The sequence below is a fragment of the Acinonyx jubatus genome, chromosome A1 (assembly GCF_027475565.1).
Source record: "Acinonyx jubatus isolate Ajub_Pintada_27869175 chromosome A1, VMU_Ajub_asm_v1.0, whole genome shotgun sequence".
In the NCBI taxonomy this organism is placed as follows: Eukaryota; Metazoa; Chordata; class Mammalia; order Carnivora; family Felidae; genus Acinonyx; species Acinonyx jubatus.
In genome coordinates this window covers 132,492,312-132,636,490 of record NC_069380.1, presented here as the reverse complement: position 1 = coordinate 132,636,490, position 144,179 = coordinate 132,492,312, and the positions used below count along the sequence as shown (strand labels likewise).

The 144,179-nt window shown below is 42.5% G+C and overlaps 1 long non-coding RNA gene across 1 annotated transcript; it reads right to left on the bottom strand.

The window, feature by feature from the left end:
• Nucleotides 1-22,813: 22,813 nt before the first annotated feature.
• Nucleotides 22,814-137,810, bottom strand: LOC106976927 (uncharacterized). Its single transcript, XR_008298948.1, has 5 exons — nt 137,627-137,810; nt 128,434-129,100; nt 97,876-98,183; nt 96,833-96,951; nt 22,814-23,013 (listed from the first exon to the last, which is right to left on the bottom strand). It is a non-coding gene; the product is annotated as an uncharacterized LOC106976927 (long non-coding RNA).
• Nucleotides 137,811-144,179: the final 6,369 nt, after the last annotated feature.

The following is a 144,179-nucleotide window of genomic DNA, read 5'->3' as shown; positions in this document are numbered from 1 at the left end:
ACACATCTAATGTTAAGTATTTCAGGGCACCCAAAAATACACCGTGGGTGTCATTTATCTTGGCGGAGAGCAAAAGCTGTATCTCTAACAATCCACATGATTGAGTTTATCAGTGTGCAAATGCACCTCCTCACAGTGTCCCTCCCTGGGACCCCATTTAAAACTTTAATCCTGGGCCTTCCATTCTAGCTGTGCTCTCCTCTCTTATTCTCTCTCACACTCACACACACCCTACACATATGTATGTACATATTTATATACGTGTGTATGTATTTGCTGTCTGTGCAAGTGTGTCTCTACTGGAACATGAGTTCCAGAGTACAGTAATTTTTGTCTGTGGCATTCACTGCTATATTCCCAAAACTTACAACTGTGCCTGCCATACAGAGGCACTAGTAAATATGTGTGAAATGAATGTGAAGATAATGCTCATTTTTATTTAGTACCATCAGAATAGTTTGCTTCTTTTAGGTAACTAGACTGTATAGTGAGGTGAATGGTAATAATCAAACGCTATACGAGCTCCAGGGAGCTATGGTCATCTTTCTTCTTACCAATGAATGCTTCTTCATTTGAAGATACGTGTTGTTCATGCTAAGTAACTAACTGTCAAACACATCATTACTTCAGGACTCAAAATGTACAATGAACCCGTGGATATTTGGGGAAGGTTCTGGACGAAGTGGTTATACAAACAAGTTCGGGAGGCATTTAGTTCTAAATTATCTATGGAAGAATGAAAAGCATCATTGACATCTTTCAAATATATCCAGTGTATCCGGTGCCTCTCAGTTGGCACTTTATAAACTACTAGCTCTGAGCAGTACCTGAGTGGCTTAGGTGGTTAAGCGTCTGACTTTGGCTCAGGTCATGATCACACAGCTCGTGAGTTCGAGCCCCACGTCGGGCTCTGGACTGACAGCTCAGGGCCTGGACCCTGCTTCTGATTCTGTGTCTCCCTCTGTCTGACCCTCTGCTGCATACACTCTGTCTCCTGCAATGTCTCAAAAACAAATAAACATTAAAAAAAATTTTTTTAACTGCTAGCTCTAATACAGCCAGTGATAGACTCTGCTCAATGAGAAGCAAAGTGTCACCCTCCTTTACATGTAGACTTCCTTCTAGCTAGTGGTGAAGATGATGATGATAAGGGCAGCAAAAGTCACAACCATCAGCAGCAACCACTGCATAGGTGGGGTGCTTTATATGCGCTGTTTCAGTTACCCTCCTCCCCCAAACCTCTGTGAAGTTGCTCCTATTGGTAATAATTAAATGAAGTAATCCACAGCAAGTGCTTAGAGCCCTATCTCATGCCCAGTAATTGTTCTCAAAATGTTAGTTGTTCGATTATCATTTGGATGATGAAGAAATTCAGTTAAGCGACTCACCCAACGTCACGGAGATGGTTAAGCTAAAGGACTAGGATCTGAATCTGGAACTGAATTCTGTCTCCAGGGCTGAGTCCATAGCCTCTGGACAGTTCTGTTTCTCCTAGGGTCTGTACCTCCATCCTCAATCTCATCCCTCCCATGTTCCCAAACTCTGTACCTATATACAATCTAAGAGGTAAGTCTGCATAATAGAATTACTAAATACGGTTAATCAAAATCCTTAACTCAAAGAAAATTCAAGTAGCTTTGAATTTACTGATTTTTTGTAAGGTTAGCATTAATTCTCAAATGCTCACAAAGTGACACTTTCCTGTTCGTACAGTCACTGGTCACAGACCTGACTGGGTCACTGAATGAAGTTGTCACTGATTCACTTCAGCTAACTGGAAATGTGGAAAATCCATTTCTTCTTTGTTGGACAACCAGCTACATTGGAATTGCATATGGTAATGTGAGTAGCCCGAACCTAACACCATGAACACAATTCTGAAAAACAGCTTTAAATCCAATTTCCATTATGGTGGTACTTTCATCTCACCAGACTGCATACAAATTACACGTTGCCTCCCACTGGAAAAACAAGGGTCTCCCAAATGAAAACTCATGTGCAAACAAAACGCACATTGTAAAATCACACAAGAATGATGATATTTATAAAAAGCTACCCAGGGATGCCTGGGTGGCTCAGTCAGTTGGGCGTCTGACTTCAGCTCAGGTCATGATCTCGCAGTCTGTGAGTTCGAGCCCAGCATAGGGCTCTGTGCTGACAGCTCACAGAGCCTGGAGCCTGCTTTCGATTCTGTGTCTCCCTCTCTCTCTGCCCCTCCCCTGCTCATGCTCTGTCTCTCTCTGTCTCATAAATTTATTTATTTATTTTTTATTTATTTTTTTTTAAAAGCTACCCATGTGAATGACAATGGATAAAATACTACTAACAAGTCTATACTCCAAATAAGTCACCAACTTAGCATGCCCCAAGCCATGCTTGCCATGTGAAATCTGAAGATGCAGACATTCTGGCCCATTGTCTGCCTCATCTACTTTGAGAACATTAGGTATTTGACTTGAACAGTATTTCTGTCCTTTTCCACGTCCCTTATGGAATTTTCGAATAATAGTACAAAGATATAATAAGCAATTCATTTATTTATACATTTCCTACCAAGTATTTTTCTCCTTAATCCACTTTAATGAACAGCTCTTCTAGAGCAAAGAAAGCTGACCATCTGGCAGACACGACTCAAATACTTATTTTAGTCAGAGTAATTGAATATGAGGATGTGATGAGGAGAATGAGATTTCGCTCAACAGAGCTGATCCTGGTCAGCAATTCCTAGCTAATCAGTGGCTAATCCCACTTGGGCTGCATGAAACCTGAAGCTGGTAAACTCTCAGCTTCTCTCAAGCACCCAAGAGTCACCTTCTAGAAACAACTACTGCATCTAGAGAGTCAACCTTTACTTTACTCTCTGCATGACCCAACCCTTTTGGCTCTGTAAGTTTAGTCCAAATTCAGCCTCTGAATGCAAAAGCTCTTTGCATGTGTCTTGTATTTACCTCACACTTGCCTTCAAGCTGCCCTATCTTCCGCTTTCCTACAAACAGCACTACTTTCCACCAGGCACAGATGACTTTTAAGTCTTATTTCTACAACAGGAGCATAAATTCTTTGAGGAAACAGGCTGCAATGAATTCTTCTAAAGCAAATGCTTTCAGAGGGAATGCATGCTAGAGTGATTTCACTGTCATTGTTTATATGGGATACCTACTCTGTGTGAGCACTGTACTGAAGGAACCAACCTCCCTATAAGCTACTGCTCTGGTCTGAAAAAGGATTTTAATCTGGACTTGAGAAATTTCTGGAAAGTTCCCTCCTTTTGTAGGAGGAACTGATATAGAACTAAAAATCAACACTACTTCCTTCTTGTTTTTCATGTGAAGACCAAGTCCGGTTATCTATTTCCAGTTCTAAGTCCTTGCTCTTCTAACTGTGATCCATGGAAGGGTACACGGCATTGGTGTCACCTGCATCTTATTAGAACGCATCAATTAGAACGCAGGCTCCACCCAAGACCAAGTGAATCAGAATGTAGTTGAACAAAATCCACAGGTGAACTATATGCACAATTTTAAGCACTGATTTAGTTCATTACTTTTTTCCTTATAAATCATATTTTGCCTTTTCTTTTTGGGGGGATTTTTTTTAAAAAGTACTATGCTATACCAATTCAAACAATATACAATTTTAAGTATAAAAGGTTAACAATCACTCCCACCCTGGCCACCTGTGAAAATCAATGTTACAAGTTAACTGCGTAACCTACATCGCTGTCTAGGTTCATATATCCTTACACAAAATATAATATGCACATAAATGATAAGTTCTGGGTGATGGAACAACCTTATTTTCAATCAGCTCTAGAATGTGGGCATGGAAACACAGAGGCTGTTAACCCAAATCAGCATCAGCTGCTTACATCCGCCCAAGTCATTTCTCAGATTCCCTAGGTGCTAATGGGCATTTTCACAGTAATCTGTGCACAACCTCCAACTAATGAAACAAAGATGAATAAAGTGGACACAGAATAAATCCTCAGGTTACAAAGGTTTAAGCCTTCGTGTATGATATATTTCACATGATGGTATGTGTGTGATATGGCTAGAACCCAATGTTTATGTAATCAAATCAGTGCATTGTGTTATTTTCTTTCTTCATTTACAACTGGGTAGGATTGACAGTGATGAAAATTATATGGCTTGATTCAGAGGACAAAGGACACTGTAAGCATGATTTGCCCCTAAGGTCAAATGTAATGCTACAAAGCGAGGAAATGGTTCTGTTATATATTCGCAAGTTTTTTCTATGTGAACATCTTGTACTGCTTAGGCATCTATAGGGGAGATTATAATTATGTAAGTAAAAAGGAATAACTGCTTTGTAGGAAATAAAAGTTACAGCCTATCCTACGACAACAGGTAGCTGGAATAATCAAAAGAAGATAAAGCTGAAGGAAAGTTAAGAATAATGTTAACAGGAATGAGAGATAAAGGTGTGCGTTAAATGATGAACTCATCAACTCTGCTGATACCTGGATTCCTTAGTATGAGACAAGTCTAATTCTGGAGCCACTAATATGCACAGTTATTACATTAGGTATTCAAATTAGCTCATGTGGTATTTATACATGGCCTGAAAACTGGCTGTACCTTTTTTTCCTACAGACAGGAATTTGATGGGTCCATCTAGGGCCCTTCCAAGGTGTGAGGTGAAAGGCTGAAAACCCTTCCTGATGGAGTGCTTTTCTTTGATGGCACAACCCCCAAGGCAAGGCACTGGGTTATCAGAAGTGGGGTCAAGCCTTATAAGTTAACCTTGAGATCTCATCCTACATCCTACCTCGCCAAATATCCCAAACCTAACACTAACAGGGTTTAACTTTGGCCCAAGCCTTTTGGACACATCTGGCCAGATCTGCAGAAAAACTGGAACAAAAAGAATCCTTAAATAACTGAGCAATGATTAGGAGAGTTTAGCTGGTGATAAGATACAAGGCCATTAGTCAAGTTCCAGGGCCTTATTGTTAGTGAATATCGATCAGGAAGCCACCAGCCCACAATCAACTTTATTTCTCTTTTCATATGAAACCTCGCTTGTATATAGTGCAACTTCACCACAAGAGGAGATATGTTAAAACAATATGAGGAGGTTTGAAACATACTTCAAAAAGGGTGATATTTTAAAAATTTATTCCCCATAATGACGCTCTGCTAACAATGTACAATGTCCTGGCTCAAAACAGGAAGGGCCATCACAACAAAAAGAGCTAGGAACCAGTGCCAGGGAAGGAGAGCTAACTATGAACAGGCAACAACATGTTAATGGTTTCACCCATACTATCTCAGGACTACACATTAGTAATCACTAAAACAGCTCAGTGTGTTAAAAATTATCACCATATTAAAGATAAAGAAATAGAGACAGACAGAGATTAAGAGGCTTCCAAGGGTCATACAACCACAGTAGCCACAGAGATGCCTATTGATCATGGGTTTTTCTGCTATCAGAGCCATGGTCTTTTCGCCTTTTCCCACAGAGTCTCTACAGTAAACACACAAACGCAAGGGAGAAATAAAGCACTGGATTTAAAGTCACAATATGTGAATCTGAATGCTAGTTCTACCGTCTGCCACAAGCAAGTTATTTAACATCTCTGAATGGCAGAGTCCTCATTTGAACATGGGATGTTTTATTTTTTAAAAAAAATTTTTTTTAACGTTTATTTATTTTTGAGACAGAGAGAGACAGAGCATGAACGGGGGAGGGTCAGAGAGAGGGAGACACAGAATCTGAAACAGGCTCCAGGCTCCGAGCTGTCAGCACAGAGCCTGACGCCGGGCTCAAACTCACGGACCGCGAGATTGTGACCTGAGCCAAAGTCGGCCGCTCAACCAACTGAGCCACCCAGGCGCCCCAAACATGGGATGTTTTAACAAGCAAAAAGGTTGGGGCGGCTGGGTGGCTCAGTCAGTTGGGGATCTGACTCTTGATTTCAGGTCATGATCTCACGGTTTGTGAGTTCAAGCCCCACATTAGGCTCTGTACTGACAGTGCAGACCCTGCTTGGGATTCTCTCTCTCTCTCTCTGTCTCTCTCTCTCTCTCTCTCTCTCTCTCCCCCCGCCTTTCTCTCTGCCTGCCCCCCCTTGTACATGCTCACTCTCTCTCTCTACCTCAAAATAAATCAATAATTTTTTTAAAAGAAGCAAAAAGTTTTACGTAGAAAATAAAGTGCCTGACATGTAGTAAAACATCACAAATATTACATCCCCCGAGGTAGATTCATTGTTAGCCATTTGGTACAATTATAGAGACTTGTTTTTGATACCTATTTTAAGCACCTACTGCACATAAGACAATGGACAAACAGGTGGCATCAAGTACTTAAATATTCTGTGGGAATAAAGATGGCACCATCAATAGATACAGTGAAAAATGAGGTTGGAAAAAAAACGTGGTGTTTTACCGTTCCCATTAAGACAAAGCTTGAAACAAACTGACAAAGGTTTTTATTCCCCTAATATCAGTCCAATTAATTCAAACGGAATTTGAAATTAACATATAGATTTCAATTCCAGGGCATCATTACTTTGTAACTAGTGGTGCATATCTAGGCTACTGTTTATGACCCAAATCTTATTTAGCAGAAAGTCTGCTTGTAAGCTGGGCGACGTGCAGGGCTCTCTGAATCTCATCAGCACAAAAGGCAAAAAAGGTTAATCCTGATTTAGCCGCCTAGACATTAAAAGCTGATCAGCTCTGTTCTGTCCTTTTGTTCTGTCCCACCTGCTCAAATCCCCCAGGCTCCATCTAACTCTGCTCCAACATGCTGGGTGTCACAAGGGCCCCAGGCTGGTGACATGAAGGGACCTCACTGAGAAGGTTCCATCCCAGTTGCTACCCTGCACATACATGCTACTGCCAGAGGGTTCACACATGGTGTCCAGAAACTCAGATGCAAAAATCATCCATCTGTCCTTGTTTTGTGTTGTGCAGGATCTTACAAGAATTTGTATATCCTCCTTATTCTTGTTTAAAAACAAAGAATGAGAGAAAGTAATCAGATTATTACAGTATCAGGGTTATAGGAATGGCCGGTATATCTGCAACTAAGAATGTCCAGAGCTATGGCGCCCTAGGTGCCAACCCTAGAAAAGCTGAGAGGAGACAAGGCAAGAGAGACTAAGAGTCACAGAGAATTCACAGCTCTGTGGGTGTTTTGCTATCACTATACAAACCAACAAGCAAGAAAGAAAACAAATGAAGAAGCAAGCAACAAATCATTTGGTGTAACACATGCATTTTCTTGATTTAAAAACAAAAACAAAAACAAACCAAAAATGTAGGTCCAGAACTGTGACTGGTAAGTTGAGGAGGACCCCAAAAAGAGGTCTTCCTTTGACCTAATCTCCTTCTCTAATTATCATCTCCTTTCTCTCTTCCACCTCCTGCCTTGGTTCAGATCCTGCCTCCATAGGATTTACTACTAACTGTAGGTTCAGAGGCAAGTTAGTTAAAGGATCTTCTCTTATTTCCTCCTCTGTAAAAAGAGGATACTAAGAGTCCATACCTCATGTAACTGTTGTAGGGATTAAATGTGTACCTGAAAAGAGTGCTGAACTCATGAGGAACACTACAAGGCCACGGTAAGCCTAGATCTCCACGTGTCTGCCAAACAGGACTGGCCACTACCTCTGAAGATGTCCCTCAGTGATGCGGGATTCACTATGACACAGAGTAGGCACTTCAAGTAAAGAGACTGAGGGTAGCATGTAGTCCACTGAGCAGGATTTATGGGCTTTAATTCAACGTTTTGAACATAAAAATCTGAGCAGGTGATAGTAGAAAAAACAGAGCAACAAGGGGGCCTTCAGGAGATGTCCACTCTGTAAGGACAAATGAGAAATGCTCTTTGGGGGTTGGGGGCCAGAGAGGAAGACACAGGCCAGATGGTAGCCCACACCCAGGATCAGTGACAGAAGACTCAGTGAGAGGGTCAAGAGCACTTCTGTGTTAATTCAGGGCCCCTGAGAAGTAGAAACCAAGAGAGGCTTAGATACACAAGAGATCTTTTGGAGGAAGCACCTGTAAAGGAAACAAGGAAGGGAGCCAGAGAAGGTAGAGAAGAACCTTAAACTGTAATGCAGGTCTGAGTCCTATGAAGGAGAGGGGGGAAGAAGTTTGGGCAGGCAGAGCCTCAGAAAATACAAGAAAGTCTTGGATGGGCCAATGGGAAGTACTCAAGCCAAAGTTGCCCATCAGAGGATTCCCGTATCTTATAGGGAAAGGGCTTGCATTAGTCCCACTGCACTGGTCACTGGCTGAAAACAGCCTGTGGAAGCAAGGGTCCAGGAGGAATATGGTGGTGGGTCAGCAGCTGGAGGCTTCAGTCATGTATGCGCCTACAGCAGGAAGTCTGAGAGTTCATTTTCATGGCCACCACACTCCACCTGTGCTGTAGAAGTTTATTCTGTACACGGGCCTGGGACATGCTCCTCCATGGCTCTTGGACAGCATCTCTTACTCAGAGTTGGTGGTCTCAGGGCCATAGCTGGTTCTTACCCTCTCTCTCCTCCACTATCCATTCAAAACTCCCTCACCCTCCACTATCATTGTGGCAGATCTTGGTGACTTTTCTGGCAGTGCGACCCAAACTTTCATTCCTTCTGGGAAATCACACCCTTCTGGGCAGTGAATGGCTGCCCCTATCTGTTCACAGCTCTAGTGGGGTAAGGGTATGCTGGCAGATGTCAAAGTGGATCAGAAGGTTGAGTGCACGTTTCTCCCTGGCCCCAGGGTGCAAACAGCTCTACTGACCCTGCTGCCAGGGTGGTGACCTCTTCTTGCCTGCTGGCTCCTGGACACAAATCGTCTAAAGTGCTTGGCAGCAGAGGTATCTTGGACTTCAAGAGGACATGATGGTGGCCTCTGACAAAAGCTTATGATCTGTAAGCATTCAGGCCCAGAGTTACAAGGACAGAAAGCACAAAATCTCCACAGGGTCATTGGGAGTGATTTCCCACTGACCTACTCACATTTCCCAGACTCACATGTTTTTCCTATTGGAGACACAATATCATAGAGAGGGCTGTGATTTAATGTCTGAACTGCAACTTAAAGGATAGCCCTCCAGCCTTTCAGAGAGCTGCCTCCAGTACATCGGCCATGCCTTTGAATGATTGCAGGACTTTCTGAGGTCAGCTCCTTCTGAATGATGGATGGTGTAGAATGCAGGAAGATTGGCAGAAACTGTGGCCCTAATCCCACTCCCACTCCTCCTTTGCTATAAAGTTGGATCCAAAATAGTATCCTTATCTGTCATTCAAGCTTTTTTGTGAGTCTCTGGTTAATGGTGCTGGCTGATATTGTGCAGGCAGGAAAAGCAAATATATACCTAGAGTCGATATCTACCCTGTGAGGATGAGCCACTGGCCTTTCAAGGACAGGCCCACATAGCCACTTTGCCACCAAGTGGGCAGATAGACTCCTCAAAAGATGCCTTGTTATAGGGGCTCAGATCTGGTTGTCTTGCAGACAGGGAGGGCATGTAGAGGCAGCAAGGGCTACATATAATGGCGCACAGCTCATGGTCACTACTTGGTCTACACTGCCAAACGCATTGCACTACCTTGGACAAATCACATGGCCTCTCTGCATCTCAGCCTCCTTTTGTGAGTAATAAGGGAGACTGGGCTAAACGTTCCCTGAAATTCCTTCCATGCCCAACACTATAAACTACTAGGACATGCTCATCTGACATATTGCTAAACAGGGATGGGGTGGTTGTTTAACCATGAATCCATACACAGCAAGCCCTCCCCTGAATTACCTGAATTACTACTTACTGGGGAGAAGTGTATGGGCAGAAATTCACAACAATCTGAGAAGTAAAATATTTGAGGCTTTGTTACTCTCAAGTAAACAAAGCTAACGACTGGTAAAGAACCTACTTTAATCAAGAGAGAAATATGTGTTTATTTTTCATGTCACTGATTTGCACTCCAGCAACTAAAACACAAAGCAACAACTCTCTCAACCTCTGCCTCAAACACACTACTCAGTCAGGTTTGTAATCACCACCAGCGGGGCTCTTAGTCTAACTAAGACAGGGTATCGCCAGGGTGACACATGTAACCAGCAGGATAAAATCCAGATGTTTACGGGTCAAGGCTGAGGTTTGAGGGCCTCGGCTAGTTGCTTGTTTTCCTGCCTGCTCAGCCCCTGCTTCTTCTCTTCCTGAGAACTTCCTGGTTTCTCTTGTCGAGCTTGACCTTCAACAAATTACTTAACTTCTCTGTAACCTTGGTCCATGTCTTCACCTATGAAATGGACAGAATTATGTCTACCTCACAACGTGGGTGTGAAGATATAAATGAGATAAAGCACATCAAGTGGTTAGCCCAGATCCGGAGTGTGTGAGGTGTTAGCTCATAATCCTTTTCATGAGTTAGATTTGCTGAGAATTGAAATGGCGCATTCTGCTTGTCCCATGCCACTAGACATCCGTGGCTCTATTTGCCTAGGCTGTGGGTACCCTTCACCCTTTCTCAGCATTCAGGAGGAAGTAAATCTTAACTTCCACTCGTCTTCTGTTCTAAACATTGGCCATGTCACTTGTGTCTCAACCTTTGTGGTTTCCCAGCGCCTAGGACCTCGTGGCACCTTCATATTCTCCAAAGTGAGGGTACTTACTTAAAAGGAGTTTAATTTCAAGTATCCTAAAGAGTCTCCCCTTCCTTCACTCAGAAGCACAGTTACTTTTCCATGCATAACCGGCACAATCTACGAAGGAAGGCTTCGTGTGCCCAACAAAGAAAAGCCATAGCTCAGACGTGGTCCAAAATACCACAGTCTAATTTGGGGGTGATGTCCAATATGCGCTCAAAGCAAATAATGTGATGAAGAGGGCTGTCCCTAAAATAAGATCACTACAAAATAAAAGCCTGTGTCAAATTTAAAAGCAGCCCCATCAAAACCCTTATTTTTCAATGGAAAGAGGCTACATGTTTTTGATGATACCACCAACTAATGTCTATTTGCAGGTGCTGTTTTTCAGACCTTCCCCCCATTTACTTTTATTTGTGAGACTGCCAGGTCTAAACACCCCAAAGTCACAGAGAAGAAAGCAGACTCCAAGCAGACATGCAGTTTGCCTGGGATCACAGAGATGACGGAACCGCTCTATATCCTTCCTTACTTAGACTAGATTGGAGTCAGCAAAATTCTTCTGGAAGGAGAAAGACAGTAAATATTTTAGGCTTTGCAACCACACATGCCCTCTGTTGCATAGTCTTCTTTATCGTATTTTTACAACACTTTATGAATGTAAAAACCATAGCTCACATGCCATAGTAAAACAGGTGGTGGGCTGGATGTGGTCCGCAGCCCACAGTGTGTCAACCTCTGGACTAGAACAACTTTGCTGATGAATTACTTGCATCTTAGTTTTTACCCTGTCCCATGAACCAGACAAAATTAAAAGTGCCTTCAGATTTTACAACTAGTTTTTGTTTTTGTTTAGGGGAGGTGGTATTTTTTGTTTGTCCAATAGCAATTACAGGATTTGGGGTTCTTTTTTCATAGTTAACTCTTTTCCCAAAGGTTCTAAGACTAAATTTAGAATTTATAGGTCTCTAAACTAATATACTTCTGCATAAATTGCTAAATAATTTGTCTAGATTTCTATGAAGAGTAAAAATTGTGAGTCTGACCCCTTTGATTTAAAAATATCTTAAATAGGCTAAACTTCCAAAGATTTTACAGTGTGATTTCCAAAAATTTCTGGATATAAAAGGGGGAGATAATGGGGCTTTTGAGCTTCTTAAGATAAACTTGACTACTTGTCAGCCCTCTGTACTTAACCAGTGAGTCTCTCTCTGAAAAATTCATCAACCAGTATGAATAGCACACAGAGAAGTCGAAATGAATATAGAGAATCAGAGTCTTTTCATCCACATTCATTTGTCTGACTAGTCCTCGTAACTTTTTTAGGGGTTAAAGATCATTTTCCATGTTGACTCAGAAAAAGCAAACAGGAAATCAATACCATGTTAATAAATACAAGGGTCACCCTGGGTCAAAATAAGTCATTCTTCAAATGTTATTGGCCTTAATCTGTTAGGGGAATTGTTCTTCTTATGTCCTAGAGTTATAGGAAATGTGGGGTTTCAGTAAACCAGATGCTAAGATGACTTTCTTCATAATCTATCCCATATGCTAATTGTTTCGCAAACCCACTCGTTTCTCAGCCAGGTGGGTCAAAATTTTTTTGGCGTAGTGTTGATGAAAAGCATACCCCATATGTTATACATTACACAACTGGCATCTATACAAGAGTCAGGGTCCATCCCGCTCCTCCTTCCCTCCACCTTCCTTTAGAAAATTAAGGATTGGCAACAGCCAGAAGCTGGAAACTGTGTGTGCTCCATCAGTTCCTGCAAGAGCACTTCTAACCCAGGCCCCAGGTTACAGTCAGTCTTTGCCTGCTGTTCTACACAGCCACCTGTTTCTTCTTCATGGCCTTCAGGGTCACCCTCCAATCTCTTTTGCATCTTTATACACTTCCTTAGTGTTTTCCTCATTGCCCTTAAAAGAATTATAGTACAAAGTTCCATCTATAAAATATGTCATGGGGATGTAACGTACAGCATGGTGACTATAGTTAATAATATTGTACTGCATATTTGAAAGGTGCTAAGAGTTTACCTTAAAAAAATCATCACAGGAAAAAAGTTGTAACCAAGTATGGGATGTACACCAGATTTACTGCGGTGATCGACTTGCAATATATACAATTATCGAATCACTATGTTGTACACCTGAAGCTAAAATAATGTTATATGTCAATTATAACCTTAGAATTTTTTTTAAATTATACTTTGGGATATTTTCTATGATGTTTTAAATTTGAATCTTTCATACACTCCAATCCAATGAAAACAGCCAGATTCCCTATTTAAAAGAAATAAAGTCTACCTATAAGTCATATTGAAAAGAAAATGTATAATACAGAAATTATCATCTAAGTATGTTACTCCTACTGCTGAATTCTTTTTTGGTCGCTATTGGGGGTTTTAGTTATAAGAGGCTCTTCTTGGGGCACCTGTGTGGCTCGGTAGGTTATGTGTCTGACTTCAGCTCAGGTTGTGATCTCGCAGTTCAAGGGTTTGTGCACCGCATCGGGCTCTGTGCTGACAGCTCAGGGCCTGGAGCCTGCTTCAGATTCTATGTCTCCCTCTCCTTCTGCCCCTCTGCATCCCCTCTCTCTCAAAAATAAACAAGAATTTAAAACTTTTTTTTAATTTTAAAAAAGAGGCTCTTCGCTAGTACTTTCACTGTGCAGGCAAATAAAAAACACATCATAGAAAACAGTGGTTCTCAAAGTTTTATGTGCACTAGAATCAGAAGAACTGGTCAAAGATACAGATTAGCTAGCCCCAGATTTGATTCAAAATGTCTCAAGTCAAGTCCGGAAATGTGAATTTTAGCAAGTTCCCCGAGTAACTCATGCAGACAATCCACTGGACAGGTCCATAGTCTAACAGGTTAGGATCCTTTGGGAAACACTCTAAAAATCATTGGATAAATGTTGGGGTGAGTTTGCTTAATGATGCCACAAGATGAGAGTAACATAATAATCATCAGTTTGTAAAATTATAGGTCTTATTTGGGGTTCTCCGGGGGTGGGGGGACCAACAGGATGTATATATAGAGAGAGAGATTTATCCCAAGGAACTGGCTCATGGAATTGTGGAGGTGTGGCAAGTCCACAATCAAATGGAGAGTCTGGCAGCTGGAGACTCAAGGAGCTGCATTCTGAGTCCAGAGATAGCCCACTGTAGAACCAGAAAAGCCAATGTAGCATATAAAGTCTGAAGGTAGTCTGAAGAAGAATTCTCTCTTGGTCAGGTAAGGTTACCTTTTGTTTTCTTCAAGTGTTCAACTGTTTGGATGAGGCTCACCCACATCAGAGACTACAATAAGGTTTACTCAAAGTCCACCAATTTAAACGTAAATCTCACCTAAAAAAATCCTCACAGAAACATCCAGAACAATGTTTTACCAAATATCTGGGCACTGAGGTCTAGTCAAGTTGATACATAAAATTAACCATCACAGTCAGAGTATCCAAAACAAGGGGCTAAGATTTGGGAGTCCTGGGTCATAATCCTGTACCTCTCTGATTATATGATTTGTCAGTTTTCCAGCCTTAGTACAATCTTTAGGATATAACTTCTAAAGTAAAATTCCCACCTTTAATAGGCAAATACACTGATTGACTATTTTTAAGTGTTACTGCACTGATCATACTCTCCCCCACCCCCACTCCAAATTTTCGGGAGAACAGTAGTCAACGCTTCTAAATAACTCAGTGGGGCTAAGGATATCCTCAGTTAACTTCTTCGTTTAGGAATCAAAGCCTTCAAATTCCTTAGTATCAGGCTCTAATTAATTGGATACGCTAATATTATAAAGAAAAAGAGCACCACAGGCTTTAGGAATGGGTATAAGGTTTTCTCATTACTTTAAATGTATAGGTTGTAAGCTGAGGGTTCAGGAGGTACTTTCACTTTCTCTGCCATTCAATCACTTAATCATCACTTAACTTCTGTGAAGCTACTACCGTACTCTAGGTTTAATGTGCTAGGCTTATTAACATGGGTAAGACAGTCTTTGACCTCACGTGGGTCAGATATAATGAGAAAAAAACATACATATGGAAAAAATCACCCTAACCATTTACTGAGTGTCTACTGTATGATAGTGACCACGCTGTATATTATTTTCTTCTAGGCCTCACAAACTTCCTGAAGGCTAGTAAATCCCACTTTACTTTCAGAACACTGAGCCTTAGTGGTTCCATTTCTTGCTTAAGACTTCAGAGCCAGTTTCCAAGAGTGAGCTGTAAATCTACTATAGCATATTTCTGTCTCCAAAATCTACATTCTCATGCTACTATGGAACTATATTGGTCAACAGAAGTCCAATAATCATACCATAGTCAACACGGCATGAAGAAAAAACACAAGGATGATTGATTTGGAGAACATGACATTTAAACCGGCCCAAATGGGCAAAATTTTGCCATAATGAATTAAGAAGGAGTATTCTAAATATACCTAACAGCATAAAAACTGGTATGGTAAAATGAAAGTGTCTGTTTTTCTGTTACCAGGGGAAGACTGCTATACAGAATGTAGGGACATAAAGAAGAATTCGGAGATGGTGCTCAGAAGTATCAGGCCTTGAATACAGATTTTTCTCTGCAGGTATGGGGTCTTTTAAATTAAGACTTTGCCATCAGAGGGGCACCTGGGTGGCTCAGTCATTTGAGCATCTGGCTCTTGATTTCGGCTCAGATCATGACCCTAGGGTTGTGAGATGGAGCCCTGGACAGGGCTCCACGCTGAGCATGAAGAATGCTTGGGATTCTCTCTCTCTCTTTCTCTCTCCCTTCCTCCCTTCCTCTACCCTCCTCCCTGCTCACACACGTGTAGGCACATACATACTCTCTCTCACGTAAAAAACAAAATTTTTTTACGAGTTTGCCATCGCAATGTGGATGGCATCCTGTCATATTGATATCATAGTCTGAACAGCCAGGATTCAACTATAGTTATTATTCAACTGAATTACTAACACTTTTCCATTCAATCAGCATTTACAAGGGAATAGAAAGCTCCTAATTTTAAAAATATAACAATATTAAAATCAGCCTGTCCATGAGTAACGTGATCATTCCAATTTTAAAAGGATCAGGTTATCATAAAATGTTTAAAATGGTATTTGTTTTAAAGGAGGAAAAATCTGTTAAAGGCAAGAGACATTCACATTTGCATAATAAAATGTTTTTATGGTTCAATAAACAAAGCATCTTCTGTGTATATTTTGTTATTGCAAGCTACAAATAACTTGGTTGAACAAAGGTAAATACTTTCTTATCAGCCTTTCCTTCCACACACTCAGAGGACTCCATATCATCTCTGTCACCTCTGCCCTCGACAATATAGCTGGCAATTCCATCACAAACACCAATGTGAAACAGAGAAACCCAGATCAGCTATTCAACAAAGTACTTCAACTTTTTCTGGAGAGCTGTGATTTATTTGGGGATGCTGGTTACAAGTTTCACACATATTCCAGACGATGGGTCCACATCATTCAATTTCTGTCTTTTAATTAATTGACATTATAAATGATTTGCAAGGTAACAACTTGCATTATGGAAGCTCACACTTTAAGAGAAATGCCTATACAGCACTCTGTAAGATACTTTTAAAGTGAGGCTTAAAATAATTATCTGTGTATAATTCAAAAGCTTACTTACTTCTCTTTAATCTTTAAGTCTTTCAGATGAGAAACCATTAGTTCTTTCCCACCATTTACTTAATTGAGATTCAAAACGTTCCCTTTTGGAGGGTAGAGTTCAACAGAACTCATTTAGAGGTATAAACTTTGTTCTCCACTTCCTTCATAACTTTGATTATAAAGAACTACCACACAATTGCTAGATGTTTCCTCAACTGATCATCAGAAGAAGCATGGGTCCTTGATATTCCCTTTTTAAAGATATTTTCATTACTTAAAACTTCAATTCCTTTTTTTAAGCTTATTTATTTATTTTGAGAGAGACGGAAAGTACAAGCAGGGGAGGGCCAGAAAAAGGGAGAGAGAGAGAGAGAGAGAGAGAGGGAGAGAGAGAGAATCCCAAGCAGGCTCCACACTGACAGGGTGGAGCCCAATGCAGGACTCAAACTCACGAACCATGAGATGATGACCTGAGCCGAGACCAAGAGTTGGATGCTCAACTAACTGAACCATCTAGGTGTCCCTAAAACTTTAATTTCTTAAGTCAATGTCCATCAAACTGGGTTCTGGGGATCTCCATGGGAATACTGAGGAATTTTCTTTTGCTTTTAAAAGAAGCCTTAATGATTTCCAACCTTAATGATTTCCAAACTAGCAAATTTAACACACCGAACATCTTTGTTATTTTGGGGGCAATAAAGTGGGAAATGCAAGTTTTGTGCAGATATTCCAAATTATCTTGAGATTTACATGTACATTTTAATGATGAAATTTCCACAGGTAGAGTCTGGAGGAGGATATCCAAATACCAACACAAACAAATATTAGCAGAGCCTACATCATTTCAGCAAGCACTGCCTAGTGAAGAAGTTACTCCACACTAGAGTATTCAGTGTGAAAATGTATAGGAGAAAATTCTATAACAGGTCAAAAACTATGACGACAGTCTCTAAGATAAAAGTCCAAGTTCTTCACTCCCACCCCCCGCCCTGGCCCCGCAAATTTTGCTGTATCAAACACTGTTACACATAATTCAGTCACCACCTGGGGTTCAGAGACACACTTTAGAGAAGTACTAGTTTTGTTCAGCAAGGCATTCAACTTCATTGGGTATTAATGCGCCCACAGACATACACACGGAACAGCAGCTTTAGAAACCAGGGGTAACATAAAGCAAGTATCTAGAGCTCTCTTTGGATATACAAATCAAATAATGAATGTTATTTGCTCACTCAGAGTTTTTTTTTTCCCATAAAATGTTATGGAAGCTTTCCATTCTAAGGGCTCCTCTCCTCAGAGATCTTAGATCTGTCCAAACCTTCATTCTATGTGTTTCCCATTCTCTCCAGCACAGAGTAAACTTCTTATTACATAATCATCAGAAACTTTCATGGGTCTCTCAAATTTGTGTGTGTTTCTATTCATGTGTATATTTTTTTTTCGCTTCCAAAATGCTAAGAGATTCCATTTGGTCTCCTGAAAAACTGAATAAATTCTTGGATTGAAACAGATCAAACTGCCAGTTCCAAATGTTGCCTAGAGCTCCAGAACATATCTTTGCTTGGAGAAAGCGTCCTGCGTTATTGGTCAGACTCGCTTTGGGTGTTCAGCTGGTTCCTTGCCTAGCACCTTGGGAAAGGTCGATACTTGTTAGGAGGGGAAAAAGTCCTTTTCAGAACCACCTATTCCTTAAAAAGTGAAGAGTATCATTTATATTCTGAAAAGGGGTGACTGGTTCAACTATTGTAAACCAATTGTACAAAAGGTTTGTACAAAGTGTTATGGTTTGTAGCATGAAGCCGAAACATTTGTCCATCTAAATCTTCTTTGAGCGTCTCTGCTCTGTGATGAGGATAAACAGATGAAATGGATGTATTTTCTCCCCTCTAAGTGCTAAAATGTACTGGAAGAGACAGCTATATAAATAGATAATTACAGTACTATGTCATACGTGCTACAAGGATATGTGAATATAGTGAAGTGGAACCCAAAGAAGCGGAGGATGTGTGTGTGTGTGTGTGTGTGTGTGTGTGTGTGTGTGTGTGTGTGTTTAATTTTTCCCTATTGCTGGCATCTCTTTCAAGAAGCCTCATGAGACAGAAGCAAAACAAACAAGTTCTGAATATGCGTCTGGAGGTAGCACACAGGGGCAAGGGCTTCATTGTTCTGGGATTGAAGACGATGCTGATTACATAAGCACCATTACCTGCCGGTACTGAGCTTTGACTATTTCTAGCACATTGCTAAGAACTGAGGCTTCTCAGTGGCAGTGCCAAGGAAACTGTTGGAGGTTGCCAGTCATTTTAGAGAAACGCCACAGAACACTGCATGCCAGATGGCTACTGATGAAAGTGATGAAGGTTCCCGCTTGGAAATGAAGTCCAATTCCATATTTGGTCCTTCTTTCCTTCTTTCTCTTTTCAATGCATAAGAGAGTACAAACCCAGCCTTATTCTACTCTTGTTGCACAAAATCCCCATTGTCCTTTCTTCTTTTAAGAATGTGCTGGAGAGATGGAACCAAGTTAAATCCACTTTATCCCAAAGCCTAAGAGGTCCTAGAGCCCTGCCTCTCACTGAGTCAGGCCTTTTCTCTTTTACCTCTTCTTATTCATGACTCCCAGAAACGACTGTCAGTGGAACCCACTCAGGGTTGGCCTGCCAGGGACTCAAGTTTCTGTGAGGTAAGTTTTTCCCATCTCAACATCTCACAGAAGGGAAAAAAAGAAATGCCCAGCTTGAAATGTTTTATAATGGTTCCTCTTGGTAGAAGAAGTTCACCCAGTCTCTGTTGAGGACATTGCGAGCTTTTCTTTCTCTGACCAGTGCATAAGAGGACAATTGCTTCTTCATCACTTCTAACATCCTAAGTGGAGGGGGCTCCACTGAGACAGCAATCCTGGTCTATCTCCCCTTGTTTTCTTACTCTACCTCAGGGAAGTGAAGTGGTATTCAGAAAAATAAACTTAGCCTGTTTCTCCCAGCACCTTGCTTCTTTCACACTAGGAGCTAAGTCACCACTGCTTCTCCATGCCAGCACCTGGGTGGGTGAGTCTGCTTAGTCTGCTAAGCATCAGTTAGCCATCTTGCCGAGACACCTACAACCACTGTCCAAACTGTTTTAACAGAGTAGAGGTGACATTTTGGCACTCTATCTGCTAGAAGTTTCTTTCAAAGACCCCTGGCAGATAAGAAGTAGTGACGTGAACTCCAAAAAATAGTCTTCACTTTTTCAGAGGTGATTTTCATTTGACAGAAAGCAGTGTGTTACTTTCTGTTCTTTGCCCTTGAAGTATAGAAGGCCTTACTAGGAGAAAGGGAAATGGCAGCAGATTTCTCAATCCACCATGAGGATTGATAAGAAAGCCCTAAGATAGAGCAGATCAAGTTGGGAAACTCTACTTTTTGATGGCCTTCACTTGACTCTTGTCCTTAAAGATAGGTAAAAAGCATTCTGACATTCAGACATTCTGAGTTCACAACTGTCTTGGGCCTTCTCCTTCCTTCTACCTGCCATGTTCCCATAACTGTATCTCCAAAAATCCTTCCTAAGCTTCCCAAGAAGTGTGCTCTGGTCTCTGACAGCCAGAATGATGTTACTCTTTAGTTTTCCACTGTGCCTTGTATAAAGGCATTTGAATGAATGAATGAATGAATGAATGAATGAATAATGATAAAAGAAATGGACTCTCCCTTGCTTACCCATCTGTAAAAGATGGAAACTTCTCTGCTCTTCCTCAGGATTACTTTTCTGCCCTAATGAAATGCCTCTGGGGCAGCTGGAGCCCAGAAACTACTCATTTGATAACCTAATAAAAAGTGTAAAGAACATGAAACTTGATTTTCATCACACTGGACTTTGTTCTGCAATGCCTTGGACATTGGGATTAGCATAAGGTCTGTCATATTTAGGTTTCAAGTATTTTCAATGGAGCCAGAGAGCTGGACCGCCCAGCCTGAGACCAGGTCTCTACCGGCACAGGATGGTGAGGGAGAGGGCAGTGTTCCAGGCAATTTGGAGGAAGAGAGACTGAGCTTGGCTAGAAAAGACCTGAGAAAAGCAATTTTGATGCCTGGATAATCGCCCCCGTTGCTTGCAAAGCATGCCAGTGGAAACCTGTCCCAGGGGTTTCCAAGCATAGAAAGTAAAATGATTGAAGCTCGATCCAGAATGAGGGTAGTGAGGCAATTAAGCAAGGGGAACAAGTGGGGCCTTTGCCTGGAGCAACTTCTGTCCCATCAATTGAGAGAATTTACTTGCCCTCAAAGGAAGGTTATTTCAGCACCTGGCACCAGAATTCTCAATATATGAGCTCTACAGTCTCCTTTGATCTGCACTTACTAGTTCCTGGATTATCAGGCAGTAACTAAGGGAAAGAACATGTTGTCTAGCTGCACTTGGCCCATGGGCTGTGATCAGCAATGAGGGCTGCAGATACCACGTAGTTAGCCTGCTTCATGTACAGGCTTACTCATCAGGGCCCCCTTCCAAAGAGTCAACTGAAGAGATTTTAGTCACCTGAAGTTCAGACTACATCTATACCTATGCTGTGCATTACTTTTAGCTTCCTGCATCTTTCATCTCCTAGCCCCCATGACAAGATGCCACCCAAAGCATCAAGGTACTATTTTTTTTTTGGTTTGGTTTTGTTAGAAGGGGAGAGACTGAGGGTTCTGGCAGTCCTGAATTCAAATCTGTTGTGTGATTCAGAAAAAAGTCATTTCATTTCTCAACTTCCTCACCTAAAAAAATGGAAATAGGAAGGCGTAATGTCATAGGTTTGTTATAAGGGCCAAATGAAACATTATCTATCAAGGACCACATCAGCATACTATATGACTGGCATATTGTAAGTGCAGAATAAGTGATCACTCTCTTCCCCGACCTCTCCCCCAGGCAGGACCTAGAGAGCCATTATAGACCAATGGTCCCCGTTCTGGTGGCATGATCAAGAGAGCCAATTGTTTAATTCCAGGAATTTTGTGAGCCAGATGATGCATGTTGGGAGCTTAACAATAGCCACAGTGGGAGTATTCACAGTGCAGAAATAGGTAGACGCTATAAATCAGGCTTTCCATCCACCTAGCCAGATATCTGGTTTATCAACATACTACCAGTGGTTGTCAAGGTATGATCCTAAAACATCAGCAATCACATTACCTGGAATCTTTTGGACATGCAAATTATCCAGTCACACCTCAATCCTAATAAAACCCAAACTCTGGGTGTGGGGCAAAGAAATGTGCTTTAATAACCCCTTCTAGGGACAGTTGTATGTGGCATGTTAAATAACTCGCAGGCAGGTCAGTGTGGCTGGAGCCAAGTAAGCCACACAAAGAGTGGTAAGAGGACGGTGGTAGTGAGGGCTACAGAACACTTTAAAGATTTTTACTTGAGTACCAGTGATAAGGAAACAACCAGAAAGTTCCAAGCAGAAGAACACGTCTTTTAAATCTCACTTTAAAGGACTGTTCTGATTGCTATGTTGAGAACAGATAGTAGGTACCAGGGTAGTAAGAGAAGACAGTAGCTGGTAAGAGAACAGGATGATAGAAATATACATGTTAAGAGGTGGTGGGCTTCCAGCTATATTTTGGAGCCAGAGCCAAGAGGTTTGTTGTTGAAAGTTTAGATGTAGAAAGTAAGAAAAAGAGAGGAGTCAAGAATGACTCAAAAATTCTTTAGCCTGAGTCACTGGAAAGACAGATTTTCACTGAGATAGAAAAAGAACAAATGAGCTGATGAAAAGCAGCAGGTTGGAGATGAGGAAATCAGTCCATTTTGGACATGATAAGTTTGGGATTCTATTAGACATCAAGAGGAAATGTCAAAGAGGCCATTAGAACTCATCTGTAGCTTGGGGGAGGAGTTGGGCTGAAGACAGCTTTGGAAGTCATCAGCTTCCAGACAGTACTTGCTGAGTTGGTGTAAAATAGTGAATGCAGATGGAAGAAGTGGGTCCTGACCTTAGGAAGTGTAGAGTCTGGATGATGTGAGGGAAGCAGCAAAGGACACAGAGAAAAAAGAGTCAGTGAATATTATTAGTTCAATACAAATTATGGATGCCTTCAGAGAGTTGAAGTAATACACTGCAAGGGTGCCTGGGTGGCTGAGTCAGTTGGGCGTCCAACTTAGGCTCAGGTCATGATCTTGTGGTTCGTGGGTTTGAGCCCCACATCGGGCTCTGGGCTGACAGCTCGCAGCCCTGCAGCCTGCTTCAGATTCTGTGTCTGTCTCTCTCTACCCCTACCCTACTCATGCTCTGTCTGTCTCTCTCTCTAAAAAATAAACAGAAAGAAAGAAAGAAAGAAAGAAAGAAAGAAAGAAAGAAAGAAAGAAAGAAAGAAGAAAGAGAAAGAAAGAAAGAGAAAGAAAGAAAAAAAAGAAAGAACGAGAAAGAAAAAAAAGAGAAAGAAAGAAAGAAAGAAAGAGAAAGAAAGAAAGAAAGAGAGAAAGAAAGAAAGAAAGAAAGAAAGAAAGAAAGAAAGAAAGAAAAAAGAAAGAGAAAGAAAGAAAGAAAGAAAGAACGAACGAAAGAAAGAAAGACAGACAGACAAGACAAGACTGCAAGTAGCTATACAACTTCAGTTGATGTTTCCCAGGGCCTCCTAAGTCCTTTCTTAGCCATCAGCGAGTAACAAAGTCTTTACTTACAGCCTTGTAAGGTCAGGCAGTGTTGAGTTGCAGGTGAAGGGTGGCCCACTAAGCTCACCTTCTCTTCCTTCACCCACTAAGATCCTTCAGGACTTACTTCTCCCTAGGGAGTAGAAGAGTTGTTACCACAAGCTAACCACAGCTGGCAGCCAGCTCAACACACCAGTCTGAAACCACACCTGCGTTTGTGAATGTTTTTGCTTTATCAAAAGGAACATGTAATCATCTTAAAAATGTAATTCTTCATCTTTAAAATAAGCTGGAACAGTCAAACCTTCTTGATCTCACAGCGCTTTTACAAGGACAGTTTAATCAATTACCTTTAAGCTTTTAAAAGTCTCTGACTCATTTGAGCAAGTGGGGAAAAAAAGACAAAACATCAGTATCTCGCTGGAAAAATACTGTGGTTAATGGTACTGAAACAAAAATAACACTCAGATAAAGGCACCGTGTTCCCCAAACCAAGCGTATGCCTCATCTTTTTCTAAAGCAATCTTTCTGCACTGGGGACTTCATGCGTCGTAAATGTTTGCAACCTGCACGATATGCCCTTGGACTGGCTCCTCTCTCTGATCATTTGTTTCTTCCCGGCTAAAGTGAGGATAATGATACCTATGCAATAATGTGTGTGTGGGAGGCACCTAACACAATGCTGGATACTCAAGGCTCCCTTTCCATTGTCCTGGAAACAAACATGGCCCCAAGTAGCTGTAATGACCACTTCATACTTTCAAGAACCACGGTTGACAGTGCTTGCAAGAGAAGATGTACTTGGGAGGGTTTTCACCCAAGCGGAATATTCTGACTCAGTTGTTTATTTGCAGAGAATATTAGGGACACAGCCTCATCAAAACTCCTATGGACAAAATGTAGAAATGACTTTTTAAAAAATTACAAAGTAACATGCAAAGTAGATATCATTGACCTTCTATCCCATCCATGACTTTCACCATGACTCTGAAGCTCTTCCTCAAGAGATGGATTAAGGATAGCTATTTCCCACATTATTTGAGGTTTTCTAAACTGAAAATTTAGTGCTTAGCTTTGTAACCTAGTCCAAACGTACAGGTCAAAAAGTATTATACATTTGTGCAAACCTATATGAACGCACAACACCAAGAGTGAACCCTCATGTAAACCATGGACTTTGGATGAAAATTGGTGCCAGTGTTCATCAATTATAACAAATATATCAGGCTGTAGGGGACGCTGATAGTGGGGGAGGCTGTTGGCTGTGTGAGGCAGGGTACATATGAGAAACCTCCGTACCTTCCTCTTAATTTTGCTGTGAACCTAAAACTGAGCTAACAAATAAAATCCACCTAAAGATTTTAAAAGCAAAACAAATTATATTCAAAAACATTATTTAAAAAAAAAGTCACCTTGAAGAAACATGTACCCATCTTTGTGGTCAGTAGGAGGCTCAATGATAGAAGGAAAGCGTTCTCAAATATGGAGCCAAACTTAAGGAAGCTGTCTTGCTCAAGGTAGAAAGCCAATGAAATAATATCCCCAGGCATGAAGGTCTGAGAGGAGCTGACTGAGCCTCCCATACACAGATAAAATTTGGTATGTGAATCACGTTAAATGCAGTTTCTCCAAGTAGCCAACTCCCCCATGTGTTAGACTTCCCCAAGGAAAACCTTCCATCTTACTTTACACTACCTCCTTCTAGAAACTTCATTAAAAATAAATAACCTAGAAAACAACAAGCAATAGGGCAATTATGGTCACTGTCTTCTGTGAGAACATATCCAAGGCAACCCTCATTTTACCAGCTCTGAAGGAAATTCACAGTTGTTTCTTGAACACCCTCTTGTTCCTGAAGCTCTCCTACCTTAGCTTCTGTGACAATGTTCTTCTGGAGCTCCCCCTGCTTTTCTGAAAGGTCCTTTTCTGTTTCCCCAGTGAGTTCCTCTGCCTCCAGCTGCCTCTAAAAGGTGAGGGCTATTCTGCTTTTCTCATGCTACACATGCTCACTCTTGGATTCCCTTTCTAGGCACAAAGAGGCACCTGGGTACCACATCTGTCTGTGCTGGGGTTTCAGGAGATGGTGCTGGACCCTGGGACCAGAAAGACCTGGCTTGAAACTTTGAAGCAAAGGGGTAGCAGAGTTGAATGGGGGACCTGTGCCTGCACTACCAGCTATAAAGAAAATTAAGAGCCAATTTTTCTGTTGTTCTGACTTCATTTACCACTTCTTTGGTGAGGAATCCTCAGACCTCTATCTCCAGCACAATATTTCTCACAAGCCTTACAACCTTGTATCTCTACCTGAATATCCTTCAGGGAACTCCAACCAAAAACATCTAAAATCACATTATTCACCTTCTAATTTCAAATCAACTTCTCATTGTTTTGGGGGTTTTTTTTGCACTTTTTTGGGGACCACCATTTACCTAGTTATCCAAGGTAGAAACCTATTCCCAATCTCCCCCACTCTCATTCCCTAAATCCAATCAGAAATCTTATAAATGCTGCATCCAAAATGTTTTGTGGGTCCATCACATCTTTCCAACACCAAGTAAAAGCAGCATGAAGTTCTATAAGCTGTGCTGATCTGGCCCCAGGCCAGCTCTAGTGATTAAATCCAGGATACAGAGGACGTGACGGTGTCCTTTAAGGAGAGCTCAACGGACACATCACCCTTCTGGCCGCACACATTTTTTTCTTTCAGTCATTAGTTTCTTCCCCTGTAGTAAATTGCCAGGCAGTTTTAATTTTCCCTGACATCTTGTATTCTTCTTACCCTCCCAATTTCCCTTTTGGCATGTAATCGTCTCTTGAGAATTCTAGGATTCGGGTCTTTGCTAGGCCAATGCCATCATCATCTATGAGCTATGGTGAAGGGGTCTCCTGAGAAGCAAAATGATACTGCGGCTCCAGGACTGTGACAAGTTGTACTTGCAGAGGTTTCCAACACCAAGGGCAGATATGGCTTGGGCCCTCTGTCTCTTGGGAGGACAGGACCACAGAAGAGATGTGCATATAAACTAGGGCAAACACTGGAACAGGTTATTAGGCATTTCCTAATTTGATTAAGGAAGGACCTAGGAGTCCAGTTTCCATTTGAGTTCTCCAAAGAAATAAAAAGATGTCGAATATAAGGATAGTCAGGGGTTGGGAAAAAGGAAGGCTACAGCATAAGTACATCTCCATCCCAATCAACAGAAATAAAATCTAGAAAGAATTGTCAACTCTCATGAAGCTGAGGCATAATCTCATGAATTATTCTATGTATTTTTAATGAGAATCTACTCTGGCTAGGCAATAGGATAGATGGATAGAGCTGCAAATAAGATAACCATGATTGCTGTCATCAACAGGTTTACAGCATAAAGGTAGCTAAAAATAAGGAAACAAACACAAAGCATTGTCATTAGAAATGTAATAAGTGAGATGTAGGGGAAGTGAGAAGGAGATTATATGTGGACATATAAAATGGGTACAGAAATGGATTTAGAAGAGAATGAAGAAAATCTTGCTAAAGGAAATGATCTCTAAGTTGAAACCAGAAGGTGCTTAACAGTTAATCATGGTGCAGCAAGAGCAATATGGATGGGGGTGAAAGGCTCTGGAAGAAGGGAACAGTATGAGCAAAGGCCCAGAGATGAGAAACAGCTTGGTTCAGCCTCCAAAAGAAGTTCAAACTGGCTGCTGTAAAATTCAGACACAACAAAATGAGACAGGAGACCAGACAAACACGGTTTGGGCTTTGATGTCTCTTATTAGCCACATGAAGAAATTTCGACTTTGTCATGTTTTGTGTCAGAGAAATATCCCTCTTCAGTGGGGAGAATGGATTACAGTGGAGAAGGGTTATTTATTAGGAGGTTTACTACAGAAATTTGGAGGAGAAATCATGATGACTTCCATTAGGGGAATAACAACAAGGATGTAAGTGAGTCGCTATGTTTAAAAGATATTTAGGAGCTGAAATCTAAGAATTGATGAGTACACGTGAAAGCTGAAAAGAGAAATGAAGGGTGACTCCAAACATCTGTGCTTAGCAATTTGTCGGGAGGGAATCATATCTGCTATGATAGGAAACTAGAGAGAAAAGAAAATTTAGGGAATGAGAAGAAGAAGAAGAAGAAGAAGAAGAAGAAGAAGAAGAAGAAGAAGAAGAAGAAGAAGAAGAAGAAGAAGGCGGAGGAGGAGGCGGAGGAGGAGGAGGAGGAGAAGCAGCAGCAGCTGAGTTTTTGATGTGCTAACTTGCACATTGGGCAGGACATTCTTGTGGAAGTGTGCAGTAGACACGTAAGTATGGATGTCAGGAAAGACAAGTAGACAAAAGGTAAACATGGGTCAATCAATAGCACATTACAGTGCATGGGAGAGGACACCTACCATGGAGAAGGGGAGGGCTGAGACTCTGACCCCTTAAACGGGGCTAGGAGTGGGCCTTGCCAAGGGGACTGAGGAGATGCCTTCAGAGGAAGAAGGGGAGTGCTGTGGTCTAGAGAGCAAAACCTCTCAGAAGGAGGGAATTTTCAACAAGACACTTGAATTTTCAAAATCCAGAATCTATATGTGCTGAGAGGTGAGGATGTTCAACATAAATCACATGACAAGAGCAGGTTGAAGAACCGTGTGTGAGGCATAATTTCCTTGGGTGTGGGGGTTTTTTTTCCATATTGAATTGAATATTTCTGCAAGGACAAACAAGAAACTATCAAAAAGAGGTCCTTAAGAAAGTGATCCTGGGGGTACCTGGGTGGCTCAGTCGGGTGGGTGTCTGACTTCAGCTCAGGTCATGATCTCACAGTCCATGGGTTTGAGCCCCACATCGGGCTCTGTGCTGACAGCTCAGAGCCTGGAGCCTGCTTCGGATTCTGTGTCTCCCTCTCTCTCTGCCCCTCCCCTACTCATGCTCTGTCTCTCTCTGACTCAAAAGTAAATAAAAACATTTAAAAAAAAAAGAAAGAAAGAAAGTGATCCTGGAGAGTCACAGACAGCAGGAGGTGACTGAATCACCACTCAGTGATGGAACAGTGCACCTCGAGTATGTCTTGTTTTTGTAAGTAAGTTCAAGTCAGTTGAAAAGGGTGAGCGTGGCTGATGGTATCAATGGGGCAGAGAAAGTAAAATCAAAATGTAAGCCATTCATTAGCTTTGCAACAAGGAGATCGTTAGTGAGTTGTCAGAAGGGATGGGACTTGGAGAAAAGGCACAGGAGGTAAGCCTGGACAGTAGGAGAGGCATCTCTCTCACTGCAAAGAACGTGAAAAGCAAAGCGTGAAGACAACACAGTTAAGTCTGTCAGGTTGCCAACATTCATATGCACCAGTGGCCTATGCTCCAGAAATTTCTCTGGGCCCAAGAAAAATATAATAAAATTCTACACTGCAGGCCTATAGCAGAGGAATTTGGAGTTTCAATATTAATATCTACAATAAAAACATCCTCTCCTGTGTTTGTGGAAGATCTTATATACAATTAGTGCTTTGGAAGGGGTTGTCATTTGTATGTGGGTAAGTTGTACGAATTGTAAACTTTATTTACACCCAAGAAATCATGCAATATGCCAATATTAAATTATTTTATGAGTAATAATATGAGTCTATGTCTTGTTTGTCTTTTTGTACTTGTATTCAGCACAGGACCCAGCAAAGTGTCACTGCTCAATTAAGGTTTAATAAACAAATAAACAATTAAGGTTTAGTTAACAAACACTTTTTCAGAAGTGTAATTCTGAAAAAAAGTTGGTGCTTTATTCTGACCTGTACCACCACCAAAATTTTTTGAATGTATCTGTATACATATATAAACTGCCATGCAGACTTTATTACTGAAAGCCTATAAAGAAGCAAATGTGAGACACCTGGGTGGCTTACTCAGTTAAGCGTCCGACTTCTGCTCAGGTCACGCGTGATCTCACAGTTCGTGAGTTTGAGCCCTGCGTCGGGCTCTGTGCTGACAACTCAGAGCCCAGAGCCTGCTTCACATTCGTGTCTCCTCTTTCTCTGCCCCTGCCCTGCTCAAGCTGTCTCTCTCTGTCTCTCAAAAATAAATAAACATTAAAAAATGTTTTTTAATAAAAATAAACATAAAGAAGCAATTGCAAGGGTGCTTTGGGAAATGGAAAAAAGAAGTGACTGCAAAATCTTTTAGTGCACACTGGACTGCGTATATTTAACTCTATCTTGCTCACTTTGGTGTTGGTCATGACTTCAAAATAATGGCACAACTTAATGCTTTTTCACACCTCAAAAGAAGGTTACACCCCTCATGCCAGCCTGCAGTGCACAATTATAGGAGAGAAACCACAGGGAGTAACCAGTTGCTAACAAGCAAGCCCCAGAACATCCGAGGATTTGTACCAATATATTCACTCCCCAGAGCTGCCCAGTGCAAATTCAATCAGACCTTTCATTTATGCATCCTGATGGCAGACTGTTCCGAAGGACCAGACTGCTCCAAGGATTGCAGCGATGAAGTTTTGTACGTCGAAATAACTGGCTCCATTATTTTTTTTTTCTCCTCCTTGGCTACAATTAGAAGTCATTAGCATCTGAGGGCTATTTACCAGTCTGTACAAAAGGAGTTAAACTGTTGAACTAACATATTGGAAATATGTCCACGTAACACAATTTGCTCTCCCCACTGGCGCACATAATGGCAGCCTAGAAAAAGGGCCAGGAAGGTAAAACACATCACAGCCACTTAGCGGCATCCCAGGTGGGCCAGCTCTGACGGGGTTATGGCAGACTGACCAGAAAGCCATTACTGATCTGAGCTCTCTGATTTTACTCAACAGGAAGAAGACCTTTTGGAAGTAGTAGATTTACTTTTTCAAGTAAATTGAAAGGCTGGCCCTCTACACAGAGCAGTCCCCATCTCAATTATAGAGATGGCCACACACTAAGACTGGCGCCGTTTGGTGGAGACATCCCTTCTGAAATCCCAGGTGCTTCATTTTGCTCTCCTTCTCACTGCACACGCCAGCACTTTGACAAGCTAACCTCTAGCAAGGTTCTCTCTTCTCCCAGGCTTAAGAGATTTGACAAGAAAAAAAAAAAAAAGAAAAGAAAGAAAAGGACAAAAGGAAAAGAGTGAGCAATGAGGCAAAGTTAGAGGGTGAGCAGGACAGGATAGAGGTCTCCATGTGGGTGGGTGTGACATCTCCATTCTGGAGAGTGAAGGAGATGTACAAACTCACTTATGCTCCCCAATATATTCATGAGATAGGCATTTGTTTTTGCTTTGCAAAAGCAAGGAAGCAATCACCTGACATTTTGTCCCACCTTTTAAGCCTCAACTTCTGCATCTGCAAAATGGGAATACCATATAGATTATGGGAAAGTGCTAAGGATTAAATGAGATCACCAAGCAATGTGTTTGGCATGGTTCCTGGAAAGCACTCAATTCACTGTGATCAAAATTGTGATTAAGTACAGTAGGAATCTTGCCTTTACATTGTAAGATACACTGGCACATTATCTGGACCCATGAGATACAAGGTTGCTCATCACGTCAACCTCCATGTGAAGTCTTGGGCATTGGGCGCCTGGGTGGCTCAGGGGGTTAAGCGACCAACTCTTGGTTTTGGCTCAGGTCATGATCTCACAGCTCCTGGGTTCAAGCCCCCCATTGGGCTCCGCACTAACAGTGCGGAACCTGCTTGGGATGCTCTCTTTCTCCCTCTCTCTGTCCCTCCCCTGCTCACTTGCTCACTTGCTTTCTCTCTCTCTCTCTCTCTCTCCCTCTCTCTCAAAATGAATAAAATAACTTAAAAAAATTTTTAAAAAGGTCTTGGGCATTGATTTATGGCAGTTACCAATGGGATCTGGTTGTTATGAAAAGATGCAAATGATTGAATCATCCTCAAATGCATAAAGCTGCAGCATAGCTGTAAAATGCAAGTGCGTGGGCATTTTTCCACAGGCACCAACCCCAGACCATAGCTGGAAAGTCAATGCCCTGTATTAGGCCACCCAGTAGAGCTGAGGCCACCCTGTGGGCACCTCACCTATGTCCCCTTGGCACTAACCAACCCAGTACTTCCAGCTGCATGAACCACGGCTGTTGGGCTGATGACTTTCTCTGGCCCACTCAGTAGAAGGTGGGGCAGGAAGAAGTGCCAGGGAGTTAACATCTCCTGGAGCATACCTCTACCAATAACTGGTAGAAGTTGGTGGATTGCTATCTCCTTGAATGGAACAACCTGAGACATTTCCATGTGGTCTCCCAGAACTCCTCAGGAGGATTGGCTACGCATCACAGTAACCTGCTCAATAACACCCTCATTGGCTTCCTTCTCTTCTCTCAATTCCCCACTTTCTACCGGTGTTTTTCAGGATCACCTCCCAAACAGGCTACTTGTCCTCAGAGTCTTCTCCAGTCTAAACCTCCAAAACAGTTCCTTCTTTCAGGGTCCACCGGGAGCTCCTGCAGCTCCTCAGTGCCACCCCATTCCATCATGGGCATTATTGCAACTGCCATTTCTACTTGTGGATTTGTGATTTAGGAACATCATACAGAGCTTTCAAAACAACTTCTGTGGGAAATGACCCTGGTCAGTGTTTCTTGAGAGCTCACCTTGTACCACGCATCATAAAAATCAGTTCTCACGTACTATGTCAAACCATCACAATAAAGTAGGCAGTATTATCGTTCCCCCTCAAGACGTGTGGAAATCCAAGTTCAAGGAAGTTACGTCACTTGTCAAAATCTAACAGCAAGTGCTAGGGAGAGGGGTTGGCAGCCATGTTGGTTTGGCATCAATGTCCATGATGCTTAATTCCTCACGCTCCCCACAGAACCTGGTGAGTGGTAGTTCTGGGGTCAGTATATGTATACATATGCATTAGGCAACTGATAAATTGGGACTTACTGAAAGTTTCTTCCCTTCCTTATTCTTCCCCATTTGCAACTTGCAGTCTGGTCTGCTTTGCCCCAGTGTTCAATCATTTTCAAAACAGAGTTTAACAGCATAAGTGGTGTGGCAGGAATGGCTATTTATCTCCTCACATCGCTCACTACTCCTTTCCTTTAATAACAGAGCCCTTTAGTTTTAAGTGAACCCTTGGCTGCTTAGCTAGACACGAGCTCTCCCAACCTGACCTGCAGCTAGATGTGGCCACAAGGATGTGAGTGGAAGTGCTGAAGACAAATCTCAGGACCTACCTGCTTGTGCTTTATCTCTACATCATCCTTGCCCCTTCCTTTGGGAGAGAAATCAGACATAGGGGGGGCATGGAATGTCAACACTGGCCAAGAACACAGACACAGCAAGACAAACTAGAAGAAGCTTGAGTCCCCAGCCTGTCACATGGGGCCGACCTGACCAGTCCTCCTCATCACCCACCGGCACATACTGTCATTTGAGAGAGAAACATTTATCTACTTTGAGCCACGTGTCTTTGTTCTACTCTGAGACAGCCAAACCCAAGTCCTAACTCCTAAAAAGAGAGAAAAGAGAATGAGGAGCTAAGAAGAAAGTCAGCAAGAAAAAGGGGGGAAACACCAGAGGACGGGAAGGATCACAAGGAGATGACCTGTAGTATTTTATTTGTTTGGTTGTTTTAAAGTTTTCAGAAACACAAAGAGGAGGAAATCAAAGCCAGAGAAGAAAGGAAAAGCAATGACATTCTCTTTTATCCTGCCTCTTGGGAGGCTGTGGGTGGCAGGAAAACAGAAGGGGAAAGGAATCCCCAGCTGTTATCAGAACCCATAAAAAGTTCAAACTCAACTTCTACTGCAGAGCAGAAGATCTCACTGACTCCGAAGCAGAGGGGGTCCTGGGGATCAAGTAGGTGCCCACAGAGGCCTTTGCATGTCCAAGTAGCTCATGCAACCCTGGGCCCCCTCACCCTGGAACAGAGCAAACCTCTTCACGTGAAGGGGAGGGTACGGGTCAGTCGCCACAGTTGACCATATTTGCACTTTCCTCTCACGTATGATAATCACGCGATGCAAATGTGTGCACATTTCCAGTTATTTTCTAAGAGGACACATGCTTTAAAACATTCATTTGCAGAGTCCACTCAACAGGACATTGTCAGTTATTTACATGAAAGCCAATACAGCTACTCTGAATTAAAGAACACTTTAAAAACTCGCATGCTAATTACCCTTCTAGGCAATGCCTTGCCACGGCCGGCACTTGTGCTAGGGAACATCACCGACTGCCTTGCGAGACTTGGCAAAGCCCCAGTCCCACACGAGTCCCACACACAGTGGTGGTGAAGCTGGCTGCCAGACCTCAACAGCTGAGCTGAGCGCTGCTGGTGCAGTGCTTTTTCCTGTGGCACTTTAGGAGCAACACGCAGATCAGGTGGAGAAGCCAGTTAGCCTTGGTCAGTGAAGAGCGGTAATTGAGGGGGAAAATGCAACAGCAGACAATGGGAATCAGGATACACTGAACGTGAAAACCCAGCAGCTCTGGAAGAATATGAATGAGTGTGCACTCCAGCTTTCCTATCTCTTGAGTTGTCATGACTCATTCCTGCCTTCATCACCCTGAGATCCCTTTTTGCAGAACTTCAAGAAGCCCACTCTTTGGATAATTTTCCTCCCTCAACTATTTCTGAATCTTTCTGGAGATACATCCACATGAGTCTGTCGTGACTGTCACCTGCCACCTCTATGAGCCAAGCTGCTCTCAGTGACTTAGCCCTTCTGTGGGTCATTACTTGCTGCCTCACAGCTAGTTTTTCTGGTCTCTTTTTCCCTGAACATGAACACCTCCTCAAGAGTGGCTGAGACCAGAATATGTCTAACGATAAAGAGGCTAGGGGATACTCAAGGAAAAAAGAATGCAGAGAGAAAACTTCCAATTGGCTACTAGACATCACCCATCCAAGGGTGCACAGGCCAGGCCACTCCTTAGGTGGTGTGACCTGCTTGCCTCCTGGTCCTCTCAGGCTTGCCAAAATGTTGTGGGAGAAGAAAAGGCTATCATACTCTACTCTGACCGAACTTCAAATACTACAAGCCCCCTGGGCATCTCCACCAGAACATGGCTTCCTTTTTGCCCTTGGTCATTGGTTGGCCAATCCCTCAGAAATGCAACTCTGGTCTCAAGAAAGGTGACTTCCATATCGTCAGGCAGAGCTTCTTGACTTTTCATTGTCCTATACTTATTTTGGGCTTTATCTTGCATAAACCAGTTTCAAACTTGAAGAGTTTACTAAAACCTCTGACTAAACAGAAACTACCAACAGCTTACCAAGAGCAGCTATGTCTCCAGGCCCATATTGAGGGTTCAGAAATATAGGGATTTGAAGAGGCCTGGATTGAACTGTTGGAGAGCACTGATGACATTATAGTACCCCCCAACCCATACAAAATTCAAAATGAACACAATCCAAAACCATTGCTTAAGTACAAAGAAATCCGACTGAATTCTCCTTTTTCCCCCCTCTGATGATTTGGGAGCTTTTTTCAAATAATTTTTTAGGGCAAAGAGGCTCTCATTTTCTTTTGAATCCTTCCTTGTTGGTACCCCCAGCTCACTCAGCTTTTTGGGAATCCCACCCCTAGGTCCAGCATCAGAGCACCCCACCCCCACCACCGCTGCACATGGGGAGCTAATCCCAGAGCCCTGCTGACATCAGAGCTACTTGTGCTTAAAAATCTATACATCTTCCTATAGTACAACACAGCGCTACTTCTCCAATGTCTTTCTACTAGAGTATTCCTGAGAACAATGGGCTTTTGCACTCAGCAGACAGAATGAACTGCCCCGAGATTATTTAGAACCGTAGGCAGCTGCTCTCTTTCTTTCTGTCCTCTATTTGTTCTGGGGCTTAAACCTGAAGGTCAAAGGAAATCTCATAGGACTCACTTATTCAATAATGTTTGTTGAGAGTCTGTAGTAGGTTGAACAGCGCTTCCCCCAGAATCCACATTCACCCATTGGTGCCCCTGGGTGGCTCAGTTGGTTAAGTGTTTGACTCTTGATTTCACCTGAGGTGATGATCTCACAGGTTCATGAGCTCGAGCTCCACATCAGGCTCCATGCTGATGGTGCAATGGTGCAATGCCTGCTGGGGATTTTTTTTTCTCTCTCTCTCTGCCCCCTCCCCTGTCCTCGCTCACTCTTTCTCTAAGTAAATAAACATAAAAAAAAAAAAAAAAGAATCCACATCCACCCAGAACGACAGAATACAAATTTATTTGAAAATAGGGTCTTTGCAAATGTAATTAGTTAAGATGAGGTCATGCTGGAATAGGGTAGACTCTAAGTCCAATGACTGATGTCCTTATAAAAAGAGAAGAGGACACATAGAGATACACATGGGGAAAAAGGCCATGTGACACTGGAGGGAGAGACTGGAGTGACACAGCCACAACCACGGAGCTAACTCCAGGTAATGCCAGCGACCACCAGAGGTGAGAGGCATGGACGGGAGTGTGCCAGAGAGTCTCCACAAGGATCCGATGCTGCCCACACCTTGACTTCTGACTTCTGGCCTCCTGAACTGGGAGAGAATAAATTCCTGCTGTGTGAAGCCACCCATTTGTGGTAACTCGTTACGGTGGCCAACTTGTTATAGCTGCTGGTATTTTGCAGTCACAGTACCAAGCACAAAACGTATACAAATGCACAAGACAAGTTAGGTCCCTGTTCTCATACAGCTAAAGTTCTGGTGGAGAAGACAAACACTAAGCGAGTAACGAAATAAATAGGGTTACTCCAGAAGGTGATGAATTTTATGATAAAACAAAAATTAATTAAGTGACAAGGCATGACCAGGCTGGAGTTGGGGCGATGCTGCCTCTAGCCATGGGATGTTTCTGGGACGTTTGCACAGATGGTGTTGACACTGCCCACGATGTCCCTCTCCAATCCAGCCAGCACTTTCCAGGGAGGGTGTCCCCCTTCACCCCAGCATGTTCCTCTCATGCCAACCAGACATCCGGCCTTTCCTCCCCACTCTTCAGCTCAGCCCCTGGGAGTCACAAAGGCAGGTCTGCTTCCCACACAGCACTCTGATTTCACCCACAGAACTCCTTCTTCCTTCACATGCTCCCCAGCTTGAACATGTATCAAAACTGACAAGAATTGGTTTTCTCCCCGCACCCCGCCGGTACATAATGGATGTCAGTATATGCCCTCACCATACTAAGAGAGCAGATCCAATTTGACTTAATTGCCGCCAGAGCTCTGTAAACAGCCGCTAGTTACTGCCGAGCCCTGTGGTTTATGAAGAGAACACCACAAATGACAGGAAGCTGCAGGGGGAAAAATAGTCTGAGCGGCCTTTGGCATGTTCATTTCTGACTACAGATACTTCCACTCATCAATGGGGACATTCATGAAATCTGGGCTGTCAAGATGATATTCCAGAAAGAAGCAACAGAGAGCCAAAGCGTGATAATCACGCGGCCATCTCAGAGCAGAAACCCGAGGACAAGAATGCGAGATACCACACCAGAGCCACAGTGAGCCAGACCCTGCACGCCAACCGGAGCGAGAGTCCGGGGCTGCCCCCCCACTCCCCGCCCCCCGTCACCGCACCTGGCACTCGCGAATCAGTGCAGACCCAAAAGCACATTCATTTAAGCAGAACGCGGCTTCGCAAGAGAAAAATTTCCACCCAACAAGTGTGTGGTTTCACAGGATGAATCATGCTACCCCACCATCTGACAGAATGAAACTTGCAGCATGAGGACAGAGAGGAAAGGCAAGTAAGAGGGCAGCAGGCACGTCTGTTCTCCTCAACAGGGACACTGGGGCCCTGAGTTCTGGGCCTTTACACACACGGCGAGGGCATGACAGATGTGGTTCTTGGAGAGTGACATACTCAGAAGTGAAAGGGAGGATCTCATTAAAATGCAGATTCTGGTTCCATAGGTCTGGGACAGGGCCCTAGAACTCTGCATCTGGAACAAGCTCCCGGAGACACCCACAGGCTGTCTAGGACCTGGAGAACCAGCTGCTGTGTGTGAAGGGACTGAGGGAGGGAGGGGTCCACTTCGGAGGCCTCTACAAGTGCCTGGGTATCCAGGTAAAAAGCAGTTCCACTCTGGGGTGGTTCAGTCAGTTGAGCAGCCAGCTCTCGATTTCAGCTCAGATTATGATCTCACGGGTTCATGAGTTCGAGCCCCATACGGGGCTCTATGCTCACAGTGTGGAGCCTGCTTCAGATCCTCTGTCTCCCTCTCTCTGCCCCTCCCCTGCTCACTCATTTTCTCCCTCCCTCTCTCTCTCTCACTCAAAAATAAACAAATATTAAAAAAAATTAAAAACCTTTAAAAAAAAAGCAGTTTTACTCCACTTCTCATAGAATAGCCATCTTGTTAGATACAGTCTCTCTTCAACAAAAATAATTCATGAATAATTCACAAGCATGTAACAATTCTATGTGTTGAATTAAGACAGGATCAAAGATAACTATGAAGTCATTTTTAAAAAATGATAAACTACACTCCTCATTAGGGAAATACAAATCAAAACCACACTGCAATACCACCTCACACCGGTCAGAGTGGCTAAAATTAACAACTCGGGAAACGACAGATGCTGGCAAGGATGTGGAGAAACGGGAACCCTCTCGTAATGCTGGTGGGAATGCAAACCTGTGCAGCCGCTCCAGACAACAATGTGGAGGTTCCTCAAAAAAAAACAACAATGGGACTACTCTACAACCCAGCAATAGCACTACTAGGAATTTATCCAAAGGACACAGGAGTGCTGATGCATAGGGGCACATGTACCCCAATGTTTATAGCAGCACTTTCAACAATAGCCAAATTATAGAAAGAACCCAAATGTCCATCAACTGATGAAGGGATAAAGAAGATGTGGTTTATATATACAATGGAAAACTACTTGGCAACAAGAAAGAATGAAATCCTGCCATTTGCAACAATGTGGATGGAACTGGAGGGTATTATGCTGAGTGAAGTCAGTCAGAGAAAGACAGATATCATACGTTTTCACTCATATGTGGATCTTGAGAAACAGAAGACCATGGGGGAAGGGAACGGGGAGAAAATAATTTCAAGAAGAGAGGGACAGAGGTAAACTGTAAGAGACTCTTAAATACAGAAAACAAACTGAGGGTGGATGGGGGGTAGGGGAGACGGGGAAATGGGGTGATGGGTACTGAGGAGGGCACTTGTTGGGATGAGCACTGGATGTTGTATGCAAGCGATGAATCATGCGAATCTACCCCCAAAACCAAGAGCACACTGTATACACTGTTAGCCAACTTGACAATAAATTATATTTTTGAAAAAATAAAAAATACAAGATGATAAATGAGTGAATCTCAAGTTGATTTGCATGTGAGAAACATCTGGAGAATGGTGACAAAGACCTCCATCCAGGTTCTGGACCATGATTACTGAATCCAGATCTCTTGGCCGTGTGTGTATAAAGGGAGTCGGGGGGAGGGGAGCGAAGAGGTGGACAGCCCTGAAGTGAAAGAAGAGAAAAATCCAGAACAAGAGGGACTGGAGAGAAAGATGAAATCCACTCATTTCTCACTTCAATTCCCAGTCCTTTCAAATTCCACTTGTTTCTCCCATTGTGAGACTCTTCTTCCCAATATTCTGCTAATCAAAACGTGTTCCATGGATCGATCAGCAGCACCAGCAACACCTGGAGCTTATTAGAAACAGAATCCCAAGCCCCTCCCCAGACCTACTGAACCAGAATCTGCATTTTAACAAGATCCCCAGGTAATCACTGGGCAGGGTAAGCTCTGAAAGCAGGGCTCTCCGTGGATCTGAGCCCAAGCTCTTGTGCACAGACATATGCTAGGTACAAAGGCAATCATTAAGCTGCAGAAGCAATTCACAGTGGGGTCAGCTGTTGCTTATATCCCCACCAGGCGACCATAGGAGAGGGTGCCTGTGAACCGGTAATTGATTTACACCATCATCTGGCTGTAACCCAGTGAAAGCCAAGTTGTCTCTTTCCCTATATTGATATAATTATGAACATGAGGGGAAGCAGGTTCTTTCTTCAGATCAAGTAACCTTGTTATTCATCAGCCTGTGCTAGCTCCACTTCTGATTAGCAATTTATTCTGGGGGGTTAGTGACTGACCCCACTTGGCTCTCATTATTCATCTTTTTCCCAGTAGGAACAATTATTTAGCCCTAAGGATGACAGAAATGTAGGTGCAGTTATACCTACTTGCATTTTTTGTACATTTTTCTATTTTTCTTGCCTGCCTCCATAGATAGAACATTACTTAAGGACCATGATTGCTTTTTTAACTCCTCACAATACCTAGCAAAGGAGCACTTAGTGAAAAATGTAACTGACACTTCTGGGTGAGGCCAGGAAGCATTTGTAACACTGTTCATCTCAATGTTTCATCTCCTGAGATAGAAACAAAATTGTTTTAAAACCTCACTGGAGGAGCCCCTGGGTGGCTCAGTCGGTTAAGGGTCCAACTTCAGCTCAGGTCATGATCGTGCAGTTTGTGATTTCAGGCCCCATGTCCATCTCTCTGCTGACAGCTCAGTCTGGATTCTGCTTTGGATTCTGTCTCTCTCTCTCTCTCTCTCTCTCTCTCTCTCTCTCTCTCTCTCTCTCTCTCTCTCATTAACCCTCCCCTGCTTGTGCTCTCTCTTGTTTTTCTTTAAAAAAAACAAGCAAAATTGGGGCAGCCTGGGTGGCTCAGTCGATTGAGCATCCTGCCTCGGCTCAGGGCATGATCTCACAGATGGTGGGTTCGAGCCCCCGTCAGGGGCTGTGCTGACAGCTTAGAGCCAAGAGCCTGTTTCTGATTCTGTGTCTTCCTCTCTCTCTGCCCCTCCCCTGCCTGCACTCTATCTCTCAAAAATAAATAAATGTAAAAAAAACCAAAAAAACAAGCCACATTGGAATACCCTCAGTCCCACAAAACCCACCACTTGCCTCCATGTGCCGATTCTATATTGTAATTCAATCATGAAAAGCAGATGCTGCCACTAGCTTAGAAGCTATTTCCAAGAATTCTTTTCAAAGTCATTTATTGGAACTTCAAGTGTATTATCCCAAAACAATCCCTTCACAGCCAAGGTGGACCCTGGGTGTGGGAAGCCATACTCTTACAATACTATTAATTAATGGCAACAACGTTAAATTAAATCCAAAAGTGCTTTCATTCACTTGATGTTGGCGCCTAAGGAAGATTTTGAATCTGAAGACTACCGGAACTGCATAGATGACGTTACAGATTCTGGTAAGAGCTTTAAGGATGACTAAGATTAATTTTTCAGGGCAATTTTTTTTTATTAAAACTTTTGATTTTCCTTTTTCTTGCACAACATGTAGATGTGCCTTAATTTCTGCACTTATTTTCCAGGAGCATCACCATTCTGTGACTCACAGATGGCTCTTAGATGAGCTGAGAAGAAGGGGGAAAAAAAGAAAAAGTCAAAGAGGGAAAGAAAAGTGAATGGGATCACGGTGTAGAGAGTCAAACATAACAAACAGAATGAAAAGGTTAGGTATATTAATGAGAGAAGGACTGCTTGAATAGATATAAAATAACCAAATTTTAGAGGTGGAAGGGACCACATTCACAATTACCACATTTTCCCTTAGGGCACTATTTTTCAAATGGGGGAAGAAGGGACTTTGACCCCCCGGGTGACAGCGGGCAGTGGGCAGTGTCTGGAAACAGTTTTGTTTTTCACAACTGGTGGGGGAGTACTACTGACATCTGGAGACATCTGGGGCCAGGAGCGGGGCTAAGCACCCTACAGTGCACAGGGGAGCCCCCGAACAAAGGCTTGTGCAGCCCAAAATGTCTGTGGTGCTGAGACCACGAAACTGCCTGGGAGGTACTGCGCAGCAGGTGAAACGATCACGCTCTGGCTGAATAGGGACAGGCATTCCTCAGACTCTTCTACAGCAGGATTAAGGGGGAGAGGATTGGAGTGTCTGATCTGACAACCCAAGGGTCAGCACAGTTGAGGAGATAATATTTTATTTTAGGTCACATACTAAAAAGGAGACAAAAGCAGAAAAGATCCAATTGTTGGGAGAGAGGTGGGTAGGGAGAAACAAAATGCAAAGAGTGGGCCAAGGAGTAGTTCCAGACTGAGCGGCTGTGATGCTGTGGAAGGAGACAGGAGAGTTTACGAGAGCTGGATGAGGCTGGTCACCAGCTTCCTCCATGTGGGGCCTGACATCTTGGTTGGGCTTCAAGCTTGGCAGAAGTGGGGACTGGGCCAACTTCTACGCAGGAACTCATTTATATGAACATGGGATGTCTGTAGGGAAGGTCCTTGCAACCTGGTGGGCAACACTCTATGAAATGACCTCCAGGAACTAATAATCTCATTCAGAAAAAATTCACAGATACATGCTGATGACTCCCAAATTTTCATCTTTAGCCACATCTCCTCCCCTGAACTTCTACAGCACGTATCAAATGCCAACTTCCCTTCTCTACTTAAATATCTAATAGGCATCTCAAATTAGCATTTCTAAAAATAAATTTTTTCCAATTTTTTAATGTCTATTTATTTTTGAGAGAGAGAAAGAGACACAATGTAAGTGGGGGAGGGGCAGAGAGAGAGGGAGACACAGAATCCGAAGCACACTCCAGGCTCTGAGCTGCCGGCACAGAGCCCGACGTGGAGCTTGAACCCACGAACCGTAAGATCATGACCTGAGCCACCCAGGTGCACCTAAAAGTAAACTCCCGATAATTCCCCAACCCTGTACTTTCTACAGTTTTCCCCATCTCAGTTGCCCAACTGAAAGGAGATTGAGCAGTGACGGCTAAGGGATACTTTAAGGTGATGAAAATGTTCTAAAATTGGTCATGGTAATAATTGCACAAATCTGTGAATATACTAAAAACCAGTGAGTTGTACACTTTAACTGGGTGTCGTGGATAGTATATCTAAATAAACCTGTTATTTCTTAAAAAAAACATACATATACAGTATCTCTACACCCCGAACTCTTCTCAGTATCTGTTCAATGTCCAACCCTGGCCCAAACCATCACCCCGCCCCTACAGTATCACAGCAGCCTCTAGACCAGACAGGCCACTGGTTTCTCTTGCTGCTCAACCTGGAACCTTCTCCACACGCAGCCACAGTGACACTTTGAAAATTAAGTCAGATTACATTACTGCTCTTCTCCAGCCCTTACAATGGCACCCATCACACTGGCATGAAAGCCAAAGTGGGTCCCACACAAACTGGCCCCCACTTGGCACCCCAGTGTTATCTTCTGTAACCCCCATCATTCACTGCTGTCAGCACCTGCTTCCTCCCTGCTTGGCAAACACACCAGGCCTGCTCCCTAGATGACTCTGAACTTGCTATTTCCTATGCCTTTTCTCCCAGATCCAAGTGTCCTGCTCCCCCCCACCTCCATCAGTCTTTGCTGTAAGGCCTTCCCAAATGATCCTATTTAAACTGCAACCCCCCACCCGCACATCCTAGCCCTCTTTCCTGTTTTATTTTTCTCTTTAACACTTAACACCATCCAAAAAAGTGTTTATATTACTTCTTTTTACTGTCTTGGGTCCTTAAAATAGAAGCTTCACAAAAGCAATAATTTTTACCTATGTGTTCACTACTATATTCCTAGCACCTAGAACACAGCCTAACAGTAGATGTTTAATACAGATTTGTTGAATGAATGAAAGCAACAAGTCAATGCAAGATGGAATATAACTAAATGTTAAATTACATAAAATTGAAAACATACGCTGTATAAGTTTCATAGCAAAATCACTTCATAGCTTTTTTAATAAAATTTATTGTCAAGTTAGGTAACATAGATGGTATACAGTGTGCTCACGCTTCTTAGATTCCCGTGATTCATCGCTTACATACAACACCAGTGTTCAGCCCAACAAGTGCCCTCCTCAATGCCCATCACCCATTTTCCCCACCTCCCTCATCAACCCTCAGTTTGTTCCCTGAAATCACTTCATAACTCTATATTTAAACCTTGGTACCTTTTATTATAGCCACTGGCCCTATTTTCAAAACAAATAATTAGCAAACACAGAAGAGGAATATATTGTCTTTCGAGAAGCAAAACTGTGAAAAAATAGTAAGATTAATATACCTTTAATAATTTACTGAATAAAAGCATTAGGAGAGGCAAGAAAGGCGGAAGAGTTCCTTCTAATCTGGACATCATTCTCTGGTTTATTACCTTCTATGGATTTTGGCTTAACCCCCAAAACAAAAAGGCAATTCTCTCATAAGTACTTAAAAAAAAAAAAAAAAAAAAAAAAACCCACTAAGAGACTATAAGAAAGAGAAGAACTGAGGCCCCAGGCAAGGCTGGAAAAAAAAGTCACCATTAAGAGCCAATAAAACTCTTTGATTCAGATCTGACCACAGGGTTTTGCCACCTCCCAGGGTTACCTGAAATCCTACAGTTCCTCATCTTTCCCCAAAATAACTTTTGAATCAGACACATGACTGTAGAGGAATTACAAGAAACATGCTAATAATCCTGGGAGAAAATCATGATTTGATTAAGGAATCAATAATGATTAGTGAATAACCATCAGTTTGTACCCGGTTTTAAGCATTTCTCTCAGCCTTGCTCCAAAATATTTCTGATTTAAATAGATTTTAAAGTAGAATAGTTATACTTAACCACACTGAGTATAAAGCCATGCTAAATTCTCAGCTCACTGTGCTTTGGGATAGCCTAGAGTCTGGGGCCACTGTATTCCAAGTGTGCACAGGAAAAGAAGAGTGACCTGGAGGGAGCCACATCTACAAATGAGTAATAGTATCACTTTTCTGAAAAAGAGATTTGAATAACTAAGGAAAACTTCGTGGGAAAAGGAGAATTTCAGGTAATGGAGGGTTGGATAGGTAGAGTGGTGAAAACAGATTTAAGTGAATAAAAGGGAATTCTAGGTAGACAAGAGCAAAGACAAGGCCTCTATTTTGACAGCAGAGAAGTCCCTCTACTCAGACCTCTAAAGAATTTAAAAGACACTCTGTGTCCCAAGAAGAGTCAGCATACGCATGGCCATAGCTGTCATCTGGACGGCATGGCATTCCAGAGTGCTGGAGGTGAGAAGCAGATATGGCCAAAAGCCCCAACATTTTCTCCACCTAGTTTTGTGCATAAACATATTTTTGGCTATCTCAAATATTTTCAGAGCCCAGGGCAAGAGTATAAATAGAGGTCCCCATGTCATATATCTCAATTATAAAGCCCAGCAAACTCTCCAACTATGTTCTATTCTCCTTTCTTAACAGCTACACCTTTCCAACAACCTGAATAGCCAGACTCGAAATGAGAATTCTCAGAATTGGACCAGAACATGACATCAGTGAGTGGCCTCGACGGGAGAAGCAATCCCAGCCTCTGAGCTGTGGACTGTCCCCTTGCCTTCCCAAACCTAGCTTGCTCCTGCACATCTATCCACACATATGTAGACACCCAGACTGCATATCCAGATTCTGTCCACAGTAGCCATTAATTACCCCTAGGCCTAGAAATTTGCCTATCAGTGGCCCAGTCTTTCTTCTGGAGACAGACCTGAAGAAGAGGACCACAGAGGTCCTGGAAGTGGGCTCGGGGCCATCTGGGCAGAGAATTCCAGGGTCCTGGATACCAGAAGGTATGATCTTGAAGGAGTGGTACAGGCTCTAGGTGGGTGCATGGGGAAAACATGCTTGAACGAAGGCCAGAGAGGATCTAAAAAATATGCCCCTTTTGTCTCAGTGGTGCAGAAATGACTACCTCAGAAATGTCCTCCTGTCTCTTAATGATCCCAAAGAACCCCAAAGAAAAATCCAAGTTTCTACTTATACCAAGCAAAGAACAATGGACCTCTTACTGACTCAGAGGATTTCCATTACATCCACACCTCAAAAAATCACTTAGGAGAGAGGGGACGAATCTTTCTTGCAGAGGAATTCAAAACACTGTAAGGAGATATTCCCCTCTCTGGGAAGTAGAGCTTAAATCACACCCTGAGCATGAGCTGGACTCAGTGATTTGCATAAAAAAAACAGTATAGATAAGGAAAAATAATAACCTTACAGTGGAGAAGCTCGCAAAACCTACCATAACAGAACGATCAAGCTTAACCTCATCAGTGAAAATCATGTAGATACCATGTGCCCCCAATAACATGTCAAGTGGATGAGGAGGGCCCTTCTCTGTGGTTTTCTTCCCCAAACCCATAATCACAGTCTAAGCATGAGAAACACATCAAACACATGCAAAATAAAGAGCATCAACAAAGTGCCTGGCCATGAACCCAAGACCAGCAAGGTCCTAAACACCACAGAGAGACTGAGAAACTGTCACAGAGCACAGACTAAGAAGACGTGAAAACCAATTCCAGCATGGTGCCCCGGATTGGATCCTGGCACAGAAAAAGAACATGAATGTGGAAACTTGTGAAATACAAATAAAATCTGGAGTTTACCTAATAGTACTGTAACAATGGTGATTTGTTAGTTGTGACAAATGTACTGTGGTGACGTAAAATGTTAACAATGGGGGAAAAATGAGTGAGGAATGTTTGGAAACTCTGTGTGTTCTCTTGGCAGTTGTAGGTTTCTACAAATCTAACATTCTTCCAAAATACAAAGTTATTTTTAAAAACTGTTCCTCCGTAGCATCAAAGAATCACGGCATATCCATCATCCTGTCTCTGTGTGGCCTCCATTCACTCAGTGGAACAATGGGATGGCATTTCCCAGGTCCAGACGGCTGATGTAGAGCCATTTTCCATGAGATCTCAAAGATGCCCATTCTCCTGGTCAAAATCACTCTGATCCCAGAGGGGCACATAACCGACAGCTCCTCAGAACATAAGATGTGTCTGTGAGCATTCCAAAGAAAATAAATAAGGTTGAAAAGAAGAAGAGAAAAGGAAATTACTTGTGGCATGTTTAAAATTTGGAACAGCATAAAATGGGAAACAAATGACATATATAAAACTGTTAATAAACTTGAGAAGGAATCCTAAAACAGACCAAGGAGACCTTAACACACCGGAATAGAACATTCAGCTGTAAAACCTCCCTCTGGCATGCACACAGTAGGCACTGCCCAACTGACTCAAAATAAAATCAACCATAAACATATATTTTAACCTGCCTCTACTGCTAAGGAGGGGATATATGAGTTTGCCAAAACGCGACAGGTCAACTATTTCTAAGAAAAGCGTCTAGTTATCATGGGAAAGCAGCACAAAGACCTAGATCTTGCCATGTACTCAGGTCCATTTTCTCAAAGGTCCAGAAGAAAACCTGTTGAGTCTCCTCACCATAAACGTAAAGAATTTGATACTGAATAAAACATATGATTTCAAGTATTTTCCACAGTTTTAAACTTGCTCCAGGCAAAATAATGATATCTTTTGGAATTAATTTAGGTACCCTCCAATTAGCCCCCTATGTTTTAGGGGAGCAAACTCATGTCACTGTATCACAGCTGCTCTACTTGAAAAGACACTATCAGGAAATTCATCAGTATCTCTTTCGAAAGCCAAATTTTTCTCTTTCACTGGGATTCTTACTACTCAGAAGTTGTTTGAGAAAGTGTTTTCATTAATTGTAGAAAAACTCTAGGCCTTCCAAAATGTGGCAGCAATTTAGAAACACCATTTACATAAGATTAGCTACTTTTGAATAAATGTTTCAACATCCATCTAGGACTTGCTAAACCGTACTTTCTCAGTCACCAAAGCAAGAGAAAGAGAACATACGTGTGTGCTGAGCACAGGCTAGGGGCTACGAATTGCGTGTGCTTGTTTTATTCAACTCCCCACTTTTTCTGTGAGACAGGGATTATCTTTCTTTTACACACAGGTAACCAAGACTGTGAGTGCTTCAGTGTCATAGATAAAAGGTCACATCCCAGGACTGCTAACATAGGGACCTGAACTCAGCACTGTTTTCCATGAAAGTGAAAGACACTGTCATTAACCCATACTGCCCCTGAAAACACTTTGGAAGACAGAAGAGTGAGAGACTGAAAGTGAAAGGGACAGAGAACATGAAAGGAGGGAGATAAGGAGGAAGAAGAGAGAGGGGTGGGAGAGTGGACCAGTTGGAATGAAGATCAACTGTAGACAGAATGTGAAATGAGCAAAGTTTCTCTGTGTCTGGCCATGCGCTGAGCACGTGCTTTGCCCTCCTCCTTTCCTCTGCTCCTCCACACTTCCCTACCTTGGAAATCACGTCAACAGGTTTACAGTCATTTCAGGTGCAGTTAACAGCAACCCCAGCCCAAAATGGCTGAGAGAGGACATTTCTTAAATCAATTACTAGAAGATCCAGAAATGGGGCAGATTTCAAACCAGTGTCTATCCTGGGCTCACACAGAGGGGGCTCTCTCTGGTCTCTCATTTCTTTTCTTTCTTTCTTTTTTTTTTTTTTTTCACATTCTCACTGCTGTCTCCATCCTGAGACTGCCCTTTCTGAGTGCAGTTCCCCAGAAGAAATGCTTCCTAATTTGCATCCAAGGGGAGCTATGTGAGAGAGCAAGATGAGACAGTGACATGGCAATATAGCCAGAATAATACAGAAAGGTTCCAATTCCGCCTTGGCCCAGTAAGCACTGCTCCTCATTCTCATCCCCCACCCCACCTTATCCCTTACCTCCAGCTCTGTTCTTTCCTATGGCAGATGTGTACATAGGACAATGGAAAACCGGAAATAAAACTCCACCTTACTACTTGCCAGGTGCACATTACCCACAGAGTCCCCTGGTAGACATGACAAGACTCGTAACAGAGTCTGAAGACTGCAGGATGGCCTTTCCTTGCCAGCCACCAGGTTAAATGTCATGAAAACTTTCTAATACTTAAACGTTTCTGTGAGAAGAGGGAAAAGATCCCACTTACCTGGCAACATGGTGACAGAAGAGCAAGAGAAACAAATCTAGAATAAGCTCTTGTTCTAAACATCATTCACATGGAGGAAGCAGCAGACAGCTATGCCCACGTGTGATGCTTTTCCCACTAGAAAACGTGGCTCCTTCAATGTCCTGAAATCTGACTGAGTCACTTCAGCATTACTTCCTCTTAGAAAGGGAGATACATGATTATCAGGCATCGCCTCCAAGACTCAGAAGCTACTTCTTCCACAGCTTTCAGCTTCTTAGGTGGGAGGGACGAGTGACATTTGTTTTATGACTGAACTAGGACAGGAAAAGTCACCCAAGGACTAGCTGGGGACACTGCTAGAGAAATGTCACCTTAAGCAGCAGGTCAGCTCTCCTTGATTTTCCCACAGTGAAGCAACTGACAAGATCCATATGGATTTGTAGTGTAGGAATTTGTTGAAAAATGTCTACAAGGTAAGTCCAGTCTTCACAAGAGGCTATCGCCTAGTGGGTAACGCTACACAAAACACCTTCCTTCTCTCTGCTTTAGTTTTCTCATGTACACAGCAGGAGGAGGTGGGATTGACTTTATCTCTGAGGTTTTTTCCAGAGGTCTCAAACATTGAAAAGGAATGCTATTTATATACAGATGTGGATTCAAGTGTTACCTGTTAAAAAGTAGCACTTATTTGTGCATTACCTTGCTTAACAACAGATGCAAATCTACTATTATTTTTTAACCTCAACAGAGAAGATGCTGTGTCTCTAAATTATATAAAGCGCCTTGTATTCAGAAGATCCAAGGTAAATATTTAGTAATGGTTCTCATGGGGACGGAGTCACACTCAAGAGTCTACTAAAGAAAGATCTTGGTCACCAACTCAGGTATGTAAACTATTCCTATACTTGTGTGAATTAATAGACTCAAACAACAAAACTAGTTCACAAAAATTAATGTATTTGGATCTACAGAAACATTCTAATAATAGTCTATGTCCAGTTTAGCTTTTGGTTCACCACACAGGTGAAAAATGCTCCTTCTGGTTTGTTTTCTTTTTCATCAAAGACCGCATTATTCTTCCACCCCTCAGTATAAGCTATGTATTCAATATAGCCTTGATTCTGGTGCTCCCTCCTCCATCATCAGTAAGTTTAAAAATCAGCCACGTGGTGTGGTGAAACAAGCATGGGACCAAAAGAACTAGGGTCAGGGCCCAATTCCTCTAGGTGTGGGATCTAGGCAACTGACTTCTCTCAGATAAAGAGAATGACTACATTTACCATGGTGGGTAACTGTGAGCGTTATTTTTATTTCCTTACATCTCATGCTCTTTCAGAAAGGAGTTAAGACAACCACTGTGAGTGTAAAAGATGGCATAAGAAATGGGACTGAGAAAAGACAGAAAAAAACAAGACGTGATATCAAATAGATTTGGGAATAAAGTTAAAACAGTTCATCACATAAAGACCTCAATATTTGCTACAATAAGGGAAGCCACACACTGGACGGCTGGGAACAGTGAGGGCTATCACAGACAGAAAAACGCCTGGGAAGGTATCATGCGCGGCAGGACTGTTCCTTGCTTCTCTACAAAAAGCCCAGGCTTTGAAATCATGCCAATCTCAGTGTGACCACTGGCTCTGGTTTTACTTTTACAACCTCTGAGAACCTTGACTTTTCTCATCGCTACAACGAGAAGAATAAATCCCACTTTGGGGAGCTCTGAACTGCCTTATATGTGTCAGGGACCCAGTGAATGTTAGCTTCCTGCCCCTTCTTATCCCCTCCCTCTCCCTCCTCACTTCCAGTTCTCCTCTCTACTTACTTCAGGTAGTAAATGCTCCTGTGAGAAATTTTTTCTGGTTTACTAAATTACCCTCTGTGTGCCATCATTTTACTTCTAATTATCAACAGCAATACAATACCCACAGAAAGTTCAGAGAGTTGCATACATCTGTATTTGCTAGAAAACTGTTTGCTCTCAAGGTGTCAACAGTAACAACAAAACAGAAAAGTACTTTTAAAAAATTGCCCTGAAACACACAGAGCCATTAATGTCACATACAATATAGGAGAGTTGATTTCTTGACAGAAGGTTAATTAGTTCTCTCCCATAGGATGGCATTGCCATAATTAAACCAATAGCAACAAGGAAAAAAATACACCCCTGGGCAATTGAAGACATTCCGACAATAATGAGAAACGGCAGTGGGCACTGGGTATTAGCGCTGTTTTCTAGCTGCTGCTGTTTAATCATCGTTGGCACGAGAAAGCAAGCCCTCCCGTGCCAGATAACGTCTGCTCCTGCGAGAACCCTGTTTTAAACAGAAAGCAGGTATTTTAGCTTTCGTACTAGGCTTTCCTTTACAATCTCTTTGTAAATGAAAGCAAGAAGCTCCAAGTGCGGATAAGACCTTGTACGGTAGTTATATGGTACCATACATCATTTCCCCTGGTAATGATATGATTAATAACATCTGCTTTGTGACCTAATTATAGCCAAATTCATGCATATTCATGACAGGGCAGGGTGGGGGGTGGGGAGCCTACTTGCAGGGGCGGGTTCCCCAAATGGGGAGTGCTGATTAAGACCCCTGCAAAGGCTGCTGTGGTAAGTGCTCACGCTGCTGCCACTGCTGGAGGGTACATTTTTCTTTTCTTCAAGGGGGCATGGTTGAAGTGCACAGTTTCCTCTGGGACGCTTTTCTCAAAACCCTAGAGAGGAACTCACTGGGCTATCCTTCAAAAGGGTTTGGAGAGCTCAAAGTTGAAAGAAGAAGAAAAGTAGTACCATGTGGTCACACATACCCCTATACCACCACCCCCCTAGAGGTTGGATCTGTTGGTGATAATACAGCCGCCTTCTTCCTGCCCATCCAAGACTCCAGTTGGCTGAGAGGTCACCTGGGTGTCCAATTCTACCTTGTCCAGTACCACCTTTAATGCTTAGCTGAGTATCTGGGGACTCATGGCTCAAAACAACCACGAGAAACAAAACCAAACAAACAGAGATGACTGCCCAGAACATGTAAGAACTACTTTAAAAGTCTTCGGTCTGAATTCCACAACACTCTCTCTCTACAAAGTCTTATCTCTTACCATGACTTTGGAAGGTCACAGGCGCTAACAGTACCCAGGACCTTTACCAGAAGCCTACCATAGAAAAGCTGGTGCTGAACATGCAAGATCAAAAGAGTAGCAGTACTTCTCAACCTAAAACTTGGCTCCAGGCCATCTGGATATTCTGTTTTTCTTTCCAGAAGCATTTCTGAACCCTCTCTGTCAGATACCCGGGCTCAGCCTAGTTTTCAGGGTAGCACAAGAACCAGTGTTTGCCAAGCAAATAAAGAAGTCTGCTCAGAGGAAGCAGACATGCAGAGGGTTATGCTTTCCTCAAAGATCTAAGACATTAGCAGACATTATCAATGTGCTCTGGAATGAGGCAACCTGGGAATGTACCTCTGGTAGCACTGAGAACTGCTAAGTCAATGTCTTTCCCAGATGATTCCTCACATGTGATACTCAAAAACGTTCACCTGCTCGGAAATAATTTATAAGAATCTTCAATGAGATGTGATTCAAGGCAAGGTGTCAGAATACTTTTAAAAGGCTACAGAGTTCTGTGGTGATTTAAACACGTCCTTAGCCAATTCTGGAGAATTTACTAGAAATGTCAGTTCTTATACAACCAAAACTCTCAAATTATTAAATTTAGAACTGTGTGAGGGCTACAGCAGAAATTGGGCTATAATCATGGACCTTTTAGAGCTTAAAACCTAGGAGAAAAAAATGAGTGATGTAAAATGAACAGCCTTAAAATGAAACAGGATGTGATAAACAACCATAGGATACTAAGAAAATAAGTGCTGATCATATGTAGGCATGGAAAAATAAGAAAGCAAACAAAACCCAGAGATATATCATTCCATCTCCAAATAATATGAAACTCCTTCTACGCACACAAAAACATAAATTTTCTCATTCTTCATTGATTGCGTCTTAATCAATACACATTTCATATCAATTATTCATTGTGTGGCCTAATGCTATCATTTTCTCAAGTAGCCACAGCTATAAATTCACCAAGATGACTAGGCCACTTAAACAGATGAGAAGATCTGGTGGCCTCATAAACCCAGAAAGCGAACCTAGTCTTCAAGATGGAAAGCGTCTGACATGTAAGAATTTAATTTTGCTATCTTATATTTAACTGATTGTGCTCATGAGAGAAATGTCAGATTCTCTAAATGAAAAGTTCATCGATTGAATCTAACCTCAAAGTTTAAAAATATAACACCAAGATGAAACCCCTGGTTTGGGTCTAAAACCGAAGGCCATTTAAAACTGAATTTAGTGCAGGGCGCCTGGGTGGCTCAGTCAGTTAAGTATCCGACTTCCTCTCAGGTCATGATCTCGCGGTCCGTGAGTTCAAGCCCTGCTTCAGGCTCTGTGCTGACAGCTCAGAGCCTGCAGCCTGTTTCGGATTCTGTGTCTCCCTCTTTCTCTCTCCTCCCCCACTCCTCCCCCACTCATGCTCTGTCTCTCTCTTCTCAAAAATAAATAAACGTTAAAAAAAAGTAAAAAAAAAAAGATAGTTAAAAAAACCTGAATTTAGTGCTTAGTAAATATTTATTGGTGACTGAGAAAAGGTCATTGTCATTCACATATGATATTTTGTCATTCAAGTTTTCCACAGTCAGTTATTACTTATCCCCAAAAATAGCATGGTACATGTGAACTAAGACATTACAGATGGGAAGGGTATGGATCCCAGGGCTCCTGACTCAGATATATTGCATGTGCTGCTGCTAAAAGCTGAACACTTGTAAAGCCTATGTCTCAATACATGTGCTGAGCCCTCACAACTTATAACTCATTTGTGCTATCACATTTGTACCGATGTAAACATAATCACTACCAAGGAACACTGACTTTTTTTTTTTTTTTTTTTTAGACAGAATGAGCATCTGAGCAGGGGAGATGGCAGAGGGAAGGAGAGGGAGAATTTCAAGCAGGTTGCATGCTCAGCAGGGAGTATGACACGGGGCTCGATCCCAGGACCCTGAGATCAAGAACTGAGCCAAAGTCAAGAGTCAGACACTAAACCAACTGGGCCACCCAGGCGTCCCTGCTACCATGGAACATTTAAATAGTAAGTCCCCTTTCCTTTATTCTTCCACCTTCTATATTCCCTCTTTTTACCTTGACAAGGGAATTCCTCTTCAAGACGAATGTGATCAAGCTTTGGGGATGATTGCTAATCTTGGATAGGTCCCTTTCCACTGTGTGGGGAGATAAAAACCAGATCACTTATCTTTAAGTATTCTAATTGAATGACTTCAAGTTTCCTTATGAGGAATGAGTGACTGTCTCCTCTACCTGGGATAAGCCCAAAATGCTAAGAATGCTTACCCAGCAGGGAATCAGTCCTGATAATCACCCCATGGAAAGAAATTCCCCAAATCAATCTTTGCATCCTCCATGGAATGGCCAACTTGTCTGCTGCTGCCATTGCCGGAACCATTACTTGGTGTTATTGAAATAGCTCAGCACAATCTCTGCCAACTGCTATAACAATGCCAGAACTAAGCATGACAATGGGCATCCCGACAGCTTGATGCAAGATAAAGGTCTTGAGGAGCTGCAGTAATCCAAACATGTGCCCACCAGCGCTAGCCTGTCTGTGCCGCTCAAGTCTGAGGTCTTAGACACATGTCTTGTCCATTGGTTTCTAGCCACAGAGCCTCAGCCATGTCCCCATAAGTGCAACATCTGCCCCTACTGGTGCTATTGTCACCACCATGACCAACGGGCCTCCATGCCAAAACCAGCAAGGAGAGACTCCTGCACTGGATGGCTGTACCCCCAGAAGCACTGGCTGCTCCAGCTGTTTCCCATCATGACCAGTTACACAAGAAGTGCAGGGGGTGAGCAGTTCTGAGATGCCTATTCATAAGGTTGCTTTGAAGACATCACATGTGTTGGAGAAGTCACCTGTGCTTGGAGCTTAGTGCTTGGAGCTGCTCTCTGCTCTGTAACACAGCCCCTTGTATCTTTCTCTCCCTCCCTCCCTGCCTCACAACTTCTTAGGTCCTCACTCTTGCTTCCCTGAAATGGTGCCCTGCCCATAAAGCACAAAACTTTTCCCTCAAGCTAATTTCTAATAAATCTGGGCTAAGATTCCACCTCCGCTGATTAAAGTGAAACATCTTGGTTTCTCAGTAAATGGAGGAAATCTCTCTCCCTACATGCTACACCAGCTCTGTTTACTCTACATCATTGTAACCAGGGCTCCCAACACTACTGTAGTGTGTTACACTATACTTTCAGTACACGCACGCACACACACACACACACACACAATGCACCCGTGCATGCACACCTGCACACACTCATACCATTTCCAAGAAAATAGGACACCTTCACCCCAATGCCAGAGTAGCTGGGACAGAAGGAACTTCAATCCTTAACCATATTATGTTGAGAAGTGCACTCCCCTCCAACCCCAAAATGTTGATGTCACCTCTGAGCCTAGAAGAGACAAAATCTCTCCCTCCCTCTTCTAGTCTCAAGAGCCATCCCATTTCCTGCTTTAAAATGAATGCCTTCTTTTTTTTCTTCTTCAAGAAACTCTCAGCTTATCACATGAGGTTATGAGAAAATCATGCTCATTGAGAAATCTGAGTTAGACAATGGCATGGCTCTCCCTTCCCTGTGAGTCATAACAGGACATCACAAGGCAGATCATGACAAAGAGATGCCATGACAGGACATCATGACAAGTCTACTAGACTTGTCTAGACTTGTCTAGGCTCTACTAGTACGAGGCCCACTAGAAGACATTTACTCAGTTGACTTCACTGTATAATTTGAACGGCAAATAAAGGACTTTCTCACCAAAACCAGCCAGGCCCTTTTTCCACTCTTGACATATTGTTTTTAATTCCTTTCTTAAGAGCCTTGTAGATGTATCTGAATCCAACATGGATAAAAGTATTAAGTAGGGAAGGTAGGGAGGAATGTGGCTGTATATTAGTTGGCCAATATACTTGGCACAGCTTCAATGGCAGAAAGCCTGCTCCTAATGTGACTGGATTTCATTCGACTTTTAGCCAACGTATGCTGAGCACTTACTATCTTCCACGTGCTAGGCAAAGAGAGAAGTAAAAATCCCTCTCTCTATCCTGGAGAGACATACTGGAAAGCAGTGGTGTCTTGTTTTGTTTGCTGTGTTATTACCAATGTCATCATAAAGCTTCCTGTTCTATAATAAATATGGAAACAAATTCACATCATTGTTCATCACTCTGAGTGCATTCTGGAGAGTCATATAGACATGATAAATATCTGTTTACACAGTTATAATCATTGCTTATATTGTTCAATAAAGATTATGTCACGTATATCATATGTTTGCATGAACCTAAGTATTAACATTTCAATAGTTGTTTATAACAGTAATTTTTAATCTTTCTGTTACAGTATGCCTTATTAAGGTGACAGCCACCTACCAGGGTCAATGGCTTGTTAGAGTAGTGGCCAAGCAGGCCCTCAATCTGGCTCCCTATTCTGAGCCTCACCAGAATTTAACATTTCACAGTGATGGGGAACCAGAGTTATATTACTCTACCGTAGTGTGTGTGTGTGTGTATGTGTCTCCTTAGCCCACTACGGATGAGAAGTTATTTCTGCTAACTTAAGCTGTCTGCATTTTCATTTCCTCAATTATTTTCAAAGTTCTGCATTTATTCATGTGATGTTTGACTTACTAAATTTTCTTCTAGGTAAACTGTGTGTTCAAATTCTTTCACACTTAGAAAAAGTGAGTTTTTATCTGAAAGAGGAGTGAGAAGAGACTTAGGACATGGTAGGGCTCGTGGGCTCTGAGTGGCAATGGTAGAGTCCAAACCATGGGGGTCAGGTCCCAAGAGGAAGCAGAAAAGAAGAGGGGAATTCTGTAGCAGGCCAGCCCTGCCTTCTACATGGAAGACCACTCCAGCCAAGAAAGGGAAATTCCCCAACATCTGTGTCAGTCCCCAAACCATACACTAGACAGCCATTCTACACGAGCTGGCATTTGCAAAGGACTTTTCAAACGAGCCTCAAAGCTCCCACATTAATCTGACCACCCTCAACTTGCAAAGAAAAGAGCTGAGTCACAGGCGGTTTAGCTGACCTACTCAAAAGGGCCAAGGCCCTTTAGTGGGAGAGCTGACAGCAGGAGGCAAAGCTCCTGAATGCTTGTCCTGGGCTTGGGGTAAAGAGGCCACCCTGCCTCCTTAGCGTGTCTGTCAAGAAACAGACAGCCAATTGTGACCTCCCCAACTTCCACAAAAGAGCAATTTGCTGCTTTGCCAACAGTGGGAGCCGAATAAACTGGCCCTTGTGTGGAGAGTAGGCTGAGCCTGATTCTGTGAATCGAGCCAAGCGCTGCCCAACACGCTCGCAGGTCGAATCACATGCAGGCTGGATCCCCTGGGTGGTAGGAAGCCCTCTCGTGTAACCAGGAATGGCTTGGTATAAAAAGGGGAGCCAGTTGCTTGGCCATTCCCTTCATGTTCTGAAAGAAGAAAAGGAAGAATGCATAATGCATAAAAGCCCATTTTTTTAAGAGTATATTTGTTCTAATTTCTGAATTAGACATTTGGATTCAGTGATTCTCCAGAAGCTTAAGGATAGTATCAAAACACCTGGTTAATTTCACAGACCCCTCAATTTGCCTAACCAACTTTGTGCCTAACATCCATGTAGGCTGTACAATGACATTACTGGTACCCAGCAGACCAGGTGTTTGGCAATAAAGGAATATTTTCTTAAAAATCTGGGAACTCTGAAAACCAGTTCTTCAATGTTCTGACTTTTATATTTCATATCACCTGGAAGTGAGAAAAGAAGGCAGACCGGTCTGCTCCCAAACTGACTCTTTCAACTCATTGCAAGGCAGTTTGGATGCTAGTCTATTCTCCCATTTAAAACTAAATGAGATTCTATTGTCAGGGTTTTATTTCACTTTCTGGCTATTACTGAATAGATATATTTTTTTAAAGGGATAATGGATAATGGAAAGAAGACCAAGATTTTATGAAACCAATGTTCACATACTCCCTTGGAAATTTACTGCCAAGTGTATACTGTGGGCATCTTGTGAATGGAGGCATCTCTTTAAAAGCCCTTCCTTTTAAGTGTTGTAATCATTCCTTTTTTTTAAAAAAAAAGATTATTTTATTTTATTTTATTTTATTTTATTTTATGTATTTAGAGAGCATGAGCAAGGAAGGGGCAGAGAGAGGAGACAGAGAATCCCAAGCAGGTTCTGGTTCTGCACTATCATTGCAGAGTCCAAGATGGGGCTCAAACCCATGAACCATGTGGTCATGATGTGAGCCCAGATCAAGAATCAGACACATAACCAACTGAGCCATCCAGGCACCCCAAGTGTTGTAATCATTCTATGCAATTAAATAAAGCATCATTTACTCTGAGCCATGTCTACATCCAGAGGCAGAGAGGCACAAAGACTGCCCATGCTCCTGGGGTCCTATGTCAGCTCATCCTGTCTCCTGTTTGCTGCCCTACTGCTCACAGGCAGACTGTGAATTTACTGCTGGAAAATCCCCCAAACTTTACCTTGACTTTACCTTGAATGTATTCCTGAATTCATTCTGAGTTTCATCCTCCAGATGTAGGAACCAATAGGGGAAATGCCTCTAATTTGATTAGGCTCCCAACAAACCAGCTCCTGAAAGCATACTGTGCACAGAAGGGCAGGTGCATGGGCAGCTGATTGCTTACTATGGCATTGGGTACGGCTCACAGATGCCCAGGCTGCTGTTCCCTTTACCTTCCATGGACCCTCATATAGGAGGCAATAATTCAACCAGTATTTATTGAGAACCATGTGTCAGGCTTGGTTTTAAGCATGGGAGCTAAAAGAATGAACGACAAAGACAAGGTCCTTTCTCCAGGGCGGTTTATTTTCTGGAAGGGGAAACAGACAATAAACAGTAAACTAATAAAGAAATGTGACCATTGCAAGCACGATTAGGGCCCTAGTGAAGGTGAAAGTAGATGACATGAGAGTGAGTAAACTGTGTTACACTGGACTTCAAGGAAGTCCTGTCTGGGGACATGACAATGGAGCTTCTTGAAACCCAGTGATGAAGGCAGAAGGAATAAAATGCACAAAGACTATGGAGACAGAATGGGTAGATGGCAGAAGTGCTTGTGGCCTTAGAGAAAGATCCATGAACTCTACCATCATCATCTCAGGATGTTAGCCTTACCAGAATAGGTACCTAGGACACCAGCTCTCCTTTGAGATGCAGAGCAGAGGGCCAGCTGTGGCCCTGGAGGCCATCTCACCCAATCCCTTGTTTTAAAATTAGAGAGCAAACGCCCCAAAATACAAAGGCAAATTGCCCTAAGTGGCATGGCCTCAGCCAGGTGTGGAAAGCTTGGGAGCAGGGTGGGGGCTATAGTGAGGTAGTGATATTCTAAACTAGAATTGCCTTTCTAGAAACTCTAAAAACACAGAATACAGGGAAAGAAGACCCTGGATTCTCATAAAAGGTAACTGCCTTCCTTGGTCAGGATAGGCCAGGTTATGATGCCCTAACACGTAAACTCCAAAATCTGAGCCACTTACAAGCAATGCAGGTCTCTGTCACAGGTGAGCAGAAAGGGTCCCTTTATCAGAGTCAAGTTACCATCTTGGGTGCTTCCCAGAAGGGAGAGCTCTGGAATGTCTCACATTGGCACTGAGATCTTCCAACTGGGAGGTGATACGTGTCCCTTTACTCACAACTCATTTGCCAGGTCTACTCAAATGGTCTCTCCCGACCATCAGGGAGCTAGGACAAGCAGCCTACACACATGCCCAGGACAGAGAATGAGAAGCATTAGGCAAAGTGCGCTTATGACTGAACACAGTGTTCACTGTGCTACAGGCTGTGCCAGCAAACAGAACCCCACAGGACCAAGTGACAGTTCTTTCTTCTTCTGCCCCAGAATTGCTGAGGCTCTACCCAGAATGAAAGCAACCAGGAAACAGGATGAGGAGAGACATACCCAAGAGGCAATCACTCAGTGTTACTGTCAACAGTAGGAGGGATGGGGAAAGTGTGGTTGGCCGAGGAGGAAGCATGCCATGCTAAAAGCTGGAAGTCAGTTCCTGGGGCTCTCAGGGCTTTGGACCCTGGATCTAAGACACTCTGTCCAATTAGCAATAGGAACCCTCAATAGGAACCCTGTGTCTTAATACACAGTTAGTAAGTAGTAAGTCTTCATGTTGTTTTGGAAGACAGCTTCAGTGGTGAGCTGGCTCCTGAAGAGAGTCTTGGCTCTAACACAGAATCTGTTCACCTCAAAACTTCTAGAGCTTTTACCTTTGCCTGGTAAGGCTATCCCAACAGGTAAACTCAGGCCTGCACAGTGTCTAGAACAAGAAATACCGAAACAATACCTACCCGCATGCTCATACCAACTAGACCCTACCTTAGAAGTAGGCATACACAGACGTGCTGTCTGTGTATACCTCAGCACCAGCAGCTCACTTCGTCTATACCTACTGCCTCTCCTGGCCTTGGTGATCTTGTACAACCTGAGATGACTGCAGGACTGCTGCATCTGCTACAAGCCACAGAAAAATGCCACGGACATACACTCATACACACAGCTTCTCAAGTGAGAGCTCACCCTCTCTCGTCCAATCCTAGTGCTACTATCGAGGAATAGAATTATTTTCTGTTCTCTTTTGCTGCTGCAAGAACCATGACAAAGACTTAGTGATCTGTTCACAAAGGCCACAGTAAGAAGAGGCTGAAAATTCAGTCCAAGAACCCAGCACTTCAAACCACACAATAGAGTTCTAGTCACATGTACCCCAAGAATGCGTGTTATTTTCAAATTTTCAAAATCTGCCTGTTTTTTCCACATAGCTCACTGTCTTAGAATCCTCTTTACCAGTGCCCCTCTGCTAAAAGGCAAAGCGGTCCAAAATCACAGAAACTTAATGGCTACAGAACTTTTCACCACTTTTCCATGGAAATTGTGCAAAAAACACTGGCTTTAGAGCAGGACGTCAAAATGGCCTCTGTTTGCTGAACTCTGTGTATGAAACACTGGAATTCTTCTTAAGGAAATTCCACCCAGGGACCTTTCTCAGCACATAATTGGAATGTGAGGTTTTCTTAAGCCCTGTGCTAAGATGTTTCTGGTATAAACCCACTGGCAATCTGAAATCTCCTGTGATTACTGGAGTTTGCTGTGCCACTTCTTAGAGTTCAAAAGGCAAGCAGGGGAATACTGCTGGGCTTTGGGACACGCAGCACGGATGTGTTTGCCAAACTAAAACGCTTTCTCATTAGAACTATACTAAGTCTGCAATTACTGGTCTATACTAAGTCTGCTGAGGCTTTGGAGAGAATTCCTATACATTTTCTTCACCTCACAAAGAATCTGTAGTTCACAGACCACCCCTACCCTCTGCCCCCTGTCTGGCTCAACTTTGTCAAGGCTTGTTTTAATCGCATTAAAATGTCACATCTGGAGGATAAACTTTCTCATGGGGTCGCACATCTGGCCTTTTGGGGGGACTTTTCATGTTAATTCATGAGCTGTCTTCTGTTTGAGATAGGCTTCTGGTTCGGTTTCTAGCCAGGGCTTCTCTCTCCCACCTGCCCCCTCCTTTCCCCCTCTGTGCCAGCCCCTTACCTCCTTCCCCTGACACTAGGTCTATAGCTTTACCAGTCCCACAGGAGGGGACGAAACTGCTCCTCGTTATGGACTGTGCAGCTCGCTTCTGCCAATGAGTCGTCCAAGAGCGTGAGGTTCACCAGCTAGGAAGTAATTTTTCAGGAGTGGTACACCCTCACCCCTCCAGGCAAGTTCTTGCTCTTTATAAGATCAACTCCCACCAACATAACCCTCCTCGGTGTCACCTTCCCAGTTGCTTATGAGAAATGCCTCTTTGCTAATGTGAAACTGGGTATAGACTCTGAGATCATTATCACCATCCTATTGGCGACTAACATTTCTGAGGGCATACTCTATGTCAGGCACTAATAAAGTCCTCTTCCTGTATCATCTCATTCAATCCTAAAAACAAATGCATGAAGTAGAAACTATTATCATTAGCCCTTTTTAGAGATGAGGACACTGAGGGTCAGAGAAAGTTGATAACTTACCCAAGCTCAGGCATGCAGGTAGCAATACAGCCAGGATAAAACTCAGACATTCTGACTCCAGAACCCCTTCTCAGATCAGCAGTCTTTCAAAGTTGCTCCAGAGAAAAACACAAAACACATCTCCCCAGAAAAAGATGCTCTCATGACCTGTGCTCCACCCAATTTTTGCTTTCTCCTTCTTTCTTTCTGAGGAATGAAAGCACTCATCTGCTTCAAAGAATGCCAGGGATCTCAGTGAGGGAGAAGGCGGCCCAGCTTCAAGGCCAGCATATCCCGGACTTCCATACAAAGTCTGTCTATCAGATTCGCATCCGCCATCAGGGTGAAAAGAAGGCAGAAAACCTCCAGCCTTCACAGTCTCGGGCTTCTCTGGGACCTGTCGGGGTCTCCATTTAGCACATAGGTAGGCTTGCACCCCAAGGGAAAGACCAGCCCCCATTTCATGTTATACCAAGATGAATACCAAAGCCAGTTCTACCTAAGTTCCCACATGACCACTAAACAGATCCGATACTGAGTGTGAGCTCCAAGCTTGGTAGAGTCAGGATGTGTGTGGTTCAGGGCAAGTGACCAAAGCTCTCTGAGGCTTGGTGACATGGTGATCAAGCTGCTTGAGGCCTGCATGGAACCCATGGGCTAGAGCACAAGCCCCGTAACGGGCCCAACATGGGATGCTTCTTTATCTGGAGACCACTGCTCTGCCCTCATGGCCTGGTTCTAGGGAGCCCCACCATAAGGCTCTCCAAAACCCACAGGATCCATGGTTCTTGACTGGTTCTGACTCTGTGACCGGTGACATTCTCTCTGGTTCCAGTTTTGTCTGTAACCTCATCCCCGACCTTTGTTTTACCTTCCTTACTCCTGGTACCACGTTCTCCCTCCCCAATCAACCTCTGCCCATGGCTCAGCCTTGCCAGCCCATCATGTGTGTATGTGTATGGGGCTCCTCCAGGGCACAAGGGTGACAACCACCAAGTGTCTGAGGAGCAAACTCACAGCAGGTTCAAGGCAAAGTGACCCGGGTAGGTGATCTGTTTGGGCACACACACCCAATGTGTCCAGTCTGTGCCACTCCTGGCTTCTCTCCTGGACAAATCATGCCACTGCTTCCCTCACTCTCACATGCTGAGATGTTGAATAATATTTTATGGCTCATGGAATGAAGCTCAAATTCTTGCTGAGGCGCTCCCAAGTGCCCCCAGCCTTTCCCTCGACCCACCTTTGGCTTTATTCTCGCTGCACCTGTCCACAGAGACCTGCTGCAGCCAAGCAGAAGCACTGCAGCCCCTGTCTGGATAGCACGTCTACACAGCACGCCCTATCTGCTTGTGGCCAACTACAGAGGTTCTCTAAATCCCTTTCCCTAAAATACCTAATCCTCAGACATGAAAATGTAGGGGCTCATTTCACAGCAACAGGTCTAGGCAGCCATAACAGTTTTTTTTTTTAAACCTTGCTAAGGGTTACTTTGAGTTTGCATTACCTTAAAAAACTGCCACTTCATTTTTTCTGGCACCACGTCAACCTCTGTTTCAGGATGAATGTCTATCTCTGGCCCCTGGAGTGGCCCTACACTGTGGAATAACAAGTGTCCTCACATCCCTTGAGATCATGCCAAAGACTCTTTAGGGTCTGGAATGACCCAGTAATAAAAACCTCCTAAAGCTAAAGTGGCTGCAAGTGAGAGAACATTTATGAATGAGACTTTTCCCACTGTACCAATGTCAGGAAGTGAGTCATTCAACTGCCCACCTGCCACAAATTCCTCCCTTCAGATCGGCAGGGCTCACCATCCGACAGTTTTTATATCCAGTGGGAGAACAGGAAGGTAGTCCCCCAATGGTGGGTGTTCAAATAAACAGGCTCTGGCAGTGCGAAGAACCTCTTGTTTCTCTAAGAAGAATCGGAGACAGAGAAGAAAGTGTGTGGACATGACGTGTGGGTTTTTATACACTGCCCTAGTGTGTAAGTCAAAACCCATTTACAAATTATGACGTGAATGCTAATACCTGTTTCTATACAAAGCCATAAACCCTTTTGTTTTGTTTTGTTTTTTAAGTTTATGACACTATTCACTACAGGCTACAAGACAGGAACTGAGAAAAAGCAAACATCAGTGAATTTACAGATGCTGCAGAAACCTCCCAAGTCCTGTTTTTATGAGTTATATGTATTCTTTGCTCAAAGGCAAGCAAGTCCTGGCGCACACTTAGCGACTTCCAGAAACCGCATTTCTCCATGTTTTACTGTTCATGCCTGGACATGGAGCTCAAATAACACATGAATCCCCTGAAAAGAATCCACATCCTTGCATTTATGTGTATACCTACATTCCTTTAGGAAGGGAACTTGTAAATTTCATCAAACGCCAAAAGGATTTGGAAACCCAATGAAGATCAAGGACTCACAATTGTAAAAGGAGGTCCTCGTTAATACTTTAGGGCAAATAAATCGAATGGAGCCCATACAGACGTCCCTAGGTTCCATGGATTATTTACATCAGGAGAGACTCTAAACAGATGTCTGCAATTTGTACCTTCAATGCTCAATTAGGACCTTGGCTGCATTAAATTCAAATTATCTGGTTTAAACTTAAAAAATAAAAGGATTTATTGGACACCTACTTGTGCCAGGATTGTGCTAAGCATCAGTGATATAATTGGCATGCACCACCACAGGTGTGTACGCTATTAAAATATTGAAGCTCTTCCATACTCTCCCACGCAATGTCTCCTCCCTCTGGAACCCTTGGATTTCCCCCAAATCATTGAACTAAAGAGTTAACGTAGAAATGCAGAGGGTCTCCAGGATCCTACCCAGTGCTCAAGGCAGTGTCCATGTGGATTCATTGGGCCACAGCAATGGTTAACATTCTGAATATCAAACCTGGATATAACAGCGAGCCAACACTGGACCAGTTAGTTCCCGCTCTTTTGCTTACAGTCTGTATTAATCAGGCTAGTTAATAGAAGCTGCTGCAAGAAACAATCCCCAAATCTTAGGTACTTAATACAATACAGGTTTGTTCTCATAGTCTCATACAAGCTGGCAGTGTCTCTCTCAGGATCCATGCTTTAACATGGATTCCATGACATCCCATTGGCCAAAACCCAACCGTATAGCCAACTACACTTCAAGAAAGGCTGGGAAACATAGTCTTCCTCTGTGCCCGGTAAACATCTAGCCATCCTTGGCACGTGGCGTGCATTTAAAGCCTAGTACATGGCTATTAGTCAAACAATCACACTAACAAATGTAAAATTTTACCTGTGACAAGCTTCTTTCTCATTCTGTTAGCAGAGATAACCTATATGGCCCTGTCTATTTTACAGCCATGCTTCTCAAAGATTAAAGATTAGGTGCATGCAAAACATGGACAGCTTGCTAAAACCTGTTTGGTTAGTCCCCAGCCCAGCACTTCTGATTTAGTAGATGTGGTAGAAGGTCTGAGCAGGCGATTTCTGAGAAGTTCCCAAGTGATGCTGATACCAGGAGAGCATTCTGATTCCCAAGCTAGAGTTTTTCTTACCAGATCGGCAAAGATGGCCTGAACCCAGAGTAACTCTCCCCCTTTCCCAGCTTGTCATGTCAGAAGGCTTTCTCTGCCCTCTCTCAGATTTCAGCTCCCTGCTGAGATTCTGGCTTTCAGATGGTATCCTCCTGAGGTCAGGAGGTTCCTGGGCCCTTCAAGGCTAATTACATCTTGTTAACAGCTGCCTAGGGCCCCTTCTCTCACTCTGCCCAGTGTCCTTGCCCAAAATCAGATCTCTCCTAAGACAATCAAGGCCACTGAGGCCACACTGTGGGGAAGTCCTCTCGACCAGCCTCCTCTCCCTTGGAGCTCCCATCCTTTCGTCACTCATAGAAAACCCCTGTGTACAACAACCCTCTCTTTCTTTCAGAATGTTAACTCTGGCCAAAAGGAAATAGATGCTAACAATTTTACTGTAACTAGGAACCAGCAAATCAAATTTGATCCTAAATGTTTACTCTTCAGTTTTTCTGAGAATACTGACTCCCCGTCAATGTTGTTGAATAATGAACACACGCCTGCTGTATCTGTTTCACGTTCATATATCTGTTTGTCTATGTGCCACAGGCAGCTAATACAGGATGGGTCAGGTAGAGTTGTATCCAAACCCTACTGCAGTCTCTGGCAGCTATAAGACCTTGGGTCTCGGTTTTCTCATTGGCAAAATGGGGATAGCCATTGGTGATAGCCAACATCATGACACTCTCACAGGGGTGAAATCAGCCATGCAGAAGCCCCAAGCATAAAAAGGCTGAGCCCCAATCTGCAGCCTGGGGTGTATTCTTTAGGTATACCATACACAGAGATTAGGAGTCACTTGAGATGCATTATCAATGTCAAGTACCAGCTGCACTGAACAGTGCATGAGAATGTGTGTTTTTACACCAGATCCCAACTATAGTTGTGGTGCCCCCAACAAATCACTTAATCTCTAACTTCAGGGCCTTGGCCACCTATAACAAGGGAAATTTGGTTACCATCTTGTTTCTTCTGAAGGCATTCCGCAACTAGATAGGAAAGAAGATGAAATTCTTTGACCTTTGTGTAAAGAAGTATCTTAAATATTCAAATCTATGACCATATAATCCTATTGTATCAAAAAAGGGAAGGAAGTAAATGGACTATTTGACACAAACTTGTTTTTCTACGTGAAAGATTCGTATCCTAAGAAGGGTTAGGATTTTTTAAACATTTTTTTAAACGTTCACTTACTTTTGAGAGAGGGAGAGAGTGCAGGAGGGGTAGGGACAGAGAGGGGGGAGAGGGAATCCCAAGAAAGCTCCAAGCTGTCACTACAGAGCCCGATGCAGGACTCGAACTCACAAACCACATCGTGACCTGAGCCAAAGTCAGACATTCAACGGACTGAGCCACCCAGGTGTCGCACACCCACTGCAATGTTAAGTGGGAGTTTGGTTTTTGGTACCGGTTTTGTTTCAGTTGATTTACGCCCTGGTAAGCCTGTACCTTCCAGTTTTAACCTGAGATCCAATGCCTAAATATTTAGAAAGATTCTATAGCAACCTGAGGATTAAACATCGCTACAGCTCTCAGGGAAAAGCTGACGTCACGATGTTAATCCAGGGCTGAGGTAGCGTAATATCCTCTCTCCCCTCTGACTGCACACAGAGCACCTGAACCACTTAGTATGTGCTCCATCGGCCTCCAGAATCTCAAACATCCAAAAGCAGCGCTGCTGCTGAGAGGAAATTAGGAGGGCTGATGCCATCCATCAGGAAATTGAGTATTTAGCATAATGTGCTTTTCCAGCTTAAAGAACTCTGTGAACGACATCTTTCTCACTCTGTTAATGACAGGAAATGAATCATTCTGCGCTTCAGTTGGCCAGAGATGGAGGTTCCATTTTTTCCAGCCTCAGGGAGGTAGCCTGCAGCAGGATTTCTCTCTCCTGAGGGCAGCACTACAAAGGTCCCCCAGGATTCAGGATTCCACAACAGGCCTGCAGCAGACAGGGAAGGGGGGTGCAGGGGAGCACGTGAGGAACACATGTGCGCCAGGCTGGGAATTCAAAAACGTGGTTCCCTTTGCACACAGTGGAACAATGAATCATCAGAAATTTGTACGTATGCGTGTGTTTCTTTGTTCCCCGTCCCTCTCTGCCTCCCACAATCAGAGACGAGATTTAACTAACTCAGTATCAATCACGATGCAGAGTAAAAAGAGAACCTTCCAGCACAGAATCTAGTAAACAATATTCTGTCACCAAGTGGATTCTAGTGAGATTGAGTTCACACGGTTTGTAATCTACCTCTCTCCCTATGCCACCTTCAAGCACTCCTTCCACCAGGGAAGCCTGAGCAGGCCTTAAGCGTGTGTGGAGAAAAATAAGTTAGAGAGTAATTAAAAGAAGAGAAATATCATTGCTGAGTCCCTAAATATACCCACCCTCTCCTCGCAAGACCCGCTGGGCATTATCTTCTATAATCTGAACACATCAGTCCTAGGACTCCTCCAGTTCTACAAAGTAATGACTTCCTCCATCCCAGGGTACTGTCCTACTTCTCAAGAGCAACCTTGTCATAGTATCACTGATTTTAAGTAGGGACATTTGGTTGGAAGCAAAAACGCAGATTCACAGAACCAGGAAGGACTTCGTCACCCCTCTAACAAACAGGGGACCATGGAAGGCTGGCTGGAGAAAACAGTTTCCTATCCACCAGGAAGCCTGTCCCCAAGCCACTGTTTAGCACATATTTCATATCAAACATGGTATCCTAAGTAGTAGTGCGAGAGAAAACTCGCAGGCATGGATATAAGGGGCATGCCTTCTCGGTGAGGAGAGAATACACAACGTGGAAAAAATGATCCCAGAGCAAAAGCACAGGTCTGTAAACCCAATGAACAATAGAAGTGACATAGAGAGAACTCGAGGTTAAATGTATATAAAGAGGGAAGGAGAAAAGGGAGAGAACAGACAGGAAGAGAGTCAAGAGAAAGACCTATAGCTATACATCAGTTTATGCTATATTTCAAATGACAAGATCCTTTTTCTTCTCTCCAAAGTATAAGCATTCTGCTAGGATTTGAACCTGGGTTTTTAGGGAGTCAGAGCATTTCAAACCCTCAGGCAGAAAAGCACTAAACTTTTGCTGTGTATGGGGGAGAGGGGATGCCTAGGTAAGTAGCATAGAAGAAAAGGAATAAAATCAAATCCACTTTCTTTTTTTTAAGTTTATTTAGTTTGAGAGAGAGAGAGAGGTAGGGACCATGAATGGGGAAGGGGCAGAGACAAAGAGAGAGGGAAAGAGAGAATCCCAAGCAGGGTCCAAGCTGTCAGCACAGAGCCCTACAAGGGGCTTGAACTCAGGGATCAGGAGATCATGAGCTGAGCAGAAACCAAGAGTCGGACGCTTACCCGACTGAGCCACCCTGGTGCCCTCAAATCCACTTTCAACATCAGGGTTGACCAACATCAGGGTATAGTCATCATTCTGCTTATACTTTGGAAAGAAAAAGGACCTTGTCATTTGAAATATAGTATAAACTGATGTATAGCTATAGGTCTTTCTCTTTTCCTCTCTGTTCTCTCCCTTTTCTCGCTCCCTCTTTCCTTCTCTTGTAAAAACAAATGATTAACTGTAACTATCACATGAAAACAAGGCCATTGCTAGTGGTTCCAGAGCCCATTAGTGGTCATGATCATGAGCTCTGGAACAGGACAGACCGAGTTCTCTCGATCATGAGCAAAAGACATCTGACCCAGCTGCTTCCCACCCCTGCTCCATCACTTACTGAGTGGTATGATCTTGGCCAAGGTACCTAACCTCTGTGCTTCAGTTTCCTCATGTATAAATAAGTTGGGGAAAAAGTAGTACAAAGATTACTCTGTTGTTGAAATAATTAAAATAAATGGTTCAATACATGTGCAGCAATGAGGGACATAGTATAAACTTGAGGCTGATAGTTCTCATGACATCCAACATATTTATATAGGGATAGATTTTCAAGGAACAGGGACCACAAAGGTCACTATCATCCATACTGTTGTCTGAGGGTGAGAGCATCATTACCCAAAATAGGAACTGCTAAAAGGGACATGTGTACCTATGTGAATGGTGTGAAGGTTTAAAAACAACAAACAAAGAAAAAAAACCCAGAAACCAAAACAAAGGCATTCATTAGTTTAGCATTTAACCATGAATGTTAACCATGCAAAGATACAAAGCGGAAAGAAGTTATTTCATTTCCAACAACACTTATCTTCCAGGCCCTACTAGCTGAATAGGAGACACAAATAGAAAGAAAATCGTGATCCTCACAGTATAGAAAGGCACAGCCTAAAAAAGAAAAGATGCATCACAACGTAATGCCGCAAGCACAGGGAACCAGGAGGAATACGTGTTCTGGTTCCTGAAAGACAGGCATTAGTTCTCTAGGGTACAAGAAAGTCCACCAAGGGCAAACTGGGACAAGACTATGAAAGGCTTTATGAGAGACTCTGAAGAGGATGAACTTTATCCAGCAGATACTGGGGAACCTGTCAAGACGTCACTCAGGAAAGTGGTATGACTATGTCTGTGTTTCAGAAAGGTACCTTCAAGGGCAATGTGGAGGACAAGTTTGATGGGGGAGAGAAGGGGCGTGACGAGACAGGACAGGCAAAAAGTATTGAAAAAGCCCAAGCATGAAATCCTGAAGTAGGACAAAGTCAACAGGGATGGAGAGCTGGAAGATGGCTAGATAAAGGGAAGTAGGAATAGCAGGACATGGAGACCATGTGGATGTCATTTAGATGCCAGGCGTCAACATTATTCCAAGGGCTCTATTTTGCACTACCAGCTGGATGGTGGTGTCTGACTCAAAAGACTATGAAGTACAAACAAACGTTCTGGTTTTGGCTTTGATGGGAGCAGATATAAATTCATTTGGGCAGGCTGAATTTGAGAAGCCTCTGAGGTAATCAATGAAGGTGTCCACAGGTAGTTGGGACCAAGTCCTGGAGTTTATGGCAAAAGGCAGGAGTCTGAAACCTAGACCTAAACACCACTGGCATTCGGGCTGTCGTTGAAGACACAGTCAAGGAGTGCAAGTGAAGCAAGGGGAAGGTCAAGGATGGAATCCATGGGCCCGATTGTGGAAAAACTCGGATTCTAGCTGTGGGGTCTCAGGCTAAACTGACTCCCCGAGATTCTCCTTTTCATTATGTATATCGATGAGAGGAGTGTTTACCCCTATCTGATCTCATGATGAACAGCTAAGTAGACATTTGTGAAGAATACAGAGCCTGGAAGTTTCTGGCACTGGAAAAATTACTGATGTCTAATGCGGACACTGCTTTCTGTCTCCCTATCCTTTTGACAGCTTGGACTCTGGCACAAAACCGTACACACCCTTTGTACAATATGTCTCCATTGAAGCATTAGCCTTTTCACCCCCACTGTGTCCCCAGAAGTGCCACCCCACTTCTGGCTCTGTGCCAGATCACGTTGGCTACACACGGTATTCTCAGCACTCCACACTGCCACGTGTTGGGTTTCAAAAGATCCATAAGCCTTTACAATCTTCTGAAAGAATCTTGCTCCAACCATACCTTCATGATCAGAATATTTGCAAAAGACCAGGCCAACTATGTATTTAGCGGTTTCAGAAATGTGTAATCATTGGAGTCACATGAATCATAGATTACAATTTTGCCTCTGCCTCTTGCTAGCCACAGGACATCAGATACTTTACTTAAATTTTGTGATTGCCAGTTTCCTCATCTGAAAAATAAGGATGATCCTTTCATTGGATGCTACTGGGTGCCAAACATGCTTCCATTCTTCCTTCTTAATAAGACCCCAGTTTTGCCAGGTATCCACCCACTCTCATCAAGCATGGCAGCTAATGCCACTCTTAACTCCAAGAGTGAACCTGACTGAGCTAAGAGTAATTCCATTTGTTTTTTTCAATGAATGGTTCAGAAAGGGGCAAAATTCTGAAGAATAAAATGTAAAAGAAAACCCACTATAGACACTTAGGGGAATTATTCTCACTTCTGAGAGAGAGCCACACAAAGACACAATCTCACTCTGGACTTCGTGGTCTTTGACTGTGATGTGTGGGACTCCTGCCACCATCTTCCTTCTAGCTTGAGACTGAAGCCAACGTACAGGATGGCAGTTGAGAGGCAAAGAGTCAGGGCTGCACTTGACATTCTGGGTCAGTGTGTCAACCAACTCTGCAGACTGCTCTAATTAATGAACTTCCTATCATGAGAGAAAATGAATTTTTTTTTTATCATTTAAGCCTTTGGGATTTCAATTATTCAAAGTGACAAAGCGATGGTGTCCACTTCACAGGATTGTAGCAAAAATTAAATGAAACCCTGTGAAATGCTCAGGATAGAGGAAGTTCTCATACAGATACTGCTACTGTTGGATTGGTCTATGAATTCCACTTCAATTCATTGTCAGGTCAGTTATTATTTGCAGGAGAGTTCCACCTTTATGGTTCACCTTGGGAGAATATCCTTTGAATACTGCATATTACTTGGTTCTATGGTCTTACAGTTGGTGAACCATTGCATTCATAAAGCGGGTACTCTCAGTATCACATGCACTATGCTAAGCACACTTCCCTATTTATCGCATTGAATCTTTACAATAATCCTGAGCCAAGGTCTTGCTTTTAATATCCTATCTAGTAGATGCAAAAAACCGTGGCTAAAGAAATAGACCTGAACCTATGCTTTTATCTCCAAGCCTAATATTACGCTGCTTTGTTTTTGAATGTTGAAATGATCCATTTCACAGGCACCTGTGAAGGAACAGGAGGGGTCTCCTGCTGCTGCTTATCCACATATCAAAACTTTTGCAAATGGGCCCTCCTGTCTGAGAAGCTCCCAGTGGGGCCAGGTGAGGCACAGAGAATTGAGGCGGTTTCCACTTAAGTAACTGGTCAAGAAGGCATCCTGAAAGAGGGTAAGTAGGGATGCAAATACTGAGAGGCACGTGTCCAAGCTGAGAAAAACAGTGACATCACCGCAAAGGTGCATAGGCTCTGAGAACATTGGAAAGACCAGAGAAAGATACCAACTAAGTTCACTCTGTCAGAAGGAAAAATACACACACACACACACACACACACACACACACTTCACTTTAGCCTAAGCAGAAGTATCAACAATGGGCAGGCATATGGTCATTTGTGGTCTAAACAATGTTATACAGGTATGTGTGTAGCCACACAAAGACAAGTGGAGAGACACAGCAATATTTTAGCAAGGACTTCTCTGTATCATAAGATTATGAATATTTTATTTATCTCCTTTGGATTTGTCCATATTTTCCACATTTCCCAACCACAATTATTTCATATGCATTAATTATGCAACAAAAGTAATTATATAAGCAATTATGTGTGTGCATGTGCACACATACACACACACAGGCACTCATGCACACACATACCAATTATATTAACTAAACTTCATCTGACAGGTCAGGTCAGCTTTAATGGATTCCTCTCTTCTTTGCCTGCCTTCTCCTCTTCTCTAGCCCTTGCCACCTTTTTACTCATTCCCTGCTTCTCTTCCCTGAGAAAATGAGCTCCTACCTTGAGCGGGGGGAAGCAGCAGTGAAGAGAAGCATTGTGAGGCCACCAATTGTCCTGTTGCAGGGACCACAGAGCCAGGAAGAAAGATGGAACCCTTGGGGGGATGCACAACAAGCATGTCTTCGAGGGAAGCAGCTTGCTATCAGATGACAGCTCCATGATCAGTCTGGGTCATGGAAGTTAAGATTTAAACACCCCTCGTTTCCCAAAACCCCTGGAAAAACCTACCGAATACACACACACACATACACACACACACACACACACACACACAGGCCTGGAGAAGTATTGGCAGGTTTATGGAATTGAAAAAGGATGAGTTCTGCATTGGAGTTGGCATGGGGGTGGGACCCAGGTATGCGAGGATGAGACCTTCCATAAACCGAATACATTTAGCAGAAGCCGGACCATGGATCCAGAAGTAACATCCACAGCAATCCTAAGGGCTGATCTGCAAAGCTGCCCTATGCTACATGGATGAAACCATTTAATCCTCATAACCACCCTCTGAAGGGAGGAACCTCTCTTATCTCCACACTGGACACAGAGAAGAGAAGGCAAGGACAGGTTGATGAAATGCTCCACAGCCCACACTCAGAATCACCAATCTGAGCTACCTCTCCTGAAAACAAGATACGCCCTCAGGAAGTTAATAACTCTACTGGACTTTTCCTTACATCTTTGGGTAGGGGTGAGTTTCAAGGCAATCTTGTTTATTCATATCTGAAGTGGCAGAAGGGGTCCAACTGACACGTGCATTAAGGCAATAGAACATAGTAATAATTTGTAGTCACAAACCCCAGTTTTGCTTTCTAACTTCAATGTCTGTGACTGTGTAAAGTTGCCTTCTCTGATCCGCGGTTTCCTCTCCAATAAAGTAATGGCCTAGTAAGAAGACCTGCCTCATAAGATCATGTAACTAATAAATCAGTTAATGAAACTAAAGCACTTTGCTGAGAGTCCAGCACATTAGAGCCCAATAAACAGAGCCTTTTACTTGTTTTCTGCAGTTAAAATCTACACTGATGCTGCGAGCAAACAGCTGGCCAGGAACAAACCTATGCAGACAGTCAGGTGCACCTTCTGGAAATGGAAAACATCTGCTTGACTTCATATAGGCCACTAGGGTTTCAGTCAAAGAAAATAAACATAAGCCTAAAAATTTTTGAGAAAAACATGCATCCAAAAGGTCACTTTAATGCATGCTTGTGTGAACTGAATATTAAAATGGAAACTAAAATGTTCCTGCCACTGTCTGAATATATTGTGATTACTTGCAATCTGAAATTTACACAGTACTGTTTTTCCAACGATTAAAGTTTCTTATTCCAAGTTCAACACATATGTTAAAGCTTTGCTTTCTGTCTCCCACCAGGATTTTTATAGATGAGGCTGAATTAAGATTAAACAAACATATAACAAACCCATATCACATTTTCAGCTGGGGGGGAAAGAGAAAAAAAAGAAAGCCTGGATCAGCCAACCTACCTCTGTACTTCCGGCTAGACCATAATTGTGAGTTGTTCTACTTCAACAGAAACAGAGGGCCTGTCTCAGTTCTCTATAGGAGCCAAGTGAGATGAGAAACCAGAGAAAAGAGATGATTGTTTCAAAAACTGCAATGCTGGGTGTACTTGGAGTTCTCAAAAAGCAGTAATCGCTGAACACCAAATTTTTAGCTATCAAAGAGCCCCTTTCAAGAGTTAAACCTCGTCCCACAAGAGGGCCTTGATAACATGTGATGTGAATGGAAATGTTTCTATACATTTTTTTTTTCTTAAAATACTCTAGAGAAAATGCTAAAGCTGGTAAAAGAGGATCATGAAGCGGAAGGGAAATAATGAACAGTCCCGACTTTCAAAACTCATTGAAATGCATCCTTCATAAATAGTGAACTGAACTGTGGGGCCACACACGTTCATGTTGATATGTACCTGAAACACTAAGGATAAGAAGTGTAAGATGGAATCCACAAATTTGTAGCCACAAATAATTCCTTTTTAAAAAATGCATTTGACATGTCTTAGATGGAGAAGAACTTCAGGGAAGGGAGGGAGGGAAGGAAGGAGGAAGGAGAGAAAAGAAATTCCAGGGTTTTCAGAATTCCAACTGGCTTACATTCAACTTGCTATCCTCCAAAAACAAAATGACAGTGGCTCATAAGAGACACAGGAATGTCTATCACACCCTCGCTCATGCTTTTAGCAACCTGTGCCGAGCACAGACAAGCTAACTTTTAACAGCACTGATCTAGAAGCTTCTATGTCAGCTCACCTCACCCTGTGCCTTAGAACTGGACAATCCCAGGTGCCATTTCAGGGAAACATTTTCCCTACAAATGAAGAAAAGCAAAGTTGTCAATGTCACCTAATAAACAGCAGTTGGTAATACAGGCAGAATTATCTCCACCCCCAACAACCCCCCACTCCTACTCCTATGAAGAAGCCTGCACTCTGTCTGTGAACATCCCTGGAGCCTGGTATTGCACTGAGAAGGTCACACTCAGGGCAGAAGACACAGTTTTCAGAATACTCAGCAATCCCCTGCTGGGCGGGGCAAAATCCTTGCAACAAGAAACCTAAGGCACAAAAGTCACGTTGAAAGTGTTTTGAAACAGTGAATTTTGTGTATGCCGAACAGAGGATCATTTGATTGCACTTTGTTTCTTCAAATGCTCGTGGGCAGAACAGTCTGGTGTGCCACTCCTGTGGGCGTTCCCAGCAAGTTCACCCAGGGTGAAAATCTGCCCCAGGAACTCTCCTCTTCAAAAAGAACACACCGCTCCCTCTCCACCTTTTTCTATGCGTAGAAATAACTCAGTAGATGTTCCTTCACCAGAGGTGGAGGGTGTCCTAGACGTATTAAAATGCTCGCCTGCCCCAAGATTACTCCCCATTTACCTTTTCAAATGCAGTCAGTCATTTGAAGAAGGGAACGTGGAATGGGCAGATATGGGGGCAGGACAGGAAAGAGGGTGAAAGGGACCCAGCAGCAGCAGGTATAGAGCAGGACCACAGGGCTGCACAGTGGGGCCCGTCTGAGCCCCCTGCTGGGCTGGGATGAAGGGACACAATCAGAAACTGGGAATATTACAGGGGCTCAAGACTCCCATTTTCTACTTTTTTTTTTTTAACGTTTCTTTATTTTTGAGAGAGAGAAAGAGTGTGAGCCAGGGAGGGGCCAAGAGAGAGGGAGACACAGAATCTGAAGCAGGCTCTAGGATCTGAGCTGTCAGGTGCAAAGCCCAATGCGGGGCTTGAACACACAAACTAGGAGATCGTGACCTGAGATGAAGTGAGACGCTTTACCGACTGAGCCACCCAGGCGCCCCTCTTACTTCTTAATTATGCTTCCCCAGAGAGCCCAGCAGAGACCAGGCAACAAGAGTGGACCACAGTATGTACAACTCTTCTGAAGTTACATTGAAAACATAACAGGTTTAGGGAAAACACCATCACAGACCCCTCTCAGAATAAACCAGAATAATCTTTAAATCACAGATGTGCCACAGCATGTTCACAGACTGTTAAGATATTTGGGGACCCCGTTCAGGAGTTCTTAACATTTGGAGAGCTGTAGACCACTTCAGGGAATATGACAAAAGCAACGAGCCTTCTTCAGAAAAACATCCATATGCACAAAGACATAACACACTGCCAACTACTTTGGAGGTTTCAGAAGATCTCTGAAGCCCTCTGAATCAGGAGCAGAAGACATCTGGCCCTGCCACCTCCCACCCACTGCTACCCCATCATAAAATGAGAAAACAGGAGCCCAACGGGTAAAACAATACCTCTAATTTTGAGTAGCCAAAATTGCCACAGGGCCAAAGCTAGTCCCATTTCCCTCAATTCCTACAGCACACTTCTTCCTACTGCTTTGTGAACCATGAAAACAAATTTCTATTCTTTTTTTTTAGTATCTGACCCCGAATGTAACTTCCATAAAAATCTGTACCTTTTCCTGTTCTCAAATCTAACGGGGCCACAGGGCAAAATATAAGCGGTCTAGACATTTCAACAGAAGCATCCTTGTCTTTATATACAGATTGCATTGTCTCTTGTGTTTCGTTTTTAATTCTGGGGGAAAAAATATTTTGGTAAGAGCTGCCTTGATACTCTCAAAGAGAGCATCCCATTTGTCCCGGTCAGTCCGCTCCTGTACGTGACCGTGTTCGAACCGTCTGCCACACACACAAGTGTACTCATCGACTGTTGGCTGGACATCTTTATGAAGTAGCTTCATCTTATTTTCATTAGTGTTCAGCTGAGAACTCTGTCCCCTTTTCCCTCTCTCTATTCAGAACATGGGCTGTCCTTCTTTCCAAATCAAAGGCAAACCTTCCAAGTTGTCATGGGGCCAAACCCCCCACTTGCCACTGACTAATAAATCCTCTTGAAACCCAGGCCTGAAGTGTAAGCTATTTTAAAGCCAAGGGCCCCTTTAGGCAATGAAGCAAAGATCTGGGTGGGCTCTCACACAGAACTCTGAAGCCTAGAATATATCTTTATCACTTGGCTTGGGGTGTTAATTCAAAGTTACTATGGACCACATTTTTTTTTCCTTTGGATCCCTTTCTTTCTTCACTTTGTAAGAGGAAGGACTAGTCCTTAGAGAGGCAAAGATTCTAGGAAAAAGCAGAACACCAGTTGCATAAAAAAATGTTTTAACCAAGTATGCAGAATGCTAATCTTTCCAAGATTGTTCATTATCTCGGGTGCTGTAGTCATTGCCTAATGGGAGAGGCAGCACAGAAAAAGAATGCAGCTCCCTGAGGCACTGGCTGGGTCTGTCCCAAAGAGGGAGTGTCCTGGTGCCAGGTCGGATCATTGCGGGCCACCAACGCTGACTATCCTAAGCCTTTGCCCTAACTTGCAAGCTTGCGCCCATTTCATGTGCCCTCTCCCCCGGTGGCTTTTCACAGCTGGGAGGTGGCACACAGCAGAGCCCCCTTTTGGGGACCCCTGAGGAGACATGTGTTCAACTCCAGAGTCATTTGGCTCCAAAGGGGCAGGAGACATGCCCGTCCTTACCACCTCAGAACAGCTTAAAGACCAAAACACTCTGACATCATCCTCGCTTCTGATACGGAAGAACCAGGAGACACCATGGCATTGGACAGTCTCTGGGCAAGGGCCAAAGGTGTCTGGGGCAGGGCTTTCCCAGCAGCACAGGGGAGAAGAGCTGGTGTGGTTGCTCTGCAAGGAGACCTGGCAGTGTGCATTCGAATGGCTCCTGTAGGTGCTGACCCTGGCTCATCTCTTTGGAGCTCTCACTAAGCTGGCCACAACCTCACGAAGGACTTCTTAAAGATCTAATCTGGGGCACCTGGTTGGCTTAGTCGGTTAAGTGTCCAACTCTTGATTTTGGCTCAGGTCATGATCCCGCAATTCGTGGGATCAAGCCCCACGCAGGCTCTGCACTGACAGTGTGGAGACTGCTTGGGATTCTCTCTCTCCCTCTCTCTCTGCACCCCCTCTAAAAATAAATAAACATTGAAAAAAAAAAGATCTAATCCTCAAGTCATAGAGAGCTTGACCTCCTTGAAGATCAACCCCCAACCCTCTTGCCTTCCCCACTCTGTCTGGGCAACCACCTCTAGTAGTCCCTCTAGGTTCAAACTCCTGGACTACCTACCTCTGCCAGTGCTCTCCCAGTGTGTTCATATAGTACAAATCGTATGACCTACTCCCTTCAGGACCTTCCCTTTTCATTCTTTTTTAGTCTTTTTTAGTTTGTTTTTCATGTTTATTTATTTATTTTGAGAGAGAAAGAGAGCACAAATAGTGGAGGGACACACACACACACACACACACACACACACACACACACAGAGTGAGACAGAGAGAGAGAAGAGAGACAAAGAGAGAAAATCCCAAGCAGGCTCCATGCTGTCAGCACAGAGTCCAACATGGGGCTCGAACTCACAAACCATGAGATCATGACTTGAGCCGAAATCAAGAGCCAGGTGCTTAACCGACTGAGCCACTCAAGCTCCCCTGTTCCCTTTTCATCCTTAAGAGTCCACTTTTGGCAATTCCACTTCTGGACAGAAGCCTAAAAGAATTAGAAGCAGGGACTCAAACAGGTATTTATACACCCGTGTTCACAGCAGTATTATTCACAATAGCCAAAAGGAAGAAGTAGCCCATAACAAAATATGATATATATACATCCAAAGGATTATTATTCCACCTTAAAGAGAAAGGACATTCTGAAACATGGCTACAACATGGAAGACGCTTGAGGACATTATGTTAAGTGATATAAGCCAAGACACAAAAGAACAAATACTGTATGATTCCACTTATGTGAGTTATTTACAGTTGTCAAATTCATAGAGATAGAAAGTAGAATGGTGGCTGTCAGGGGCTGGGAGGGTGAGGGAAGTGGGGGGTTATTATTTAATGGGTAAAGATTGTCAGTTTGGAAAGATGAAAAAGTTCTGGAGATGGACGGTGGTAATGGTTGCAGAATACTGTGAATGTATTTAATGGCACTGAACCATATACTGCCAAATGCTTAAAATGGTACATTCTATATGTATTTTACCCCCCAGTTAAATTTTTTTTCAAGCATCTTTTTTTTGGAAGCATAACAAAACTGATAAAAAATAAACCTAAGTGTCACCACTTCGGGGTTTGTGTGCTGAATGTAGGACTAATGAACTTGAAGACAGACGTCACTTCTTAGGCTTTCCTTTCCTGTTCTCTGCCCTGATGTGCCTCAACAGATGCCCTGAAGCTTCTGGGGGATCTGAAGGCCATGGAGTCAGTGACATGGCTCTGGGACCCAGAGCATCCCTGCAGACCCTGGAAGATGTCATCTTTTCCACGTGTTTCTGCTGAAATGGTAAGTATTCACAGCGTGATATTCTGAGAAAAAATTACATAAAAGCAATTTTCCTCAGTACTATTTCTGGACCTTATATGAGTCACTCACTGCCTTCTGAAGTGCTTGCATTGCTAATGAGGGCTTTCAATGCACAATACAGCAAGACTCCTTCAACATTCTACTGGGATCAAGAATAAAAAAAAAATTTTTTTAAAACAACAAGTGCTGTTTCATTCTTAAGTTCATCCTGAAAAGGTCACAGATAACTAGATGTCAGAACCAACCACTTATATACACTAGGTTCTTTATCTGCAAAGCCCCCCACCTGGGAAGCACTAACTCTATGTATCTAGAACTGCCCCCCCCCCCAGGCCTGCTTCAGTGATGTTTAATGTGTCTTAGAGCTTGTCATGCCAGTAATGAGTGACCCATTCCTTAGAGATAGGTCCAGATCACACATGCAGAATGTTGCAGTGAGTAGGCCCAGTGATATTTATAACGACCACCTTATACCTGCTGAAAGTTTGAAGGACCTCAAGGCTGAAAGACTCCTCAAAGATGAAGCAGAAGTCACCCTAGATGGACTAGGACCATAGGCCAAAAGCTTCTCACCGACAGGCTTTTCACAAGACAGCCCATTACCAAAGGATGGGTGCAAATTAGCACCTGCCTTCCTTCCTACCTTCCTCCCCGGTGGAGTGAAATAAGCAGGTCTATGAGGCCACTCTGAAGAATACAGGTCATTACCCACACATGAAAAATGTGATCAGTCCCCTTTTCAGGCACAAAGAAACACAGACAGACACACCAAGACGTTAAAGAGTGTGATTCAAGGCTGCTTTTAGTGGCTGCAAGATTTGCTTTTCCTCCTCTGTTTTGCTTACATTCTAAATCCTCAAAATTCAAGCAACACCCATTTGCTGAAAGGTACTTAGACCCCTTGGGTATTCAGCGAAGGGACACATGGCCAAGACAACAGCCAGCCCAAGAGGAGAGTGCCTTTCTTCCCCTCCTGTAAATGACCTGCATGACAGAAGAGCATCTTACCGTGAAAGAAATAAATGACCGCTTTTCGAAGAAAACTTCCACTCCTAGTTAGTTCCCCCTGACAATGGGCTGCTTTCTCCTGGTGTCCAGGTGGACAATGTCTTATTTATGTCTTCTTACTCTTCCCTCTGGATAGTAGTGCCACCCAACAGAACATCCTTTCAGGAGTCATTTTTGCCACTGACCCCCAAGCTATCCTTCCATCCCTCTCCCCCACGTCTGTTGAATTCTTACACTATCAGAGCAAGAGCCAATACCAGAGATTTGGTCCAGTCCCAGAGAAGTTCAGTAGCTTGCCCAGGACTTAATTACTGACTCACCTAGTTATGGCACATTATTTATTCCCATCATTCTATCCCTTATCTCTAGCTCTGTGTCTGAATGTTAGTCACTTAATCACTATTTGATATAATAACTGAACACTTATCGTATTTCGCATGGCACCAATCACTCTGCTTCTTGATGCAAGGTAAGATACGGAATGGAAATGCAAACTGTTTTGATTACTGTTTGATCACTTGACCAGCAAATGAGAGGAACAAGTGCGTGGGGCTTCACGTTCTGAGAGGTGCACTTGATCTCAGTATGACAGTTGCCTTTCCTATCACGTGCTTGTCTACGTGCAATCACGCTGTGTAGTTTGTGGATGAGCATCATGGCTGGCCTTTGATCTTGGGTGGGAAATTATCAATTATGTGTGTGTGTGAAATTATGTGTGTGCATACACACATGTGTGTGCGTGGATGTGTTGAAGAGACAAGGTAGGACAAACATGCAGGGACTAACTTTTGCAGGTGGGTGCAGCAGGTGGGGAGAAAGAACAGGGGCATGTGCCCAGAACCACGCTCCCAATGCCACCAAGTCCCTCTGTGGCAAGTAGTGTGGCATAAGCCATCATGCCACGTTTGCAGGTGACAGTGGAATTGAAGAAGAGAAAATTCTTAGTCACTGTGAAGAAATCCCGAACCCCCTCAATACCCCTACACTCTGGGCTATGAAAAACCTGTGCCGCACTCAAGGCTGTCTCCACCCACCTGTGAGCGTGTGGAACACACAAAAGCTGTTTCCCTTGTGTTGAAAATGACCCTGAACAGATAACAACTGGTAATAGCAAGAACAGCACAGGCGCCGAACTGTCTTTGGGGCTGCTGATTGCTTCCCAGCCTACTGGAGGCTCAACGCGGCCCTGGGTTCTGCTGTGTGTCTGAGCAGAGCAGGCTGGGCCTTGCCTGCTGAAGTTCTGCATGTGAATGATAAAGCTTCTGAGCATTATCAGAGGCCAGGTGCCATCTGACTGGAGAACGACACTATGATTTTCGACCTAATTTACTGTCAACTGTACTTCGAAATCCTTCACAAACCTCCATGCATGAAAATGGACAAAATTATTTCCTTCTGTCTTCCTCTGCCCAAGACCATCAGGGAGAGGCCACTGCTGGTGTAGTCCTCTTCTCTGCTAAAAGGACAACAAAGTGTTGCAAGCTTATCTCCCAGCTCTTTTTGTAAGGACAGGATCCGTGCAGACAAAGGCGAAGGGAGCCCTTTGTGACCACTCTCACTTTTCTTTACCCCTCAATATTGGTCTTTTATTTGAGGTCAGGGGGCCTGCAATCCTCTGAGCAGCGGTAGCAAAATGAAAAGCATGTTAAAGGTGGCTAAGACCTAAGGAAAACAAAAATGACAAATTGTGGTTAAATTCTCACAAGAAATGTTATCCAAAGACCTTATTATATTTTCAAGTATGGAAGCATGTCTGACATAAAGATGTTCAAAAGCCTTTCTTTCATTTAAAGTTTCACAAAAGCAATATATGACAGTGAAAATGAAAAGACATCAGAGAAAGGTTTCCTTCTATGCAGAGATAAAAGCAGAGGAACGGACAAGACAAAGCTTTTAAGTGGACTCCGCTGGGCGCCCAGCCTGGCTGAAGTAGCACGGGCAAAACCTCAAATGGCCCCGTCAGCATGTTGACATTCAGTGACTTTTCACACCCCAAAATCTATGACATGCTTATCTCATTCAAACCACTACAATCCTCGAAACCAACAAAACTCTCAGTACAGGTGGCTAAGAAGGAACAAAATGCCTTAAAACCACAACGAACATGAGAAAAATGGCAGTCAAAAAAAAAAAAAAAGAAAGATGTTTTAACTTGAATACGTGGTTCTCTGCAGACTTTGCAACCATTCGTTCATTCCACCAACAGGATGCTAGGGAAATAAGGACGGCTTCAGAGAACAGATGAGAAAACTAAGACCAAGTCTAGCGATTCTGACCAAATGTCAGGACCTTTTATCTGGAAGGAACCCTGAAGCTACCTCCCCTTCCAAATTCCAAGTGACATGCACAGATGCTCTTAGACAAAGTTTAACACCTACAGCCCGTGGGCTAAATACAGCTTACAAGCCAAGAATGGTTTTTAAAATCAAAAGATTATCTTATCAACAGTAAAAATAACATGAAATTCAAATGTTTCAGTGTCCATAAATAAAGTTTTTTTGGAACACAGCCCCACTTGTTCATTAACATGTCGGCTGTGGCTGAGTTTTATGTTACAGTGGCAGAGTTGAATAGTTGCAAGAGAGATCTCGTGGCCCAGAGAGGCTAACATATTTACTATCTGGCTCTATCAAAAAAAAAGTTGCCCATATCTATCTAAGATCACAGGAAGGAAAGAGTAAAGAAGAGGGAGCATTCTGAGTATCTCTTCCCAGGACCATGAAGGAAGAGACCTGGATTCCCTATTAAAGATTCTCTTACCAAGGCAGGAACCTGGACACCACCTTGCTATTAGACGCTGAGGGCCTAAGACAAAAGACTCTGTCATGGCATTCTGATCCCGCTGATCATTTCCAAGGTTGTGCAGTCATTATAGTAAATGATTTGTGCATTTTCAGCTCCTGCACTTAAGTCGCTCAGCCCCCACCCCCGACACTGTCATCTTATGGTAAATAACAAGACTGTAATCACACAAACGTGTCATTACATCAGCTAGACACTGAGGAGGGGGAAAAAAGGTGGATGGTCTCCCGGTGTGAGGCACTGGGCTGAGTAATGTGTCAGACGTTTCACACGTCCCCCAGATCAGACTTCTAGACTTGCCGTATTGATGAAAGAACCTTCCCAAGATGAAAATTCTTTGGATCACATTTAAGGCTGCCCTCTTTTCATACTGTTCAGATCAAGTGTCAAGTAAGTCTGGATCTTGGGAGAGTTGGCATTTATCTACTGACTGCCCCAAACAGCTTCACACCCAAGCCCTCAGTGCTTCTCAGAGTCCAGAGAATGTTGCCCCATTTGAAGGGACAGAGGGGAAGACAATGCGAGATTGTTTGCCAACAACAAGTTTGATTCATCCCTTTGTTCAAATGCATCTAAAAAGCTGCCGCATCTGTGTGTGCTGTGAAGTCAGCACAATTGCCATTGTTTATAGCCCTGTTTGTTGTGGGTGTTCCATGTGCACAGATTTGGCCAGGGGAGAGATTTCCATATTAAAAGTCATTCTTCTGAGTGTTGGCTGTTTGATTCCCTAGTTACATAAATCTCTCTTTGCCTACCACGCTCCTGGACTTGACAGCCCAGCTTGGAATGATCTGGGGATTGGGATAGCACATAGAGTGGCCAGTGCCTTGAGTCTGAGGATGAACAGTCATCTTGAGATGGAGGGAAAAGGCCAAAGGGCACGTGGATGTGGAGGACATACGCTGACACGGTCCTACCTTAAGGCGTGAATTGTTCCAGTGAAAAGCAATCTAAAAATTCCACTCTGCACTTTGGAAACGCTCAAATTCTAAGTCTCAAAAAGTTCTGAATCTTTTTGGGAACGAAGGAAGGGAAGGATGGAGGGAGGGGGGAGGAAGTGATGGTTTTTTGGTATGTCAGAATGGGTAGGCTAGACAATGAGGACAGATGAGGGGGCAGCCATTTGTGGCATGCACACCCCTTTTCCTAGTTATTCAATCAAACACTAATCTAGGCACTGCCATGAAGGGGTTTGTACATCGAATTAAAATCCCTAACCCAATGACTTTAAGTAAGATTATCTTGGTGGGTCTGGCCTAATCAGTGGAAGCCCTGTAAGGAAGACTCGGGCACTCCCTGAACCCTATTCCAAGCTGCATCTGATCTATGATTGCCCTCCCTTCACAGGAGCTTCCCTCCTTGCCTCCCTTTAATGGCTTCAGCCTGTACCTGGGAGATTCCAACCTGTTCTTGATCTTTCCTCCCAGACCACCTCCTCATGGACTTCAGGTTCCACAAGAGTTAAACCAATCCCTTCTGGTAATATCTGTCTCCTACCAGTTCTGCTCTTCTGATAAAACCTGACTCATACAGAGGGCAAGCCAGTCTGGCTATGCAAATCAGCACAAGATCATAGACCTGTGGCATTATAAAGTCCACCAGCAAAGTTGTTCGTCATTTTTTTCACCCCCACCCTATCTAAGGGGTCTAACACTTTTTTTTAAGTTTATGTATTTATTGAGAGAGAGACAGAGAGAGCACACTAGCAAGGGAGGAGCAGAGAGAGAGGGAGACAGAGAATCCCAAGCAGGCTCCACTCGGTCAGCGCAGAGCCCAGCATGGAGCTTGAACTCACGACCCAAAAGATCATGACCTGAGCTGAAACCAGCAGTTGGACACTTAACGACCGAGCCACCCAGGCGCCCCAACACTTTCCTATCAAAATCACTGCTCACTCAGGCTACACTTTTCAGTCAGGCAGTCAGCAGAGGGCTACTGCAGAAACTTGACACTTCCAGCATGTGAACAGGAATTTTCCTCACTTCCAGCATGCGAACAGGAATGGTTAGGCCTCACCAAGGCATTATTCATGTGTTAGTAATTCCTTGAGTTATCTACCCAGTACAGCATCCGTTGAAAACTTTCTTTCTGTATATTTAGATGATCTGGGCCCCACCACTCCCACTTGGCCTTGGGGCAGAAGGGAAGGAGGGTACAGATTTCCATGGTAAACTAAGGGAGTGCCTGGCCATCAACAGCAGCCCATCCTGGGATCCTCTGGTTCCCGAGAGAAGGACAAAGAGGGCCCCTCAGTGGTAGAAGAGGAGGAGGATAAGAGGAGGGAGAGGGACGACCAAGCATGAAGAAGAGCCCCATTTCTTTCAGCTTCCCCATCTACTTTCCAGAAGGCCCATCCATCCAGGGAGGCCTCAGAATCCAGGTGCAGGCCTGTGAAGCTAGAAACGCTGGTGTTTGGTTTTATGCTCATGTCAGGTACAGTCAGATCAGCAGACCCTTGGAAACACAATTTAGGAGGTTTCTGCTTACTGTTTAGGTCAGAAAAGACCAAGAATAATTTGCCACACAAGTAGTGTGTTTTTAATGAAGCACTCATTTAAACTCTTATGCATGATAAGACGCAGGGCACACATTGCCTATCAAAATGCATTAACCCTATGGTTCTGCATGAGAGAAAGCACAGGATTGCAGCTGACATAGTAATCACCGGGAATAACACATGTTCTTCTTTCAGGATCCCTGCGTGTGTGGACGCCAATGGGCTAAACGTGCTGCCCCACTCAAAACACTATATAAACAATATCGTGATATTTTCCTTGTGAAAATGCTTTCTTTAACAGAATCTTTATCTTCAGCAAAAAGTATTCCTTTGGGGACAAGACTATAGGATAATATCAATTTATAATTGAGAACAAACTTTTGGCTAGGATTGAAGTTTTTTGCTTGGCTGGATCAAGTTTCCAGAAAGTATACTTTACGAAATAAAGAGAAAGAAAGAAAGAAAGAAAGAAAGAAAGAAAGAAAGAAAGAAAGAAAGAAAGCAAGCAAGCAAGCAAGCGAGCGAGCTTATCTGAGGCAAGGCACTCCTTTGTGTTTAGCTGATTCAAAATCAACTTCATCTCAAAGGAGGGAGAAATGAAACTGATCATGTAAATACTATTCCTGAAAGGAGAGAGAAGATTTTGCCAATTAAAAATATGTATGTAGAGGCCCCTGGGTGGTTCGGTTGATTAAGCGCTTGACTCTTGATTTTGGCTCAGGTCATGATCTCACAGTTTGTGGGTTCGAGCCCATATTGGGTTTTGAGTGCTGACAGCACACAGAGCCTGCTTGGGATTCTCTGTCTTCTCTCTCTCTGCTCCTCCCCCCACTTGCATGTGTGCTTTCTCTTCTCTCAAAATAAATATACTTAAAAAAATTTTACTGTATATATGTATATATATATGATATATATATATATATATATACATATATATTCTCTCTCTCTCTCACACACACACACACACATACACACACCCTATGTGCCAAGCTTACCAGAAGTGAAAAAAGTACCATGTTCAAACAACTAGCCTTTCTCATCTTTCAAAACTAAAAAAATGTTAACATAATTACAGATATACCTAAACCCATTAACCTCAATGAAGCTTATGAACTTTCCTATAAAACAGGCATTATGTCTGTTTGTGAACCAAAAATCAAGACACTACATCTGACAGGTGGAATCTGCAGGGAAAAGGAAGACAGTTCCAGGAAACCCTGGACACAAGGCTGCTGTAATGACGCCACATGTAGAATAGCACCAATTTTTAAAGTTCTTTACTTGTAAGAATTCTGTTCCATTTATTCCTCACATCACTCCTCCCTCCAGGGCCTCAAATATTACTGGCCATACAACAGGGCTGGATATACTTGGAAGGTTTACAAAATATTTTTACATTACTTATTTCATTTAATCATCAGAAGTGCCTTGAAATGAAAGCAAAGAAGCTGTTACGACTCTACCTGTTTTCTGGAAGTGCTATTAAATTCCCCATTTTGCCATTACAGAAAAGGGGCTGGAATGTCAAAGGATATATTAATAGTAAGTGACAGAGCTGAAACTCATAAACACTCATTGATTGATTAATGAATTGATTGATTCAATGAATTGTTGTTACCTGTGTAATTGGCAAGGATAAAAATACAAACACTTTGCTTGTATGGTTAGATGTGCAATCCCAGGTACTTCTGCTCCCAGCACACACAGAGACCCTCTCTGTAAAAGAATTCAGCAGTGTATACAAGTCTTTAAAACATCCCAATTTTCCCCCATACGCCAACTCTAGGAACCTTTCCTATATGCAATCCAATGTCCATCAACGGTGGGCCAACTTCTGCATCCATACAATACAGTAGTCTGTAGCCGTTAATAATTTATCTGCAAATGATGTTTAAAGACAGAATAAAAAAGCTCTTGATAAAATATTAACTGACAAAATAGGATACGAACCTTGGGTGTAGACTGCATTTTTAAAAATAAGGAACAAAGAAATACAACAAAATGTTAGCGGTAGTGATGTTTGGGTGGCATGTTATAGGTGACTTTTATTTCCCTTTATTCGTTTCTTTATTTTCAAATCTTCCTGTGATCAGGAAATAGTCCCTTTTTCCCACTGAAATCAGAACGGTGGCTGGGGCTGACCACTAGGATCTTGAGTACCAACAATTCCCAGCAAGTGAAATTGTGGCGATAAGGATGTTCTGTGATAAGGAACGGCAGAGATGACATTCGGATGAGAGGCTTTACCTCCCGGGCCGTGGGTAATAAGCAGTGATTGCAGGATGGGCGCTGCTAGGACAGAGAGAGTGGGAGGAGGGAGTCAGTCCCCTGCCTGCCTCCAGGCCAGCCCAGTACACGGGCCATGGAAATGCAATCAGAGACAGTCAGTGGGATGAGCCAGGAAAGGGAAGCTATACGATCCCTAGGCTTTCCTGAGTCTGAACCGAGCATAACCTATGGACACCATCAAGTCAGTTTTCAGAAAAAAGTACAGGGAACGGCAAGTGGAGAAACAGAGGGAGCCTCCTTGAACAGCTCTACCCTACTCAGCTTTTCCAAGCCCCACAGAGGCCCTGCTCTGCAGCCACTGTTCCCTAAACCCCAGACTTTCCCCAGGAGATGACTCCCAGAAAGATACTCATGCTCCTAGGCCTCCAGGCTACACATTCTGTGTAAGAGACACCTGAGAGGAGACTACTCAAAGCTCTTGTCTCTCAGACACACCCCCTCACTAGTCCCTTCTCCACCCACTGATGTGCTGCTTGCCTTTCACTACTTCATTCTTCCCTTTCCACCACTTTGTGCCCCCGGCTCTCTATCCCTCCTGTGACCTAAAGAATGTATGGGATGGGGGTGTGGGTCCTCTACTAAGTACTTCATAGGAATCTTAGCTGCAAGCTCTACCAGCCCATAGATACTGCTCAGTCAACCTAAGGGAGCTTAACCTTCCAGGTCTACAAGCCAAGTACAAAGTGAAAAGATGCTACCATCCACTTTACAACTCTGCCCACATTGGGTGGGACCTTTTCCCATGCCACTGAGTGCCAGCAAAAAGGTATTATGGGGAAAGCTACACCAGGCCTCACCCAGACTTGACACATCAAGAGACCAGTGAGGTCCGAAGTCCGTGGTCAGGTGAAGCTGCCCCCCACCATGCATGCTTCAAATCCCTCCTTACAGCATTATTTTGGACAAGCTACTTCATTCATCTAAACTTTGATTTCCTCACCTTTTACTGAAAAAGCACAAACTCTTTATATAGATGGTATGAGAAGGACTATGAGGCAAAATGTATCAAGTATATTTAAACACAGTTTCTAGGGGCACCAGGGTATCTCAGTTGGTTAAGCATCGGACTCTTGATTTTGGCTCAGGTCAGGATCTCACGATTCATGGGATGGAGGCCTCCCTTGGACTTTGTGCTGAAGACACAGAGCCTGCTTGGAATTCTCTCTCACCCTCTCTCTCTGCCCCTTCCCCTCCCCTCCCCTCCCTCCCTCCTCCCTCTCCCTATCTCTCTCAAATCAACTTAACCAATAAACAAATAAAAATAAAATAGTATGATAAACGATACAAAAGAACATCCAGATGAAAACATACACAGGACAAGGTGTGCAGGAAGGGGTGTGGAACTGTATACCCTGTCCAGGTGCACCACTCTCGCAGCAGGGGATTTTTATGGAGGCTGTATCTCGATGGCATGATGGATCATTAACTCTATTTCCAGCCCCTCTCCCCTGTCTGAAGAATAAGGGGTGGAACACAAAATTCCAAGCTTCTGATCATGACTTGGTCTTTCTGGTGACCAGACCCAATCCAGGAGCCTACCCAGAGTCGCCTCATCAGAACAAAAGACACTCCTAGGAAATTACAAGGGATTTAGGGGCTCAGGTCTGGAACCAGGGTTAAAGACCAAATATTAGAACAAAAGATGCTCCTAGTGCTCTTATCACTTACAAAATTATAAGGGTTTCAAGGGATACAGGAGTGCTAATGTACAGGGCACATGTACCCCAGTGTTTACAGCAGCACTTTCAACAATAGCCAAATTATGGAAAGAGCCTAAATGTCTATCAACTAATGAATGGATAAGGAAGATGTGGTTTATATATGCAATGGAATACTACTCACTCGGCAATGACAAAGAATGAAATCCTGCCGTTTGCAGTAACGTGGATGGAACTGGAAGGTATTATGCTGAATAAAATAAATCAGTCAGAGAAGGACAGATATCGTATGTTTTCACTCATATGTGGATCTTGAGAAACTTAACAGAAGACCATGGGGGAAGGAAGGAGAAAAAATAGTTACAAACAGAGAGGGAGGGACACAAACCACAAGAGGCTCTTGAATGCAGAGAACACACTGAGGGTGGTTGGGGGGTGGGGGAGAGGGGAAAGTGGGCGATGGGCACTGAGGAGGGCACCTGTTGAGATGAGCAGCGGGTGTTGTATGGAAACCAATCTGACAATAAATCATCTTAAAAAAATTACAAGGGTTTTAGGAGCGGTATGCTAGGATCCAGGGGCAGAGACCAATATGTATGCATATATGTATGTATGTACATATGTATGTATGTATCTGTGTGTGTGTTGTTTGTGTATTTTTACTATTTCACAATAAAGAATTGTCATGTCTAATTTCAAGACTTCCTATAAAGCTATAATGCCCAAGATACTGTGTTACTGGCAAAAGGATAAATGCACTCAAGGAATAGGATCAAGTTCAGCAATAGACCTACACATATTTGGTCAACTGATTTTTGACAAAGGTGTCAAGGTAGGAAGAAAGGATTCTCAACAAATGATTCTGAAACGCTTCTGAAATAGTTAGGTAAAAAAATGAACCCCAATCCATACCTCATACCACCTATAAAAAATGACTCTCAACAGATCACAGACCTAAGTGACAAATCCCAATTCTATAAAATTTCTAAGAAAACACCACAGAAAATCTTCTAGACATTAGGTTAAACAAAGATTTCTTTGATATGAGACAAAAAGCATGAAAAAAAGAAAAAAGAAACTGGTCAGACATTACCAAAATTAAAAGTTTCTGTTGCATAAAACAGTCGCCACATACTGTGAGAAAATATGCACAAAATGCTTACCTTATAATAGACTGGTATCCAGAGTACATAAAGAACCCTCATAACTCAGTAAGAAAACAAACCTTAATTAAAAATGGGCAAAAGGTTTGAACATACTTCATCAAAGAGACACGGAGGGCAAATAAATACCAAGACTCTTAAAACCATTCGTCATTAGGGAAATGTACCTGAAAATCACATTGAAATACCACGAAATGCCTATTAGAATGTAAACAAAACAAAACAAAACAAAAACCTGGCCTTACCAAGAGCTGGCAAGGATGTACAGCCCCTGGAAATGGCTTACATTGCCAGTAAACTTAGTAAGTGGTACAGCCACTTTGGAAAACTCTTCAACAATTTCTTAGAAAGTTAAATTTATATTCCCCATACAACTCATTAATACCCATTTCCTAGGTACTTAGGCAAAAAAAAAATGTTTTAAATACATTCACACAAAAAACTATAAATGCTTATGGCATATTTATTAACAATTGTCAAAAGCTAGAAACAACCCAAGTGAATATCAACTGGAAGGTAGATTAATTGTGGAACACTATTCTAACATAAGGAAAAAAAAAAAAAACTACCAATACATAAAACGACATGGATGAATCTCAAAAGCATTACTTTAACTGAAAGAAGCAAGGTACGAAAGTCTCCTATTTTTATGGCAATGTACTAACCTAAACTTTAAAAAAATTCTATCACCTCTTTTCTCTATATCTCCCCATTTTTGCCCCTTCTTTGCCAACCTGGTCTGTAGCAACATAACATCCAACTTCCAAGTTCAGACTCTTTGAAGCCAGACAGACCTGGGGTGAGACCCCCTTCTCACCTTACCATCTCTTACCAAACAAATGAGTTCCCTCTGAGCTTCAGGGCCTCCCCCAAGGTAGTCTGTTGCTTGGGTTGTTCCCTGCCCCTCACCACCACACCCAGGGGTGAGCCCATACAGCGACGGAAGCAGAACCACACCAGGTGCCATCAGAGCCTGCTATTTGCCCACCTAAGAACCATTCTCCCTTCTTCCTTAGTCGAAGACACATACACAGTTAACCACTACGATGTGCCCATTTACAAACCTCCCTTACAGATACGGGCAGGCAGTAAGATTTAAGGAGAAGTTATTCAGGATGGTTTCAGGGAAAGATGTTGAAAAGAGTTGATTACAGGTACCTTTACCCACCTCCTTTCCTTCTTCCTCGTGTCTACAAGCCAAAGTGATGGATGAAGCTCCAACAATCATCTAGTGACAGTGAGGTAACCTTGAACATAGAAGACACAGACTAAGGGTGGAGGAACAAAAAGATAGGAGCCGAGCCTGGTTTCCTAATGACCATGGAGCCCTGTACTAGTCCTGGATTGCCTGCTTCTGTTTTACATAAAAGGGAAAAAGGGGTCTTATTTTGTTTAAGCCACTGTTATTTTGAGCCTCTATTAGTAGCAGTCAGAAGCAATTCCTAAATGATTCAAGGTTCTAATTAACTTTATAAAATGATACGGAAAACTAGAAAAAGAAGGTTAAAAATAATAATTGTTGATAGCTTGATTTCTCTCCTGGTTTAGCTTTCTGAGAACCAATTTGCAGATCTCATAAACAATTTTTATTAGTTTAATCCACAATGTTTGCTTTTTTCAGTTAAACTGAAAATGAATAGAAATATATAAGTCAGACATTTCTGTGTGCCCAGAATGCATGAAAAAAAAGTACCCAAGCCTGTTACTTGTTCCAAAATCAGGACGAAGTTACCTTACCTGCCAAATTACTAACTCTGCCATCCTCTTATATTAATTCTCAATGACACAAAGACCATCAAAACACTTAACTATGTAATTTTCCATTTTGTAGAAGCAGATTTATTTTGACTCTGAAGAATTCAGGCAATGTTGTTTTGATCATGAAAAACATAATTCAATCTACAAACCAGGTATAAGACATACAAGTTTTAAATTCTTAAGATTCATTAAAAAAATAAATAAATAAAGCCCCAAGTAACAGAAAAGAATAGGGAGAAATGTGGACTGAAGCGATTAAGAAAAGACTTATAAAAGAACAGCTAGAATAAATGATAAGAATAATAACAAAAAAGCCTCTTCAGGTTACAAACTAGAAGGGGACAAGCAGCTGGTGTGACTGATTGCCTGTGGGTCTAACTAAGCCTTCTTGGCCTCATTTCTAAGAGCCCCATTCACACCACTTCACAAATCCCCCATTCACACAATCTCACTGTCCTGGGGGAGCAAATTGGGGAGCAGGACTATGGACAGAGAGCATACCAAACAAGATCATAGGCACTGCCAGGTGTAAGACACAAGGCAGAAAAGTTCATCTATCCTGGGCTCCCAACCTAATGTTATCCTCATTTGAATTTCCTTCACCCCCATAATGTTTCTTAACAGGGGTGTTCAAGCCATTGTGGGGGAAAGCAGAAGTGAAGAGTTTGTGTGGGGTGCACTTGCAGTTGAAAGGAAGCTACTGTGCACACAAGGATGAGACACCATGGAGCACTCCCCAAGAAGCCACACCAAGGATGCTTCCCCAACAACTGCAAACGTCACTGTGTCTGTCTTGTTTACACCACTGGGTAGCCAAGTTGAGAGGAAAAGAGTCACTTCAATCATACCTCAATTTTAGCTCGGAAACTTTCTGAAGAAAACTGAAAGCTCATTCACAGCATGGAGAGCAGTGACTTTGGCTTGACAGTGTGGAAAGAGTCAAGGTTCAGGCATCTGAAGACTTCTACCTGAATCTCTGCCACAATTTTCTTGTTCAACCTTAGGTTACTTAACCTTCCTGAGTTTCAGTTTCTTCATAAAGAAAATTACATTGACAATACATTTATCCCAGGATGAGGTCAAAAACAATGGCCTGTAGGTGCTCAGTAAAGGCTGATTCATCTTCCCCTTCTTCTATATATGCCAATAGCCCCAAACTGGCAGCCTGCAGAGCAAAGCTGGCCCAAAGACATTTTTTTTGGGGGGGGGCGGAATTCTATGTGTGTGTTTAAGGAGCCACAATTAAATTTTTTTTTTTCAGTTTTTATTTCAATTCCAGTTAGTTAACATACAGTGTTTCAGGTATACAATGTAGTGATCCATCACTTACATACCACACCGGGAGCTCATCACAACAAGCGCACTCCGAATCACCTATTTCACCCTTCCCTCCCGCCGCAACCCACCTCCTCTCATAACCATCAGTTTATTCTCTATGGTTAGGAGTCTGTTTCTTAGTTTGCCTCACTCTTTTATTCCCCTACGATCATTTTTTTAATTTCTTAAATTCCACCTATGAGTAAAATCATATGGTATTTGTCTTTCTCTGACTTATTTTGCTTAGAGTAATACTCTCTAGCTCCATCCACACCATTATGAATGGCAAGATTTCATTCTTTTTGCTGGCCGAGTAATATTCCATTGTGTATACATACCACATCTTCTTTATCCATTCCTTAGTCAATGAACATCTGGATTCTTTCCATAATTTGGCTATTGTTGGCAAAGCTATCAACACCAGGGTGCATGGATACCTTTGAATTTGTATTTTTGTATCCTTTAGGTAAATACCTAGTAGTGCATTGCTGGATCATTCTTTTTTTTTAACTTTAGGAGGAACCTCCATATGGCTTCCTAGGCTGTCTGTAGTGATCAAGACATAATTGTACTGCCATAAAAATAGGCACACAGATCAATAGAACAGAATAGAAAACCCAGAAATGAACGCTCAGTTTATCTTGAAAACCTGTAATGGTAACACTGGGCCTGCATTCCTCCATGGTCACATAACTGCTGGAGATGATTGTTTACACAGGGGCTATACAGCTCAATGGCTTCATAATCCAACCGTGTTGATTCTCAGGAGTTAACTGCCTGACAACATAAACATTTCAACCTGCCAAATGTGTTAGCAATCACAAAGGTATTCACTCAAACCACCATATTTTCTTCCCTCTACCACATCACATGTTCTTTTGGTACCCTAGTCGAGTAGTGAAGTTAAACATACCATTTGGGCTAATTCTACTCATCAATGACACATCAATAAATTATATTTGAAATTGAAAGGTTAGTCAATCAATTACATGAAGTCAAGCAATGGGGGAGGGAGGTCAAGGAGACACAGACAGACAGACAGGGGTGCTTGGGTGGCTCAGTTGGTTAGGTTTCCCACTTCGACTCAGGTCATGATCTCACTGTTTGTGGGTTCAAGCCCCACGTGGGGCTCTGTGATGACGGCTCAGAGCCTGGAGCCTGCTTCAGATTCTGTTGTCTCCCCCTCTCTCTCTGTCCTTCCCCAGCTCACACTCTCTCTCTCATAAATTAAAAAAAAAATTTTAATTTTTAAGGGAGACACAGACAGACACATACACATATGGGCTAAGTAAGCCCATGGCAAGGTATGTCTAAGGTATGTCTATGTTGAATGAAGGAGAAGCAGTCTTCCTTGAAGAAAAGCCCCACAAGCCTATTACAAATATATACAATAAACATTGCTTCCCTCCTTCCCAAAAGTGACCTGTGGCTGTTTACCAGGGCAACTATATGGAAGATAGGGAAATACAGAGATGTCTTGACCTTACACTGCTACCAAGAAATCATAAATGTCATTTGCTACTGTTCTCTCATTAGAGAAAAGTACAGAGAATAGGTGACAAATGAAATTCTGGTCCATATGCATCTCACAGTAGAATCATTAGTTATTTCTCTACTAACTGAGTTTATAATTGGAATAGATAAACTTAGAAGATGGAAACTTTCACACCTGTTCCCCGAGTTCTGAAGTTAGAGCCTTCATAATGGGCCAGGTGGGAGGTCATTGTGACATTTATAGTTCCAACAGCTTTGGGTGATAGGTACATGCAAAGCAAAATCAGATAACAACCATTTTCTTCCTGGGCATCATTTTAGGTGAGGCTGAAAGTCCTAAAGACAGAGTATGTCCTCTGAGTGTGATCTGAGGCATGTTCCACAGGTTTCTGGCCCCCTAAGTATGTCTTCCACCCACTAGTCTATCTTTGCAAAGGAGACGGGAGACAATTTAACAGGCAACGAGTTATACTCTCCAAACCACCCAAGAGCATTTTCTTAGCCTCAACTAGACACTCTCACTCACAAGACGATCACAGGCCACAAGTGGTGTACCCAGAAGGATGTGAGGCAGGACCACAGGTCAAGTAGCAGGACAGCATCAGTGGTTTCCTTCACTGAAAGGCCATATATCAGCCCACACAGCCATTCACCACCGACTTCTCCCCAGGGACAGCTCAGGCTCAAGGGATGAGATCCACAGTGGGCAAGTATGGGAGCTAACCTGACTTAAAATCCTCACTCCTCAAAGGGGCCATTATCTCCTGTAACAAGTCCCAGGCATAGCTTCCAACTTCCCTACAGGGTGCCCATCACAAATGTCACCACACTTAGGAAAGCCTAAAACATGGTGTCCTTAGCAGAAATTTGTGGTTCTTTATAATTCCGCCCACTCCAGATACAGCTCCCCAGTCCAGTCAGGGATCTTTTTTGTCCTCAGCAATATGGTATAGTTTGCATTCCCAAAGAGGTTGCCAAAGTAATAGAGCTACACAGTTAAACGAAGATCAGTTCTCAGGCAGAATAAAAAGGCTTGTTTACCCTTTTTACCCATCCATCGTTATATGAAAGAGTTTACAGATTCTGCTCTTCTTTAGAAAGGAGTACTCTAACTACTGAGGTAATCCAATGTCTCTGGGGAAGTTGCATGGAAAGACACAGATGGAGGGAGAGCTTTATCTCTTCCACTTGTTTTTCTGCAACAAGTTCTACTTGAAGTATGAGACCAATGTGTGGTTTGTACTGACTGGTTATTTGCTTGTTTGTTTGTTTCAAATAGGGAGGCTACTGTAGCAAAATCCAGCCAAATCTTAGGGCTCCATCCGAGAGCCAGAGACGGAGGTGCTCGGGACTATTACAGCAGGACGTACATCTTACCCGCTCTCCACTCTGCCCTTCAGATTACAGGGCAGGGCAGTCTTATCCAGGGTCCAGGAAGTCACCGCTGGAGCCTCCTGGGAGGCTCACCCTGGGTGCATAATCAGGAGCAGATCTCCTTAACCTCTGCGATCCCCACAGGCTCCCAGGTGGACCTGCATGCCTATGACACAGGACCTGGGGCAGCAAGGACCTCTCACCTGCAACTGCTCCTTTCTCGGGCCCTGGAGCCCAAAGGCCCCTCCAACTCTCTGCTCCCTTTTGTAGTGCACCCTAGTTCCCTGTCCCAGATTTGGTCACTTGGCTCCATTCCATGTCCCCTGGGATAGGGCCAGAGAGAGTTTCAGGTCCATATGGATGAAGAGCAAAATGAAGGTCAAGCATTTATTTACACAGCAGTCAAATCATTTTCTTAATGAGAGTAAATGCCTCCATAAAAATCTCCTGCTCCATTTTGCTAAAAGTGTTTCTGACTTTTTTCATCCCCCTTTGAGTTACTTTAAGAACTGGTCCTCTTCTATCCTCTTAGCCTGATAGGTGCCATACCCCAGGGGCTGGGGGAGAGGCAAAGAACCCATTCTGCACATAAATGCTTCCAATTTTAGAGAAGCCTGCTTGGTTTGTTCCAAGAAACTGAATGTCCATAGAAAAAAGTTCTTCCTGAAGCTCTCACCTTCTCCCAAGGGTGTGTAAGCAGGCACACTCTTCATGGAGACCCGTGTTTTCATCTTCAGGTCTCTGCTCGGTCCTCCTTGTGGCCAAAATCTCCCTTTGCAGCTTATGGAGTGGCACCTGCCCAGGAGAGAAAACTTGGTTCTTGTCTCCTGCAGCAAGTCAATACGTGTCTTTAATGATTCTAGTGTTGCTTTGGCCAAACGTCCAGAGAGCCAAGAAGAGGCTCTGGGGGGAGAAGGGGAGAGATGGCATCTATGGGCCAAGGCAAGTTGTGCAGTGATTCCTTAATGACTTTGTTTAGGAGGAGATGAAATATAGGGCAAAGTCCGAGAAGACAGAGTGGGGAGCTGGGGAAAGAGAACAGATGTTGTAGAAGATACTCTTTCATGTTTCCTGTGCACCAGAAATCTGCAGATGTATGTTGGCAGGGCTACAGTCAGAGAGCAGAGGGAGGCTGGAGTTTACACATCTGGAAGTCATTTGGCAGGGGCAGAGTTCAAACGCTTTCTGCTTCAGCTGCTCTTAGACATACCTTGCCATGCAGGCCATTGCTGAGTAAGGGGCCAGCCGTTCACAGAGTCCCTCTGGCCCCACTCTGGTGGAAGCCCTACCTAAGCTGGTGGGTTTTCCTCCTTATCAGTTCAGTCACATGGAAAAGCTGAAATAATTATAAAAAGAGAGAAGGGGGCGGGGGAGGGAGGGGAGCAAAGAGGAGAATGCACCACAACTGAGAGAAGCCTGGCTAGAAATCAAGAAACAAAATGTACTTGGACCAAGTCCAGTGCGTGAGTTAACTTGAGAGCAAAGAACACCATTCGGGGGGGAAGAGGGGGGCCTTCTCTGCAGCACAGTAACACCCAGGGATCATGCTCACACCACATTTACTTTTCTCAGAAATCCCTGTACATTTTGCCTTCACTGATTTTAGGAATGTGGAGGACTCTCTTGATCCTGAGGGAATTACTCCCTTTGGAAGGATTTATGGGGTTTTGTAAAGAGAGAGAGCAGGGTCTCTGAGGGCCCGGTCATCACCCCACTGACCTGCAGCCTCCTGTTGCCACTGTGAGATATGGCCCTCCCTTTCAGAAGGGGGCAAGGTCAGCTCGGGTGTTAGGCTTCCCTCAGAGGAGAAATACATCTACGGAGTGAAACTGTGTCCCAGCTCAAAGTTCCTGCCATGAGCAACGACGCAGACCATATTGCTTACAGCTGCTGGCAGCCTTAGCTTGGGGCTTCACATAGCCGCGTGTGGTGAGGTGAACTTGCAAGGGGTGGTAACAAGTTAAAGGCTCCGGGGCATCCCCAGGTTGGTTCATGCAGTCCAAGACCTCAGAAGGATCAGAGTCCACCTGGGGAGACAACAGAGCACATGAAAAGACAAGGAACGAAATACAACCAAATATAATAAATGCCAAGTGTGACATAAAACACGTTCAGACAGATCTCCTCATAATCCTCACCCCCTCAAACCTGCTTAACTTTCTATACCCTCTACCTAGATAGATATCTCTGTCATCCCCACAGGTGCCCATGCCAGAAATGTTCACTCCTCCCCCGTCCATCACCTAACGTGTCTAATTTGGCCACAGGTCCCGTTGATGTTTTACTCTCTTCAGATCTCCTGAACATGTCCACCCCTAAATCCCAGCACCCTTGGCATCTCTACCCGGAACCACTGTAGCTGCCACCACATTGGTATCCCTTCTGGCAGTCGTGCCCCTTGAAGCAATTCTCTGAGTTCCTCCTTGAAATATACACTTGAGTGTGTCATTTCTCTAAAAGGTGCAGTGGCTCTCCACAGCTTTCAGGATAACGCTCAGCCGCATAAGTGTGAGCTACAAAATCTTCATGATCTGGTCTTTGTCCAACATTCCAAACTTCATCCTCAGTGGTATGCTGAGAAATGTATACTGACCAAACCTCCAGACAACACCACGTGTTACTTATAGACACACTTCCTCGAGAACAACAATGAACTTTCTACCAACTTCCTGGTCATACCCTAATCTCTCTCTCACCTGGATCTCTGCCTATCTTTCTCTCTCTGTCCAGAGACACCCTCTTCCTACCTCCCTAGTCATCCTTCAAGACTTGTCTCCTCCAAGAAGTCATCTCATAGCAAGTATAGTGGCCATCAAAATGCTGCACTGTAATTGTGCGCTAGGGAGGCCTGCTGCTCTAGCCAGGCACCATTGAGAACAGGCATTATGTTTATTTTTGCACCCAGGATGCCTTACACATTTCCTAAAACATAGTAGGTATTGAGTGATCACTGATTCCAAGAATGCAAGCAGTTTTTGATTTACCACCTATACCCTACCCTCTTGTACAAAGATTCAACGATGTGAGTGCTATAGGCTTTCCGCAGGCATCAAGCCCAGGGAACGACACAGAGTAGCCAAGGAATACTTATTGCAGTAGAGTTGCCAGTTTTAACAAATTAAAATAAAGGATGTCCAGTTAAATTTGAATTTTACATAAACGATGAATAATCTTTTTAGAATAAGTATATCCCATGCAATATTTGATAAATGCTTATGGTAAAAAAGTATTTGTTTACCTGAAGTGCACATTTATCTGGGTGTCCTGTATTTTATCTGCAAGCCTATCTTTGAGGAGGCTGCCTCTGAGCAAGAATGTGATGAATGAGTCAGATTTAGAGAGGGCAAAGAGAGAAGGGACTGGTTCTTCTCATTGGAGACTGGTGGGAGGGGCAATGAGCAGCAAGCACAGAGAACGAAAACCTGCAAGGAATTTGCAGATGGGTCTGGCAAGGGGATGATGTCTGTGCTCAGGAAGGGTGAGCAGCTGAACATTCAAAATGACACCGAAATTGAAGTGACCAAAGAGGAGGGCGTTGTAATTATTCAGAAATTCGTTCAGAGTTTGTAAGTCCTGACCTGGCCCAGAGGTGACGGGAAGAAAGGATGTGAAGAATGGACAAGCTCCTACATGGAGGGGGAACACAAAGGGGTATCTAAGGAGTGCTCAAAGATTTAAGACTCAAGAGAAGAAGCCAGAATGGAAGGGGCAAGCAAGGAGGGTGAGCTTCATTTAGACAAAAGACTTTGGTGTGAAAGTAGGATGCCCAAGGAAAAATGCACAGCTGAGTTGGAGATGGGGTGTTAGCACCTGGGCGTGACAATGACTGTGGAGTATCCCTGTGTACATGACTGTGATGGTTTACAAAGGCTCTCTGTTGCTTCCACGACAGAGAAACCTATTCCAGACAGGGGAAGAGTACACTAGCATGCTGCTGTGTGCAAGGACTCCTCATTCCAGAGTTTCTCAAGAGTCCTCCAGGCCATTGGGGAGGCGTCTTGCCCTTTGGCTTCCCGATGGAGTGACTGATAAAGTTCAATGTGAGAACTTTAAGGAGCACTTTTCCAGTAAGTCACCTAAATGTGTTGTTAAGTCCAGTGCAATAGAGCTCAAATCCAGTCCTGAACGGAGCTAAGTACTTACGTACGTGAAACTGGCAGAGGCACTCCCTTTCCACTGTGGAAATAATAGGTATGAGAGTGCTTTAAAAATTACAATGCACTATAGAAAAACATTGCTATTAACACAATATGAATACCTACAAGAGAACTGAAAATAAATTCCTGGATATTTAAAATTACGTCTGTGTATTGCCAGTCACCTGGATATTTCAAGACCATCAAATTCAACCCTTTCCCTGACACTCCCTATGCCCCCCTCATCTTTCTTTTAAATACCACTTATCACCACCCATTATAGTCTATAAGTAATACCCTATTTTGTGTTTTCCCTGACTACCCACAAGAATGTATGAGCTTGGAGGGCAAGAATTGATATCTCTTTTGTTCGTGGCTATACCACTCATGCCCCAAACAATGCTCATTTCTGATAGAGTGAATTAGCTTTGGTTTTCAAAGGAATGGCTGAGCTTGCATACATATGTCTTGGTAGCTAGGAAATGTCCTGAAAACACAAACACGGAAAAAAATCTCTGAATCACAGCATCCGCTATCCTATAGCTGGGCATTTAGCTGTCACACAGGCCTGTTAGGAGACAGCATCCATGTGAACCACTTGATTGTCCTCACAATAAGACAACTGTAGGCCATTGCCTAAGTCCTTCCTGGTGGAGGATACTATAGGCATGCCAGGTGACCCATGAGAGTTAATTTCCCTCCTTGCTAAGCCAGGCTCTTTGATATTTCCTCTCATACCCCAAGAGGCCTCAGAGCCTCACCGCACCCACCCGCCACCCCCCCCCCCCACCCCGCTGAGGACTGACTCAACAAAGACACCATGTGGACCATGCTTTTCTCATCCTCCTGGGATATTGTGTTTGTTTCAAATGCCAGGGAAGAGCCATATTTGAATTCAGATTCCAGAGCTCAGCAGGTCTATTTGAGCCTATGGTTCTTTTCGCACAGTTCATTCCCCTGTTTCTGTAGCAATCCTAACTGCCTCAGAGTGTGGACTGGACACCGCCTTGCACATGGTGTTCTGCAGAGCAAATGGAAGAGAAAGGATTCCTGCGCAGCTTCCCAGCATGAACTGGCAACCCTGATGTAGACAAACACAAAAAATACACTGCAGCTGAAGCTCAGATGAGCCTTGAAAGACATCCAGCTGCACTCTTCAACCCAGCTGGTATGCGTCCTGGTTAAATAACGGAACAGACTGGCAAGTCTTGGAGAACCCAGTGCTGAAGTCCAAAAAGCTGTCATGTCTGAGTGTGCTTGCCCTCCCTGGGAAGCAGGAGGCTGGGGGGAGAAAGGATTCAGTAGCAGCATGTTAGAAAAGATGGAGGGGTCCTAACTAAGACGGACCCTAGTAAGGAGCTAACTCTTCCTTCGAGTCTAGTTTCAAAGAGATGGATGGAAATTAACAGTGACAGGTGGGCCACAAGGCCCACAGGGGGCAAGCCAGGGAACCTGAGGAAGTCATGAGTGGTAGCACCTGAACTCCCCACAGGTCATCGTGATAGGTAACCTCCTGCCCCTCTCAACACTTCCTCTTTTGACCACTCTGTCTCCTCTCTCCGGTATGTCCGTCACCCGACCACCCACAAAGAGGACAGAGAAGAGGCTCTCCTGCTGTCTCTTTCTAACTCAGGGGACTGCCTCCTGCAAGTCCTCCCCTTCCTCTGTAAGGCCATCCAGCTTCACAGAGCCTATCAACCCTTTCTCTTTTCCATTCTTGTCCTCAGTTGATTCATTACAGTATTCCTTCGGCCTCCTAATTACTGCCAGACATGAAGCTGATGGGTTGGGCTTTACAGACACTATTACTGCCAGATCCCCTTCCCTTCATTGTCTGGAAGCCTGTCTCTATTCAAGCCCTAATCCTTTTTGCCATTTTTGACCTAGTTTCCATTATTTTATATTTTCCTGTATTAAGTTAAATAAGCCACTTGTCAACCTGCATATATCTTATTGGATCCAGTTCTTCTTTTGTGACTCAAATGAATGCCTGATGGAAAAAAAAAAATTCTACAGCCAGTTATAGAGATTTATCCACTTTCTTAACTTACAGCATATAGGACTAGATGGAAACCCCATTTAAACATTCTGGTGATGTTCCTTAACAAGGCAAAGCAGTGCTGTAACTCATTACCCACCTACTCCCTGCTGCCTTCAGACCGACCAGTGTGTTTAAATATATCAAAACTATGAAATGTGTGTAGATAAAGCTCTCAAGCTCTCCTTACAACTGTTAAATCTATCCATTCCTGAATGAAGAAGTGCTAACAGTTGATGAATGTGTTTCACAGATAAGGAGGAAGAAGGAGTAATTGAACAAGAGGAGAAAAGAAGAATGAGGAATGAAGAATTTAACAATTAGGCACTCATCTAAAAGGCATAACTCTTCCTTCCTCCTTATCTTAAGCCTTATCTGAAGCCCCAGGTAAGCCCCAGACTGACCAAAAGCCTAAGAAGCACTGCTTTAGGAAATATTATTTCTTGAAACATACATGGCATGACCATAGGTTTGAACAAGGACATGTGATAGATAACCCATGGACTGGTCCCCCGCCCCTTTCTGGACATGTTTCACAAGGAAGCAAATGTACCGTGTTTGTACCACAAAATCATTGCACCAAACCAAACTTTTCAAGGCTCTCACTATTGGAGCACCTAAGCGGATCAGTCAGTTAAGCATCTGACTCTTGATTTCAGCTCAGGTCATCCTCACAGTTCCTGAGGTAGAGTCCCAAATTGGCCTCCTGCTGACAGCATGGAGCCTGCTTGGGATTCTCTCCCTCTCTCTCTCTCTCTCTGTGCCTCTCCTCCATGCTCTCTCTCTCCCTCTCTCTCAAAATAAACACACTTTAAAAAATGTCCATCAACTAATGAATGGATAAAGAAGATGTGTGTATGTATGTGTATATATATATATATATATATATATATATATATATATATATATATACATACATATATACAACAGAATACTACTCGGCAATGACAAAGAATGAAATCTTGTCATTTGTAACAACATGGATGGAACTGGAGGGTATTATGCTAAGTGAAATAAGTCAGTCAGAAAAAGATAGATATCATATGTTTTCACTCATATGTGGAATTTGAGACACTTAAAAGAAGACCATGGGGAAAAGGAATGAAAAATAAGCTCCAAACAGAGAGGGAGGCAAACCATAAAAGACTTTTAAATACAGAGAACAAACTGAGGGTTGATAGGGGTGGGGAGTTGGGGGAACGGGAAAATGGGAGATGGGTGTTGAGGAGGCCACTTGTTGGGATGAGCACAGGGTGTTGTATGTAAGTGATGAATCATGGGAATCTACACCCGAAGCCAAGACTACACTGTATACACTGTTAGCTAACTTGACAATAAATTATTAATGTATATATAATATATATAATATATAAAATGAAATAAAGGCCCTCACTATTGCTTTATTTTTTTTAATATTTATTTATTTTGGGGAGACAGAAAGAGTGCAAGTGGGGGGGGGGGGGGTGGGGCAGGCAGAGAGAGATGGAGACACAGAATCTGAAGCAGGCTCCAGGCTCCAAGCTGTCAGCACAGAGCCCAACATGGGGCTTGAACCCGCGAAGCGCGGGATCATGATATGGGCTGAAGTCAGATGCCTAACCAACTGAGCCACCGAGATGCCCCATTATTGCTTTAGTACGGTCTATCTTGCTTATCCATTATTTAGCGAAACACATAGGGGTGTTTTCAGCTACCATTCGTTGTCTATTTTTTTTTCCAAAATCAAGTAACCTGACAACTTACAAACTGAAACTGCAGAGCAGCGGGATTCTCAAGGACTGCACCCAGAAACAGTCACGTCCAGGAGGTTTTATAATCCTGGCGAGAAGTGGTAACTGCCTTGTCCTGGCTGGTGGAACTTGCATTGCACAATGTAGAGATAACATTTGGGACAAGTGAGAAATAAGCGAATAGATAGGTTTTGACCATCTAAGAAGATGAGCTGATGCTTATCCAATCCTCTTTGAATCATAGAGCCAATACATTCTATTTTAAAAGAATATTTTCAAATTATTGAGAAAATAGTAATAGTAAAAAGTAAAAATAAATAATTAACAGGACTAGCCATGACAAAAATATGCTATGTGCTTTTCATGCATTATTTTAACACAACCATCTATGAGGTAGGTATTAGTATGAGGTGCATTTTATAGCTAACCAGTATCAAAGGACACTAGACAGATGTGCACAGGTCCATCTGAACATCTGAGCCCACGTTCTTAGCTACAATGTTTTAAAATACATTCACAATAGAAACATTTTAAATTAGATATGTAAAAAGGATAGCAAAACGAATTACAATCACATTCACTCAGAGATAACTTGACAAAACCTCTTCTATACACATTAATACACATACACCCACAGTTTAACAAAAAAGGGGGCAGAGATCATGCTTAACATATTGTTGTATAAGCTTTGTATTTTCATTTGAAATGCTTTGTGGAGGTCTTTCCCATCTATACATGTCTACCACATTATATTTAATTACTGTTTTCCATTGTTATCCCTACACCATAATGTACAATCAATACTCCTTTGGGACACTTTGGTTCTTACACAGAGTGCTGATATAAATATCCTAATAGCTGACTTCTTACACATATTTTTACATCCTTAAGATAAATTACTAGAAACAAGGCATAGATTTTCCACGTATTACTAAATTGCCTTGACAAGTATGAATTTTCATTCCCATCAGCAACGTATTAAAGAGTGTCCTTTACCCCACACCAGCAATGGGTGTTAGCATTTGATCATCTCTGCCAATTTTAAAGGGGAAATAATAATATCTCACTGATCTTTTATTTGTTCTTCCTTAGTTAGCACCAAGGCAGGGCATTTTTCATATGTTTTGGTATTTTCATTAGTGCTTTTGTAAAATCTCTACTCCTGTCCATAGCTGATTTTCTTTCAGGGCTCATTATATAGTAATCACTTGCCAAAATAATGTATTAAATATACTTCTCCCAATTTTTTAATTTTTTTAATTTTTAAAATTTTTTCCTTTTTTTAATTTTTAAAAATGTCACCATCATTATCCATAAAAAGAATCTCTAAGGTTTTAAAAATATCTAAGTTTTCTTCTTGTACATCAAAGTATTTTTTACATTTCAATATTTCATTTATCTAGCACTCATTGGTGTAATATGTACTTTATTTCTTATAATTTGTTACATCAAATGTCCAAACACCACTTACAAAGCACTCTGTAAATTCATAACTCATTTTTTAGATTACTTATTGATTTTATACCCAAACTGTATATTCACTTATGGTCATTTCTAGCATCATTGCTCTACTCCACAGATTTTCTTCCTGATTCCTATGCTACTATTATCTCTTTTAATTATGACAGCTTTATAAGCCATATTAATGTCTCAGGAGGCAATTTTCCCATCATTATTACCACTGTTTACTCTTTCAAATGCATTTCATAATTATTTTATCAGTTCCCCCTCCAAAAAAAATGGCATTATTATTAGAATTGTGTTAAATTATTAGAATCATTTGGAAAAAAACTGATAGCCTTACAATTTGAGTAAATTGTTCCTTCTAGGAACAAGCAAGGCATGTCTGTTCAAGTTTTATTTTTCTCAATAATGCATTCACTTTCTTCATATATATTATCATGTGTGCTATTTTGTGAATAAAATGATCTTCTCTCTGTTACATTTTACAACTATTATGATATTTAGACATAAACATGGAATCCAAGTTGCCCTCATTCTATCAAGGGTAAAACGGATACGCAAAGGCACCCATTTCATATGCAATACAACATGGTATATTAGAGGCAGCAGCTCGTCCCGTTGACTGTCTCCAGGACAGTCCCTTTAATCGATTCCTTGAATTTCAAAAATGAACAAATCATATCACTCCCCCACTTAATACTCTGAGGGGACTCTTAAATCCAAATGTCTTCTCTGATCAACGAGGCTGTACATGATCCTGGCCCCAAGTGCCTTCCCAACCACACCTCCTACCTGCTCTCCCTTCCCGGTGTCTCCACCACCCTTGCTTTCAGTCAGCAACCCCCACCATCCCTCAGCCTAGGAGCTCTTGTTCCAGACGGCTGCTCCTCTGTCCATCCAAAGCTCAACTCAAGTGTCACCTGCTCAACAACACTGTCCCTGATCATCCATTGCTGTCTTATATCTTCCTGCTTTATTTTTATAAAAACACTGATAATGAAATTTTAATTTATGTACTATGTATGATCTCTCAACCTGTCTCCACCATCTCTACCTTGAAGGCAAAGTCTCAGAATAGTCATCATTTCTGTCTTGAACACTACTGGACTGCCAGAGACTAGGTAAGTACCTGGTACATAGCAGAGGCTCAGTAAAAATCTGTGCAATGAATGAATATGTGGACAAACTCACATTTTTCTGACTCATGGTGAGCCCTGCTGGGTGGAAGCAACATGCATTGTGCAACCAGGCAGATCTGTGTTTGTATCTCAGTCATAGTTAGCTGAGGTCCTGGGAAAAATACTCAAAATCTTGGAATATTGCTTTTTTAAGTCATAAACTGGGGTGATTTGGAATTGCATCATAGGATTAATTTGAGAATTTAATGAGAAAATGTGTGTAAACACTAGTATAATTCTTAGCACATAATAGGTATTCAAGATAGGGTTGTTCTTTGCCCATTCCTCAACTTTTACTCACCAACCAGCATGTTTACCTAGGTTGCACCAGGGAAACTAGGGAATTGAGTGCTCAGAGAGTCTCAATATTAGGTTGAATGAGGCTTTCAAAGTAGCTACAAAACAGGAAGCACCACCATCTGAGATAGGTCTTTGTTTCAATCTGCTTTCTGAAATTCAGAAGGATTAGACAAGACGTTTTAGCAAATTATTCCCTACCCTAAATTGCAACATAAAATGAAAGACAAGGACAGTCAAACAAGTCAACAACAAACTTCATTTTGCTACAAATCAACACAGTTAGGGTCTTTAATCTTAATGCCACATTAGGGGAAAATACTCACTGCTCAGATGTCATAGGGCACACTGGGAGTATAAAAGGGGGCAATAAACATACTCCCCAGAGGAGGATCCAGAATTCAAATAAATCGATGATTATGGTTTCCTAGAGCAACTTTACTGAGTTTCCATGAGCCACCAACATTAGGGGAGTACATAAATTATATAAGGCCATAAAGTCTGACACAGTAAAAGTGGTTTCATTCTGAAAAGCGAAATGAATTCTTTGACCTTGACTATCAAAACACCACCAATGATTTTTTTTTTTTATACTTTCCTTTGGAGTTTACAACTGAGAAGTGAATTCACTTTGTTTCCTCTTTTGTTTATACTTTTGGGATTAAAGCCCATGGATACAAGTTTCCTAAATCTTAGGAAGGGCAGGCTTGTCATTGAGAAAGCCAACAATCCCTGTCGGTGGTACCCTTCCAATCGTGAGTAGGCTCACGACTCTTAGGCTCAGGACTCACTCCACTTGAAATACTACCTGGAAAGCAGTGGGCACAAAATGACATCACATCCTATTATGAAGAGGTTATATGAGCCGGCTTTTTCTTTTTTAAACAAACATGGAACATATGCTTTCCCAAGAGGTACTAAAGAAGGAAAACTGCATACTGCTCATGTTTCTTTAGGAAACACCATGAGAAAAATTAAGTCTTTAACTTCTGATGGCTTCCTGTAGCTAAGCCACAGAAATCTAATTGAGAGACTATGGGCCACAGAAATCTGCTGTCTGCTCTGGCTTCAGAATCATATTATTATAAGCCTTTGACTCGATTAGTGTAAGAAACAAAGAATTATTGCCACGGCATCATTATATGGATTGTACACCCAAATGATGCTGTTCTCATCTTGGTTTACTAGTCTTTCCCCATTACCTCCAGGGAACAGATAAAGGAGAAACCTCAGGAGACACTGTATTCTGTTTGGTTCTGGGTTTTTTCCAAATGCATTTTGTATTCCTGTGGTAGAAAAGACACAGAATTGAGTGCCTGTATAACAGACAAGAAGACAAGTACTTCCGGGATAGCACTGTGATATTACTGAATTACCACACACCTTTTTATCTTTGGGGTTAGTAAAGATGTTGCAACCACCTATCTTCTCACAATGAAGTGCTTGCATGCTGGTTATATCTGCCCACTGCACGTTCTGAGACCGTGCAAGTACACCATTCCATTTGTCCACAAAGTTTACTTCTAATAGTGTATGCACGAAATAAACCCCAGCCTAGAACTAGGTCTCCAAGTAGTTTTATACTTTCATTTTCTGGCTAGTGGCGGATATGAACAATTTGACAAAGCCAGCAGGCTTTCAGAGGAGGGAGGGGCAGCTATCTCCTGTTTCGTTAGAGTAACTTTGTTCAGTGTTGCCGTAAACCTCCATCTCTTGTTCATCAGGAAAACCCCACGACACACATCACCTCCTTAGGTGGCCTCCACTAGCTCTATCAGAACGGAGAGAGTGGCCCTCACCTTCTCCTACCCAAGCAACCCCCTTTGCACACAGCTTTCTTTCACTTCTCACTTCCAATTACAATGACCTCTCTGCAACTCTGCCTCCCCAGTTTGGCTTTTGAAGCCCTAGCACCAAGCCCAGCGCCTAGCTCTCAGGAAATGTTCTCTGAATATATGAATGGATGAACGAACTAATCAACCAAGGATGACACTCGAATGGCCAAGAAGCCTCAGGAACATGGGATGTGCCTGCTAGAAGTACAATTCTCTCAGTAGGTACGCAGTTGACACTACAACTGCAAAAACAGTACTGCCAAAGGAGCGTGGTCATGTTTGATTAACCGAAGTACCCAGTATTGGTTGGTTATATTAGCTTAACCTTCTATGGCATGAAGTTTACACGGCCTATGGGAGCAAAATTTAATAGCCACTATATCAGTTCAAGGAAATAATAATGATGCTGCTGCTGACGGTAAGGAAACAACCAGGAAGGGGCGCTATAGGTTAACTCACCATTTATGAGTAGCGGTAAGAGTAGGTTTTAATGTTTATTTTTAACAGAGAGAGAGAGAGAGAGACAGAGCGTACACACAAGTGGGGGAGGGGAAGAGAGAAAGGGAGACACAGAATCTGAAGCAGGCTCCAGCCTCCAGGCTCCAGCTGTCAGCACAGAGCCCAATGTGAGGCTTGAACCCACGAACCATAAGATCATGACCTGAGCTGAAGTCAGACATTTAACCAACTGAGCCACCCAGGCACCCCAAGAGTAGGGGTTTTTTTGTTTGTTTGTTTTTCTGGTGGTGGCCTTGTTCTGGGGTTGGACAGGGACTTCACAGGTGTTCATTATTCTATTAAAAATACTAAACCACATGTCTTCAACTAAAGATTATGATCAATGATCAATAAAATTCTGTGATAAAATAAGAAATAAAGAGCACAAATCTTCCTACAGTGCATAATTCCCAATCTATTACTGTAATTCTCTACCTTTGGATGGCACTTCAACTTAAATAGCACTCATTGTTCTATTTCATGTAATGATTTAGATTTTTGTCTACAGTTTAATAAAGTCCTTTGTTAATATGAAAAGTGGTAGATAGCACTCTATAACCATAAGTGAGCTGAACATGTGACATAATACTTTAATTACAAGCAGATGTTCTGTTTTAGGGAACACTATAGTCTCAAGACCTATTTGAATCTACACAATAAACTATGTTAAAAATAAATTAATAAATAAAATAGCAGAGTTCTATGATATTCAGACAGAAGGTTTAAAAGGACGTGTGAAAAGCAATTCAATCTTTATTTTCCTTCGTTGGTGAGCAATGCCCTTAGTTGTCATAAAAACTAATCCTGGTTAAAGTTGAATTCAGGGGACAGAATTGAATTAACCAGTGTTCCAACAGCAATAACAACAATAAAATGAATAAAACTGAGTGACGACTTTACACTTGCATAAGGCTTTACTGTTTCCACAACGTTGGAACCTGTATTTGTTACCAGTGCTAGGATCATTCAGCATGCAGTCAGCAGAGCAGAGCACCCAGTGTGAGGTGGGTAAATATTCATTAGTGAGAGTGATCATGTTAATGAAACTATCTACAGTGTTGTACATCATTCACTCAGGTCCCCATATGAAATCTGACCACAAACGCTGCATTTTATGGTCTGCTTAATACTTACCTACAGAGAGCAACACAATTAACAGGAATGAAGTTAGAATTTAAGTAGAGGGAGGCTTCTACCCTGTGAGGCTATAAATGGTGCCTAAGCAGAGTCAATTAACTCCACATCCAGAACTAACCTTGAACCTAAGAGAGCTGTTTTGTTTTGTTTTAAAGGCAGCGGCAGCAGGGCAGCGTGGGGGGGAGAGCTGGGCAGAGAGAGGGGAGAGAGAGAATCCCAAGGCTCTGCACCAACAGCACAGAGCCTGACCCAGAGCTTGATCTCAAGAACCACAAGACCACGACCCAAAACAAACCCAAGAGTCAGACATTCAACTGAATGAGCCACCCAGGCACTCTGAGGATTTTTAATCATGAAGAAAATGCCATTTTGCTATGTTATTCTAGTGACCTCTGGGTCACAATTTAAATGTGGGCTACAAAGGCTATCGTTCCTGTTGCCTTTACAACAACTGTTCTAAAGGTGAGTCTCATGGATTGCAACCTGCCATGCACGGACCTTAGAGGAACTGCAACATCACAGAATATGGGTTAAAGAAAGGGCTTTATTGAGGAAAGTGGAGGCTTGCACAGTTAGGCAAGAGGAGAGGAGAGAAGGTGGGGTCACTCTTTGCCCCGTAGAGAGTGGCCGGGGCACTCTGCTAGACAAGCACTGTGGCTTATTTGTGCAGTAAAGAAACCCAACCTCCTTTCCTCTGTACCTTTGTTAAGGATATGCAGGAGAAAGTGGCCTTGTTATAGGAAGTGCAGACAGATTCCTGTTGCTAGGGGGGCTGTGTTTAGATGCTAACTTTATCAGAATTGTCCAGGAAAGCCAGCCACCCAGCATCCAGAGATCTTGAGGCCCATGTGGAATTGCAGGCCTTCCTGCTGTGAGAAAAGTCACCCACCCTGTGAGAAGCTGAGCTTGGGCACAACATCTCCCCCTGGCACAGGGAAGTCCCCGAGACCAGCTGAATCACTGTCTAGGCAACCCAGAGAAGAGAAGGCATCAAAGGTCATTTGCAGATACCTGTTCCTTGCATCACAGCGTGACCCACAAAAGTCTGTAAAAGACCGAAATAAAATTTTGCTAGCCTGAATCCTTTGCTTCCCTGTGTCTTCTTGACTTGGCCAAATTATAATTCGGCCAACAGGTTGTAGCTGATGCCTAATAAAGCAAGCAATCTGTATCTTCCTATAAGAAGACGACATCCCTACCTACGTTTCTTTCATTTCCTAGAAATAAGGGTAAATATTTCTCTACAAAGCATTTATAAATCCTTGGCTTCCTTTTATTTTGTAATCCTATTATACCAGTGCCAATTAAAGGAAAAAAGAAAGCTACAGTATAGATCCTGTTTGTAATCAGAGCTCCTGACTCTCACACTGCCTGTCCCCCACCATGTACGAGACCCTTGGGGTGCATGCCCACCTGGGACTCGGCCTGAGGGTGCTAGCTCCTGACCCAACCCCCTTTTGCCAACAAAATGTACCTGCTTCAGGCCCCATTCTGTAACAATTAATAGTGATTTGATATGCAGATAAATCAACCCTCTTAAGCTTCTCCATGATCTAGTGTTCCGCGCAATGAGTGATTAAGGAATGATGAGAATTGAGGGCACTCAGAGAGGATGTGTTTGTCAGGGAAGGCTTCCATGTTCCTTACTTTCTACCTGTGGTCCTTTTTACACTTGGCCTCATCTTGGCTTGCTGCCAGACAGGAGGCAGGACTGTAACAGCTGATGAGCCCTCATGGAACATTCTTGAAGTCCTTTGGTTAAGTTCATATTGGCTTTTTGTCCTGATATACATATTCCAGCTCCTCTGTTTCATATTTTGCTATTATTTATTGTATATGTTATTGCTGCAAACCACTAACTTCCTTTACAGAATGAGGTCTTGTATAAATAAATTAGTAATAAATATACACTTCGGTGTTGCTTCCCAATAGTTTTTGGTGTATGTGAATCTCAAAAATGGGGCTCGAGTCTCAAGTTCTTGTTGCTTAGCTATTAAATACTTAGCTTGCTATTAACAATGCCAAAGCAGTATACAGAACATGGAACGCAAAAATCTCAGCTTGATTCCTGATCCTGCATTTGGTTATTTTCCCTAAATTTCCTTTTTCCTCTATTGTTTCTCCATACTGAGGAGGTGTCATTAAAAAAAAGAAATGCAAAAGGTGCACAGGAAATCACCAAAGACCGCCATATCCTTGGCAACCCTTTATGGCCAGGGAAAAACTTTTAAGAAGGAAAGGAAATATCATATCGAAATCATTTATTAACTGATTAACTACCAAGATAAGTATGACTCAAGTCTCATTAACAAACCGACATGTAGCCAATCCTTCCAACCTTTTCATAAGACCTTTTAGTATTCCTTAAGGTAAGTTTCCTCAGATCTAAAACAGATTGCTTAACCTTGAGTCCAAATCAACAAAATACTCCCAAGTACTCCCCCAGCCCTCTGGGTGAGGGCCTGACAGCTGGACGTGGGCATGACACAGGAAGTGCAGTGTGTGCTACCTGATGCACCCTGGGGAATGTCTGCAGCCGTGGAGAATCAAGCAGGTACCTGTCTGTGCTTCCTGTGGTCTCCAGGAGCTGGGAACTAGACCAAGTCACACCATGTTTCAACTGCAGCAAAACACAAATGGCAACAGTGCAAGTGCAATGCCAGGCAGGAAGCACTTTTTCGACATCAAAAATATTATCCTGAAAACACAGCTAGTAGTACGCTAGAAGATAAACCACATACCTTTCTCATAAACAAACAAAAAAAAGTCTCCAAGCTGCCTGCTGATCCAGGTCTTCTGATTCCCTTCTCTACAGTGGGCATGTGAGATCCCTTTGTAACATAGAGGAATGAAAAACGAGCCAAGAAACAGCCAAATAAATGACACTCCTGTCACTGTTTCCGAACCACTAGAGAACACCATTCAAAACTGCAGCATAAACCCCAGGTCTGCGGCTTGTCAAAATGCTTCCTGCTTGCTTTTACTTCTATATTAGTCAGCCTCGGGCTGGTTCAAGATCTGTCATCACAGAATGAGATTCTTTCCTTTTCTTATATATATCAAACTAAGAATTTAAATCCTTTGTGATGCACCTCTCTGAGATCTATAATGATTTTTTTCTTTCCAAATACTGTGTCACATTCAATCCTGAAAGCCAGAGGTCACAGGGCATCTTTTCTCATTTTTAAAAACAAATCGTCAAAATATTTGAATATTTTAAGTATGATTGTGTGATGAATACATAAATAAATAATAAAAATAATAAATAAATACATACATACATAGACAAACAAACCTAAATAAATCACTTAGATTCCCAATATACTATGGGACTTGACACCAAAATCAAATATCCCACACATACAAAATACTATAAGAAATCGCCCACCTGCTCCAGAAAACGCTCAGATAGATGACCAAAGTCCACCTCCTCCATCACACTCCCTTCGCACCCACCATCACCCCCACCCCATACAAACTATCTCCTTCCACACAATTTCCCAGATGGACACACAGGTATCTCTGCAAAATATAGGCTTAATACTACTACCCTAAATAGAATTCAATTAAAAATCTAATTATAGACATATAATTCTTTCAGATACTTCAAAACAATAAAGAGGATTTTTTATATTACTATAGGCTCAGATTCTGCCAGCATATGGAGTATCTAGCATGTATCACTGTCGTCAGAGTTTCATACTCCCATTAACGTAATTTTTCCTGAAGCAGAAATCAGTTGAGTTCTCTATCATGAATTGCATTTCCAGCTGGGTCAGTGCCTCTGTAGTATGAGTTATCTGGGAGTTATCACAGCTATCAAATTGTAGTGCTTCCCCCAGCTATGGTAAAAATTCACGGAACATGCTTTGTGGATGGTGGGAAATGTTATAGTTATGCTAAGACAGAGATGAAAATTGCATATGAGAAGTTGAAAAAAAATATATATATATATGTATGTACATGCATGTGTGTATTACTCTACCTATAGCCCTCATCTGGCTGTAGGGAAAGCAGGTTTATTTTTCTTTCAAAGAGATCCACATTATGTGATCAGGCTTTGTCTAAATACAAATTGCAAGACAGCCTAGACCTTTTCCTTTTCATTTCCTTGCATTTCCTCCCTTGAATAATTTCTGAACTCAACTCCTGATTGTGCCACACGGTGGCTTTGTGACGGTTGACAGGTTACTTAACTTCTCAGAACCTCTCTTGAGAATGGAGATATTAACATCATCTGATTCAGAGAATTTCTATGAGGATGGAGTAAGGGAACATCCATGTATAGTTTGTGTGCTTCTACTCACTTGTGTTAGATAACTTTCCACTCCTGCCTTTGCTCAGGAGTAAGATGATCTGGACCATTATATGAACACCTTTCCTTCAAAGTACAACCTTGAAAAATATCAGCTTTTCATCTCTCTGTCCATAAGTAAATGATACTCTAGACAAACAAAGAATGCACAAACATGAAAACATTCACTTTTAACAACAATAGTAGTGGCATCAAGGGAGTCGCATAATAGACAACACGTTTTAAAGTAAGGAAGTATTTTCCAAGTACTGTATTAACTTACCATCTTTCCACACACCAAGTTCTCACAGCAGTCAAGAACATTTGAGACCCTGCTAGCCTCATGTTTCCCCTAATGGAGCACTAATTGTTTTCAAATAAATGTCCCTAGTGTGCAAGCTCTCTATGTAGAAAGCAAGTAGATTAAGCAATGGTAAATTTAACCTATCATTCTGATGTCCACAATGTCATGCTTCAGAAAACTCCAGGAAGGATCCAGTTGTAATTAAACATACTTAAAAAACCCAATAAAAATATTTACTATTTGAATTATGAGAGTATCAATCATTAAACACCTCTCTCAAAAAACAAACACAATTCTATCACTTCTCCCCGTAACGATTATATCTTCAATACACATGCACACACAAATAACATCACACACGCTCACTCCACTCTTGTGATACCAAGTATTTTCTTATGAAAGGGTCTTTAATTTTGTGTTTTCCTTCTTTATTTGCAACCTGTTTTTAGGACTTTAAAAATGAGGTGTTTTAACAGCGCCACCTTGTGGTAATGAGCCATTTCAAATTCATCTGCCCACTGGCTCTTCCCCCACCTTTTCTAGCTTCTGTTTTGAGAGTGGTTTTTTCATTTGTATTCATTAATCATTCGTCAACGTTGGTGTTACTGAAGAAGATAGGATTTCGTCAAAACAAAGTAGGCCATTAAAAATACTAACAAAAAAGCCATAACGTGAGCAGAACAATAGAACCTGTACACTGAAGAATATGCCACTCTTCAGGGTAAGAAATATAGCTACAAATCAAACAGATTTATTAAGAAGGGAGAGAGAAAGAAATCCCAGATGGGCTTTAAAGGGGAAGCTAACCTGACTTAAAGCACTTTGGCTTGTTTTCTTCTTATATCCACCACATTTTCTGCCCCGTTGCCAGTCTGAGAGCCAAGCAGCTTAGAACAGCAAGCAAAGCTTTCCAGCCACAAACAATGGAATATTAAAGCCATTGATATTCTTCTCACAGCAGCAGGAGCCACAGCCAGGTGCTAAAGGAATCAGCTGTTTATGAAGAAATAATCAAATTCCTGCCTTCCTTCCTTCCTCTTCATTTCTGCTTCCTCTCACATAACGACCAACATCCCTTTCCCTAAGGGCCAGAGTGCTACTTGGAGAAAATAATAATAATGTGTGATTTTTTTTCCCCTAAAACACTTCAACACTAAAAATTTAGACCTCCATTAGGAGCTTTTATGACCAGTATCCAGTGTGGCCAACTGATCATCAAAACAGGTAATGCATGTACTTTTCTTTAGTATTAGATCATTAAATCCGTTGAAAAAGTCATCCAGCCTCTGAAAGCCCCTCCTTCAACTTTGAAACAGACCATGATGTGGATCCACCTGATAAAAAATGAGAAGGAGAGATGACTAGAGAATGACAGCCAGAGAATACCCACTCATGAATCTAACTGAGGGCACCAAGGCTGCTGAAGGAGCTTCGCTGAGCAGAGAGGCCCAAGGGGAAGGTGATCTTATGATTTGAAGGTTGAAGTCAGATGCACGTACCCATGTGCACACACAGGGACACTCATCCAGTCCACTGGCATAATAGGGTTCAATCCCAGCTCCTTGCATCGACTTCTGCAAAGACATTTGTCTTCCAGGGCCTCAAACCTGGGACCAGATCCCAGGGATGGGAAGCATGGGGTATGAGACTCAAAAGCCATGTTGTCAAGGTTTGTGAAAGATAAAACTGAAAGAAGGCAAACTGAGTCTATTGGAGATTTTGGTTGACAGAAATAAATCTTAGCATCAGCAGATGACACATGAGGGTGAAATACTGGAAGGAATCATGTACCTGACTGTGAGGAGGAAGGGATGGCCGGAGCAGCCAAAGGAAGCACTGAGTGTGCCATTGTAATCACCAAAGCCAAGGTATTATTCCGTGAGTGCAGAGCCCTGGAGGCCTGCCAAAATCAGACATGCATCCTAACTGACCTTTCCAAGTCTGAGTGACTCCCAACCAGACTGAAGACTGTGACTGAGGAGTGAATTCCTTTTCCTTCCTGGTGACCCCACGTTACTTTCCAGTAAGTTCTCCTGTAGTACAATTGTTCCTTTATCTGCACAGGAAGGGTATTCGTGATTCTTTCTGGAAACCGGAGCACCGTGGGTGCCAGGCTCACTGTCTTGGCTGCTGGCTCAGAGTCTGACCATACACAGACCTGGAAGGAAGCCCAATCATGTGTGTGCTGTGATGCAACAGCCCAGCTCACCACCAGGCGGGGCGGCGGTTTTAACTCTCCCGAACCCATTAGCCTTTTTACGACCAACAAGTAGAAATCACTGTAACTCCAATGGTGTAAAACAAGGGACAGCAAATGATAGCCCTCAGGCCAAATCAGGCCTGCCATTATGTTTGTAGATAAAGCGTTATTGGAACACGGGCATGCTCATTCATTTCAGTATTCTCTATGGCTGCTTCCACACACTCAGTCTTGCTCTGTTTCGCAAAAGTGAATAAACGTTAAAAATTCTTAAAAATTAAAAAAATAAAAGAAAGATCCTCAAGAAAAGGCAGTGTGGTGTACCACAGGACCAGGAGAAGGGGACTCCAAAGGCCTAGGCTGTGTTAGAAATTACTTGGGTCTCTGGCTCTGAGTAATGCTGAGTGTCTCTTCTAAGCTGCAAAGGATACAATAATTCTGTAATTTACCCACTTGGTAATGCACAGGGTTTCAGATGCCAATTTTACTGGTTAATAATTTGCATTTTTCAAAAAAAAGTATTTTTTCTATTTGTAATCCAAGGATTGTGATATTTAAAATATGAGGTTGGAATCCATACCTTGTGCTTAAAAAAGAAATACATACGAACACACACACACACACACACACACACACCAGAGCAAGCCATCCAGCCTACTGGTATTAGCATAGAGTTTCACATCCAAGTTCCTTACGCTGACCTATGGGAAAGGCGTGTGTCTTCCAGGGCCTCACACTTGCTCAGAGAAAGCTGCTGTGTCTAGGACCTCACCATCTGTAAAGCTGTGATCAAAACATCACTATCAGTTACCACCTAAGACACAGCTGTAGAATTACGGAGAAGTGTTTTTACAAAACTGAACAACTGTCTGAGTCTGTCTCCTGATTGAAGGAAATAAGAATCCCTAACTCACAAAACATCACATACTTTATAGCACATTTATACAAAATTCAGGGGATGCTATCCTATTTATTTGTATTCTATACCATCTGGCTACTTTATGAGACTTGCAAATAGTCTCCAAACATCGCTCAAGCTAAGAAAAATATAACATAGTGAGGCTGGTTTTAAATCAGGGCTCTGACTTAGTCTGGTTTCCTCAAAAGCAGAGCCTCAGACAAGATCATTTTTTTGGGGAAGTGATTCCAAGGTACAGGAGTAAAGAACAAGGCGGATTGAAACAGGGAAGGAGGGGAAGCCAATACATAGACATTTTATTGAAATAGTCACTGGGATGGGCAACTGAGGCTCCTTCCTCCTGGGATACTTTGAATTGTCTTGCAGAATGAGCCCCCAGTGTCTTCCTGAGGAATGTGGGGACTGGGTAATATTTACCCAGCCATTATCACCATTGCCCCATAGGGTTTAGATCACTCCCACTTCCAGCGTGAGCATAGGGTAGAATGAGTGGCCTGGTCTCTGCAAGCAGAAGCATCAGAGAAGCCCTAGGTCAGGAAGCAAGAATTAAGTGGTGCAGGTGAGACAAGGAGTTGATGGGTCACAAGTGCACACAGTTGTCACAGCAACGGCTGGAGTCAAAAGTTAGGCTACGAGTACATAAGGAAGGACACAAGAAGTGACCCATATGGTATGTAATATGTAATGCTTGAATTTTACTACTCCATCCTCTCAACACACCATCAGTTAGGTTAGCATGATCATTATATTTTTTCATCCAAAATCAGAAGAGTACCTGTCTCATGCTAGACACCTGTAATAAAGAGATAAAGACACTCTCTTTCTCCTCAAGGAGAATTCCATTTTAAAGGAGGATACTACTGTGAAAATAAGCCATTTTAATGCATTCAGAGCAATACCACCAGTTAATATGCCAACACAGATCCTCCAGCCTCTATTGGATGGGTAGCAATGAGTAGAGGTCAATACAAGGGAAGTCTTCTTGGGGATTAAGGAGGGTACTTGTGGTGATGAGCACTGGGTGAAGGATGAAATTGTTGAATCACTATATTGTACACCTGAAACTAATAGTACACTGTATGTTAGCAATACTGGAATTAAAACCATTTTTTTAATTCTTTTTAATGTTTATTTATTTTTGAGATAGAGAGAGACAGAGCATGAATGGGGGAGGGTCAGAGAGAGAGAGGGAAACACAGAATCTGAAGCAGGCTCCAGGCTCTGAGTGGTCAGCACAGAGCCTGACGCGGGGTTCAAACTCACAGACCGTGAGATCATGACCTGAGCCCAAGTCGGATGCTTAACCGACTGAGCCACCCAGGCGCCCCTAAAACAACTTTTTTTAAAGGGAAGTCTTCCTAAAGAGAGTGATGCCCAAGATATTTGAAAGGACCAATAGGAGTTTTCCAGGAAGCATATAGAGCAAGAGAAAGAATCACCTATGCAGAGTCATGGTAGTTGAAGTCAGAATGAGTGCAGGAAAATACAAGGACCTTAGAAAGGATGAAATTTATATAACATGGGGGAAGATGGTCAGCCATAAAGAAGTAGCAGGGCCCAGACCATGAAACCCTGGGCCCCCTCTTAAGCATCTTGAACTCCGTCATTCTCCTGACAACAGAGGGAACATGCTAAGATTGTGAAAAAGGAATGGAGTTATTCAATCAGAGGTAACTCTGATAACATCATAGAAGGGAGTATATATCATCTCAAAGGAATTTCAGAGGTAAATTAAACTTTGTGTATCTTGACGATCCCAAGATTAGAAAAATTCAGCTTTGTCAAACATGTCAATTCATAGAACACACAATAACCTATTTTCCTGTAAATATACAGAACATTTTTATGGCTAAATTTAACATAAGACTTAATGAAAACCATTGCAACCCTTCATCAAAGCAGAGACTTTTGAGAGAGAGTAGGTGTGTTACTTATTATTTAATGTTCCCAGCACTGTAATGCAGGTCTAGCAATAATTTAAATCACTGGTCATTTCCCTGGCCCTTAATTTCTGCAAAGCAACATGAATATTTAGGAAGACTAACACCAGGACTCAGCCCAGAAATGTAGGTTTTTCCCACTACTCGGACAAGAAAATCAGTCAGTTGGGTTTTTTGTTGTTGTTGTTGAAACCATAAACAATGGGTATCTGCTAAACAAAGGTGACTTCCTCCACTTAAATTCAGCAAAACGTAGCTCTAAAGTTCCTTCATGCCTCTGTGTGCCAAATATAAGAGGCAGAGTCCTATCAATGAAGAAGGCAAAAACAGGAAAGTGAACATAAGGGACAGACTCAGAGACCAGAGGAAAAAACTTAAAGGACCAAAGAACTCGCTCCCATCAGTTTCCACATTGCCTAGAAAGAGCAGGTAGTCCACTTCTCCATATGCCAAACCATCACAATAAACGATGTTGATGCTGAGGGGCTAGAAATAGGCCCTGTTTCTAAAGCGGTCTCCAGGAACCATCAGCTAATGTTCAAGCTCCTCCACCCCCGTCGTTTAGCCAAGGCCTTAATGCATTTCAGAGCCATGGCCCACTCGGACAATCTGGTAAGACCTATGGACCCTTTCTTATTTCTATTTTCTAATGTACTCGAAAACATAAAATTATACTGAAACGCAATGACCAAAATATTAACAACATTTGTGATACACTAATACGTGTGCTTCTCCATCAGCACATTCAATACCAAGATCTAATGGTGGCTCTGGTAACTAGCATGACTTCAGATTAGTTGATGAGCATGAATGATATTTTGAAATGTCTGTAATACTGTGAGGTGATACGAAATATTGATAATTTCTGTTGGTGACAAACTCTCGTGTGCTGTGTGAGAGCACAAGTGTAATGTGTCCTGCTGTGTGGTCCATTGCCTACTAATGATTGATACATACGCTGAAATTTCACTGGAGGCTGACAAAACGAAATATGTAATTCACAAATCCCCAGATGAGTCTGCTAACCACACTTCTGAAGGTGTGGCCTCTGTGTTTCAATCCTTTTCCTAGAAAATAAGCAACTCTGATCTCAAAGAATTCCTCAGATCTCCATATGACAAAAGTTGTAATTATTTAATCAAATGATGAAACAGGTATAATAACTAAAAGCTACAACAACTTTAGTTACTTTACCTTTGATAAACTACAGACCCATCTTCTTGTATTAGATCTAGAACAGTGCCCATATACCCGGATGTACAAGACTGTGTATTTATTCAGGCTACAGACAATGTATTAAGCTCATAAGAATTTACAAAGCTGTGTTTTAACATAACTAATGTCTGTTTTGAAAAATATATAGTCTCAAGTATAAGGTATAGACTTTGGCTTCTTTGCATAAACCCTGAACATACTAACTCAGTTCTCTCATCTGTAAAACGGGTGTTAAAATTATACCGACTTCATAAGATGACTGTGAGAAGTGAAGTGAACTAAAGAAGAGTTTTTCTAAACAATGGGTTCTAAATCATTAAGCAAGACATAAAATCCATGAGCATGTCACAATCAGCATTTTTAAAATGAAATAGAATACAATGGGAAATAGCAAAGTGTATCACATATAGTAAAAGTGTTTTGTGAAAGTTTTATTCCAAATATATAAGTCCTGCTGTACAACATTAATTTTTTAACAGTGAGTCATGAAAGCATTTTTCCCTCCTGCAGAGGGATCAGACGAGCCTTACCATGGCAAGAGGAGGAAGTAAAAATGGGACTCTACAAAAATGCAATACAGTTTTATTTAGCTTGCCTCAAAAGACCACTTGATAGATCTTATCTGGTAATAACTCATCATAGGACCTCACACAAGTTATTTCACTTCTCTGGACCTCAGCTTTCTAAAACTTAGGATAATAATAATAGTTACCTCCTAGGTCATTATGAGAATTCAATAAGTTAAATGTAAAAAGTGCTTACCATGCCTGGCACACAGTAAGCACTCAATAAATGTTAACTGGCATTACAGTTGCTAGTATTATTATTATTACTGGACTGAGAAAACACAGAACTACAATTCATTTTTCTACTTCCCCACTTAGCTTCAAATGACTTTTCTCTTTTATTGTTATTCCTACAGTGAACAAAAAGACTTTTTTAAATCAAAGACTGTGAAAAACTTCATTTTTAGGAAGTCCTTTATACATTACCACCTACATTCTTCTTTTCTCTGAGATCTAAGTTATTTTCCCAGAGTTTTTTTTTTTTTTTTTTTTTGTCTTGTGTGGCTGACACAGGGTGTGTGTGTATATAAATGTTCACATCTTAACCATATGCTGACATCTTATCAGGAGACCTGAGGTGCTAATCCCAGCTTTCTGGATGCACTACCTCTTACTTTCACATGGAAAATACCACATGGAATTGATGAGACCCAAGCAAAGGGCAATTGAACTTTTCTAACATTTGCAGATATATTGGCCTCTGGACTAAATTTGGGATTTAATATACCACAGGTCAATCCCCTGACAGTGCCTGGTTAGCGCCTGACTGGAAACAGACTTTCTGGATGACTGCTGAGTTTCTAAATCACATTACCCTCTTGTCAGGCCACACAGCAGGTAAACAGCAGAATAATTTAGAACCACAACATCAGGGAAAACACGCACTCCAGAGAGGAATCAGTCTCCCCAAAGCTACATTTCTTCTTTGTCCTCCCCATGCATAGAAGTGTCTTAAAATTGGGAGGCATGCACGATCTGTCCACTGAGAGTCCTATCTTGTTCAGGATCGCCAGCCAAGCGTTGGGAGTACCACCCACAAGATATCCCATCCAAATCCCTACGCTCCGTGTCTCCTATAAGCCTCCAGAGGTAAACATTTCTGATCCAAAGTAAATAAATTGCCTACAGGGCTAGGCAGAATCTCATGAGAATAAGTAAGTGCAACCAAAAGCAGAGCCAAGAAAAATGGACAATAGCAGAAAGGGTTTTTCCCAACTTTTCAAAATCAAAATTTTCTAAAATGAAAGTTGACAGACTAGTACAACCAGAATCTATGTACAGACCACACAGATTCAACAATGGTTTATATTTTGGTATTATCTATGTATATATGTATCCATTCGATTGTGTGCGTGTGCGTGTGTGTGTGTATGTGTGTGTGTTGAATCATTTCAAAGTAAGTTCCTGAGGCACCTCAGTAGCTCAGTCGGTTAAACATCTGACTTCAGCTAAGGTCATGATCTCATGGTTTGTGGGTTCAAGTCCCCAGTTATGTTCTGCACTGCCAGTAGGGAACCTCCTTGGGGTTCGCTCTCTCCCTCTCTCTCTGGTCCTCCCTGACTCATGCTCTCTCTAAACACACAAACAAACTTGAAAAAAAAAAAGTTCCTGGTATCATGACAATTCACCCATAACTACTGCCTCTTTTCAGAATGAGGACATTCTCCTACATATTCTCCCATTCTACTGATGGAATAATCACACCTAAGCAAATTAAGAGTAACTCCATGATATCTAATATTAGTCCATATTCCCATCTCCCTCTGCATCCCAAGAATTAAGGCACTGTGGCTGCTATCTGTAGGCCCTTCTAACACACAGCAGTCCTCCTACTTCTTATTTCAAGGACATTGGCTCCTGCTGCCCATGTCTAGCAAGGACAGCAAACTAAACTTTCCATCACACTCAGAGCGGAGGACAAACTCCCAGCTTTGTCCTCCTACCCCGCTAAACCCTCAGTCACTTCTCTGGGGCCACGCTGGTCCCCTTGCTGCTCCCAACGTGCCAACACGCCCCATTCGACATCTCGGCCCAGACTCTTCCCTTGGATGGCTCTTCTCCCATATGTCCTAATGGGTGCCCTCCAACTTCCTGCAGGTCTTTGCTCAGTAAAACCTTTCTTAAACATCTTCATTAAAACTCCAAACCACCCTCACCACCGTATTTTTTCTTTCCAGTGTATTTCACCATCCAGCTTTTTACGCATTTTGTTTCTTTTGCTGACTGCCAGTCTCACCACCTGGAATACATGCCCCTCCAAGGCAGGGGCTTTGTGTAATATGGTCATTGCTGCACCCCCGGCTCCTATATTAGTGTTGGGTTCTGCTTGATCAACAAATCTTTTATTAAGACCCACTGCTATGCTCCAGACACTGGCAGGGCAGCAGGACCTCAGATGCACTGCTCAAAGCTGATACAGCCTGGCTCCCCAGTCCCTGATGCCCCAGAGCAGTGGTAAACCCACTGCCCAGCATTGAGGACAGTTCTCAGAAGTCAGGTGAGGCCCGGGGGCTGCACAGAGCAATTCCTGAACCCTGCCATTTGCGTGGAGCGAGGGCTGACCATACAGCTGGTTCCTGATGTCCCACTGCTCCCCTCATAGATCCCATGGCTGCCTATGCAGGCCTCTGATGATTCACCTGCGCCTAACAACGCCACAGTGTGTTCCGGACGGGAAAACTTGCCCAAACCCATGCCCGAAGGACCACTTCACCCACTCCAGTCACCCATCCTCCCACTTGTCCGCCTTGAGGCCACTGCACTGATCTAAGACACAAACACGGCCAAATCATTACCTCAGCTCAAAATATTCCACTGGCATTCCTCCTTGCCCAGGATAAAATATCAGCACCTGGCCTGATATACACACAAGAGCGTGCTTATTCTGACCACAACATTTGACACCACTATGTTATTTTTAGTAGTTTCTGGAATATCCATGCTCTTCACACCATGCCCTTATTTATCCTGGTGTCCAGCATGCACCTCTGTACCCACCCATCACCACCAGTTTGTGGTCCCAGCAAATGTCTACCCTTCATCTCAAATGCTACCACCTCTTGGAAATTTTTCTGACTCCATAGGTGAACTTGAACACTCTCTTCTGTTTATACTCACCCAGGGCATTTTGTCTAAATAGAAAATCATGTTAACAATGACACCCACCATTACTAGTTTCTCTACCTGCTAGTTAGATCTCAGCGCAGGCCTGGAAATCCGACCCCACAAAAGGGCTTGGGCCTTTGCATCGTCCTATCCAGACAGTCTTTGGCATAATACTAGGTGTTAAATAAATTTGTATGACTTGTTGTAAGTAGCTGTTTTGACCTGGGCAGAGCTATGTTTTCAGGGTCTCAAGAATCAGAGCTAATGACCCTGATCTTCCCCATTCTGATTTTATGGCTCAGGCCAAGAGTTAATGGTAAATGTCCTCATTGTTTCGGTCTGCTGAAACATTATGTAAACCCAACATCAGGCGGCTGTTTGACTGGCGACAAACAATTCTGCATTCCAGAGCATGCTGACCCCAGGCCAGTTTGTTTTGTTTGCTTTTCACTGACAAAGAGGCTCTCATTTACAGTCCTGAAAGCTAAGCCACATTGGATGCTCCATCGTGCCCTCCCTCATACAAATATGAAATTGTGTGTGTGTGTGTGTGTGTGTGTGTGTGTGTGTGTGTGTGTGTGTGTCAGAGAGACAGAAAGCCATGAAATGGGCCTGGCAGCTACGCTTCAAGCTAACTTTTATGCTGTAACCCAAAAGGAGGATTGTCTAAAGCACATGGGATGAGGCATCAAGTCCAAAGGCACCATAGTGGCTTGTCACTAGACCTAGCAGACCACCTGCTTCCAAAGTGTTAACAAATATGGACAACATCCTTGCCAGTTCTCCACTCCATTTTATTTCCGTCTTAGAGATATTATCTTTTTCACCCACCTGAGTCCACACAATTATATGTACCTAACATTATGGTCAGGGTCAATAGACAATAAATGGCAGTGTTAGGATTTCTCTAATTTTAGACTAATTTTCCACAACCTAAGAATCTTCTATATTGTGAATATGCTTCTCTCATTTTTAAAAAATGTTTATTTATTTTTGACAGCACCAGCAGGGAGGGGCAGAAAGAGAGGGGGACAGAGGAGAAGCAGCAGGCTCCCTGCTGACAGCACCCAGCCGAGTCGGACAGGGGGCTCAAACTCAGGAACCTGTGAGACCATGACCTGAGCCAAAGCCAGACACTCAACCTACTGGGCCACCCAGGTGCCCCTGCTTCTGTCATTTCTATCTACCACATGTTCACTTAGCTGCAATACCACTTAATGTTATTATTTATAAATTTGCAGCCATCATTCTACCCCATAGAAGAACAGTTCTGCATGGTTCTATGCAGTGACGGAGGGCACAAGGACTCAAAGGCTGCTCACATACTCGTGTTTATACTTTATGGACTTCAGGCTGAAGGTGAGTAGGCATTTCCGGCGGGGTCTTGAGACTCCTTCCCTGGCTGTTAGCATTGTTTTAGTTTGTCTGGTTTGAACCAAAGCCAGCTGAATCTCCTCCAAGTTCCAGTTTTGGTCAGATCTCAGGAGACAGCCTGTCTGGTCATTCAAAAACAAACGTCTGCTTGCACATCCACCCCAATCTGATATCAGGCAGATCGCTGATGCCATATAACCCCACCTGTGTCCCTAGTCTGTACTGGAGGGGAAGGGTAATGACATTAGGTGCTGGCATCTCCAGCAAAGTTTGAACTTAGGTAATAAACAAGAGGTCCTGTAAGCAGACAGTGAGGATACAGAGCTGGTTACCCTCTTACACAACCAGCCTCTCCCACCAGGCACCCATGTTGTCTTCTTTTTTCCCCCCGTTTACTCATGGACGTCTCCTCTCATGGCCTGAAAGCACGTCTGATTGTCTGGCATGAATCAGTGAGCACACGATGGGCCTGACCCTGATCAGTTTCCCAAAAAGATAGGAGAGAACAAGAAGAGTCTTCACTCCCAAGGAGTTTATAATCCAGAGGTGTAGACAAAAAATACACCAACATTGAGCATGGAAGAGAGAGATGGATTACTGTATTGTATACACATAGAAGGGCCTTTTGATCAATAAGTTTTTCTTCAATGAGTGAGATCACCTTCAGAATCACAAGACCTGTCCATAAAGGAAGCAGAGGTGGGGGGATTGGATTCAGTGCTTTAATTAATCCACCTTCAAGATATTTTAAAACATTTTGGAATTCAATTACGGTGACTTCAAATATTTTTCACTTTATCCCAATTTGACTTTTTTAGTGGAAAACTCATCAAATTTACCACTGAAAATGTTTGCTTAAATACATAAAAATATGTATTAACATAAGCTATTCACCTCTCAGTCTGTGCCAATCTCTCCATATCTATCTACCTACCTACCTTTCCATGTTTCTCTTCTACCAGGAAACTCAGACAAATTCAAATGATAATGCTTATCTCCAAACACTAATATAACAGAGATATATGGAAATTAATATTATAAACAATTCAGTAAGGAGGTAGGTAGGTGTGGTGGAAAAGGCTTGGGTATCTGAGAAAAAAAAAGGCATTAATTTGAACCTGCTCCTTTCTCATTATGTGAACTTGGAAAAGAGTAATAATCCTTATCTCACAGGTTTTTATAATGGGGAACATATTAATGTTCGCAAGAGATATAGCACAGTGTTACATACGCTATTTTAAGCTGCCTGGTATATTTTGGGAATTAGATACAAATTATTAAAAGCCATAATAACTCCCTGTTTTTAAAAGTTAGTGTTTTCAAAGACACAAGAAAGAGGAAGTGTTGGTGAGGATGTGGAGGGAAAAAAAAAGTCGCTCTTGCACTGTCGGTGGGAATGCAAAGTTGAGTAGCCCCTGGGGAAAATAGGATGGAGGTTTCTCAAAAACTTAAAAACAGAATTATCATATAATCCAGTAATTCCATTACTGGGTATTTACCCAAAGAATACAAAAACACTAAGTCAAAAAGATATATGCACCCCAAGTTTACTGCAGCATTATTTACAATACACAAATTAGGAAAGCAGCCCAGGTGTCCAGTGATAAACGAATGGATAAAGAAGATGTGGGAAGATGGTGGAACAGCATGGAAGCTTTTTGTGGGTCTCGCGCCCATGAAATACAGCCAGACCAACACTAAACCATCCTACACACCTAGAAAACCAACTGGAAGATTAACACAACAATCTGCACAACCTGAACCACAGAATTCAGCAGGTAGGCGACACGAAATGCTGAACTTGGGGAGCAAGAAGCCCCGAAAGTTAGGAAACCCCTTTTGTGGGCAGAGAGAGGACAAAGACTGGAGGGGGGGGTAGCATACGGGAAAAGCACCCCTCCCCAAAAGCAGCTGGAGAGAAAGTGGAAAATTGGAAACAGCCGCAGGGACTAAACTAAAAAGGGAGAAAGGAGAAAGGAGAGGGTTTAAATTCCATTAAGACTATAAACAAGGGGAGCACGAAGGCTGCAACTCCGCAGCTCGATACCTGCCGGTGCTCTGGCGGGAAAGGTGAATCCCCAGGAACAGAGTGGGATCCGGGAGGTTCTTGGGCCACACGGGGAAAAGTGGTTCCACTGCAGGAAGGACATTTGGTAGAGACTGTTGAAGCCACCTGGTCCCAGCAGACCCCGCAAGGCAGCCACATTCGCTGGTGCTGGGGCAAGGTTGTTGAGGGTGAAGCCTGGTGCCAGATGTGGGTTGCAATTTTTCATGGTCCCTGAAATGCTGAGGCTACAATGTCTTGCGATTTTTTGGGGGGGGTGGGCTGGCACCTGGTCACAGTCTCGGGGCACCGGCAAAAGCAGGGTCCAGCGGGGGCTCCTGGGTGCAGCCGACATTCGGCCATTGCTCCGTGAGACCCTCCCGCAGAGGGGCGGAGCGGGTCAAAGCCGCAGTCCTTCGGAAGTAAGGGGCCAGGGAAAACAGCTGCATCGGAGACAAAACTTGGGAGGGAGGTACTGCCTGGGGCCTGGTCACGGAGAATGGAAAACCGGGGAGTGGATGAGAGCTGAAGACGTAGGACTGGTGCATGATTGCTGATCCAGGAGAACAAACGGAGTGACTGGGTGACGCCATTTTTCACCGCTCCCGTGCATGCGCATGCGCACCGAGGAGCATCGCAACAATCCACCCCAGTAGGCTAGCAGCGCCATCTAGGGGAGAGCGGCACTGTTACACCGAGCCCTGCCCAACTAGGCCAACTTAAGCTCTTCAAGAACACAAACCTCACCGCAGGCTTAATTTATGGACTATAAAGAGCTACCTGGACTAACCTCTAGGGGAAAAAGAAGCAATCTGTTAGGTTCATCTATTCAATTTTTGTTTTCCTCTTTTTCCTTTTTCTCTTTTACAATTCTTTTCTTTTTCTTGAATACAGAAAGAGAAAAAACTCATTTTTATTTTCAATTTTTATTAAAAATATGTCTTTAATTTTTATTACTGTATTTTCTACTTTTGTGTAATTTTTTTCATATTCTACTTTACTTCCATCATTTTATTTTAGTCTCAGTGTACTCACCTTTTCAAATTTTCAAACAATTCCCTTTTTTCTTTCTTTCCCTTTTTCTCTCCTTTTCATTTCTTTTTCTTGAATGCAGAAAGAGAAAAACTTCATTTTTACTTTCAACTTATTTTAAAAATATTTTTATTTAATTTTTATTACTATATTTTTTGCTTTTATGTAAATTTTTTCAAATTCTATCTTACTCCCATCATTTTATTTCAGCCTACTACAGTGTATTCACTTTTTCAAATTTTCAAATGATTTCTTTTTTTGTCTTTTCTTTTTTAATCTTTTTTCTCTTTTTCATTTCTTTTCTTTTTTCTTACATACAGAAAATGGAAAAATTCATATTTCTTTTTAATTTTTATTAAAAATATTTTTCTATAATTTTTTCTACTATATTCTCTACTTTTGTGTATTTTAGTCTACTTTAGTGTATTCATTTTTTCAAATTCTCAAATGATTTCCTTTTTTTTTTCTTCCCCCCCCTTTTTTGTTTGTTTGTTTCTCTAATCTGTCAAACCACTTTCTACACACAGACCAAAACACACCTAGGATCTAGCATCATCTATTTGATTTTTGTGTGGGTGTGTTTTTAATTTTTAATTTTAATATTTTTTAATTTTTTTTATTTTCAATTTTTCTACCTCATTAATTCCTTTTCTCCCTTCAAAATGACAAAACGAAGGAATTCACCCCAAAAGAAAGAGCACGAAGAAACAACAGCCAGGGATTTAACCAACACAGACACAAGCAAGATGTCTGAACCAAAATTTAGAATCACAATAATAAGAATACTAGCTGGAGTCGAAAATAGATTAGAATCCCTTTCTGCAGAGATAAAAGAAGTAAAAAATAGCCAGAATGAAATTAAAAATGTTATAACTGAGCTGCATTCACGGATGGATGCAGCAGCAGCAAGGATGGACGAGGCAGAATAGAGAATCAGCAATATAGAGGACAAACTTATAGAGAGTAACGAAGCAGAGAAAAAGAGGGAGGTTAAGGCAAAAGAGCATGATTTAAGAATTAGAGAAATCAGTGACCCATTAAAAAGGAACAACATGAGAATCATAGGGGTCCCAGAAGAGGAAGAGAGAGAAATGGGGGTAGAAGGGTTATGTGAGGAAATCATGGCAGAAAACTTACCTAACCTGGGGAAAGACACAGACATCAAAATCCAGGAAGCACAGAGGACTGCAATTAGATTCAACAAAAACCGACCATAAACAAGGCATATCATAGTCAAATTCACAAAATACTCAGGCAAGGAGAGAATCCTGAAAGCAGCAAGGGAAAAAAAGTCCCTAACCTACAAGGGAAGACAGATCAGGTTTGCAGCAGACCTATCCACAGAAACTTGGCAGCCAGAAAGGAGTGGTGGGATATATTCAGTGTGCTGAATCAGAAAAATATGCAGCCAAGAATTCTTTATCCAGCAAGGCTGTCATTCAAAATAGAAGGAGAGAGAAAAAGTTTCCCAGGCAAACAAAAATTAAAGGAGTTTGTGACCCCTAAAACAGCCCTGCAAGAAATATTAAGAGGGACTCTCTGAGGGGAAAAAAGAAGAAAATTTATATATGTATATATGTATGTGTGTGTGTGTGTGTGTGTGTGTGTGTGTGTATGTATATATCTATGTAATGTGTGTGTGTGTGTGTGTGTGTGTATACCCAAAGCAACAAAAGATTAGAAAGAACCAGAGAACACCACCAGAAACTCCAATTCTACAAGCATCATAATGGCAATAAATTCATATCTTTCAGTACTCACTCTAAATGTAAATGGACTCAATGCTCCAATTAAAAGACACAGGGTAACAGAATAGATAAGAAAACAAGACCCATCCATATGCTGTTTACAAGAGACCCACTTTAGACCTAAAGACACCTACAGATGGGAAATAAGGGGATGGAGAACCATCTATCATGCTAATGGTCAACAAAAGAAAGCCGGAGTAGCCATACTGATATCAGACAATCTAGACTTTAAAGTAAAGACTGTATCAAGAGATGCAGAAGGGCATTATTATCATAATCAAGGGTTCTATAGACCAAGAAGACCTAACAATTGTAAACATTTATGTACCAAATGTGGGAGCACCCAAATATATAAATCAATTAATCACAAACATCAAGAAACTCATCGATAGTAATACCATAATAGTAGGAGACTTCAACACCCCACTCACAGCAATGGACAGATCATCTAATCAAAAAATCAACAAGGAAACAATGGCTTTGAATGACACATTGGACCAGATGGACTTAACAGATATATTCAGAACATTTCATCCTAAAGCAGCAGAATATACATTCTTCTCCAGTGCACATGGAACATTCTCCAGTATAGACCATATACTAGGACACAAATCGTAAGTAAGTAAGTAAGTACAAAAAGATCGAGATCATACCGTGCATATTTTCAGACCACGATGCTATGAAATTCAAAATCAACCACAAGAAAAAATTTGGAAAGGTAACAAATACTTGGATACTGAAGAACATTCTACTAAGGAATGAATGGGCTAACCAATCAGTTAAAGAAGAAATTGAAAAGTATATGGAAGTCAATGAAAATGATAGCACCACAACCCAAAACCTCTGGGACGCAGCAAAGGCTGTGTATATAGCAATCCAGGCCTTCCTAAAGAAGGAAGAAAGATCTCAGATACACAACGTAACCAACGCCTTAAGGAGCTGGAAAAAGAACAGTAAAAACAAACCCCAAAACAGCAGAAGTCAGGAAATAATAAACATTAGAGCAGAAATTAATGCTATCGAAACCAAAAAAACAGCAGAACAGATCAATGAAACCAGAAGCTGGTTCTTTGAAAGAATTAACAAAATTGATAAACCACTAGCCAGTTTGATCAAGAAGAAAAAGGAAAGAACCCAAATAAGTAAAATCAAGAAAGAAAGAGGAGAAATCACAACCAACACAACAGAAATAAAAACAATAAAAAGAGAATATTATGAGCAATTATATGCCAATAAAATGGGCAATCTGGAAGAAATGGACAAATTCCTAGAAACATATACACTACCAAATCTGAAACAGGAAGAAATAGAAAATTTGAACAGACCCATAACCAGTAAGGAAATCGAATTAGTAATCAAAAATCTGGCAAAAAACAAGCGTCCAGGGCCAGATGGCTTTCCAGGGGAATTCTACCAAACATTTAAGGAAGAGTTAACACCTATTTTCTTGAAACTGTTCCAAAAAATAGAAATGGAAGGAAAACTTCCAAGCTCTTTCTATGAAGCCAGCATTACCCTGATTCCAAAACCAGACAGAAACCCCACTAAAAAGGAGAACTATAGACCAATTTCCCTGATGAACATGGATGCAAAAATCCTCAACAAGATATTAGCCAACCGGATCCAACAATACATTTAAAAAAATATTCACCATGACCAAGTGGGATTTGTACCTGGGATGCAGGGTGGTTCAATATCCACAAAACAATTAACGTGATTCATCACATCAATAAAAGAAAGGACAAGAACCATATGATCCTCTCAATAGATGCAGAGAAAGCATTTTATAAAATACAGCATCCTTTCTTGATAAAAACCCTCAAGAAAGTAGGGATAGAGGATCATACCTTGAGATGATAAAAGCCATATACGAGTGACCCAATACTAATATCCTCAATGCGGAAAAACCGAGAGCTCTCCCCCTAAGGTCAGGAACAAGACAGGGATGTCCACTCTCGCCACTGTTATTCAACATAGTATTGGAAGTCTTAGCCTCTGTAATCAGATAACACAAAGAAATAAAAAGCATCCAAATCAGCCAGGAGGAGGTCAAACATTCACTCTTCGCAGATGACATGATACTCTATATGGAAAACCCAAAAGATTCCACCAAAAAACTGCTAGAACTGATTCATGAATTCAGCAAAATTGCAGGATATAAAACCAATGCACAGAAATCGGTTGCATTCCTATACACCAACAATGAAGCGACAGAGAAATCAAGGAATCTATCCCATTTACAGCTGCACAAAAAACCATAAAATACCTAGGAATAAATCTAACCAAAGAGGTGAAAAATCTATACACTGAAAACTATAGAAAGCTTATGAAAGAAATTGAAGAAGACATAAAGAAATGGAAAAAGAGTCCATGCTCCTGGATAGGAAGAACAAATATTGTTAAAATGTCTATACTACCCAAAGCAATCTACATATTGAACGCGATCCCTATCAAAGTAACACCAGCATTCTTCACAGAGCTAGAAAAAATAATCCTAAAATTTGTATGGAACCAGAAAAGACCCCGAATAGCCAAAGCGATCTTGAAAAAGAAAACCAAAGCAGGAGGCATCACAATCCCAGACTTCAAGCTATACTACAAAGCTGTAATCATCAAGACAGTATGGTACTGGCACAAGAACAGACACTCAGACCAATGGAACAGAATAGAGAACCCAGAAATGGACCCACAAACGTATAGGCAACTAATCTTTGACAAAGCAGGAAAGAATACCCAATGGAATAAAGACAGTCTCTTCAGCAAGTGGTGCTGGGAAAACTGGACAGCAACATGCAGAAGAATGAACCTGGATCACTTTCTTACACCATTCACAAAAATAAACTCAAAGTGGATGAAAGACCTCAGTGTAAGACAGGAAGCCGTCAAAATCCTCAAGGAGAAAGCCGTCGTCAAAAACCTCTTTGATCTTGCCCACAGCAATTTCTTACTCAACATGTCTCCGGAGGCAAGGGAAACAAAAGCAAAAATGAACTACTGGGACCTCATCAAAATAAAAAGCTTCTGCACAGAGAAGGAAACAATCAGCAAAAATAAAAGGCAACTGACAGAATGGGAAAAGATATTTGCAAACAATATATCAAATAAAGGGTTAGTATCCAAACCCTTTATCTGGTTTGGATATCAAACTCAACACCCAAAAAACAAATAGTCCAGTGAAGAAATGGGCAAAAGACATGAGTAGACACTTCTCCAAAGAAGACATCCAGATGGCCAACCGACACATGAAACAATGCTCCCTCCACATCACTCATCATCAGGGAAATACAAATCAAAACCACATTGAGATACCACCTTACACCTGTCAGAATGGCTAACATTAACAACTCAGGCAACAAGAGATGTTGGCGAGGATGTAGAGAAAGAGGATGTCTTTTGCATTGTTCGTGGGAATGCAAGCTGGTGCAGCCACTCTGGAAAACAGTATGGAGATTCCTCAAAAAACTAAAAATAGAACTACCCTATGACCCAGCAATTGCACTACTAGGTATTTATCCAAGGGATACAAGTATGCTGTTTTGAAGGGACACATGCACCCCCATGTTCACAGCAGCACTATCAACAATAGCCAAAGTGTGGAAAGAGCCCAGATGTCCATCTATGGATGAATGGATAAAGAAGATGTGGTATATATATACAATGGAGTATTACTCGGCAATCAAAAAGAATGAAATCTTGCCATTTGCAACTACATGGATGTAACTGGAGGTTATTATGCTAAGTGAAATTGGTCAGTGAGAGAAAGACAAAAATCATATGACTTCACTCATATGAGGACTTTAAGAGACAAAACAGATGAACATAAGGGAAGGGAAACAAAAATAATATAAAAACAGGGAGGGGGACAAATCAAAAGAGACTCATAAATATGGAGAACAAACTGAGGATGGCTGGAGGGGTTGTGGGAGGGGGGATGGGCTAAATGGGTAAGGGGCATTAAGGAATCTACTCCTGAAATCATTGTTTCACTATATACTAACTAATTCGGATGTAAATTTTAAAAATAAAAAATAAAGTTAAATTATAAAAAATATTTATATGTAAAAAAAAATGCGATGTATATATATATATACAATGGAATATTACTAAGCCATTAAAAAGACTAAATCTTAAGATATGCAGCAACATGGATATATCTAGAGAGTAAAAGGCTAAGGGAAATACGTCAGTCAGAGAAAGACAAATGCCATATGATTTCACTCATAGGTGCAATTTTAGAAACAAAATAAACAAAGAAAAAACAGACCAACCAAAAACCAGACTCTTAACTACAGAGAACAAACTCGCGGCTGCCAGAGGGGAGGTGGGTGGGGGATGGGTGAAAGAGGTGAAGGGGATTAAGAGCACACTTACCCTGATGAGCACTGAGCAATGTATAGAAAAGTTGTACTATGTTATGTAGCTGAAACTAATACAACACTGTATGTTAACTACACTCGAATTAAAAAATTTTTAAGTTAATAAGTGTTTATTAATTAACTGTACTATCTTTAAGGATGAAGTTGTGCTCTCAGGTCTCATCTAGAGACTTGTGATAACCAGAACACCTGCAATAGGACAGGTTATCCAAAGTCAGGTAATGGTTAGTGAGTAATAGCTTTGAAGGGGAGCTATGGGTTTGATGGAGGTTTAAATTAGGAGGAGTATGTTCTGACAGAGGGAATGGAGAGGACATGAGGAACAAATGAGTGAGATGGGAAGGACAGGAAAAAAGCTAGTGACAAGAGACATCATATCTAACAACGCAATAGAAACCCTCAAGTCCCTGCGAAGAGACAGCATGGTATAGCAAAAAGGTCACAAGTTTGACAATCAGCTGGTTCCAAATTCCCGGTCAGCCACTGATAGTTGTGTGGCCCTGGACAAGGCATGTCACCTTTGGGAACCTCTACCTCATCACAGCAAAATCGGTGAATAATACCTACCCAGCACGGAAGACTGGAGATGATCTATGGAAAGTGCATAACACAACGTCTTGTCCACAAGGATGTTTAAAAAATACCTTATCATTACCTCTTAGTTATCATTAGCTATTGTAATCCTGATAGCAGTGTGAAGTAGATCCCTAACAAACTAAAACTAGCCAACTGTCCAGCCAAAACAGGAGCAGACACTGAGCTAGAAAACAGACCCTGGACAAGAAAAAAATATATATATTTTTGTGGCCATAGCAAGATCAACCAAGGGAAAGAAAGAGAGAGAGAGAGAGAGAGAGAGAGAGAGAGAGAGAGAGAGAGAAAAGGAAAGGAAAGAAAGAAAAGGAAAGGAAGGAAGGAAGGAAGGAAGGAAGGAAGGAAGGAAGGACGGGAAAGATAGAAAGAAAGAAAGAAAGAAAGAAAGAAAGAAAGAAAGAAAGAAAGAAAGAAAGAAAGAAAGAAAGAAAGAAAGAAGAAAGAAAGAAAGAAAGAGAAAGAAAGAAAGAAGAAAGAAAGAAAGAAAGAAAGGAAGGAAGGAAGGAAGGAAGAAAGAAAGGAAGAAAGAAAGAAAGAAAAGGAAAGGAAGGAAGGAAAGGAAGGAAGGAAGGAAGGAAGGAAGGAAGGAAGGAAGGAAGGAAGAAAGGAAGAAAGAAAGAAAGAAAGGGAAAGGAAGAAAGGGAAGGAAGGAAGGAAGGAAGGAAGGAAGGAAGGAAGGAAGGAAGGAAGAAAGAAAGAAAGAAAGAAAGAAAGAAAGAAAAGAAAGAAAGAAAGAAGAAAGAAAGAAAGAAAGAAAGAGAAAGAAAGAAAGAAGAAAGAAAGAAAGAAAGAAAGAAAGAAAGAAAGGAAGGAAGGAAGAAAGAAAGGAAGAAAGAAAGAAAGAAAAGGAAAGGAAGGAAGGAAAGGAAGGAAGGAAGGAAGGAAGGAAGGAAGGAAGGAAGGAAGGAAGAAAGGAAGAAAGAAAGAAAGAAAGGGAAAGGAAGAAAGGGAAGGAAGGAAGGAAGGAAGGAAGGAAGGAAGGAAGGAAGGAAGGAAGGAAGAAAGAAAGAAAGAAAGAAAGAAAGAAAGAAAGAAAGAAAGAAAGAAAGAAAGAAAGAAAGGATAATATTGGAATATTATGGGAAACCATTTTGATGTACCCACAAGGAATGAAGTTTTGCGGGACCTGGTAGCTAAGTATCAGGAAATCAGAGTTCACAGGCTAGACCTTATGACCTTCGGTAAGTGCAGCCGTGTTCCAAAGCAAAGGTGCCCAGGGGAACCACACAGAGAGAAAGCTGGACTGCCAAATTAAAACTTCAGACAGGCAATGAAGGAATTCATTATGTATCTGATAGAAGAGCAATGGATGACACCCTTTCTGCGGAGAACATTAATATGCTGACTTGAGAGGTGGGACCCTGGCCAGGGAAAGGGAAGTCCGGGCGGTGTCACAGAGGAGCCCCCCCATGATGGCCCACTGTCCAACAGTGAGGCGGTGCTTACAGACTGCTCCAAAAAGACCAGGAGAAGAGGTAAAACTGGAACAACTGGGGCCCACAATATTCTTTAAGAAGTTCTCTGCAAAACTTTCACTTCCTGCAGGGGCTGAAGAGTGGGATCACTGCAGGAAAGACACATCCTGTTCGTGGGTCCTGGATGCCAGATCCTGGAGAGCAGCAGCATCCTACAACACAGAGCAACACAACAGAGTGAAATCATTTCAAGTAGTAACCCCATCTCCTAAATTCTACAAAACAAGAATAAAATACCTTATGTGTGGACAATACAAAGTCTCCCTGTGTTCTCTTAGCAGTTCTACTGTATTTAGCACTACAAATGTATATCCTAGATATAAGAGGTTTTCAACATGTAAGTGACAAATAATTATCTTCTTGAAATCCAGAAGAGTTTTTTGAGAGGCATCTGGGTGGCTCAGTCAGTTGACCATCCAACTTCGGCTCGAGTGATGACCTCAGGGTTTTGAGTTTGAGCCCCACATGGGGCCCTCCGCTGTCAGCACAGAGTCTGCTTCAGATCCTCTGTCCCTCTCTCTCTCTCTGCCCCTCCCCCCACCCTCTCTCAAAAATAACCATTAAAAAAAAAAAGAGAGACGAGTTTTTGAGACAGTACTACAAATGGCCTAGCTCTCTTAACACAAACCAAACAAACAATAACTCTGACCCAAGAACTTTATGCAGTGTGTGTGCAAGTAGGGGAGTGGGCAGAGAGAGAGAAAGAGAGAGAGAGAATCCCAAGCAGTCTCCATGCTTAGCACAGAACCCATGGCCCTGGGATCATGACCTGAACCGAAATCAAGAGTCAGACACTCAACCAACTGAGCCACCCAGGCGCCACTCAGCTGCCTTCTTATTCTGGTCACATTTGTTAAATTAATTAAACAAGGAAGCCAGGAGACTGAGGTGGCTTTAATGCCTTAGTAGCCTAGCGAGGAAACCCAAACACCTAAGCCTGCAAATGCCTCACGGTTAAGAAACTGAAACCTAAGGACAGCAATCACAGCCAACTAGGCTTCCCAAACAAGGCAACGGCTTAAGCTACAACCAATAAAATCATTTCTTTGCTGGCTTCCAAGTCTTCTCTATGAATGGCTTGCCCCTGGCTCCTGACTACTCTGGCCTGTGTCTCTGCCCCTGTTTGCTCAAGTAAACATATGCCTCAGTTTATCTTTTAGCACGTTCAAACTCAGTCCCAAATACTATCCTAGCTTAGTGTCATGTTCTCTGACATTGAAAAAGGGAAGATGTCTTAGAGACCATCTGGCCCACCCCATTACCACTCTCACCCCGTGACCATTTAAAAGAAGGGAACTAAGACTCAGGGAGGTTGAGGGATGTTCAAGATCATAACTAATCTTGGACATACTAATGTTTATCCTTCCTTCCGCGAATGCTGACCAAATCATTTTAATGAGACTTAACAACATCCACAGAGGTTACTCCTCCCCAGCATGTATGAGTAGTCAATGCTACTCAGTCAGGATTGACAGAAACACTAAAATGAAAGTTAAAGTGATATGTCATGTTCCAGCACATGAGAAATCTATTCTCTGGAAGGTTGCCACAAACGTACTACAAGTTGGACGTTTACCTCGGACCAGAGACAATTTGGAAAAAGGAAGCATGTTCAGTCACACAAAGCTTATAGTGGTGGCCCTCTAAGTAATTCACAGAGAAGCATTTATTTCATTATCACTTTAATAGGGCTGTATTTTTAAAACAACTTAAAAATTTTTTCACTAACGGGCCCCTGGGTGGCTCAGTCAGTTAAGCTTCTGGCTCTTGATTTCGGCTCAGGTCATGATCTCACAGTTCAGGGGATCAAGCCCTGTGTCCAGCTCCACACCGACACTCTGCCCCGCCCTGTCTGTCTGTCTCTCTCTCTCAAAAAAAAATAAAAACTTTTGAAAAATACTAAAAATTTTTCAGTAAAATGAACATTTCACAGAACGACCAGAAGTCTGAAACCTGAGTAGTGCTTCTCTCCTTCTTCTCTTTTCTCTCACGCTGCAAGCCACCACCATAAATCCACACTGGACTCTTGCTCCCCTAGCCCGTCATGAGCCTACAAAACCCACCATTTCAGCGCTCACCCTGTTGGCCTCTGGACAAAATCATTCTGGTCTCTCCTTTGTCTCTCTGCCACAAACCAGCAAGTCCCTCTCTGAGGCTTACCGGCCCTTTTGTTTGTCTTGAATAAACTTGCTTTCACATCCTCTATAACAGCGAAAGCAAACTGATTGTGCATTGCAACCTAAACCCTACCCAAATCTACGCAAAGGAGTGAGCCATCCAAACACCTTCTACAGGTATCGATTTATTAAATAGGTACGCTAAAGCAACAGGGGAACACATCTGGCAATGTGTTGCCAGGGAACTCAGCTTTCTACGTAAAATTCATACACTGGCCAAACTAAACCCATTCCTGACCCCCCACCAATGTATATATTTAAAAGCATCCCACCTAGTACCACCTTTCCCTTCAGTGCACCCTAGCAAAATGGATGGGGCACCCACAGACCGTAAGATCTTGAGACCAGCTGACCAAACAGCTATGATCAGCACTGAGGGACGAATGAAACGCAGGAAATAGGGGTGCAGCATGTAGTATTATTTACCAGTAACAAGAGACTCACATTATTATCTCAATTTGAAGCACTCACCTAAGACTTCTATGAAGTTGACTACTTCAGAAAAAAAAAAATCTTAAAAAAAAAAGAGAAATAGAGAAGTAAGGGGAAATGGGAAATTTTTCTACCATGGAGGTCAGGAAACAACTTTTAATACATTTTGAACAAAAGTTTATACCTATTCATGTAGTTTTTCCCATACTTAGTACCTATCACTACAAAAAATACATGAGGCAAAAGGCCATTTCAGCTACACCTAAATGTTATACTACATTCAGAGTATGCAGAAAACTCTAATTTTTTTAATATAAACATAGGTATGCAATTTTAAAAGAGAAAATCAGCTTCTCCTTGCCATCACAAAATGACTATTAAACACTTAAAAAATGTCCACTTGAGGGGCACCTGTTGGCTCAGCAGGTATAGCATGTGGCTCTTGATCTTGAGGGGTGAGTTCGAACCCCAGGTTGGGTATAGGGATTAAACATAAAAAAAAATATTTCGTAATGTTTATTTATTTTAAGAGGGAGAGAGCGCATGTGCACGTGAGAGAGGGAGGGGCAAAGAGAGGGAGAGAGAATCCCAAGCAGGCTCTACACTGTCAGCATGGAGCCCGACACGGGGCTCAATCTCTGAACCGTGAGAGCATGACCTTAGCCAAAATCAAGAGTCAGATGCTTAACGGAATGCCCAGGTGCCCCAAAAATAAAAAATTGTGAAAAAAATCCACTTGAAGATTGCCAGATTAAGGCCCTGCTCTCAGAACCCCCCCCCACCCCCGCCACACACACACACACACACACACACACACACACACACACACACACACGTGCTTGTCCCACCTTGCCCTCAGCTCATTTTATGAGCACATCCACACCTGACATCAATCCCAGCTCTTCTTCTGCTCCCTCTTCTCCATCGCAGGTTGCCCCCCACCCCACTTATCATTTCTGTCTGTTGCTTCTCCTATTTCAAAAGCAGAAGCGGCCCTCTCCTCTCCACACTTGCTTCTTCCTCAGCTCCCACATAACATTTTGGTTTCATCAATCACTTCCTCCCTTGCCTCTTGGGTCTCCCATGCTGTACTTGAATATTTCTTTTCTGGTGACAGAAAAGGGCTCCTCTGGAGCACCCTGATTTACCAGCCTCTTTCTGTTCTGCACATCACTGCCAAACTTTCATAGAAATAGTCTACTTGAAAGAGTAAATGACTTATATTTCTTCACCATCTCCACACACTTGAACCAAATATGCAACCAGCAGGAGACAGGTGAGCATGAGGCTCATTCGATCCATCTAAACAAAATGGAGTGGCAAGCTCCCTATCTCTCACAATCCTCCCACTACAATCCAGATAGAGGGGCTCTGGCCCACATCCAGCCAGAGAGGAATGAGGGCCCAGGGTAGCCACATCACTTAGGTTTGGAATTTGGAATTTTTACATGAAAGCTAATAACGGTGAAATATTAGCAATTAATTTGATTTCTTAAACACTGAGGATCAAGTAAAATTCCACTTCCAGTTGAATTCGGCCTATGGCCCTGAAATGTGCAAACTATTTTTTAAAACCTTTGGCTTCCTTCACCCAACCTCCCAAAAAGAGTTTTCCTAAAAGCCATCAGCGATCACTTAGTTGCCATAAACAATGGCCTTTCTCACCTCACTTTCCTCAACCTTCTATGTGTTGGGGGGCGGGGGGGGGAGGAGGGGGTGGAGGGCTGTTTTATCACCAACCCCTGTGTTAAACTGCCATAGCTAAGATTCTGACTCCTCCCTCTCCTCACTGCTCTGTCTTCTCTTTCTTAGGCTTATCTTGCTTCATTTTTTTCTTCTTGCTCTCTCAAAAACCTCTCACTGCAAAGATCATCCATATCTGGGCTTCAACTATTCCCACTGCAGCGCTCCCCACAAAAATCTTCAGCTTCTCTCCCCAACTCTATCTTCAAACTTCTGTATGTTGGGCACAAGAACGCCCAAACATCCTGTGCTGACTCACCCTCTTCCTTAACACCACTGCCACCAAAGCCACTCATTCCATGCCCTCCCTCTTAGCCAACCAGCCTCAAAACTTCCCCAACTGCTTCCTCTCTTCTGACACCCCATCAGCTATCACTTCTCTTCTGTGCCCTTTGTAAAATGTATCATGAATATCTCCTCTTCTTTCTTCCTCCTAGACTCTCATTAGCTCTCAGCCAGATGACAAATCTCAGAGCCTGAAAACCCATCTCCCAGACCCAGTTCCTTCCTCTGTGGTGCCAGGTTCATCTTCCGGAAGGCTTCAAGTCCTGATATTCCTGTGCTCACAAGAATGAAATGGCTCCCCACTGCTGACACAGAATTGGAACTCAAGACCCTTTGCCAGCTGACCCTCCCCCCAATTTTGTCAGCCTATTTGCCTCCCACTCCCTTTCAAATGCCTAGCATTTCACTGATAGACTCCACCAAAAATCTGCTAGAACTGATACATGAATTCAGCAAAGTTGCAGGATACAAAATCAATGTACAGAAATCAGTTGCATTTTTATACACTAATAATGAAGCAACAGAAAGACAAATAAGGAAACTGATCCCATTCACAATTGTACCAAGAAGCATCCAATACCTAGGAATAAATCTAACCAAAGATGTAAAAGATCTGTATGCTGAAAACTATAGAAAGCTTATGAAGGAAATTGAAGAAGATATAAAGAAATGGAAAAACATTCTGTGCTCATGGGTTGGAAGAATAAATATTGTCAAAATGTCAATACTACCCAAAGCTATCTACACATTCAATGCAATCCCAGTCAAAATTGCACCACCATTCTTCTAGAACAAGCAATCCTAAAATTCATATGGAACCACAAAAGGCCCTGAATAGCCAAAGTAATTTTGAAGAAGAAGACCAAAGCAGGAGGCATCACAATCCCAGACTTTAGCCTCTACTACAAAGCTGTAATCATCAAGACAGCATGGTGTTGGCACAAAAACAGACACATAGACCAATGGAATAGAATAGAAACCCCAGAACTAGACCCACAAAAGTATGGCCAACTCATCTTTGACAAAGCAGGAAAGAATATCCAATGGAAAAAAGACAGTCTCTTTAACAAATGGTGCTGGGAGAACTGGACAGCAACATGCAGAAGGTTGAAACTAGACCACTTTCTCACACCATTCACAAAAATAAACTCAAAATGGATAAAGGACATGAATGTGAGACAGGAAACCATCAAAATCCTAGTGGAGAAAGCAGGAAAAGACCTCTCTGACCTCAGCCACAGCCATTTCTTACGTGACACATCCCCAAAGGCAGGGGAATTAAAAGCAAAAATGAACTATTGGGACCTCATGAAGATAAAAAGCTTCTGCACAGCAAAGGAAACAATCAACAAAACTAAAAGGCAACAAACCGAATGGGAAAAGATGTTTGCAAATGACATATCGGACAAAGGGCTAGTATCCAAAATCTATAAAGAGCTCACCAAACTCCACACCCGAAAAACAAATAATCCAGTGAAGAAATGGGAAGAAAACATGAATAGACACTTCTCTAAAGAAGACATCCGGATGGCCAACAGGCACATGAAAAGATGCTCAACGTCGCTCCTCATCAGGGAAATACAAATCCAAACCACACTCAGATATCACCTCACGCCAGTCAGAGTGGCCAAAATGAACAAATCAGGAGACTATAGATGCTGGAGAGGATGTGGAGAAACGGGAACCCTCTTGCACTGTTGGTGGGAATGCAAACTAGTGCAGCCGCTCTGGAAAACAGTGTGGAGGTTCCTCCAAAAATTAAAAATAGATCTACCCTATGACCCAGCAATAGCACTGCTAGGAATTTACCCAAGGGATACAGGAGTGCTGACGCATAGGGGCACTTGTACCCCAATGTTTATAGCAGCACTCTCAACAATAGCCAAA